The sequence below is a fragment of the Scleropages formosus genome, chromosome 11 (genome assembly GCF_900964775.1).
Source record: "Scleropages formosus chromosome 11, fSclFor1.1, whole genome shotgun sequence".
NCBI lineage: Eukaryota > Metazoa > Chordata > Actinopteri > Osteoglossiformes > Osteoglossidae > Scleropages > Scleropages formosus.
The window spans coordinates 10,234,126-10,378,304 of NC_041816.1; the positions used below are offsets into that span (position 1 = coordinate 10,234,126).

General features: G+C 39.7%; 1 protein-coding gene across 5 annotated transcripts; it reads right to left on the bottom strand.

The window, feature by feature from the left end:
* Positions 1-25,034: 25,034 nt before the first annotated feature.
* unc13c (unc-13 homolog C (C. elegans)) lies at positions 25,035-116,204 on the bottom strand. Of its 5 annotated transcripts, none has more exons than XM_018739603.2 (34): positions 115,605-116,204; positions 109,088-112,418; positions 101,103-101,125; positions 100,316-100,347; positions 97,126-97,204; positions 95,252-95,257; positions 94,548-94,619; positions 89,895-90,114; positions 88,111-88,338; positions 86,719-86,860; positions 80,981-81,150; positions 79,839-79,954; positions 79,428-79,591; positions 76,033-76,186; positions 75,820-75,888; positions 73,942-74,031; positions 71,474-71,602; positions 66,060-66,193; positions 64,688-64,773; positions 49,639-49,765; positions 47,493-47,589; positions 47,091-47,234; positions 46,078-46,155; positions 45,528-45,605; positions 45,247-45,273; positions 39,417-39,505; positions 38,979-39,122; positions 37,412-37,535; positions 36,824-36,886; positions 33,462-33,542; positions 30,858-31,005; positions 27,274-27,366; positions 25,972-26,131; positions 25,035-25,646 (listed from the first exon to the last, which is right to left on the bottom strand). In XM_018739603.2, the coding sequence occupies exons 2-34, from the start codon at positions 112,161-112,163 to the stop codon at positions 25,361-25,363; spliced, it is 6,729 nt and encodes a 2,242-aa protein (XP_018595119.2). In that variant the 5' UTR covers positions 112,164-112,418; positions 115,605-116,204; the 3' UTR covers positions 25,035-25,360. The 5 variants fall into 5 exon arrangements, with proteins under 5 accessions (XP_018595119.2, XP_018595120.2, XP_018595118.2 ...); XM_018739604.2 differs by having other exon boundaries at positions 36,824-36,883; positions 115,428-116,204; XM_018739602.2 differs by having other exon boundaries at positions 115,428-116,204.
* Positions 116,205-144,179: the final 27,975 nt, after the last annotated feature.

Sequence of the window (144,179 nt, forward strand, 5' to 3'; positions counted from 1 at the left end):
TTCGACAGGGTTCGTAAGGCAAGACAAACTTGAAGGTCAAGTACAGGCGAAGGTCTACGAGGTCCAAATGACACTATCTAGGTAAGGTGATACTTCCTGGTCGAGAAAAACAGGTGAGGGTTGGAAACCAGGAACAAGAGAACAAAAGAGGGCAAGACGAGAATGCTGAGACTGCAAAACCACAAGGGCGGGTGCAAGAATCTGCATTGTGGTGTGGACACGGAGTTCCTTATATCCCAGGAGTCATCAAGTAACCACAGGTGTTGCTGCTCCTCTTGTTCCCGGGGGCATGACAGTAACCCCCCTTATGGGTGACTCCTGCCTCCCACTGAGGCCGGGGCGGACACCCTCGGGGCTGGGGTGGTCTCTGTGAAACGACACGATCAGGTCTGTATCCAGGATGTCCCGCGCTGACACCCAGCTGTGCTCCTCTGGGCCGTACCCCTCCCAGTTGACCAAATACTGTGGCCCGCCACAATGTCTTTGGGAGTCCAGGAGTTCTCTAACCCAATACGCCGGGGCTCCATCCATCTGCACCGGCGGAGGCCGCTCTGAAGCTTGCGGGACCTGGAAGTACGACACTTTGTATGGCTTGAGAAGGGAGACATGGAAAGTTGGATGGACCTGGAGGGACTGAGGCAGACGCAAACGTTAAGTTACCGGGGTTACCTGACGGACGACCTGATATGGGCTTATGTAGTGGGGGCTGAGTTTTCAGGACGGGAGGCATACTTTCAGATTTCTGGTGGACAGCCAGACCCACTGGCCGGAACAGAAGTTGATGGGATGGCGGTAGCGGTTGGCCTGGTGTTTGTACTAGTGCGTGCTGCCGGGCCGTCACCGCTTTCCAGGTCTCCTCGCCGTTCTGGTACCAGTCGTCGACTGCCGGGATCTCAGTATGCTGTGGATGCCAGGTGAATAGGGAAGGTTGATACCCTAGAATGCACTGGAATGGCATGAGTGCAGTAGAAGAATGAGGCAGGGAGTTATGACTGTACTCTGCGCAGGGCAGATATCGGGCCCACTGATGCTGCTTCCAGCTGCAATATGACCTGAGGTACTGTCCTTGGTCTTGGTGGAGCCTCTCGACCTGCCCGTTTGCCTGCAGATGATACCGCAATGTTAGGCTTACCTCTACCCCCAGTTTTCGCCAGAAGGCCTTCCAGACCTTCGAGGTGAATTGTAGGCCTTGATTGGAGACAATGTCCTCCGGAAGGCCATAGAGAAAGAAAACATGGTGGAACAGGGCCTCTGTGGTTTCTAAAGCTGATGGTAGCTGCAGCAGGGGTATCAGACAACAGGACTTTGAGAATCACACACACACACACACATTTTCAGAACCGCTTATCCCATACGGGGTCACGGGGAACCGGAGCCTACCCAGTAACACAGGGCGTAAGGCCAGAGGGGGAGGGGACACACCCAGGACGGGACGCCAGTCCGTCACAAGGCACCCCAAGCAGGACTCGAACCCCAGACCCACCGGAGAGCAGGACTGTGGTTCAACCCACTGCACCACCGCACCCCTCACTTTGAGAATCAGTCGAGTACAATTAGAATGACGGTGTTACATTGGAATGGGGGCAGGTCCACCAAGAAGTCTATGGAAACATGTGACCAGGGCCGAGCTGGGATGGGTAAAGGCTCCAGCAGACCGGTGGGCTTCTGTGTGGGAGTCTTGGCTTGAGCACATGTCTCACAGGCCTCGATGTACTCCTGCACATCCTCCTTCATGGATGGCCACCAATAGCAGCCTTAGAGGAGGGAAAGGGTCCATCGGGTGCCCGGGTGTCCTGCCGTTGGGGAGTCACGCGCCCACTGCAGGAGGGAAGGTCGGAGTCGGACTGGTACGTACTCCTTACCTTCCGGTTGGTCTGGTGTTCCGGGATCCTCTTCTTAGGCTGCCTGGAGCTCTTGCTGGAGACACCATCGAATCGGAGCCACGATCCATTGCTCTGGCAAGATCGGGGTGGGCTCTGCTGGGTCTGGGTCCTGGCCATGTACGCTTGACAGGTGTCAGCCTTGGTGTTCTTCGATCCTGGCCGGTAGGTCATTGTGAATCTGAACCGGGTGAAGAACAAGGCCCAGCGCGCCTGCTGAGGGTTCAGGCGCCGCACTTTCTGCAGATACTTAAGGTTTCCATGGTCAGTCAGAACCAGGAATGGGTGCGCCGCACCCTCAAGCCAGTGGCACCACTGCTCTAATGCTAGCTTGATTGCCAAGAGCTCTCGGTTCCCAATGTCGTAGTTTTGCTCCGCCGGCGTCAGTTTCTTCAATAAGTACGCGCAAGGGTAGAGCTTGGGGGGTGTGCCCTGTCGTTGGGATAGGATCACCCTGAACCCAACCTCCGAGGCGTCCACCTCCACCACAAACAGTGGTGAGGGGTCAGGGTGTTGCAGCATCGGGGCTGTGGTGAATATTTCCTTCAGGGTCTGGAAGGCTTTCTGGGCCTCCATGGTCCACTCCAATTTCTTGCCCTCCCCCCTCAAGAGGGTTGTGAGTGGGGTGGCCACCGAGCTGAACCCCTTTATGAACTGCCAATAGAAATTAGCGAAACCCAGGAACCTCTGCAGGGATTTAACTGACGTGGGCCGGGGCCAGTTGACCACTGCCTGCACCTTCCTAGGGTCCATCGCCACCCCGTCCGCTTTTAGGATGAAGACAAGAAAGGAGACCTGCTTCTGGTGGAATAAACATTTCTTTGACGTACAAGTGGTTCTCCAGCAGTCGCTTCAATACCTGTCACACCAGGCAAACATGTTGCTCCATCGTGGAGGAATAAATCAGGATATCGTCCAGGTACACTAGCACTCCACGGTTCACAAGATTTCCCAATACATGGTTCGTGAAGGCCTGAAACACAGACAGTGCATTTTCCAGACTGAACTGCATGACCAAGTACTCATAATGGCCTAGGGAGGTGCTAAACGCGGTTTTCCACTCATCACCCTCCCGAATACAGATTAGATTATAAACGCTGCGCAGGTCTAGTTTGGTACACTCGGTCCCCAAGGACCTGCTCCAGTGCCACGGTGATGAGTGGCAAGGGATGGGGGTATTTAACTGTGACCGCATTTAGTCCCCGATAGCCAATACAGGGCCGTAGCCCTCTGTCCTTCTTCGCTATGAAGAAGAACCCAGCGGACATGGGAAGGTGGATGGCCGAATAATCCCAAAAGCTAAGGCCTCCTTAACATATTCTTGGAGCGCCTGTTGCTTGGGTAGGGATAGGGGATATATCCGGCCCCGTGGCGGAGACGCGCCCGACAGTAGATCTATAGCACAGTCCCAGGGCCTATTTGACAGCAGGATGGCTGCCTTGCTCTTACTGAAGACCTCTGTCAAGTCCTGATATTCACCGGGAATGACAAAAGCCTAGGGGCGTGTCCGGGCTCTCAACAGAAGTGGCTCGGCAAGGTAGGGCTAAGCAGTTGGTGGTACACTACCCTCCCCATGCTACTAATTCCCCCTTGCTCCATGAGAAAACAGGGTCATGTTTTGTCAGCCATGTGAACCCCAAAATCACTGGCGTCTTGGGTGACCTGATCAGATAAAACGAGAGGTCCTCAGTGTGGCAAGCCCTGACCTGGACCCGCAACTGCATGGTATGCTTCTCCACTGCGCCCGTGCCCAGGGCCTTGATTCAGCGGATGACCTCATATTCGCGTATTGGGATGCCATGGTGCTGGGCAAATGTTGCATCCATAAAGCAGCTAGCAACCCCTGAGTCAATGAGCGCATGGGACTGTACTCGGGAGGACCCTCAACTCGCCTCTAGTGGCACGATTAACTGTGACTCGGTGCGGAGGGCGGCACTCACCTCGGTTCCGAGTCGGGGCTCGCTGGGTGGCTTCATAGGACAGGTGGTGCGGTAATGCCCCTACCCGCCACAATAGAGGCACCGCTGGCCCCGGAGCAGCCGCTGCCGCTCCTCAGGAGAGAGGTGCCCCGTCCCAGCTGCATTGGCTCTGGAGCCTCCAAGGGCGTCACCATCTCCCAAGAGGGCAAACCTGGACAGGGCAGATGGCCCTGAGCGAGGTTGTCCACAAGGATAGCATGCTCAATGAAGTGGTCCAGGGTCCAGTCCTCCCCGCGGTACGCCAATTCGGCTTGAATTTGTGGATGCAGCCCACGACGGAAGGAGGCCAGTAGGGCCGCCTGGTTCCAGCTGCTCTTCTTGGCTAGGGTCCAGAACTTAAGGGAGTAGGAGGCCACAGTACGATTCCCCTGCTGGATCTCCATCAAGCGGTCGCTGTCGCACGCGCAGATAGTGGGTAGTCAAACACAACCTGAAATCGCTCAAGGAAGCACGCATAGGTGGTAGTTTTCCTCTTGTACTATAGCACCATTGCCCAGTCTAGCGCAGGTCTCGTCAGCAAATCATGTATGTGATTCGGCTCATATGAGATTGGTACACTTGATGCTGGCTTGCGAACACCAGCTTGCATTGCAAAATAAACCCCCGGCATTTTTTGGGCAACCCGTCATACCTCTCGGGCGTGGCCAGTCTGTTGCTGGCAGGAGCGGGGTGACTGCTGATGACGTAGTTGGTACAGTGGAAATGGACGCAGGCATACTCCTGGCAATTGGTTTTGGCGTCATGGCAGGTTTGGAGGCTGCCGGATTCTGTACCAGTTCTTGGAGCTTCTGAAGGATCTGTTGCAGGAACTGCTCGTATGCGTTCAACAGGGCTCCTTGCGCGGACACCACTTCCTGCAGATGCTCAAACTCCGCTGGGTCCATCGTAAAGGCGGATTCTTCTGTCATGACGACAGGCTGACTAGAGACAGACAGGTAAGTAGTGGACCCAAGTGTGGGTAGTTTTATTCGTTTGACAGGGATTATAAAGCAAGACAAACTCGAAGGTCAGGTATAGGCGAAGGTCTACGAGGTGTAAACGTCACTATCCAGGCAAGGCGATACTTCATGGTCGAGAAAACAGGCAAGGGATGAAATCCAAGAACAAGAGAACGCTGAGACTGCAAACCACAAGGGCGATTGCAAGAATTTGCATCGTGGTGTGGACATGGAGCTCCTTATATCCCGGGAGTCATCAATTAGCCGCAGGTGTTGCCGCTCCTCTTGTTCCTGGGGGCGTGACAAAATGTATATGTATATGTATATGTACAGTATATACACAGATAGTAATTATATGGTCCTAGTTACTGCAAAGTCAAACTTGTAAGTAGAGAAGGAATTTTAAGCAAAAACAATTGCAGTCAGCACATTTCCCTGTTCCCTTAATCTTAACACATGATTTCAGGTTTCGTTTTCCAATGAGAGTGATGGCGAGAACAGGATTATCTATGTGGACTGCCTGTAATATGTTTTTTGGCCTGTTCGCACAGTTCTGGGATTTAATACAGTTGTATAAAACCAGTTTAATTGTCTTGTTACTGTTGAGTGACCATGTCATAAAATTGCTTTCGCTTTTTTGCTTGCTGTCAAGTTTTTCCCTAGTGTGACTCTCGGCTGATGTTTCGGAAATATTGTAATTTACTCTGTTTCCTTGTATGTTAGAGGTGAAAAATCTCTGATGAGCACCACACCTATTACAAGACGGCTCCATCTCAATAAACAACATAAGGCTTGAAAGTTCTTAGTATAGTTTGTTGAATATGTGTTTCATTTCTTGTGAGCTAAGAAGCATTTAAAACTAATGAGCCATCTGAAACAGTTGGGTGGTTCTTCCTTTCCATCTGCTTGTCAGAACAAGGACTGCAAAACACAGACTGGTTTGTCCCAGCTCAGAACTGTCTCCCTTCAGCATCCTTTTAAAAAGAGTGCATTACTACACAGCAGGAAGCCAAAAAGTAACACAACCATAAAACTTTTTGTTTTTAAATGCAGCTGGACAGCCTTACAGGTTACACACTTGTGTGCTCTCCTGGCACGTTGCTGACAAGTTTCTTTCAAAGAGAAGAAGGCAGAGAACCACTAGTGGACGAAGGTTAATACCACTGGGAAATGAAACTGTTTGCCCAGAAGGAAGTTTGAATTTGACATGCGCGAGAGTGCATGTCTTCTAGGAAATCCAGAGCAAGGGCGAGTGGTCATTTCACAGTACGCTCTGGGGGGAGCCTGGGCCTCCAGGGCTTATGATAAGACATTGAATCGGTGTGTGTATGACAGGGAATGTGCTGCATGTGAAGGAAGGCTTGTCACCCTCAGCTGAGAGCTGGAGAGAAAGTTTCTCCTGTGCAACAAACACAGTGCCCTCTCTGGAATCGTGATCATCTGAGCTTTGGAGTGTAACAAGCAGTTAGCACACTTGTACATCTTGGCTTGACTGGGACTTTATATTAAGAAATCATCCGTAGACTTAATCTTTTACCAATACCAGTTCCTTATCTCTAATGATGCATGTGCCACCTGCTGATGAAGTTACTAATCATTCAATGATTTTTATTCCATATACATTGAATTAATGTATAAATATTGTACAAGCAGCAAATCAATTTGCAAGAAGTAGGAAGGAAATGTTTTTACAACCAGTAAATGCAAATAAATAATTTCCCAGGTTTCTAAATGTCTTTGCTTATACATTGCTTATACATTTCCTAAAGATTTTTCTTTAAATCTAATTAAGGTCTTCTCATAGCATTTATTCACTTTAACCACCTAAAGATGTGAAAAATCTAAATGAATTATACGTATATGGCCAAGAACTGTTTTATTTATATAACATTTTAAGTAGGATAGCTGAACATGAAAAGTTAGTTTGATTTTATTTATAACATTGATTTTAATTGTAATTTTAATGTAGTATATTTTCATTAACTGCACTAAATTAGGACAGGCAAACCAGTCTTATGTACATTTGAAATGTACTGCACAATAAAGACTTTTGTAATCGGAGTTGTAATACAGCTTTCTCCCTTTACAAGCTACTTTAACACTAGAATTAGCATTTACTAAATGCTAATTCTACTGTTATTTTCAGAACCCTCTAATTTATTCATGGGTGGTAGGTGGTGGTCGGGGGTTGGGGGATGTTATTGTTCTTAATTAGCATGTTTCTAAGTGTCCAGGATCTGCAACCATGAATTAATATCATATTTTGTGATCAATCAATAAAATCCATATCTTCTGCATTTTTAGTGGCATAATGAGATTAGCTTTTGCAGTTTACGTCATACATCTGTAAATATGTAATTGGTTTTGCATCTTCAGACACTTTCAGGTCAGGAAAACAAGAGATCCTTGGCTGACTCCTGCATAGTAGTTAAAGCTGGACTACATTTAAATTATAAAGTGGATTAGATTTACTTTCTGTGGAAGTTCTCAGAATACACTCATTTATCATGTTACGAACATTTGAGTTACGAAGATACAAACATTTCCAATTTACTTATTGTGAATTAAATTATTGTCCTCTGTTTTGACTCATTAACTCACTCACCTTCTTTAACTGATTGTCCTGATTGTCAGAGTCACAGCAGTCTGGAGTCTATCCCAGAATCACTGGGTGCTATGCAAGGAGGGGTACACCTTGGAGTGGATACCGGTCGATCACAGTCTGTCGCAGTCTGTCGCTGTCTTCACTGTTCTCTTTCATGAAATTTTGGATTGTTCTTGAAAGAAAATGACCTGTGCTTCCACTTGCCACCTTTAGTTGGCAGCAAAATTCACTCAGACAGAGTAGGAACACAGGTGCTAAAAGCTTGTGTGCAGTGCTCCTTGCTGTCTCAGCTAAATATGAGAAATTTTGCACATGTTTATGGAATAAATCTATCAACAGGACCAGTTACAGGACCTAACCAGTTAAAAAGTAGGTGGATGTATGTATTATTCAGCTTTTATTGATTGCCACATGAGAAAAGCGACTTTTGAGTTTGGAGTTGTGTTTATAAGTTGAAGGTCCAGTGTGCAAACATATTTATATGTAAATAAATAACTGCAACTTGGGAGAAGCAGGTGGAGCCATAGCCTTGCAGCCTGAAAGTCCTTGGTTAAAGTCTGCATTCCTGCTGTTACTGTAGTACCCTTGGGCATGTTACTTACTCTGAATTCATCCAGAAGGAATGAATTCCCTGCTGTCCCTGCTGTATAATTGGGTAAATCACTGTAAAATTGGTTGTATAACATTGTATGTCACCTTGGCCAACGGCATCAGTTAAATAAATTAACAAGCTTTCAGGCAAGGTTCACACCGGACCCAAGTGATCAGCAATGGTCAGTGCTGGAGAACATGTTTGGCCAGCTGTTACAGAGCAACACACTGTTGCTCCTGTTGCCCATCTTCCTGCTCTTACTCCTCATTGGGGTGCCAGCAGGTCACAGACCTCAAAGGAAGTTCAAACACACAGCGCTTTCAGGTATGGACAATGAGTCTTTAGGGACTTCAGCTGGACTGGGGCTCCCTCAATCTAGTCACCTTCTCTGTGGGTGAACTCTGGATCTTGTTTCTCCAGAGACAGATGCAGTTTTTCACCTGGTCCTCTCTGCTGACCCACAGTGATTTTTCAGCACTTTATAGCTGCATATGAACACTTGGGAAGGCTTTGCAGATGGATTGATCAATAGATAAAGCAGACAAGGAATAGACTCACATGTCTTTTGAATAACACCCTTTTCAGCTGCAGTCATGAAACATCATTACAGTACAAGGACTCAAAAATACTTCTCTTATTAAAAATTTTTGCTGAGAGTATATACTGTATGTAAACTGATTCTTCTCTTATTTGTACTACATTTATTGAAACAAACAGAAATTTGGTAGCTTTCTCCACTTTTGTTGCCTTCTATATAAATCAGTGTCTTTGTTTTCCTATAAATTGCTGTTTGGTCGTATGTTCAGTGTAAGTAAATAGTTTTAGCAGCTTTTCTTATAATACTAACAGCTGCTATATTTCATATCCCTTTTTCTTTTCTGTAGGAAGGACTGCAGTTCACGTTACAATGTGTCTATTGGGATTTGTAATGCCTTTTTATATTTTATTCCTTTATCATTTTACGTTTTCCTTTTATAACATTTCTTCCCATAACTGCTTCTCCCTAGTGCTTTCAGCTGCTGGCAATCACCGCAAGACTCCCTACTCCGTCAAGGGTAACAGTTTGTGAATTGGCTGTCTCCAAATGTTGCTCCACAGCAGGTTTGCATTAAAAAAGCTGATAAACTCATACACAGGAAAAATTCTCTTGATGTGCCATAAACCATTTTTTTTACCTCAAACAGCCATCGCATAGCACTTCTTGTAGGCACTTAGGTGGGATTAAGTTGTATTTTTTAAGTTGTATGAAAAGCCCATGACTGACACCATAATTTCACTGCACTTCCTGACAATTGCTCTGCAGAAAATGAAAGTAGAAAATAAGGCTAAATGCTGTAAGGAGCCCACAGGAAATGTTCCAGTGGTGAGAAGGCAGCAGTATTTGCTTGCTTTCACACAGATAAGAAGTACGCCATTTTATTGAGTCCCAGCCCCATTCCCTCCAGCCAAAGGCATTTTGTTATTCTGTTGCTGGCCTGCATAGTACAGCAGTGGACTACGGCATGCTTCATGGCTTTAAATGTGCAAAACTAGCTAGGGTGGGAATAATAATTCTCTTCCTAAGAGTAGACATTTAATTCTAGAACACAGCAATTTATTAGCATGCGGGGAGACATTCAGATTGCAGATGCACTGGTGTGTCATATTCATACTTACTTTATTCATCCTCAGATAGCGTGCTTGGAGCAAAAGGTGAGGCCTGGAAGTTAATGATCCAGTGTATGTGCTCTAGCTCTGTTTGCTGCCCTATGTCAATATACAAAACGTTTGGACATAACTCTCCTAGTTATGTATTACTAAGCACAGGATGTTAGGCATAGTGCACTTTGGATGGGATGTCAATCCACTGCAGGGCAATCACATGCAGCTGGCGATTCATACACATACACACACTGAATTTAGAGCCACCAATTCACTTGACAAAGCTGTCTTTGGATAGGGGGAGGAAAGTGAAGCACTTGGAAGACACCCACAAGAACACAGGGAGAATATGTAAAATTTATGTCGACCAAGCCTACTATGGAACTGTGCTACCCGTATTTCTATAAATGGGTAAATAAATTTGTAAATTAACACAATACAAAAGAAGATGTAAAGCAAGTCAGATCAGAATGGTATTGAGAGGTTTAGTAATGAGCTATCAAATATGATAAAAAGGCATGAGGAAAATGGTTTGGAAAGTGGACGATATCCCCTGTCTGTGAGGAGAGAGAACTGGTCCCACTAATGAGTGTAGAATGAGTGTGTGGTATTTAGCTTGCTTGGACTTTACCAGTTTATCTCTGCTTCTCTTTTGAATTATTGGTACAATATAATCAAGCAAAGGGTGGTGCAGAGGGTTTGGCTGGGGCCCATTGTGTGATGGGTCTGGGGTTTGAGTGCTGCTTGGGTGCCTTGCAGCGGACTGGTGTCCCATCCAGGGTGTGTCCCCTCCCCCTCCAGCCTTGCGTCCTGTGTGGCCTGGTTTGCTGTGACCCTGCTTGGGACAAGTGGTTGTAGGCATTGTGTGTGTGTGTGTGTGTGTGTGTGTGTGTATATATATATATATACACATAATTATGCAGCCTTTCTTCTGCAGGTCATTGCAGAGCTCTAAGGACTCCCAGAAAATCCAGGCAGACTATATGCAAATCATTGTTGTAAAGATTCCTCACATGTGGTGTGGAGGAATCCATAGCCTCACTAGCATTGTAATTACTCTGGAGTATCTTTATACATGGCCATCAGAGAAATAAGTGCTAAACAAACACCTGATTTATCTTGCTGCCTATCAGAGACTTCAGAAGAGTGATCTGAGCCATTTGGTATGCGCACCACGTTACTGTTTAATATTAGAGACTAAAAGGGATCTCAGAATTATGTTCAACAGTGCAGCTGTGGGAGAATAATAAAATCCATTGATACAATGTAGTAACCGCTCACTCCCTTGGTCAATTAAGCCTTCTGGTAGGGTACTGCTATATAAAGTAGTATATAGATTTTTCTGGTGTCTTGATGACTCTGCCGCTGATAGGATCTTACATCAATGCTAATTCGAAGAAACACAGTGAAAAGAAATGATGGCCAGACTGAGACTTTGTGGGCGTGTTCCCTGACTCCATTTTTAATAAGTTAGGAAAGACTGACCTTTTGTTATAAATGGTCATAGACATGAACTGCCTCATAGAGGTACAAAATAGAATCTTAAATAATATATTTAACCAGTTGATTGTCAGTAATTTAGAGCTGGTGGAGAAAAAAGAACACTGCACAAAGTTCTAGGGAATGATACGATACAGAATGACAACAGTTGTAGTTAATGATTAGGACTGGCAGCTGAGGTGAGGAAAACAAAAAACTCCCAAATGCAAAGGAGGGGAGAAAAAAAAGGACAAACACATCAGAGATCAGCTACTTAAGAATAAGATAAAAGAAATGGTATTTGAGTCTGACTTTAAAGACAATGATAGAGGAGAATGTTTCACACTATAGTAGGCAGAGCATTTTACCATTTACCAGTGCTTGATGGCCAAATGCTCTGCCACAGTCTTGTGCATCTCAGGGACTATAAACAAATCAGCGTCCTGTGAATGTAGCGACTGACTTGGCTTGTAGTTACTAAAAAGATTAATCATATAAACTAATGCCAGACCCTTGAGCACTTTATAGGTTAGGAGCAGTGTCTTGAAGTCACACCTGTATGTGCTGTGTAGCCAGTGAAGAGACTGAAGAAGTAAGCTGGAGAAATATGGCAATACAGGCAATCCCCAGGTTACGAACGTCTGACTTACATACAACCCGTAGTTATGAACTAACCCGTTACTGACTGGAAGTTAATTTTTTTGTCACCTTTCAGTAACAATCAAATAAAAACTTCATAATTAAGCCTATTATATGAAAAATTCGAGTTACATACATTGATTCGTAATAACAAATGGGTGCTACTTTGTGATGTGCATCAAAACATTATGTGTCTACAGCGGTTTGTCAGCTCGTGAGTGGGGTACATGAGCCCGAGGTAGGACAAAGACTTCCTTATTTTCCTGTTAACAGTGTCTCGTGTGTTACTGTATTTGGCTTTAATTTTTTTTTTTTGTTTTTACCCTTCTAACCATAGCACCAAAGCGTAAATGTGATGCACCCAAGAAAAGGGAAACGATCACGACTGAAACTAAAGTGGAAATAATAAAGCGAAAGGTGAAACGCCAACGAACACTGGAAAAGCAAACATTAAAGTTTCTTGAATGTTTTGCACACGAGCGCACTCTCTCTCTCTCTCTTTCTCTCTGAGAGAGCACTCATCTATAAAAAAACACTTCTCAACCTCTTCCTAGTTGCGAAATCTCACTCAAAACAATAGTCCCCTCTGCGTTCACAAACCTACCTCGCTTTGCTCTTCCAAGTCCTGTCCCTCATCATTCCCCAGTCTTGTTCCACATCTCTTTGATCACAACCGCCTGGCTTGTCGCTTGACCATGATTTTGGATCCTTGCCTCTGTTCAGTTCGCCGATTGACCGAAAATTCGCCCGTCTCCGACCACGAGAACATGTCTAGTCCTTTGATTCTGCATAAACCATCCTGCACTTGGGTCACAGTCAAAATTCTCATCCCCATTTTACAAAAAAAGAAACACTAAGGAAAAATATTGCAAGGCAATCTCCAAAATAATAATATTGCGAAAATATTGTAACGACCCGTGTTACTGCTATTTAGGTGGGAAGATGTTTTGTGTAAATAGTTGCATTGTGGGTAACTTGTAAATAGCGTGTGTAACCACTGGGGCGACTTCTGGGGGAAATGATGGCGTGGCTGTGTCTGCTTAGTACCCTTAGGCTAGGAAGGTTGGTTGAAGGTTGTTCTGAAAGAAAGGGGATCTTAGACCAAGAGCATTATTTTCCTGGTACTGGTCTTCAAGTAAATTGTTTGTTATGTATGCTGTCTCTGTGTTCTTTCCCCTATCTTAACCCATAGTGCTGCATGCTACAGTATGTTCTACAAGTAGAACATAATGTTGTTTAGAGGCCAGTTTTTGGTTGTACTGGCAGTATAACTGAACATGGAAAACAGCCATTAACATTGGAGAAAAAAATGCATATTTTTTGTGGAGTTCATATGAACTGTGGCATGCTTTGAAAGCACAATAACATGTTCATGATTGCTGTCCCTGTTGAGTTGACCTTTCAATAAAACTCATTAATACTGCATTACAGATGCATTGCATTATTCTGTGTTAACAGCAAGCCTGTAACACCACAACATTAATGACACTTTAAACTGGAAATATTTATCAGGAAAAAATCTTGGGAATCATCATTTGCTTTATTATTACATTGTAATCACATGATGTATTTACCAGTCATGCTGCATTATTAAGTTCCCTCCTGTAGTTACTGTCTGGATTCTTGCTGTTATTTCAAGTAATTTCTCAATAAAAAATATGTTTAATAAGAATAAGAAAACCCTGAATAAACAAACAGATTTTTATACGTTTAAGTAATACTTCTGATTTGTATTTCTAAGTTTTACCAATCCAAGAAGCTGCAACTGCCTTTGACCAAAGCAAAAATGGCCTTTCCAAAGGTCAGAGCAGAATTGTGTTACGTTTGTTATTAAGGCTTTTCATCAGCCCTGCAGAGATTACATGGGAAGATTAGTGCTTTAGTGGGGGTGCGGGGGTGCGGTGGCACAGCAGGTTCGGCTGGGTCCCGCTCTGCAGTGGGTCTTGGGTTTGAGTCCTGCTTTGAATGTTCTGTGACGGACTAACGTCCCGTCTGGGATGCATCCTCTCCTCCTTCAGCTTTGCACCTTGTGTTGCCAGCTTAGGCTTCAGTTTGCCCCGACCCTGCTTGGGACAAGCAGTTGCAGATCTTTTGTGTGTGATTAGTGCTTTAGTACAGTTTGGGATTACTGGGTGATACCCAAATGTGTCCAAACTTCCCAGTAACCTCCAGCCACACATGCCAGAGGGCTCTGTATTCTGCTGTGTCGCCTTTGTACTCGGTGAAATCTCCCTGACCAGTCCAAGGGACCAGATGGCAGTTTCAGTCATGGGGCTGAGAGGTCACAACATGGCTTTGTTTACCTGTTTTATGTTGGCTTGCACACGCCCCCTGGCCAAGATCACCGGACAGAGAGGAGCGAGTCACAATGGAGTGCCAGTGCACTGCCCCCTGGCTGCAATTAACAGACAGCTGGTGCTCCTTTGCTTCCACTCAACTTCTTGACATGAGAAACTTTTTTTGCCCTTTAAATTTACTTCTGCAGCTTTTTGCTCTCTGTGTGTGAGCTTTGTTACAAGAGAAAACATTAATGTAACTGTTCCTATCCTATACATTTTCACATGGTTAGGGGGTCCAATCTTCTCTTATCAGGTGTTTAGTGAAGGATTGTGATGTTCCTTTCCTGGAAGCTTAAGGTGTGAGGTACAGTACACCCTGGAGGGGATGTATGTCCATCACAGGACACTCTCACACTCAGTCACACACATACACACTTTCTGAACTGCTTGCCCCATACAGGGTCACAGCCTAACCCGGCAACTCAGGGCATAAGGCTGGAGGGGGAGGGAACACACCTAGGATGGGACGCCAGTCTGCTGCAAGGCACCCCCAGGGGGGACTTGAACCCCAGACCCACTGGAGAATAGGACCCGGTCCAACCCACTGCACCAGCACACCTCCCACACACCTACACATTAAAGGCAATTCAGAATCACCAATTCAACTGAAAAATGTCTTTGGACTGTGAGAAAAAACCCACTGGGAGAACCTGCAAACTCCATACAAACTGAGATAGATCTAAACCTGCATCTGGACCTATAACCCAGGTGCTGTGAGATACCAGTACAGCCCCCTATACCACTGTGATACCCTTGGGTTAAAAATGTTCTTCGCATAGTAAGTGTTAAGAACAGTGAGTATTGATTTTATAGCCAAATAACTGGGTCCTGAACTCCATCACAAGATATTTATAACACATACATCTGTCCTGTAATATATTTGTTATATAATACTGCATTTCTCATTTATGATGATGCCAAAAACATTCAATATTTAATAATATTTAACCTATATAGCCCCAAGAAGCTGAGAATGTATATACTTTGCAAAATAATTTAATTTTGACTAGACAACTCATTTTCAGATTTTTGTTTTTTTGCAGCTCTTCATTGTATTTAAATCGAAAATGTCAAAACAGAAGTTACATACACAATATTTACTGCCAGCTTGCCATTTTTTCATCTTTATAGTTTGTAGTACACCTGTTACTTCGTTAGTGACCGAAGCACTGTATCAGTGTACTGGAAATAGTCTACTGGTGTCTGACTAGTAGACTAACGCTCACTGAAACTCATACAGCGAGGATGTTTTGTCTTCTCTCATTGATGGGAATCCTTACCATGTTACCTTTCACTATGTTTTATTACTATACCTTATCAGAATTAAAAATGCAGAAGTGCAGAGGGTGGAGTGAGAATCTGTATTCTTTTTAACTGCTGTCAAAGAACTAGAAAAATGCTACTTGTCAGTCAAGGAAGTTTTTTAATAGGAGCTTATGCTCGCTGCTTCTTTAACAGGGTGTCACAGTGGTGCAGTAGGTAGCACTGGTGCCTTGCAGCTCCTGGGTTGTGGATTTGGATGTGGATTCGAATTTAGTTCAATCTGTGTAGTTTGCATGTTCTCCCTCTGGTTCCCTCCAGAGTCCGAAGATGTATGTTATGGGTGAATCTAAATAATTGCCTGTAGAGTGTTCGCATACAACGCTATGCAAAAGTGAAGAGTATGTGTAATGCTATTTGTCTGGGCAATAAGTGTTTATTTGCTCCTGAGAACACTATATGAGATTAGAATAATATTGTAATATTCATACAATAAAAAGTACCAAGAATTTTCTTTTCCAAAAACTTATTCATAGGTTTGGTTCCCAAAACTCTCCTCAAGGCACCACAGCCATTACATGTATTTATAAAATTTCACCACCACCGCACCTGATTGAAATTAATGAGGCAGTGATTTGTGGAATCAGGTGTGCCAGTGGTGCAATTTAACAAATAAATGGGTGTATTGGGTGGTAACTGTAAATACTGTGATGGCTCAAGGAGAAGTTTGGAAACACCTAAGCTGACACACTTATAAAAATCATAGCTTTGCGTCAAAAAGGCAATAAGGCTATAGTCAGCAAGTAATAGCACCCAAAACTAGATTTTCAAGATGTGATGTTCAAGCTGTCATAAAGGAATTTGAACAAAATGGGTAAGTTGAAGGCAGAAAATCCAGTGGAAGCTCTAAAAATTTGTAGGCATCTGGCGAACAGTATTTAAAAGGTCACTTCCTTAAGGGACAGAAGGAAATCCAGTGAAGTGCTTCCACAGCACCTAGCAGAATCATCTGGCACCAGAGTACATGCTTTGACTGTGAGAAGTCTTTGAAGAAATGGTCTTTTAGGGCATATTACAGCTAAGAAACCATTCTTGCAGAAGAGATTGCAATGTGATTCACAAAGCATGGAGAAAAAACAGCGGCAGAAAGCCTTATGTAGCGATAAGTTCAAATTTGAAATTTTTGATTTACAAAGATGCCAGTTTGTCAGAAAAGTACGTGAAAAGCACTGCGAAGCACTGTGATGGTTCTCATGGTCTGGTGTGCCTTTCAGCCAACGGTGTATGGGATTTAGTCAGAATCAAAGGAATGTGGACTGCTGAAACAACATAGATTCTAACTAATCATGTCATACCTTTGGGAAAATGACTGATTGGCAAAAACATAATTTTTCAGTGCAATAACAAACCCAAACACAGTGCAAAGATATGGAACTCTAACAGTATTGCAGTGGCCACTTCAAAGGTGAAATAGAAAACACACCCCAAGTGTAGAGAAAAGTTATGGAACACTGCAAGAAGTTTGAAACAATTTAGCACAGGACTTAAAAAAAAATTGTATAACAGTCTACCAAAGAGAATTGCTTCTGTTTTCGATTCTACTGACTTAAAAACACAAATTCATTCTTTTTATTGCATCAGTGTTTATTTATTCATATTTGTTCTAGTAGGTGTGTGTGTGTGTGTGTGTGTGTGTGTGTGTGTGTGTGTGTGTGTGGGAGAGGAAGAGAGAGAGATCACGTCCCATCTGAGTTGTACCCTACCTCACACCCTATGCTTCCAGGATAGGCTCAGGGCCCCTATGACCCTGCACTGGATAATTGATGTAAATGAAATGTTTCCTGAAGAATGTCTTTTTTTCTTGGGATGTTTAAAAAAATTCTTTGAAGATCTCTCTGGGATGAAAAAGGTGTGGGCCTTTGTCTTTATTTTCAGCAACTTATTCCGTGAAGATTATGCTCCCTTTCATACACTAGTGAAAGGTATATAGAATGTATGTAGAAACACTCCTTTGATAATATGTCATGCTCAATGACTCCTCGACATTTTCTGAGATCAGGTGCTGTTTTTGAATTCACTTCGTGGTCTCATTGGTGGAATTCAGAAGTTGTCTTCGATGTGGTTCTGTTGTGGTAATGCTTTAACTTAACAAAACCATCTGGTGAAGTCCCCTAACCTCAGACTGTGCTTGGTGGCTTTTGAACTCCAGCAAATTAATATATTCATTGTAAGTATACCATGCCTTTGCAGAAGAGGTTAACCCTAGAAAGAGAGCATTTTTCAAACAACAAATTTGCACAGTATGCAAACTTTCAAAAGCATACATTAAACTTGTTAATTTTGTAAAAGCAATAACTGTCCAACATTCACATTGTGTGCTAAAAATTTGTTCCTAGAATATTCTTGTTTTTTCAGAATACCATGCTCAGTTTTTTTAAAAATTCTGTTTTAGTTCTGAGACACCAATTCAACTTACAGTAGCTCAGTTGAAGTACTCAAAAAGTTTCTAAAAGTTATTTTGCAAAATAGGCTCTGGCAGTGTTTTTCTGTGTTTGCAGCTGAATTTCATTTGCTGTGATAAAAATATGGTCATTTATGTGGCCTTACATGACTATGAAAATTGGCCTCATCACCCCTTATTGTATTAATTTCCTTTAGTACCAGTGATCAAATTTCATCCTGTACATCCTGCATCTTTTCCAGGGACAGACACATCTTGAGCTCAATTATACACATGCAGCGACTGAAAAAAAAAGTGGGAAGGTTTGCATCTGCAGTGATTAGCATCTCCCACAAAGCCTCGATTCAGTAAGACTGACAGTAAAGCGAGTCCACACTCCTCTGTGGACAGATGGACCTGAGAGAGGATGATCAGTGTTGAGGGAGGAGGGCTGACATGGTGAAGAGAAAGGGTGACTGATCTAATGGGCACAGCCTGTTTCAGATGCTTGTGAGTGCCAATTCTGTCTCCCACAAAAATGGGGAGGATCATAAGGCCTGACACCTCTGGTGCTCTCAATTACATTTTTTTTTTTTAAAATTTCAGTTACTTGAAGGTTAAGTTTAAGATGTTTCATTTAACATACTCTATGCAGCAATATTTGGTACTTTCCCATTTATTTCTTTTGCCACTCATCTATGTAGCGTTAAATTTGTCATTACAACATGTTTTTGAGTTCTGTGTTTCTGCCTTTTTTGTATTGAAATATAAATTGACCCAGTCATGTGAATTATCTTGTTTGGAGGAACTGTATCAGGACTGGTCACTGAGTCTTGGGAGTATTCAGATATACACTAAGGGCATCTGGGCCTCATAGCAAAATATATAGGCTGACTTTTAGTCATTCTTCAGAATTAAACAATAAGACTAGATGACTACACCCTGCATAGTTAAGGATATTGATTAGGGCATTGTATGCTGGCAGGTCCCATAACACAACTGGGCCTGAGTTAATTCAACACAACTGATGTATAGGTAACATTAATAACTTGCTGGGTGTGTCCCTGTCTCATCAACAACTACTGTCATGTTAGGGCATTAAATGGGCGGGAAATGGGTATGGGTCTTGATATCAGTGTCTCCCATGATTGTTAATCATTTCCACTTGAAAGTCCATTAGTTGTCACTCATTGATTGATACCATCTTATTCTCATTTGTTACTCAAGTGTAGGATGTTCCTCCTTTGTGTAAGGAAACCCTGTATAACGCTGTATAGGGGGTACATATTCATGTATGATAATGGGATTGGAGAAACCTGAGACTGGTCTAAGGCAGAAGACGTTACCTTGTGTACTTACAATATGCTGACACTAATTTGATAAGAAAATGCTGAGCTACACTGGCGTGACAAAAATGTGCTTACAGTTCCAGGGTCTCTTTTTTTTTACTCCCTTTCCCATGATAATGAAAAGGAGCAGAAAATAAATTGGAATATACAAAACTGTTGATGTAAATAATTTCTTTGCTGTAATTGCAAATGTAAAATTTGTTTCAACAAGATACATACTAATTGCACCTTTTGTGTTGTTTCCTAAGGGGGTGCGGTGGCGCAGTGGGTTGGACCACAGTCCTGCTCTCCGGTTGGTCTGGGGTTCAAGTCCTGCTTGGGGTGCCTTGTGACAGATTGGCGTCCCATCCTGGGTGTATCCTCTAGCCCTACGCCCTGTGTTAGCAGGTGGGCTCTGGTTCCCTGCCCCCCCCGTATAGGACAAGCGGTTCTGAAAATGTATGTATGTGTGTGTGTTGCTTCCTACCCAAAGACACACCATTTTTGCTACCATATTTTGTACTGTATGAATAGGACAAGACATGCTTTGTGTAGCCCCTTGCTATTATTTCACCTAACAGGAGATCAGAATATATTACTTTATATCAGCAATATCAGAATATCAGAATATATGAAATAAAACCAATGAATTCAGCCAGAGTAGAATCGGTGCATTAATTTATTTAATCATCCCTTTGCTCAAATTAGCCTGCACCTCCATATGATAAAGATCCTTTGAACTTCATTTATTAATAATGTGAAAAGTACATATTTGGTAAGTTATGCAGGTTTATTCTTTACATCTAGTGTAATGGAGGCAAAGGCGTGTAGGTATGAGACAATGCGCTGTGCAGTGGAACACCAAAGTGTGCTGGTTACAGCTGGTAATTACTGTCTTACTGTCTGTAGATGGACCTAGTGGTACTTTTCAGTTTGAACTGTTGTTCAGAGCTGAAATCAGCAATGCTGCAGAAACATGCAAAGAAATGAACATATGTGGAGGAAACATTAACTATGAATAGTTTTATCCACAGTGAAAGAAAATTGTGCATAATGGTTCAGATGAACTGACTGCATGGAAACTTAAATCCTCTATTACAATATTAAAATATATGATAAATAAAATATTAGTTATGTTATTTAAATAATATATAAAGCTATGCTTATTATATAATATATTATAAATTCAAATTCTACATTTTTAGATGCAAAATGGTACTTGGTTAGTGCTGAAGTCTTAATACTGTTTACAGATGATCCTTTCTCCATTCATCTGGCTGCAGCTAAGGTATTCAAATGGAAAAATTCATACTCTTGTTTCTCAACAAATGGTTATTAGTGTGTCCAAAGCACTGACTGTTATAATATTGATTCTGGAAACATAAAATGCAGTGACCCAAGTTTTCACTCCCAGAGTATGGAATCAGTAACTTCTTATGCTTTCCAGCCATCTGGGCTGTGGCTTTTCCTTAACCCTCAATTAAAGCTATTAAAATAAGAAAATAAAATGGTAATAAAAAAACTGTAATTTATTGTAAAGCATAAAATTTGATGACAAACTGTAAAACAGAAGTGTTGTATTCTTTTTTTCCCAAAGATTCATTGTACATCCATCTGCTTGTAATAAACATACAAAGATGTGTTTCTCATCCTGTTATTAAGGTGTACTGTTTATATAAAAACTTTTTTAACTCTATGATATTTAACGTCTCGGTCTTCATTGACAACGATGGATGAACATCATCTTTAACATTTACGGAAAGGGGAAGACTGGAGGAATATCTCACTTTTGAGCTTTCATCATTCACCAAAATTTGTATTAAATTGTTTTTTCCATTTTAATCCAGAACCTTTTATGTACTGCAGTAACAATGCGGGGGTACCATGCTGGACTGTTTCTGCTTTACATTTCGTACATCACTGTACATTTAATCTGATAGTCAGAGTGGCTGTTTGATCATGAATTATGTATGACAGCCTGAACTTATCTTTTACTTCTATTTTCTTACATTAATGCTTTGAAGATTACTAAATGAACTTATAACCATTACATAATGTACTTCATGTTTAACTAGAGAGCATAATTGATTAGCGTATGCCTTATGGTGCGGTGTTAAATGGCCCTCCTGTGTAAAGCATCAGTTTAGTGAGAGGACACAAGCATTGTTCAATTTCAGCGGAGAGACAGATATTTTGTGCAGCTTCAGGCAGTGCTTTTATAGCAGTGGGCTGCAAACTTGGTTTCTATGGTAACTGGAATTAAATCAGGCTGCAGTTAACACATTTTGACACTCTGGGTGATAGAGGCACCCACAGTATGGTGTCAGTAATTTTTTATGCTATATCTTTGAACATTTTGACCAGGAAAACGGGCATGTTTGTTTTAATCAGTTTTGTAGATGAGACTGGTAAAACTTTGAAGTCTCATGTCAAGGATGTTTTTTGCTTGCTGATTGATCTGAAGCAGGAAATTCTTGTGCGTTTACCACAGTTTGACCTTTGCTGGTAGAGGATTTTTATTGTTTCGACAGAAGAGATTTAAATTCAAAATAAGCACCTTGAAGCCAGATGAAGCCAGTGTCCTGCCTTATGCAGTGCATGACTTCTTCTGCACAAGTCACTTGTTGTGCTGGCTCATAAGCTTCTTTCAGACATCTTGTAACTCTTTATCAGCTATAATAATGCTGAGCATTAAAGCAAAAATGTTTCAAAGTGCCAAATATTGAAAACTCAGAAGAACGCCTTACCTGTACTGTATTAATGTTTGAAATGATAAAATGCATGAATTTTGTGTTTGACTTGGCAAAATGTTCCCATGTATCTCCTCTACTCGTTTCTCTGAACTGGCTTTCTATAGCTGTCCGGATCAAATTTTAAGACCCTGGTTATGGCCTACAAGTGCATCAATAGAACTGCTCCCAGCTATTTACAAGACTTGATCAACCACTATATGCCAGCCACACCCCTTTGCTAATCTACTTCTGCCCACTTGGTGGTCCCGGCCACGAAAAGTAAAGTGTAGAGGTTCTTGGTTCTGGCTTTGTTGTGGCAGAACGACCTTCCCCTTTCACTCAGAACTGCTGAAACTCTGTCTATATTCAAGAAGGGTCTGAAAACTCACCTCTTCCAGACTCACTTCACCCATGATCTCTTAAGTTCATGTAAGGTATAAACCTTTATGCAGCTACTCCAGTAATGTAACATAAAGCATCTGCTAAATGAATAAATGTACATGTAAAATGTAAGTTCTCTTGAAAGGAAATATCATGAATGGCTTTTGTGATCTGATTTCTTTTAACGCAAATTATACTTTACTAAAAGCTCAGTAAAGAGGGGTTTTCAGTTATCACTGAATATGGTAATTATGAGAAATACCTAATTAGGTAATGTTCTAATGATAACTCATTTTATGTAGCACATTTTAAAGTGGCATTTGGGTGTAAGGCAGAGGGAGAGTACACTCTGGATGGGATGCCATCCCAGAAGAAGACAGATACATTGGTTACAAATGTAAAGAAAGTAACCATAAATATCAGAATTAAAAAAGAAATACAAAAAAACCAAAATCATTAATTATAAATAACCTCTCATCCAATGCAATGTTGTGGTGGTTCAGAACCTTTCCCAGCAAAGAAAAATCTTCAGCAGTTTGTGTGCCCATGCACATAAAACTCATTCACTCACACATAGACACGTCTTTGGACTGTGGGAAGAAAGTGGAGCATCCACAAGAACTCAAGTGAGCGTGGGGAGAACGTGCAAATTCTACACAGACTGAGCTGAATGCAAACCCACGTTTGAATCAACAGACCAAGAGCTGTGAATGTACTAACTGAACCACCGAGCTACACAAGAACAACAGAGTTTCAAAAAAAAAGCCAAAATAAAAATAGAAAATTATTGTAATATAAATTGTGAAAAGGAAAAAGGATAAAGGATGGCATGGTGGTGCAATGGATAGTGCTGCTGCCTCACAGCATCTGGGCTGTTTGAGCGTAGGTTTAAATCCAGCTCAGTCTATGTAGGGTCTAAATGTTCTCCCTCTATCAGTGTGGGTTTCCTCTCACAGGCCAAAAATGTGTTTCAGGTGAGTCAATAGCTCTACATTTCCTTTATTGTGTGAGTGATTGTGTGCCTACTTTGCGATAGGAAGATGTCCGGTCCAGGATGTACCCCTTCTGGCCTGGCACTGAGCGATTCCGGTGTGGCGCCAGGCCACAGCAACCTTTACAAGGATGTTATTTTCCCATTTAAATCAATGTTAATGAAAAGTTATTTGTAGGAGAATTCTTTTCATGAGCAGATGTTCAGGTATGATGAAGCTCACATGGCAGAAGCCTGTATACCAAACTTGGAGTGATTTAACTTGATGTAATGTGAGTTTTTATTCTAAAATTTCTCTTTATTGATAATACTATACTGATAATATATATTGATAATACTATAATAATGTTACTCATAAATGTGCTCCATTTTCAAGTAACAACACCAGTGAATACTTACCTTGGGACTGGCATGAGAACAGAACTCTTTCCTTTTCAGTGCCGTTTCTCAGCTGATCAGTGTGGGAAAACAGGCCAAGGCCTAAATACAGCAGAATGCACACCAGAAAGGCATCCTCTTTCTTAAGCAAGGCAAATAAAAAGGCTAATTGAACAATTGAATTGGGTGTCCCTGTACAGACCAATTATAGTGTTGAATTAGTGCAAGTGAATGTACTTCTCTGAGACATTTGGAAGTATTAAATCTGAAGGCTTTCTACTTCTAAGTGATCATTGGTGTAATGAGGTGGTTTGAGTTGTCTTTGTATTGATTCTGTTGGCTGGAGTCTGCTCTCCCTTGACTGGATCTTGGACATGTCTGTGGTACATTGCAGTGTCCAGTAGCTATTTGTTTGGTATTTGGACAGACCACTGACCATGTTGGCCAAGGATATTCTGCTGTTCTTGCCTTTGTGTTCTAAAAATAATGATCTTTGTAGATTTTTTATGTAGAATACAATTCTGTGATGTAAATTAGGACTTCAGGCTATGACTCTGATCAGAGGTTTCAGGTCTTTTCCTAATTATTGCCTGCTGCAAATTTTGGTACAGTGCGACATCCATATTCAATAACAGAGGTCAAATGTTGGAGAACAGGACTATGGATTTACATATTCATGATTTTCTGACATTGAACTCCTGCTCAATCAACAACAAAGTTTGAGTGGAAAATAAAGACAATGTTTCAGAATGTCTCACTAAATATATTTACATGACAAACAATTCGCCATCAGTGCAATACATAGGAATGTTGCATAATTACCAAATGTCACACAGTCTCCTGAACTCAAGCTAATAAATATACTATGTATTTAAAACATTTACATTAGAACTGGTTAGCAGCTTCACAAAAGTAAAAAAAAAACCTCAGAATCACCCCATAGACAATGAGATATGTAGTTTTCAGATTATGTAGCACATGTACATACACTTCAGTAATGGACTGAGTTTCGTACAAACATTTTATATAACTTTGGCAGTTTCTGAGGAACAAAGTTATTTTTAGATATGAAACGGCAATATCAAACTGTCAGCAATGTTATGTAAGCTTGCCTTCCAAAGCTTATGTTCACAGTGATAATTCTGAGAGGCTGAAAGCCTGTGACTGAAATCTCTGCCCTTTCTATTTAAATGGGTAGCAATGGAAGCAACCTTCATTTCTGTCAACATTTAGAAAATTACAAACACCTAATATGTTTACATAGCAGTCATTGCCATTGGAAAAAGATCATTTCAAAGTACAAAGTGTGGGAGGGGTGGGCCCACTGTGAGTTCGTAGGGGATGTGATTGATAATATGATAAACATGCACAACCAGTGTCGTGTGGAATACTGGAACAGCGCAAATGAAAAAACAATATGTAAAACATCACGCAGTCAGAATGTGAAACAGTAGGCAAAAAATCAAGCAGAAATTCAAACATACCAAATTTTTACCATTGCATTTCTTTTTTTTTTCCTGTTTGGCACTTTATCTGAACAAATTACTGTTCAAAAAGACTAAATTCAGTACAAAAAGGTATTTAACATCTTCTTAACATCTGTAGAATATATACGTTAGAGTAAGTACTGTGTATGGTAGGTAAACACTTGTACACACTGTAGCTTAAAATGAACATTCCAACAGATGTTTAACACACATGCACAAAAACAGAGAATGTGACTCTTGTCTGTGGTCAAGGTACGCCCCTCTGTTTGGTTCAGGATGTTTCTTCAACTGATCTTGTGTCAGACTTGAGACGTACAAACTCCTTGGCCACCTCATCACTGGTCCTCTGTGACAAAATTCTCATGATGGTTAGTCCAGTCTCATCCATGGAGATGCTCTTGACCAAGGGGTGCCAGCCTGAGCAGCTGCCCTTATCGGCCAGCTCCCGAAGAGGGATGACTGTCATGCCGATAACTCTGTCCTCCCTGGCAAAGCAGTAATCCTTCACAGAGATGTGCAATTCATAGGACTCTGGCTCATGTTCGTTACTCAGCACACTGCAGAATCAAGAAGCGAAGAGAAAAGACATCAGTGATGGTATGTGTGCATAGTAATGGGGGGGGTCTTAGGTGTAAGCAATATTAATACATTACAGAGGTGCTGCCAAGAAAAGTACTCACAGATATCAAATCTGCAAGAAATAACACATCAGAAGGTGGAGTGCCAAACAAAAGCACAGATCATCCTCAGATGGAAAATTCAGATCTTTTATGGTTGTGTTGCCGGAGGGTAACTTCTAATTAATACATTTAATGTGTAATACCAGTTAATAAAAATTTTGAAGTAAAAGCACAATGGTTTCAAAAAGCAAGAATGACTTACAATTGGAATGTCTCATTGTACTTTGGAGACCAGTTATTGTTCTTTGTTTTGGTACTGAACTTGCGTTTCTTGTCAGCGAGTTGCGGTCCTATGGCATTGACCTCGACAAAGGGCCGGAACATGGCATTGGTCTGCCAGCTGAGGTTATTCACTGCCACCACTGGAAGGGATATCGAAAAGAACCTTTAGTGCTGCACCCACATCAAGCAACACAGTTTTAGAAGGTGCCATGGGCTATTTAATTCACTGGGACATTCGTTGGCCTCACAGCATAAAAAACTTTAAACACAGAAACAAATCATTTAAGCAAAGAATTAAGGATGGATTTAAACAAAAATTAACGCATAGCCTCAAGGTTAAATTCCCATCTTGAGATGATCTGAACTGCAGTGGGTTTTTTGCCCTGTGGTCCAAAGAGCAGAGTAAGCCAAGTGTGAATATATTAAGCAGTGAGCTTGAGTTTGTCTGGGAACCCAGTGATGTCACTCTCCCTAGAGCTTGTTAGCAGGAAATGAAAATAGTTTTGTAGTTTTACCAAAAACACTAATTTAAAAGCCATTATTATATGACTCATTATTTTGGCTGAGTAGTTTTTTATGGATTCATGCCTTCAGAGATGCTATCTTTGCTCTGGTATGTGTTATTGTTTTAAATGTTAGATATTTGCTCTTATTCATTATACCTATAGTAATTACTATACCAAGTTTATGTAAAGCACTGAAAAGAACAGGAAGCAAAAAACATTTATACCGTAACATTTCCATGACATATTTGAATTTCTTATTCAGAAGTCTTTTATCTTCCACTTTGTTCTATGCTGAAGACATTGGAAGGGGTGCGGTGGCGCAGTGGGTTTGGCCGGGTCCTGCTCTCTGGTGGGTCTGAGGTTTGAGTCCTGCTTGGAGTGCCTTGTGATGGACTGGTGTCCCATCCTGGGTGTGTCCCCTCCCCCTCCAGCCTTACGCCTTGTGTTGCCGCGTTAGGCTCTGGTTTGCTGCGACCCTGCTTGTTTCAGACAGTGTGTATGTGTTGCTTTTAGATATCTTATGAGACACCAATAAAAATTGTTTATGTTGCACCAGTGTATTTGTAGTACCAGTGTTCTAGTAAGGTTTATGCAGTAAAATGGTTAAATTTCTATAAATGGAGTTTATTGAACATGGTAGATTCATGACATGATTTGACCTCCTGTGTTTGTTTTTGCAATTTCCTAACAAACCAGATACAAACATCAAAACCTGACCATTTTATTGTCATTCCTTGTCTCTTGAAGTCTCAGTACTTGGAATTGGAGAGTCCTACCCTTGACACTGACTTTGTGCTCCCCAGTGCCTGGATGAGAGATGAGATCCACTTGAATGGACACTTCACCCACTGATCCGTTAGACAGCAGACCTGTTTTTCCCAAAACAAAACACAGTGATCAAATAAAGCCGATGATGCACCTCTCTTCTGAACAGCAGCTGAAAAAGCAATGGTGAAACACAACTAAAATAAACACTCCAAAACACAAAAGAAAGCTGAATCAAATCAATCAAAGCAAAACAAACAGTAACAGACTGTACATGAACCTAAATATCACCTGCAATCCCATGGCTGTGTAGCTGCAAAAGGCGTTCCTTTCGTGTACTTGTTGAAAATAAAAAATACATAAACCTGTGGCCTGTGGCAAGACGTTGTACAACAAGCAATCGTTATGTTATGGCATTCAGGGCCAAGGAGAGGAATATGGAAAATCAATGCAAATGTTTCAAATAAATGCACACTTGACAGGTCAAGTGAATCTGTAATGTTTGCCTTCAGCTCACACATCTGAAAAACAATAAGACTAGAGATTACACTTGACATGGGAAGAAGAAACAATGACAAGCTGTCTGTTTCCTGTGGTAAAACTGTATGTTTATATATTTTCCAACCCATAATTGCCAGAGCAACAACTATTATTAAGAGGAGTAATGAAACAATAGAAGATTTTGATACAGTGTATGGTGTTGAATTATATCAGAAAAGAGAAAATTAACAAATCATTTTAGGGATGTAAAATAGGCTCCAACTACCAAAAGAAATTACCCAACTGGTTTGGTTGCTGCTAAAAGACAGCTAGGCAAAAAAGCAATTTTTCTCAGAGTGGAATTATTTTCATACCTATGCTTGAAGGGAATTATTATGTTGAGAATGATTAAAAAAATATTCATGGTCACGTACTAATCGAACAGATATTGAACCGATGTCCTACTATTTCACATTCTGTATGCCATTAAATAATAAAATGTGATACTGTGCAAGCCAGTCATGATTTTTATTTGTATCTGAAGGAATTATTTAAATTATATACTACTTTGCTTAATGCAAATATATATACAAGCAAACAAATAATTATAAGGAGTAGAGGAATGTTTTGCTTGAGTACTGTTTTTCCAGTTCTCACCTGGAGTTTCTGTGTTAGTCCGGAAGACTTATATGGTCAAGCCCCTTTTGGCATTATTATAAACATGTCAGTGTGAACAGTCTGTTCTACACAATGGCTAAGGCCTAGACTCATGTTGAGACTTCGCTGCAGGGTACTTCCTGACTGTGTCACTATGCACACACAGCGATAATCTGCTGCCACATGCCCCAGTCCAGTTCAGAGCCAGCTATGTTCTTGCATGTGAAAATTTTGCCTAACAAAATCTCAACAGGTTGATCCACTCATTAGTTACGCTAAAAAACACACTATATGAACATAGAGAAAAGCCCTTTGGCTGCCATCAATGTTTGGAATGTGGGAAAGGTGGCCACTGCAACTCATCACCAGCAGGTTCAGGAGTTCACATAGGGCAATTGGTTGTGAAATTACTGTCATTTATTTTCATTACTCTTTTTCACTGAAGCACCTCTTCAAAGCTAATTCAAGGCTGGTGACCATCAGTGAGGCGCAAAATTAAATCATATTCATTTGCTTTATGATCAATTAAAGGTGATATAAATCTTATATATGGAAAAAGACAGTTGAGGGGATTTGCATCCACTTCACATTCAGACTGAGCTTCTGAGCTCACATATTATGTACATGCATTAACCTGATGCAAACATGGGATGGAGTTCTACAGATTTCTACAACCTAGCTTATAACTGAGCACTGAACAAAACACTGACAATTTTTCTTTTTTATGGTCTTTGAATTCATTGGTATGGTCTGTGTTTAGTGGCAGGTACAGTACCAAAGCTGTCTTGATAAGAGATGTCATGACATACACATTACTGCCTGTGTGGCTGTATAAATGCCCAGAGGGTAAAACAAAGATGTACTTTATACATTAAAATGGATTGCTTAATGTCATTTCTAACTTTAAAAAAAAATCACATTTTCCAGCTTTTCTGATCCTGAAAACAGTATTGAATTAAGTATGATTTTCCAAATATCTTACAAAATATTAAATTTAGCAAAAGCAAATTCATAATGCACTCTGGAAAACTTTTGGGGGATCACAGGTACCATTTTGCCCCCAAAATACTAAATTAGGATGGCAGATGCCATGCAGTCAATTCTCAGGATGATAAATGAAGATATAAATGGCATCATCAGTCAAACGTCATCAGTTCTGTAACTGAACAAGATGTATTATCAAAATTCTTACTTCTGAGTGATATAAATTTTCAATAAATCAACAGCAATGTTTTGCTTCACAACAGCCATGTGTGTTTTTTGTGTGTGTTTGGACTTTTCACCAACACACAGAAGGCTGGAACACAAACAGAGCCCTGCTTCCCTCTTTCTTGGAGATGAGCAGACACCACTCCTCACTGACACCCTCCAGGATGGAGCTGTCAGGCTCCACTGCTCTCAGAGATGTGTTCTGAGCGCCAGGGTCCCGCAAGACCCCATTCCAAAACATAAATAAATGCCATCAGGAATTTTATGGTATATTTCAAAGGCAAAATGGCATGGAGGGATCTTTCAAAGGAATTTCATCATGGAAGAAAACAGGGAAAACTGAATACCTTAAATGATATCGAATAAATTTACTTATTTTAGCAGTAACAATTACAGTGCTGCCAAGACATGGTCAACAGAATAAATAATCATTTTTATGCACATACTAGACAGTCAAAAATAACTATATGTGGCTAAGCAATGCTCCTTTAAAATACATTAAAATCTCCAAAGCTTTCCCTGGTCTTAAGATGGCAGTTAAAACTCCCCATACATGAATGAAATGTATTTTATACGTTAGATGGAACAGGTATAACTACTTGACTGTACTAGGTACAAGAATATGACCCCTGTGTTCAGCAGACTGCCTGCCGGCATAGCAACTGATGATTGTGATCATGGATCAGTGGGCACATAAATGCTTACAAACTTCAGCAAGGAAAGGCTTTAAAATATCACATGCTGTAAAAGCTGGAGAAACTTTTTTTTTGGCAAATCCTCTCAATAATGCTGAACAGTATGTATTCTCAGCTACAAATAAGATCACAGTAAAACAATGTAAATTGTAAAGGTTAAAAGATACACATTATTAGACAATTCATTTTACTCATTTTAATTCATTCAATTTACTCTGTTCAGTTGGTTTTGGCGCTGTTACCAAAGTACTTTTTAATTAAATAACCTGAATCTTTACATTTCGAGAAAGTTAAAAGATCCCACAAAGACTCAAATCATTTCTTCATATGAAAAATCAAGAATGCTGATGAATCATCAAACTTTTTTTGATGAAAGGTTTCACAGCTCCACAATTAAAAATTATTTGAGAATCTCACTTCTCAAACTACAAATATGTTGGTACTTTCAAGAATCTTACTGCCTTCACCTAGTCAATATATAGAATAGAAATGAAAAAAGAACACTTTGGTTTCAATCATGCATGCAATATAACCAGCAAATTTCATCATCTCACCTTGAGATGTCTGGGTGACTATAAACTTCTTGATCAAGGCATCTGTAGATTGTGTGTAAAGGCTGAGTGCATATTTCAGTGACTTCAAATCAGGGCTTTTTTCAAGGAATGTCTTCTTCAGACCATTTCCTCCAGCATGGAAATATTGCTATGAAAGGAACATGGAAGGTGGTTTGGGGAAAGAATTACAAAGTTACACACATTGTGAGTCATGAACCTGTTTCTGAAAAAAAAACAGACATTCTGTCCTTACTGACTGAAGTAAATATACCAGGACTCCTTCAACATAATCATGCTCATAATGATAAGCTCCAATATTTCACTAACTATACCTCATGGCAAAATGGAAATAATACATCTACATAACTGCACAGCAGCACATGGTTCACCTGGACTGTGTGGGTGTATGTCTGAAGCTGGCTTACTCTGTGTGGAATTTACATTTTCTCTCCGTGTTTATGTGGCTCTCCTCTCAAAGTCCAAAGATGTATTTCAGGTTAACTGGTGAATCTAAACTGTTGTTGTGACTTTGTGCGACTTTGTGTGACTACGCTGCAATGGACTAACATCCCATCCACTGTGTACCCTCTTTAGCCTTGCACACTCTCCTTCTGGGATAGGCTTTGGACTACTGTGACCCTGACCTGGACAAGCAGTTAACAAAAGTGAGTGAGTACATAAATGCATAATTATTCTGTATAGTCTGTATAATTCTGAGGGGACAAAAAACTTATTAAAAATTTACAAAACACAATCCTATTTAATCTCAATTAAATGGGGTCAGTCCAGCAGTAACCTTTGTTAATTGCTTCTTCATTTGCATGCATCTCCTAAATTGTTCACATCTGAGACTGCTTAAGTGGATAGTGCCCCAGTAGAAATTATAGTTCACATTTTTGTATAGAAATACTCAGCACTGGACACCATGGAGCTGGAAGACTTCCAAGACTCCTGTCAGTTAAATTAAGACCTATCAGACATGAGGCTTGACAGATGCCTTACAATAAAAAGTAACTGTGAACATCTATTTCAGACAGAATTTTGAATAAGGATTTTATCAACATTCTGAATGGAGTTCAAGTGGCAAGGAACTACTAAAGATCAATCCAAAGAGGTAAATAATGGGAAAAGAAAAATTATTGAAAATTCTCACTGGTACAATTTAGATATCATTAATACGTGTAAGCGAACAAACTAGGGGTTTTACATTAATGAAAGAATTAACAAAAATAATTTTAAAGGTGACGATCAATCTTCTAATGTACGGTCTGTAGACTGCAAGGTTTGTCAATGAGGGCTGCATGCTAATGGATGACTTTGAGATCACTGGTTCTCAAACCTGGTCTTGGTAGGTCCCTGTGTACATTATATTCAGTTTTTTATTCATGCTGAGCTCTTAATTAGGCTAATTATGCTCGACAATTTCAAAGGATGAAAGTAATTTTACTGGCACACAGGGGACCATGAGAAAACTAATATTTTAGACCAATAAAAAAAGCTCCAGCTCCGGAGTTTTGCCCACCATCATCTCACTGAAAGGCATAAATTTGCTTTCTCTATGGGTTGATAATGTGGGACTTGAACAAACAAGACTGAGACAGACACCTCTGAGCTCATTCCACTGAAATAAATGGCAGCTGTCTTGAACCACTGGTCAAGGGGCAGAAATCTGATCAGAGCTAGCACCATAATGCTTCAACTTTAACTCTCTACTTGTGCTAAAAAAAAAAAAACCTAACTTTGTTAATTTTGCTCCAAAATAAAAAAGTGTTTCACTTGTACCCTTTTACTTACAAACCCATAACTTTGAAAGAACGAGTACAAACATCCACACGCTGTGCGCAAATTTATCTGGTGAGTAATTTTTTTTTATAACATATATAAAATATACAGTATAACCCCCAATTCATTTGATCTTACTAGCACATTGCATGAACCATAAAAGCAGTACTCCTGCTTCTGTCTGTGTATTTTACAATTAGTCTCCACAACTCCTGATGCATTCTTTCTCTTGTAAACCAATGAAGAGAATTCCCAATTTGTGGCTGATGTAACTGAGGAAGTGGTCTCCCTGGAGCAATGACAGTCAATTAAATTCTACAAAGAATGACACAATCCGATTCACATAGAATACAGCCATGCTAGCCCGTCGACTGCTTCAGCAGAGCTTTAAAACAGTGTGTATTTCCTCTCCGTTCCCTAATTACATCTTCTCTTGCCTCAGGGAACAGACACCGCATGACCACTGAGCTAAATCACCCTGAGTCTTCCTAGATGACAGGAAATTGGTCTTCTGAACAAAAAATGGGGACAGCATAATGTGCCAAACTGTTAGTGGGGTGAGAGCGCATAAAGTGAAGCCCCATCTGAAACAGGGCTAAACCGAAACTCATTCCAAATTAGACATAGGCAGTTGGCAATCAGTGGGCTGGATTAAAAAAAGAACGGAACAAGAGATTATACTGTACATCAGTGAAGCTAATGACAAGGGAAAAGAGACAGAGTATGCAAGGAAGAGCTGAGAAACCCCTCAAGCCACCCCTCGCCCAGGGAGGACTTCAGGAATGATTGCTTTGGCAATGTGAAGGAACAAAAAAGCTGTACCTTGATGGTGGGCAGCACTAAATCCATGGCTGCACACTGACGTGGGGTCAGACTCCGTGCCTCCTCCCGGATTACATGTTCCTGCGTGATGAAATAAAATAAATGCATTAAAAATCCAGTCGTTAAAAACGCTATACATAGAATACTGCTTATTTCTCTTTTCAAGTGTACCTTTTAATCACTGCAGCCAACTGCAAATAAATAATAAATTTATTTATACAGTATGTATATATTTTAATGGCCTCAGGCATGGTCAGAAAGTGGGCATAACCCATGGGAGAATGAGTTAAACCACTGACAGTCAGCACCTATAGGACCAGCTCCTGAACTGCAGCAAAAGCAGATATGTCTTTACAAACACCATTGCTTTATGTTCTATCAGCATAAAAAGCTCATATTTTTTCTGTAATATCACATACGGTAAAAAGGTTTTCACTGAGGCAGGTAATGGTGTGTGAGAGTTAACTGTTATGGAATGTCCAAAGCCTCCTGTGTGGTTTTTCAGTATTACCATTTTAATGCTTGCATTTAAATGCCACTCATCCTGTGCTCTCCTGTGTATGTCACAACCTTTGGACATGGACACCATTCACTAAGCACATCCCGCTGAAATTTGTGATCCCATGTGAGTAAGTTGTCGCTGTTGCAATAGCCTGAAGCTGACATTACACATAACATCATGCTGAGGAATAACCTGCTGAAGTGTGATGGTGTCCAAGCAAGTTGTCTCTATCACCTAGGAACATCACAGATCGTGTCCTGCATCTTTCACTCGCTATAGCTCTATTTTTAATCATTGGGTTGTGACTGGGTATACATGTTTCAGGAAAAGCAGAAAAACAACCCTTGCTTGAGGAAGTCCTCGAAGGAAAATTACGTTTTTAGTTAGCTTTTGTTTGTACGGCTTCTGAAGTTTTGATGACGTGGGGTTAGGAATCATTTGTTACGTTAAAGTGAAATTCAGAGTGAAGTCCCCACAGCTCTAGGCGTGTGTGTGTGTGTGTGTGTGTGTGTGTGTGTGTGTGTGTGTGTGTGTGTGTGTGTGTGTGTGTGTGTGTGTGTGTGTGAAGAGGAGGGTGAGAGAGACTTGTTTACTACAGAAGCTGCTTATTGATTTCTCCCCATTTTAGGTCACATTTTAAAGATCGGTTTTTATGTAGCAGTTTTAATGCTTTGTCAAACTACATTTATTAGCCGTCAGCTCCAGCTCACTGTGTGTCCACACAGCTAAAATCAGCGCAGGCCAGCTTCCAATTTCTCTGCACTGAAGTCATTCCCAAACCACTGGGCTCCGTAACAAGTTCTAACGGTACCACTTCTGAGCAAGATTACCATGGATAACCAGTTGAAAAAGTTAAGCTGTTTTGCTCAGGAAATAATAGGAGAAAATCTTTACATTACTTCTTATATGCCCTGGCTTTAATGTGCTTAAAGTACAGTTAAATTATAAATGCAATAATAGGACAATGGGTATGGCTCCACAGAAAAGACACAAAAGATACAAAAAGTTGTCAGAGCTAAAATTTGTACAGCACAGCCATCCAATAAATATTTGATGACTGTAATGTCAGTGAGGGGAACTTAATCCACAGAATTATTGCAGCTCAGCGCAGGCAGTGAAACAGACTGGTCAGTGGAAAGGGTGAAAGTATATCAGCATAGAAATGATCAATTATCACATGCATTAAGTGGCAGTGAGAGGCACGTTCCCACAAAGGTAATAAACACTGACTGGCATAAAACTTGAAGGAGTACAAAGTGCTCAGGCCCATCACACAAGCGCTCATAAAGTACATCACTCGGAGGAGGGTAGCGGGGCATCCTGCAATTTACTACGCAGCACCGATCTCTAACACTACAGCAACAGAGCAGAGGGAGACACTAAATAACTTCACAACAAACACTGAATTATGGGAGCATCACAGGCAACAGCCCGGAGTCCTCATTTCGGAGACACTTGGGGAATTGAATATGTGGTGAAATTTCATTTTTAGGGATATAAGATTCTAAATTTCAGGTTTTAAACCCTGCTGCTATTGATTAAGGTAATTCTGATTTACATCAATAATACAATTCCCACTTTTTCCCCTTTGAGATGAAAAAAATGAAGCTGAAGTGAAAATTTCTTAATTCAATGTGGTTGGCAGGCTTAGCCATACCACCCTCTCTGCCCCACAGCCGGAAATGGCAGTAAACAAGCAGTAGGTGTGGTCGGTTGGACAAAAATCAAGAGATTCTATGAAAGCCAGAGAATGGAGTAAGAGGGGAAGGGAATTGTTTGTATGGATTCCTTGTTCATAGAGACAATTTTAGAGAAATTTCACAGTGTCTTGCCTTGGTAGTGTTGAGACTGGACTTTGAGCGTTGTATGTTAAGAAACAAAGTCCTAATTTATTTAGTTTGATGTTGCTTTATTTTTCTTGTTCTATTAATTATTGGTAGTTTTCTAGCTGAAGAGCCATTTTAGCTCATTATTAATTTTTCTAAGAGTCATGTTTGCTTTGAATTTCTATTATGGGAAAGAGAAATAAGAAATGAAAGCCAACCATCCACTGCTGTTCCCCTCCTGGTCACTACCTGACCCTGTCATACAACTGTGTACCATTATTTCTAAAGTATTATATTGTTTTTCTGTAAGATAGAAGTGCTTCATTTTGGACCCACAATGTAAAATCACAATAGTCTTATTTTTCCTTTCACAATGGCATTTCTCTTCAACTTTATGTGACTCTTCAGGTACTTCTACTAGAGTGCCATGGTATAAATTAACAGGGTTTAAAATTAACCAATCGATCAGCTGAAAAAGCCACAAGATGTAATGTTCTTTTTTTTCTCTATTTAAAATGATTTGTGCATGGAGTTGGGATGAGGGTCTGCTGCCATATTAGTGCATTAACGCACAATATTAATTTACAGAGACACTGCATTGTATTGTTACTTGCTGTCTTTAAGATTTTTAAAATATCCTTGCCTGCTGTGCACTGTGAACATAGTACAGCATCTAAGCATATGGTAAAAGTCATTTTGACCAGTCATCTGTAAATTGTAATACTGTAATCTGAATAAAGCACTTTCTTTATCTCTTCACAACCCAGCAGGGATTTTACTGCAATCAGGTCCTACTAAAGTGAATTAGTAGGACATGCTGAGGTCATTCTTTAACACTAACTTTGCAAAGCAGTGTTAGATAATTGAATGTAACATCTTCACTGGTGGTGCAGTGTTACAGATGGAAGTGTTGCTCACCCACTCACTGAAGAATAAACATGCAGTGTTTTGCAGGACTGTGGGGAAGTAGGAGTGCTGTCTGCTGGGTGGAGGAGTAATTAGACACCACAAATTTAGCCATGGTTGAGCTGTACCTTTAGTTTGGATAGCTGTCCCAAGTCCTTTGCTGCACTGAAGATCATCTGAGCTCCTTGCTGCTAAAATGATATTTATGTATTATTAAAAAAGCATTTTATTGGTAATTACACTCTAGTAAAAAGTAAATTTCTTACATTTATTCATTTCTCAGCATCACAATGTAACAAAAAACATATTGACAACACTTCTTCAATGAATAGAAAAAAAACAAGAATGAACCATCATCATGTTTAATGTGCATGAGAAAACATGGATAGTGGGATGTATTTGTGGGACTGATCCTCTGTTTAAGAGGATGAAAAATCTGTGAAAGCTGGTATGTAAATCCAAATGCAGCAATCAGCCAAAGAAATCTGCCTGGTACAAACTGGTGTTCTGGATAATATCAGTAGAAAAGTTTGCCTGCAGTAGTCATGGAGTTTTATGTGAAGTTTGACACATGTTATTGTGGAGCTTCACTTTTTATAAATAAATAAATAATAAATAAATGGTCTTTGTATTAAATTAATGGCCCATGTTCCATACATTGGAAAGCATTCTTTGGCCTTAAACAGAGAATAAGGAATTTATCAACTGAGACTTACACTCTGGTCAGACAGAGGAGGTAAAACTATCTGCCTTTCAATTGTGTTCAGGACGATTTTCCACAGTTCCTTCAGTACTCTCTTCAAAACTGTTTTCTCACAGATCTTGGCAAACAAAATTAGGCTGTAAAAAGACAGAAGATTAAATTTACCACAGCAAGTAAATAAGTAAGTAAGTAAATAAGAAAATAAAGTATCCTACTAAACTAAATAGTACAGTATCAACTTGGGAAGTGTAAAATTACCCTGCCGAACATGTCCACCTTTTCCAAACAGTCATTCTGCATCATACACACACACACGCACATTGTCTGAGCCGCTTGTCCCATACAGGGTCGCAGGGAGCCGGAGCCTAACCCGGCAACACAGGGCATAAGGCTGGAGGGGGAGGGGACACACCCAGGACGGGACGCCAGTCCGTCGCAAGGTACCCCAAGCAGGACTCAAACCCCGGACCCATCGGGGAGCAGGACCTGGTCCAACCCGCTGCGCCACTGCGCCCCCCCCTTGCTGCATCATATATAAGTTTGAAATAAAAACTAATATATGGATTCCATAGAGCTGCAGCTTTACTTTTTAATCTTTCTGAAATATAAAAATCCAAGCTTAGGAGGTAGGGCAAAAAAAAACTTTCTGCAAAGGATTTAGCATTTGCATATGATTAAGAGGATTCTCCTTAATACCCTATTACCCTGAATGTTGCCAAGATGAGTGTTTGTGAAACTGTATTATATAGGAGATAGAAAAACAAAAGTTTACCTGTTTTTTTTGTTATTTATAAGTGATACAATGATCATAACATCATAAATACAAGTGTGTTAAAATCCCACCTCTGCACTAGATTATATGGATTCATAAATGCTCTCAGTTATAAAATCAAGTTTAAATTCCACCAGATTTTTCTTTACATTTTTTCTAAGTCATTGCTTTTCAAACCTGGTCCAGGAGGACCTCTGTGTACACTTGTTTATTTCCTACTGCACTTTTAAATAATTAACTTTTTTGAACTCTTGACTGAATACATTGCGTGAGTCAAATAAATCAAAACCATTAGCTGAGAACCATAATTTTTAAATTCTGTTAAAACAGTTTTGTGTTGAGGAAAACCTGTAATGGCAAGAATATCAACATGAATTATTCAGCAGTCGTCTCAAATTAAACAGTTATTACAATGATTACATACTTAATTGTCCTAAGCTTTTTAAAAATTGATTAAGTAAGGGACTGATTAATCCAAATGAGAATACTTATTTATTCATATTTTTTCAGGAGTATTCAAGTAAGTGAAACATTTTATTGATTGCATCACAGAACAATTTAGACCGACACTAATTTGGTTTCCTGTGTCTGAAAATGTTCTATAGTAAAGTTTTTGATTCAGTGATTTCAGTTATGCATTTTCTTCAATCATCAACTAAATCATGGCATTTCAGAAATCAGCAGAAACAGTGACATAAACAGAGTTCTGCTAATCATTCTTTTATGTCTTCGTGGATGCATCTCACTGCACCCCAATAAACAACAGAAAGAATTAACTGACAGGACAGGGCACATGTGGAGACCTTACTTCTTATCTAGAAGTTCCATAAGTGGCCGCAGCACAATCTCTGCATCCATGGCAGCATTGCTCTTCTTGGCTGCGCCATTCCCCTTCATCTGAACCAACTCTTGGTTCATCTGTTTCACACAGTCCTCAATGACAGGCTTGAAGCTGGAGGAGGATTCATGGAGAAGGATATATTTTTGATAAATGTTGCTTCATCCAAGGCACTAAATGTGACACATGAAGAAACAGATTTCAAGGTAATGTCTACTATACAATAACAGAAATAGTAGCTTACCTGCTGGTAGAAATACTTGATATTGTCTAGTGTGATTTATAGTCTTTTCACAAAGTGTATTTACTACTGTGTGAGATGTATTTGTATTTCACCTCATCTTTGGCACATATATGGAGACTTCATTGATGAGATCAACCCTTTGTTTTTATGCAGGCTTCACTTACCTTGAGCCAAGAACACCACTCAGCTCATCCAAGACTGTATTCAACTTATTCTGAAGCTCCTTCAAGAGGTCGCTGGCCTCTGCATCAAGCTGTAAAAGGAAGCACTACGTCAAACACAGACACAAAGGGAAACTGCTGACAGGGTAACTAGTGCCTGGTTTAGCACGACTTCTGAAAGGCAGCACAAATACATTTTGACCATTACCTGAATGCTAGCTATACTGACTCAAAATGTGACCTGAACACAATACCAGTAGCCCAGAATGTCAGTATAAAGGTACTGTTCCATATGGCTGAAGAAGTTATGTATTCAAATCATGTTTGACTTTGCTGAAAAGGTCTGGTATGTACAAAGAAATGATGATTTGTGCATTCATAGCTCAAACTGGATTATGCAAAAGATAATGTGTTCAGCAGTGATTAGCATTAGTGAATCCTTTCGAGTCAGGGTCAGAAAATGACTCAAATAAGCAGTGAACAAACATCCTGGATGCAAGACCAACATGTTAAGATCAATAAAACTTTGGTTCCTCTTTGATGTGAATTTATGACTTTATTTTATAGAGTATTGGCTCAGATTCTGTATTACTATTCAAATAGTCCAATGCAAACAAGTTCATCCATAGAGCTATGGGTGCCACAGTATGCATACACTCTCCAGTGCTTCAGTTAAAATCTGCAGTGCTACTGTTGTTGCGAGAAGCACTTCAGGGTGGATGCACTTTGGCAGGCATGCATAATAATTCATCTTAGGCACAGCAAGGTTAAATAAATGTGAAATGATCAATGGAGAGGCTTCAGTCTCACAGGACGCAGCTCTCTGTGGTTAGTACAACCCTACATTGTGGTCCTACACATTTCCTTCTTTTCAGGATCCTGGATATGGGTATTAAAAGATAAATTTTTTACTTATTTTTTTTTTACAGGGATGTGGCCTGATGGGTTTCCTACCTTTAAACTAATGGAAAAATTACACATATAACCCAGGTGGTACCTCTGGAATAATTATGAAATAAACTGGAATGAAACCTAAGTCTATAATATGATAAATTAGATTATATTTGAGCCTTTGGGAGCAGTAATGTGAAGATATTGAAAACCTAGTAGTGAATTCACTCTTCTGAAGAACACAGGATTAAAAAAACTCTTGTGCTTCTACAAAATGTGCATAGCATTTTAAGAAACCACTACATCATTATTTGTTTTCTTTCACAGCCAAGAATTCTAAATTCATGATGGAAGAAAACAGTTAAGTCAAAGGGCACAATTAAATATAATTTATACTGATGACACACTTTTTAAGCAAAGTTATCTCGTTATCCCTTTATATAAAGGTTGTTTCCACCACACAAACACTTTTTAAAGGAAGCAGCATCAAGTCAGAGATGTTGTAGAGATATGCATGTGTGGATTTCAATTAATTAAATTTCCTGCTTGGTAAAAGGCCAGCTCATTTACAGAATAATGACAATACCAATTACTCGACTAAATGAATTTCACAGCCTGATCCAAAGAGGCAAGAGAACATTTTCCGCCATTACTCTGTATCTACTGCATACACACTTTCTACAGCACTTACAGTAAATGTTTATTACTTCAGTGGTGTTTACCTAGAAAAGAATGCACTTATTTAATTTTGTCTACTCTTTTCTCCTGGAAAACCTTGATCTTCTCTCCTTGACTACTCTCGCCAGGTGTACCTCAAGAATCTGTGCTGGGATCCCTTATATTCTTCCTATCACCTTCCTAAATGTATTATCTTACATTTGCTTCCTGAGTTTACTCTATCACAGATTACCACCTTTATGCAGGTGACACTGAAATCTGTATCTCATTTCCCACTTTTCAACATTGAAACAGGTCTCAAACAGAACTCTTGTATAATGTTATTCCACCCTCTCTTCCTCAATGTCTGGCCATCACTTGTAAAGTGAATGTAAATGTAATATAAATGTTACCCTACGCTCCCGAACCCAGTTCTTCATCTCCCTGCTCCCGACCATTCGCCTTGTCTCTCGACTTTGTCTTTGGATCTTCATTCTTACCTGGATCGCCTGACCATTTGCCTGCCCCTGACCACGAATACCAGCCTAACCCTTCGGGTTCCAATAAACAATCCTGCACTTGGGTCCAGCCTCCTTGGTGTTCTCTGTTTGGTCTGACAGATGCCTGACTCAGTGAACTATAACCATAATATTACTTTACTGGACTAGATCTGTACCTTAGTTTCTGCCTAACTTGATCTCTTAAATACTGCCCAGGCCTTTGTTCCATCCTGCCTGGATTATTACAATTTCTTCTTATATCTAGGTTATGCCTCTCCAACTCAAAACACTACTTTTCTCCAAGTTCAAAATGCTACTTTTCACCTAGTGTACAGCATTCCTCACTACACACACCTCTATTTTGTCCCAGTCTCTTCTCTGGCACTCCAGTAAGGACCCTGATTGTAACCTACATGTTCCTACATAGCTTTACCCCTCACAGTCGTCAGTCTTTCATTTCTTCCAACTGGCCTCAACGTAACCTCTGCTCTGACTACCTGTCTTTTCTCTGTATCTCCTCTCACCAAGCACACATCAAAGAATTGTTCATTGTCTTTTCCTGCTCCAAAGCTGTGGAAGGAGCTTCCACTCAATAACAGGTGTGCTACCAGTCTTCTGATTTTCCACAAATTCCAATTGCTGTATTCAAAATGTCTAAACATCGCTGCCATTCTCATGATCCTTCATAGAGTATTACAACTACGTTTTTAACCCTTGCTTGTTTATAAATGTTTGCCTATGTAAGATTTGCCCTTTGTTAATAACGCAATTAAACATTTATAAGGCGCTTCTAAACTGTGCCAACATGAAAAGGCACTGAATGGGACACAGCCCATCTTGTATCAGTAAACCTGGCGATCTCAGCTGCTCCAAAACCAACAGCTTTCGCTGCAACTGGAGCCAGGTATGAAAGCCATGGAACTTTAATCAAACCAATCAGTTGTGTGTCATTAAGTTATTGGCATAGTACATAGTGAGCACATTCCAGCATGGATCACTGTGGCAATTTTCAATGTCGAGCACAGCGGACTGTCACAGAATGGTGATAAAGTCTGACCCTCACGTGGATGGATGTTCAGCATGTCACATTTACTTCCAGGTGGTTGGACTCTAACCTACGGAGAGACAGGCTCCAGAAAACCAATGTCATAACTGTGATAAGAACAGGGACATTTTAAAACCTGCTCTCTGTGCCAAGAACACCATCACTGTCAACGCTCTGCTGCCGCCATGGACAATATTCTTTCACGGTACTTGATGCAAATGAAAAACATATTATTTCGAAAACAAATTACATCATGGTTAAAATTTTACCCATTTTTACAGCTGGATATTCTACTTAAGAAATTCAGAAAGACTTTTCTCAGGACTAAAACAGCAAGGTCCATTGTAGTACTTAAACTGGCAGCTTTTAGGTAAGAAGTCCGCATCCACAATGATACTGTCTGCCTCCATCTAGAGCAACACTATTATCAGGCCTCAATTTGAAAGGCTTGGCAAGTAAAGCTGGATTTAAGCTCCAATCACTCAATAAGATTTTGAATAATATATTTTTCCCCATCTGGATTCAATGAATTCCTTTTCAAACACAAAGTCTTATCAAGCAATGAATGTGACCATACCAGTCGGGGATTCTGAAGGGTCTATGATGTACAATAAAAATGAAAAATGATGGCAATAGCTGAAGCCTGTTGGTAATTGTCTATTATCAGATACACTTGCTAGATAATTATTTTAAAAAATAATGAAATAAAATGATCACTGATTTCATTAAGATGTTTTGATGCCTGAAGCTTGTGAATTAACAGACAAGTCAATGCTTTACATGCGCATGTTTTAGTAATTAGCAACAAGGACTACTTTTTTATTAGTCAAAATTCAGGGCAAATGAGAGATAGACACATTAAATTGACAGAATAGAGGAGGTGGTATAATCTATAATATATCTTCTGATTTTAACCTCTGATAAGGATGCACAGCATTTTTTGCTGAATGTCGTTTGCAGTGTTACTTGTCAGGCTTGCAGTGGTCCAAAGCTTATTCTGGAATCACTGGGCACTAGACTAGGAGGGGTACACCCTGGATGGGATGCCAGGCCATTGCAGGGTAGCTACCAATGCACAAATGCACGCGCGCATGCATGTACGCACACACTCTGTGCAAATACTGTCGCCAATTTACCTGATAAGGATATCTTTGGATGAGGAAAACATGCAAACTTTACACAGACTATGCTTGAAAAGCCCAGTTCCAGCCCATCTTAGCATACAGTATCTTTGAGGTAATATCAAAGTCACTACAGAAAAACAAAAATCTCCAGACAATTAAACCCATAACTGCTATTTACAAAACAAACAGCAAGCAGTAAACAGTCTGTATATGTTTTCAAAAGGCTGAAAGGATACCACAGTCCAGCAAAGGACATTTAGTTAAATGCCTATGTAACTAGACGGGGGTGCGTTGGTGCAGTGGGTTGGACCACAGTCCTGCTGTCCGGTGGGTCTGGGGTTTGAGTCCCGCTTGGGGTACCTTGCGACGGACTGGTGTCCCGTCCTGGGTGTGTCCCCTCCCCCTCCGGCCTTATGCCCTGTGTTGCCGGGTAGGCTCCGGTTCCCCGCAACCCCGTATGGGACAAGCGGTTCTGAAAGTGTGTGCATGTGCCTATGTAACTATAGAAACCAAGCTTAAATTCTTAACCCCCAACATCATTTATCACAGTACTGTTTCCAGACTTTACACATAATGGCAAACACAGAAATAATAAAGAGGAATCTCATGAGTTAACATCCACTGGTGATCTTGCTGGTGTTTTACGAACCCTGAGATGATATTCAGTTACAGTAGGTTTAAGCCTGTACTGCTCTATACAAACAGCCACAAATCACTGTAGACCCCACAGAACATCATGTGATCTACTACTCTACCACAAAAACCCTCCAGAGATCTTCAAGACATATACCGCTTGACAAAACTCCCATTTATTCAAACCAATTTTAAACATATTTAGCAGTACAGAAAATGACATCTTTTTAAGAAGCTAGAAATGCAGAGCCAATGAAATTTGCCATTTGATTTCTGCACGTTTGAGGCATAGCGTACTCCTGGGAAATCTCGGACAATAGCTTCCTGCTGACAGCCTCCTCTCACTGGTAATAGGAAACTTTGTTCATCAGTGTTTGACACATCTTGCGCATTTAGAGCTAGCATTCATAGAAAAGTCTACCTTACAAATGATGTAATGTGTATTTTTTGCTCAGAAAATTGTGATGTGCCCACAAAAATTCTTTAACTAGAGGATATATTCATGTGGAATGTTAAGGCATACAGAAATGCAATGTTGCTAAGTGCATCTAAATGGTAAGATGGCCACTCATACCCAGGAGACCAATTAAGACACTTTTGAAATTTCATTTCAGAGATTTACAAGTTTTTCATTGTGAGAGCACAGCTGAGACCAGCCAAACACATCACCAAGTTCTTATACTGCTTTGGTATCTACATTTGGGGCTTACAGATGAAGAGATGATCAATACCAGAACAATTCAGGTGCACAGCAGATCCTAGGTTGGAAAATCAACAAAGTAAAAGCCAACCAACCCCATATTACACCTGTGGTGTAGCAATGAATGCCCTTTAATAGAAGCCCTGAACAGAATTCTTTTCAGGATCAACACTGAACCGTAGCAAATGCTCCAGCAGCGGTGAGGGTGCAAGGGACAAGGAAGACGTGCAGCAACAGACATTCGTTTGGATGCCAGAGAGATTAAAGGGGCCTAAGAACAGACCTTACAAGAAGACACCGACCCTTCCTCCTGGAGCAGGGAGGAAGGAGAAATAAACAGAAACAATGCATACTGTAATGCATAATGACAAAGGAGATCCACATGCACACGCTCAAACACACCATGAGCACACACAAAGGTGCTCACAGCTGAAAATCAGCTGAAATATACCACAAATGTTGGTAGCACACACTATCAGCATGTTTATGCTAAACTGCACATTACATAAATTCAGGAATAACTCATGTTAAAACAGCAGTGGATTGAGACAGGGTGATACAGACCTGTTTTCCTCCCATGGACTGAAACATCTTCTCCAGCTGGACACGGAGTTGTTGAATGTTGTTGAGGAGGATGCATGGCTGAATGACAGGGTAAGCAGATTTAGTCATTTAAGACATTGGAAGACAATGGCAATTAATCCATATATCTTAGCAAAAGACATTTTTAATGGTTTACTGCTATTTTATTTTACAACAGACACAGTATGAAAATTGCAGCAGCACATGGAAAGATTACAGGTTTTTTTAAATAAAAAAAAGTTTTATAAACCTTTTGAAATTGCACAATGGCTGTGAAAGGAATGGGCAGATGTAATGTATTAGATAACACAATTAATAAAGGGAATATCTGTATATCACTGAACTATCCAAAACAGGTGGATATGCTGAAATTCAATACTGTTCTTCATTAATTTGCCTTGGACAGACTCTATCATTACAGCTCTGTAAGAACCAGCTCCTACTAAGTTGCAGAGAGACACCCCGGGAGGTAAGGCATCAGCTTTTCGATTCCTGAAAATTCCCACTGCATGCAGAAATTCTTTCACCATACCACTTTATCCTTGTCCAAATATGAACTGAAGTCCTTTGATATGATTGCAGCATACTGTAGCAGAACTTTATTGATGGTCTGTGAGGAGAAAAAAGATCATAAAGATACTTTCGGATTGCCAAATGACAAGTTGAATGATGCATTACATTTAATTATAAGTGAAATCACAACAATAAAAACAATAATTCAAGTTAAGAGTGTATGACGAACACATGAAACACTATTTATTCATAAATTATTCAATGGAAAAGATCAGAAAAATTTCCCCACAGATAAAAGATTCAGAGCCACTGATCTAAACAGTGTGTATTTATCATGATTGCAATCATGCATCATGCTTTTCTGGCAAACATGTAAGTAAACTGAATATTAAAAGATGTTACTGCTGATGTTGACTGAAATCAACTGAAAGGTCTTTGAACCCTATGGCTCTTTACTGAGACAACCAAAGCCGAGGGTCATTGAAGCAGTCATAGCACTAGGTTTTTGCCCAGCATCATCTTGAAGATGATCTCAGGGTGACACAGTGTGGTTTAACTGTTACACACTAACATCGCTTGTATGACTAGTCTGTGTGACTCAGTGTGTGGTGCATGCAGGTTTTTTGCCTTTTTATCTTGAACTAATCAGAGGGATATTTCAAAGGCAGGTTACACTGAACCTAGAAAAATTTGGAGCAGTAGGTAAGTGTTGTCAAGCTGCAATGTTTTACTTTGATATGTAATGCATTAAAAAATCAAACTTTCCTACTACTGCCATGTTAGGATGCAACCCAGGCAATAGACTGGAGTGACAAATTTCTTCCTGCACAGGCTATAAATAACTTATCAATATCAAAACTGTCTGTGCAACCTTTCTGACTTCATTATGAAATGTCATGAGAAGCACTCCTTTAGAAGACCTTGCCACTTAATGTCTACCTTCTCAGGTCCTCTCCCTGTCAGAGAGCAGGTCTCATGTTGAGGGGTCACTGGTTCTGTGGACATGGTGTGCCCTGAATGTAGGGTTCTCACCTTGGCGAAGCGGCACATGAAGTGGGCCAGTGCCTGTGGATTAGGGCATTCCAATTTCTTGATAATCTCGAAGCTCTGGTTGAGCTGCGCAAAGACATCCACCACGGAGCAGGAGAACAGAGCATGTTCAGAGGTCTGTTGGAACTAGGAGGGCATAAAGAACAGTTTGTAAAGACCTGTCATGTCAAAAATATTCCTTTTCAATTCTAAACAGAAAGTTTGTTTTTTATTCTGACACAGTGTGAATTCATTCAATGTGTTACTGTTACCACAACAAAAAAATCCAGTCCAAGATAAAACACAATAAACAGTGCTGTTATGTAAGAAAGACTTGGATGGTAAAAATTTGAAAAAAAAGGTAATTAAAAAACATGAAATCACTGAAAGCCATTCGGTACTTACACCATCCTTCTTGTCCCTTTCCAGTGCTCCATGTAGAAACTCCATGGAAACATCTTCATTTTCATCTAACCACTGAATGACAAAGGGCTCGAACCATCTGCGGGGGTGCAAATAATTCCATACATATCAAAGAAAATGTTGTTTGTAAACAGACACTTCAGGTATGGCTACGCCATGTACACACAGGATATTCCAAAATTTAACTTTTTCAACATACGTAAAACAGATGAATTGCAGGATTAGCATGGGCAAGGTCAGTACATCAGCTATTGTATCACACAGATCAGAGTGTTTAGAGTGGAAGGAGATCCTCTTTTATGTGTTGTTTTACATGACAGGCTAATGAGGCAAATGCCAGAAAAAAGTCATTACATGGACTGGGACACCTTTTCACCTTTTCACCAGGTGGTGATTTTGTTAACTCCTGGAGGGAGCACTGAAAAATGTACTGCACATGAAAAATTCAGAACCAGTGGAACACTTTAGTTCATTCCAGCAGTATGGACTGCTCTTAAATTTATGCAGAAAAATGCTGTTAGAGTCACTGTAATAATGAGAATAAAGTCTGAAAATACACAGTATATTACTTAAGAAGGAAGTAGAAAGAAATAATTCACTGCTTGAAACGACACAACTTTAAACCTCTGAATATTACAACAAAATTATACAACTAAAAATTAAGAAACAACAACAATAAATTTTTCTTGTAATATTCACTGCAATGTCTAAGCTATAGCATTAATATCCCACAAATTTAGAAAGCTAATTTAACCATATATTTGTTAATTGTTTTTAGCTGTAGTAGTTATTGCAGTTTAACAAATTAGCTCTGCTGCATGTAAAGCACTTGTACTGCCAGTCTGCAACATGTTATAACAAACATGTTCTGAATATAATATATTAACAATCCTATGATAGAGTTACAATGTCTAATTGACATAAAGGCATTAATCTGAATGAGCGCAGAAAGAATAATGATAGGGAAAGTAAAACAACATGGGGTGGAATAAAAGGCGTTGCCCACAGAGCAAGGTGTGCTTCAGAGAGACAGGAGGGGGAGCACTGCAATAAAATGAGACTAAGGAAAGACAGAATCAGTCAACACGAGGAGCAGCAGGGAGAAAAATGGAAGCAGTAAAGACTGGAGGAAGCAGATAGATCTGACATCTGGCAGCTTTTACTAAATATGTTTTCTAATACTACTACGTCACTCCACATAATAGTATCTGTCAAAAAAATAAATAGATAAATAAATAAAAAGAATGAGAAGACATTAAAAACTGAGCAGTGAAGAGACTCAGCAGCATCGGGGTACGAGGAAATGCATGAGCATAAAGAGGCCCTGGCATGAGTTTGCCGTATACCATGGTTTGGCTGCGGGGAAATCAATCCAGGTCAAGGTGTTATATGATTAGTAGTGCAGATGCTGATCTTGGCTACCATCCCAACCCTCCCCCAGTCTGTAATTCAGCCTAATGGATTGGATGCTATTCTGCTCGCTACAGGGCACAAGGACAGGGCAATTTGCTCCTTTGCACCCGTTACTATACAAGACTTGTAATACAAGTGGGGATGACCCTTCCAGCACACTATGAAATGTCTGAGTCAAGCATCAGACAGAAAAAGAAATGTTCATTAGTACAGTACCTGTGGAATGTTTAATTTCACTCCATGTATATTTTTTCTTTTAGCAGACCGAAAGCAATGTGCAATGGTTCCTGAGTAGTACAGTCTGTGTAATCTTTCTCCCATCTGTACAAGAGAGCAGTATAACACACTCATTCCCTCACATATACACACACTAAGGGCAGTTTAGATTCAGCAGTCCACCAGAATCATCTTTGCACCTGGGGAAGAAACTGGAACATTTAGGTGAAATACTTGTGAACAAGAGGAGAACATTCAGATTGCAAACTATTGATGGACTGAATGGGAATGGAATCTATACCCAATCGTACAGCTCTGATGCTGTGAGGTACCCATGCTACAACACTGTACCACGGTGCCATCACTCAAAACAGAAAATGGATGATGGGCATTTGAAGTTAATGACACTTTTTTTTGCTTTCACTTCCAAAAGAGAATTGTGTTATTTAAAAGAATCAGGTGCAGAGGTCACATCAGTGCAGCTGATATGTATACGTACAGAGAGTACTCTGGCGCGGTGTCCTTGAAGGGAGGAAGATCTCGGACATACTCATTATAAAACCATTTCACTTTGAAGTGCAGGTTCATATATTCCGTGCTCTTGCAAAGACGATGCTTCTCATGTTCTGTGAACAGAGAAAACAATATAGAAAGCAGAAAAAAATTATGCATGTACTGTATAGCCAGTACCAGAGTAACATGTGTATTATATTATACACACTTACACACAATTATAAAATATATACCTTAACTGACAATGAAGAGTTCACACAAGTACTTTTGCTCAGAAGGATAATCGTGGAACAATTTCTATGTTATTTAAGAACTTAACCGAAAGGAGAAAGAGGTCACAGACATCCTTGAATTTCAGGTCCTGGAATCCTGAGATGTTTCACAGAGCAACAGCTAAGATGTATTTAGTAAAACAGTGGCTTGACGTTGCCGGAATGAGGTGCCAAATGGAATGTGACTGGATACATAATGAAAGTCAGAATGGATGAAGGATGTTCTGTGGCTCCAGCAGGAGGGTGCACACCAGCGGGGAGGAAAGATGCGTGCTGACAGGACTACTGGAAGGCAAGCAGACTGCTCCATCTTCAATGCATAGCCATTAAACACAAATAGACCCCGAACGCTGCAAAACAGCCGCAAAGCTAGAGCCAGGTCAACACGGAAAGGCTGGAAGCTGCTGTTTGTGTGAGCAGAAAGAAAATTTAAGAAAATGCTAACTGTTCATCTGTTTTCAGTATAATATCTTTGCATGTATAATATCTCTCTCAATGAGCAGCATCTCACATCCTCGCAGTGAGGGCTCTGTGAAACTCAGGAACTCCTTGGGTGTGGATGTCTGTATTTGCACTGAGGATTCCCCTTCTGTGCACTGCTGGTGAGACACTCAAAAGAGCAGGGTTATTGCTACAGACTTAATCTGAAAGAATTTGGTTTACTATAAATTCATTTAGCTTATGCTTGCCTCCAAAGCAACTTACGATGTGAAATTTACTATATGCTAAGCTACTTAAAATGATTAACCCATTTTCAGGTCATTTTTACCTGAGAAATTCAAAATAAATACCATGTCCAGGAAAGAGGTGATTCAAACCCAGGTCCTTTAGATTGCAGTGTGACAGCTTTAACCTCTATGCCACCTGCTAACCTATTCATATTGTAATTGGCAGTGTGCTCCTTGCACACCTGAACTGCAGCACCATGCATTTGCACTGCAATATTACTGTGGAATACAGAGTTATTTCTAGAGCATTTTAATTCCAACACTTTCTTTCGCTATCTTATACCACTGTTTGTGAAGTCTGGATTCACAGACATAGAATAATAGTGAATTCTTATCTGCTGTGTTTGTTACGCCCCCACTTGTGCTGCTGGCCTCTTCTGTAATTGAAAACAACATTTATCTTGAACAAATACAAGAAACTTTTTAGAGAACATTTTCTCGTACTGACATAAGAAAAACCATTAATGACATTAACCTGAAAGGCAAATGATTAGGCACTTCACTTGCAAGGGTCAGAACGCACATGTCTGCAACCCATCATGTACCACTTATCTCCACCAAAATAAGAGTAAATGACACAAAACAGGCAAAACCGTGGCTATTTTCTGACAGTGACTGAACCATTCTATCTACACAAACCATCTCAAAAAACTTTTTTAACAAATATATTTTGAGGCAGGGTGTATTGATATAACCACTGAGGCCTGAGGTGTTCTGTGTTCAGACAACCCATAAACACTTGCTTCGTGATTCTAATCAATTCAACACTAAAAGTTTTCCGTATTTAACTCAACAGCCCAACTGGCAAAGATGAACAAGTACTGCTTAGAGGTTTCTAAGGTTTCTTACCTTTCAGTTATTCATATGTTTACAAAGGATAAACATATCAGCTTATTTTATACAGAAAACAAGCCCCCTTGGTCCACTGTCTTGTGGTCATATTTTCTGTTTTGCCTCCATGTGTGTTGAGCATAGAAGTTTTGTCTCCAGTCAACACTCCCCAGCATTGTTGTGTTATATCCACTTTTAGGCTGACCTCAACTATTTGAAAACTCAGGTGGAAGAAAGAGATGACGTGTGGTGGTCCTGGTTTAAGAACAGGCAAGATGGCACAGCAAGGGTATCGTAATCTGGGCACCAAACTGTAACCACGCTCCAACTGGCAGGCCAAGTCAATATGGGAACTAAAACTCCAAATCAACCCAGAGAGGGCAGCAGGACTTCTGAGTGCCATTCTTTTTTAAAGCATTCTTTGACTGCTCATCTCACGATATTAGAGGCCCTTTTAGCTTGGTGAAGCAACAAACACTGCCTATGAAATGTGAAACAGGAAGCTCCCCTATGGAAAGATGGTAGTGGTGGTGGAGGAGAACTCTGGGTCAGGGATGCCCTGTGGTCCAGAGGGGTTTCCACTGCAATCTTTGAGCACCTCTGGTCATATGCCTTTCAGCTTAGAGGCAGATGCTGGGAGGGGAATTCAGACAGAACAGCCAGGGACAATATGAGAGGACAAGTTCTTCTCCCCAGCAGGGCTTCTCATGACTGCGATGCTCTCCTCGCTGTACACAACAAATGACCTGAAGCATCCCTGGGGGAAGGGTTAGTGTACGGACACAGTGTTTAAGTGCGATGCTCCTGTGTGACAGCAAATCTCTCCCAGCGTGGGATGAAGCAAGTGGTTCCATGGGAGGCCACGGCGAACTGCCAGGAAGATTCTGCCAAATGACTCCTAATCCTACAAGACACAGCATCACACCACAGAGAGAACCCAGTGAACCAGAGCCAGCTATGCACCCAGAAAATATGGGCCATGAATATTTATATTTGAATTTCAAACTCTGTAATACTTCACAAATCCTGTCCTTCACACATCCGATAAATGCAAGGTTAAAATGATACTTAAACCACAGTGGTGACTTCCTTTAAGATATCCATACACTAAGTTGATACTAGTAATTCTGATTTTGGACAGCTGTGGCATTTTAAAAGTGTGAGTTTGTAAATTTAAGCAAAAAAGCTGAAATAGATACTAGGTTTATTTTTTAATATTGAATGAAAAACCCAAGAAGCTGAACTCAAATGTATTTTTATACTGACCTTACAAAAATATGAACAAATCTTAAACTGAAGTATGCAGACTAGTACAACTTTTGTTGTCTGTCTGCTGAACTGTATTGATGAAGTCTCATAAAATTCAGAGTACTGAGATTTTAGAGGTTGAAAATTATTGCAATGCTCCTTTGTGAAATATAAACAGCCGAGTGAAGAATTGCTTTTTATAATAAAGTACTGCAGTCCTGAAGAGACGAATGTAACGGCTCATTCCATTAGGGACTACCGTACTAATTGTGGGTTCAGTACAAACAGTTGTACTGAGAATGGCAAACAGCTTTCTGAGTTCCATGGAACTGATTTAATTATACATTTACTGTAATGAAAAGATCCAGAACAGAACAAGCTAGCAGAATCACAAGATACAGCACCATTTCACAGAAGAGAACAATTAAAAAAGGGAATTGATGGCTTGTTAAAGAAATCTGGGTGACAGGCTTATGGTTTTTTCAAAAGGACCCTTTCCTGCAGGAAATAATCAGTGAAATGATAATCACCGCTCCCAGTGTTTGATGGAGCCTGTCTGTGCCAGTTAAGATATGCAAGGGGAAATGCAGCTCGGATATATGGTTTCAACTTGGGACAGTTTGTGACTAAAAAAACCTCTCCCTTCTACAGTTCCAGAGTGCAAGCACATGGGATTTCTGCAAAACTTCCATAGCCTTCACTTATGCAAAGGTATTAAAAAAACAAAAAATTATTTGTATTAAGCCACGCAATACGTTTTCACTGACTCCAAGATGCTCTTTCCTTATGAGATTTTGTGCATACGGAAGCTATTCTGAGTTCCAAACCTTAAAATAGATGTTAAAATAATTCAGATGTAATTCTGCAAGGTCTGGCAGTCAAGCAAGATACAGACAAGTAGGTTGATCAGAAAGGAAGAAAGAAAAACCCACACACAAATCACATCCAAATATATCAAAAGGTATTTCTCTTTGGCTGAGACACTGTGCTCTGAATACAGCTCTGGAAGTCTTAGCTTTAAGAAATTTACATTCAAATACAGACTAAATATGAAGTCTTCAACATATTCCGAATAAATCTATTGAGATACCTGTATTAATGTATGCTCTGTGCAGTTTCATTTTAAAACCTCAGGCTTACAATGTAGAAACCACATTGAAAAAAATTAGTGCTGTGAATCTGAATTTAAGATTGTAAAAGTATCTTCACTGTACTGTGTATCCATACATACATAATGACACATGGACCCCTCAGAATGAGTGCATATTTCAGAGAATTTAATCTGCATTTTTAATCATAGCAGCTACCGGCTGCACCACCCTGCCACCTCACAGTTCCTGGGCTTTTTGGGTATAGGTTTGAATCCAGCTCAGGCTGTGTGGAATTTGCCTGCTCTCCTTGGGTTTACTGGGTTGCTTTCCACATTCCAAAGACACACAATTCAGACGTGCTTGACACTATGGATGTTCCTCTACTTACAATGGTTCGACTTACGATTTTTGAAGTTACGATGGTACAATAGCACTTCTATACTTCGAATTTTGAATTTCGATCTGTTCCCACGCTTACGATACTCTCTCCCAGTGCTGGGCGATGGCAGTGAGCCGCAGCATCCATTCAACTATGCTTGCAGTCTCTGTAGCAATCACACAAACGAGTGTAAACAACTGCAAGTGTAAACAACCAATACTGCGTTGAAAGTATTTTTTATTTTGTGTTTTCGCATGCCATCATGTCTACTAAACACCCATGTGTATCCATCCATCCATCCATCTTCCTCTGCTTTTATCCGGGGCCGGGTCGCGGGGGCAGCAGTCCGAGCAGAGTCCTCCAGACTTCCCTCTCCCCGCACACCTCCTCCAGTTCCTCTGGGGAAACCCCAAGGCATTCCCAGGCCAGCCGGGAGACATAGTCTCTCCAACGTGTCCTGGGACTGCCCCGAGGCCTCCTCCCAGTGGGACAAGCCCGGAACACCTCCCCAGGGAGGCGTCCAGGAGGCATCCGGAACAGATGCCCGAGCCACCTCAACTGGCTCCTCTCGATGCGGAGGAGCAGCGGCTCTACTCCGAGCTCCTCCCGGGTGACTGAGCTCCTCACCCTATCCCTAAGGGTGCGCCCAGCCACTCTGCGGAGGAAACTCATTTCTGCCGCTTGTGTCCGCGATCTCATTCTTTCGGTCATGATCCAGAGTTCATGACCATAGGTGAGGGTAGGAACGTAGATCGACCGGTAAATTGAGAGCTTCGCCTTACGACTCAGCTCCCTCTTCACCACAACAGACCGGTACAATGACCGCATTACTGCGGACGCCGCATCGATCCGTCTGTCAACCTGCCGCTCCATTTTTCCCTCACTCGTGAACAAGACTCCGAGATACTTAAACTCCTCCACTTGAGGGAGCAACTCCCCCCTAACCCGGAGGGGGCAATCCACCTTTTTCCGACTGAGAACCATGGCCTCGGATTTGGAGGTGCTGATTCTCATCCCCGCCGCTTCGCACTCGGCTGCAAACCTCCCCAGTGCACGCTGCAAGTCTTGACTTGATGAAGCCAACAGGACCACATCGTCCGCAAAAAGCAGAGACGAGATCTCGCGGCCACCAAAACAGACACCCTCCGTTCCCTGGCTGCGTCTAGAAATTCTGTCCATGAAGATAATGAACAGAATCGGTGACAAAGGGCAGCCCTGGAGGAGTCCAACATGCACCGGGAACAGGTCTGACTTACTGCCGCCAATGCGAACCAAGCTCCTGCTCCGGTCATACAGGGAACGAACAGCCCGTAGCAGCGAGCCCCGAACTCCATAATCCCAAAGTACCCCCCATAGGATGCCACGAGGGACACGGTCGAATGCCTTCTCCAGGTCCACAAAACACGTATGGACTGGTTGGGCAAACTCCCACGAACCCTCCAGCACCTTAGTGAGGGTATAGAGCTGGTCCAGTGTTCCACGGCCAGGGCGAAAACCGCATTGCTCCTCCTGGATCTGAGGTCCGACTATCGGTCGGATTCTCCTTTCCAGTACCCTGGCATAGACTTTCCCAGGGAGGCTAAGGAGTGTGATCCCCCTGTAGTTGGAACACAATTTCCGGTCCCCCTTCTTAAAAAGAGAGACCACCACCCCGGTCTGCCAGTCCAGAGGCACCGTTCCTGAACTCCACGAGATGCTGCAGAGGCGTGTCAGCCAAGACAGCCCCACAACATCCAGAGACTTGAGAAACTCGGGGCGGATCTCATCCACCCCCGGAGCCTTGCCACCGAGGAGTTTTTTGACTACCTCAGCAACTTCAGCCAGGGTAATGGACGAGTCCCCCTCCAAGTCCCCAGCCTCAGCTTCCTCTACGGAAGGCGTGTCGGAGGGATTGAGGAGATCCTCAAAGTACTCCTTCCACTGCCCGAGGACATCCTCAGCTGAGGTCAGCAGCGCACCACTTCCACTGTAAACAGTGTTTGTGGAACACCGCTTCCCCCCCTCTGAGTCGCCGGACGGTTTGCCAGAATCTCTTTGAGGCCGACCGAAAGTCTTCCTCCATGGCCTCACCGAACTCCTCCCAAGCCCGAGTTTTTGCCGCGGCGACTGCCAGAGCCGCGCTCCGTTTGGCCCGTCGGTACCCGTCAGCTGCTTCAGGAGTCCCATGAGCCAGCCAGGCCCGATAGAACTCCTTCTTCAGCTTGACGGCATCCCTTACTTCCGGTGTCCACCACCGTGTTCGGGGATTGCCGCCGCGACAGGCACCGGAGACCTTATGGCCGCAGCTCTGAACCGCCGCCCCGACAATGGAGGTGCGGAACATAGTCCATTCAGACTCTATGTCCCCCACCTCCCTCAGGACCTGGTTGAAGCTCTGTCGGAGGTGGGAGTTGAAGACCTCTCTGACAGGGGCCTCCACCAAACGTTCCCAACAGACCCTCACTATGCGTTTGGGCCTGCCAGGTCTGTCCAGCTTTTTCCCCCGCCATCGAATCCAACTCACCACCAGGTGGTGATCAGTTGACAGCTCAGCCCCTCTCTTCACCAAGTGTCCAAGACATATGGCCGAAGGTCAGAAGAAACGACTACAAAGTCGATCATCGACCTCCGACCTAGGGTGTCCTGGTGCCAAGTGCACTGATGGACACCCTTATGCATGAACATGGTGTTCGTTATGGATAAACCGCGACTAGCACAGAAATCCAATAACAACTCACTGCTCAGGTTCAGATCAGGGAGGCCGTTCCTCCTAATCACGCCCCTCCAGGTATCACTGTCGCTGCCCACGTGGGCGTTAAAGTCCCCCAATAGAACGACAGAGTCCCCAGTGGGAGCGCTTTCCAGCACGCCCTCCAGGGACTCCAAGAAGGCCGGGTACTCTACACTGCCACTAGGCGCATAAGCACAAATGACAGTGAGAGACCGTTCCCTGACCCGAAGGCGCAAGGAGATGACCCTCTCATTCACCGGGGTAGACTCCAACACATGGCGGCTAAACTGGGGGGCTATTAATAAGCCCACACCCGCCCGCCGCCTCTCACCTTGGGCAACGCCAGAATAGTAGAGAGTCCACCCTTGGTCGAGAAGAGTGGTTCCAGAACCCAAGCTGTGAGTGGAAGTGAGCCCGACTATATCTAGACGGTATCTCTCAACTTCCCGCACCAGCTCAGGCTCCTTCCCCGCCAGTGAGGTGACATTCCAAGTCCCAAAAACCAGAGTTGGCGCCCGAGGTTTGGGTCGGCCGGGCACTCGGCCCCGACCACCGCCCAAATCACAATGCACCGGTCCCTTACGGTCTCTCCGGCAGGTGGTTAGCCCACCGAAGAGCGGCTCCACGTCATCGCTTTGGAGCTGAGCCCGGCCAGGCCCCGTAGGCATAGACCTGGCCACCAGACGCTCGTATGCGAGCCCCCTCCCCAGGCCTGGCTCCAGGGTGGGGCCCCGGTGACCCCATACCAGGCGGGGTAAACGAAAGCCTTGATTTTTTCTTCATAAGGTGTTTTTGAACCGCGCTTTGTCTCGTCTGTCATCCAGGACCTGTTTGCCATGGGAGACCCTACCAGGGGCATAAAGCCCCAGACAACATAGCTCCTGGACTCATTCAGGCACTCAACCCCTCCACCACGGTAAGGTGGCGGTTCACGGCGGTTCACCATGTGTGTCTCCTGCTTAAATTTGCCCAGCTGTAGCCTATGAAAAGTGTTCTGAGTACGTTTAAGGTAGGCTATGATGTTCGGCTAGTGCAGTACTGTATTCTTTGTCGACTTACGATTTTTCCACTTACAATAGGTTTATCGTAACGTAATCCCATCGTTAGTCAAGGAGCGTCTGTAAATCGTCTGTAGTGCTTGTCTTGAAATGGACCCATGAAACAGGGACATCTTTTAAAAGCTATTTATGTTGCAGTCATACTTTTACCAGGGTAAATTTCCTTCTTTGCACTGCGAGATCTCAAATTATGTGTGTAAAGGAAGCATGAGTGATATCATTTCATGAAAAATAAATCTTTTCCCTATGAATGCCAACAAAGAAGTCCAGGATCTCAGATGAATCCTTCATTGAAAGCTGTCAATCTGGAAGTATCTACAAGATTTCAGACAACAGCTCTATTAGCACCAACTTGCAACAGGCACTATTTTGAGAGAATAGTTGGTCTTATTGCTTTGGACCTGCCCGAAATTCCCTATAGCACAAGGCCCGCTCCAACAAGACAACTGCTTCCTACAGTAGACCGAGATTGTATTCTATGGGAAAAATTCCAGGTGGTAAGGTTAGAGGAGAGAACTATTCAAGCGGAAGGAGGCCTTTGAGTTTTTAAGGATGTGCCATAGAAAATCTGGATTTAAGAGGAAATCTGTGGAATAATTCTTAAGATTTGATTTTACAAATACCTTTGTCCAAAAAGTTCACATAATAATAATCACAATTATAATTATTTTCATGTAATCAGGATAGTTTACAGAATGTCATCACCTGTTTGCAGTTTTGAACATTACACAATTATTGAGGTGCTACATTTTCTAAACCACTTCACAAATACATTTTCAGGGGTACAGCAGCAGGTGACCCCAGGAAGTTCAACCTTTGACTTGTATGTCACAAATCCAATTACGTTACCATACACTAATTTCTGAATCAGGTAAAGCACAATAAAAAAGAAATAGTATACAAATACATAGCAACAAATGGTTAATCCAGCTGTTGTGATTGACAGTCTGTTATACATGAACTAAAATATCAGTTGACCATGAAGGGGCAACTAAGCTGATCATTAGAACAAATTATCTATAAAGAATTTTAAATGAATTAAGCTTTGTTAATTGAAAGCATATTTATCTGTGGATAATAGGTACACAAAACTAAGGGAGCATATGTTCCATAAGGATCACTGTCTGCAATTTCCTGAACCATAATGGGATTTAGAACACAAATTTCATAAAGCAGGTTTCTCATGAAAGTGGGTGTAATGGCTGTCATAAACAGTTTTCTGTTGAAAGGACTCACACCCACATGCTGTAAACTGCAATTTAGGTTTTGAGTATCAGCATCAGGAGACTAAGGTGTAGGGAGCGAGCACACAGACGGTTTGTAGCTTTGTGTCACAGCTTTGGGAAGGTTAAAAAGGCTCTGCTGAGGCAGAGGAGGGATGTACTGTGCAGGAAGAACCAATTTTATATTCTGTCCATTCTTATTCCGCTGGCATGAGCTCAAAGTGACAACATTACTCTGTGGTCATGCTTATAAGCTGATTGAATTAAAGTGCCTTTTTATAAAATTTCCCCACTAATTCAAATGGGTCTTAAGTGTGATGCTGGACATCATCATAGCTGCCTCTGCAGGTGCTGTAAAATAAGATGTCATATTCATAAGAAGACCTTTACTGTTTAGACCTTTAAACTCATATTTTCAATATTACACTTACTAGACTTTTTGTGGAAAAGCAAGGAGTTTTAAGCTGTTGAAAATAAAAATCACATTTTAATCTTCCTTTGCCATTACTAATGTCTTTTTGACATTTGTGACAATTTTTTTTTTTTAAAAGTTGGATTATTATAATGTTGCCTGAGCTCATCCTTCACTGAATATACTCAGGACTGATTTGGGCAGGAAAACGGAAAAATGAAATGCATAATAAAAAGAGAGAAAGATATGAATGGAAAATTGGGGAAAAAATCTAAAAGAAAAATAAATCTTCCTTTCCCCACTGAATCTATAAACAGATGTAGTGGACAGATCATGTGAGAATGCAGGCCGGAGGAACACTTGGTGTATCTCCTAACGGCAAGGCTGCAGTGCATCTGCAGAACACAACAGAAGAAGACAAAGGAAAAACAGAATACGTTTGTGATATGCAAGGGATCCTTTAGGCATATACTTGTGTTGAGTTGCACAGTATAGAAAAGCCAGGTACTGTGAGGTTAAAACTGACTAGGGTTACCTTGGCTGTCCACCATTACATTATGTGGCTGCTTTGGCATGGTTTTAGTTGCTCTACTATTCCAACCTGAGCACAGCCCTCTGGCACAGTACCACACAGTTCACCATGCAAAAACAAGACTGAGCCACACAACAGCCTGATGTGATAGGCCAAATGTTGAAGGATCGGGAATGTCTAAACTGGGGAAATATTTTAACATTGGGACCTGGAAATGACTAAACTGGATTGAAGGTTTCTTGCAATAAGCATTTGACTTCTTTTACATACCCTAAAAACTCAGTCACATTGAAAAGTTAAGCTAAATTTAGCTCTATTTTTGTTTTTAGTAAGCTGAGAGAGACTGCAGTAATACAGGTACAGATAATATGTGTTGTCATCTCCTGGTTTTCAGAGAAACTTCATTTCAGAATGCAAGACACCAGTAAACTAGCAGCAGCAATCGTTCGGCCTTGATCCAGATATAACTTATCAAGTAACCAGGTATTTTATGGCAGAAATCTGGAAAAAGATGAAATCTAAGCACTTATTAAAGAAGTACAATCCTTTTTTTCCCTCAGGGATCTTATCTGATGATTACGAGATAAAAGATCCAATGTGAATTTCAGCAGCTGCATTAATGCTTTAAATCTAACAATCCATCAGATGTTATTCTTCCATTGTTTCATATTTATCATCCCATGCAAAAGTACTTCAGCATGAACAAAGACCAGATATAAAAAAAAGAGTAAAAGAAAATAAACAAAACAAAGTTAGAAGAATATAAATTTGCCTACTGCAAAACCAGCTCAATGATTTTACTGATATTGTAATTAGCATAAAATGAGTGAAAAAAAAAATCCTGTTTAGGCATGTGGAACAGTGAGTATTCATTTCATGAAAACGAGTATATTTACTTCTAGAAACCATAACAAATGCAATTTTTCAGTTAGAGCAATCAAAAAAGTCAGCCTCATACTGTTCTCCACACGTCATTTAAATGTTCACTTGTATGGTTACTGGGACAAATGCACAATTAGAGCAATATAAATGAAGCACAAAGTCCCTTTAATAAAGTAATGAAGTTATAATAATACACATGCAAAAATGTAAATGCTTCTTTAAATGCACAAACCATTTGTTGATGATACTCACATGTTTGTTTAAACAACAACATATATATGATATATTGAAAAAGGTAAAATACTGCAAACCACTACTGTAACTTGAAAAACACAATTCAGAAAGGAGATGATAAATGATTGAAGCAAATAAATTTGATCAGTATGATAAGATTTTTCATGGTATTACCTAATGGAGAAATATCCATCTTTTATCTTACATGGTTGGTGAAAGCCTGAATAAACAAAATTGTTGGTAACATGTTACAGTTCTTTGTAACAGTATCCCCAACGATGCAGTGTGTTCATACCGTCCTACTGGGGTTTTTAAAAACATAATTGCTTTCAAAAATCATTTGGAAAATTGAAATCAGTACTGTAGGAATTACACACACACATTTTCTGAACCATTTGTCCCATACGGGGTCGCGGGGAACCGGAGCCTCCCGGCAACTCAGGGTGTAGGGCCGGAGGGGGAGGGGACACACCCAGGATGGGACGCCAGTCCACCGCAAGGGACCCCAAGCGGGACTCGAACCCCAGACCCACCAGAGAGGAGGACCTGGTCCAACCCACTGCGCCACCACACCCCCCTCACTATGAGAATTAAATAGTAAATATATTTTCTCATATTTTCCTCGTCATATTTAAACCAAAACAAGCACACCAGAGCATACTCAAGGTATGTTTTATCAGCTTATTTTCTGGGTGTCCTGCAACACATCTTGCCATCTTTCCTAGCTTTGTGATTTTGCCCCAAAGCTTAAAGGCCAAGAGTTATCTCTGTGGAGATACTTTACACCTCATGGATCTCAGCACCTCCTAATCTCACTGTCACACATAACAGAACTGCTCTTCTCATCACACACGTTAGAAAGGCAAACCATAGTCAATTCCAGGCATTCTATTCTCACATAAAACAAGCTAACTGCAGTCTAAAATCAGACATACTGTACAAGTAGTGCACAAAACATCTTTTAAAATACACTACTAATTATTTTCATTAGATTCATATCCAAGAAAAAAAATTACAACACGATGCCATCCAAAAGTAAAAAGTTGCAGCCTTTGCGAGTAAAAATAATCATTCTTACCAGCAATACCAGACTGCATTGTACTTAATAGATTCCTTGGAGGCAAGTAGGCCTGTTTTGTACAACAGCAAAGGAGAGGAATCTACAGTGGTCGCGTTACAGCTGAAGTACATTACAGTGCAGGACATGGTGTTACATAACCTCAGTGGTCTAAGAAAGCGTGGTGAATCTCAGTAGTCACTCTGAAGTCAGTCTTTTATACATGTGTGCCTCCCTTTGCCGTTAATGACGAGCCATGTCATTATTCAGCACAGAAGACGAAATGGTAGGGAGGGCAGAAAGGGCTCCTGAGAGCCTGACTGAGGTGGAAACAGAAAGCTATGAAGACTATGAACGACACTCACCACCGTTCGCATCTCTTATGGGGCCCAAATGAAGATGAAGTGCATGGGTCCTGGGTGGCATTTCTGTCAGATGAACTTTCGAAGAAACAGCAGGTAATTTATTACCAGCGCAGTGAATGGGAGGGAATCAGCTGTCTTAATTAGCCTGGCTGAGCAAACCGGCAATGCATCCTATCCATTCCCTTAAAAATGACACAATATTATTTCTGCATGAGCCAGCAACAACATTCAATGTTCTTTTTTCAGGAAACAGTCTACTCTGAAAGTGGGAAGTAAGTAACAGGAACAAATTACAATGACAGGTAATAACATCTGGCCACAGATTGGATGTCATACCAGTGATATACCTTTTTTTGCATTCCAACATATCGAATCAATGAAAACTTAGCTAAATACATATTAGACCGCTTTGAGGTAAGCATTACTATGCTTTCAAATGAGGACTATGGCCATTGTTATAGAATTTTCCATTTACTGTTCTACACCAAGAACAGACCCCAAACACGCCATGAACTTCTACACAAACATCAATCGATGGGATAGAGCCCTTCCAGCTCAATGCATCAATAAATAAAAAAGAAGCTCTTGGGATTTTTGCCTTCTGTTTTGTGGTACTTTCACCTGAAACTCCTGAGATTATGATAAGAACTAGAACAAACTGTTAGTCTGAACACTCCACCATTTTGCTTTTTGTCCAGCATAGTGGAATAGGCCTGAAAAAAGTCAACGGAGCCAAGAACAATATCGGTTGAAACATTAACTCGTAACTGAGACTTAGCTATGATTGAGTTTGCGATACTAATTAAGTGCAAAGCTACATTAGAGTTAGACTTAGTAATGCAGGAAATTTCTGTTGAAGACTGAGCTATTAATCTTTGCAGTACTTTTAATGACAAAATACAGGGCCTTCATGTTTTTTTCAATGTCTAAACTGTCAAAGGTGAAACAACAATGTGAAATACAAGTCATCCTTCCTCATACCCAATAGGTTTTGTGCATAACTTGTTCTTACACAGTTTAATGTAACATTCACATGCCACACAGGGAGTATTTTTAATTCTCACAAACAGACAAGCACAAACTATAACATAAAAATACATGAGAATGTTCTCTTTACACAACACAAGCACAAAAACCAAGCTTCCATAACAGCCCTGTGGCAGTTTCTGTACTTTGATCCAAATAAACATTTCGTACATGTAAGAAAATGTAAGAAAATACAAAGATGGCTGCTATTTAATGAACTTGCAATTCTGAAACGCACTTTACTGATAGACATTCAAATATTTTTTCTAATTTTTCAAAGATGCTGTGCTGACAATGCACAGCTTCTTTCAATGATTCCTTTTTGTTTTATAGTCCCACATCAATGTGGTTTGTGTGTCTCAACGAAAAATATAATAATCTTTTAAACCTATAATTCAGTTTCGTATTTCATGACAGACTTAAAAAATCTCAGGTAAATAAGTATACCATGTCTGGGAACATAATGCTGTAATAGTTTTCTTTATCATTTAATCCAATAGAAACCTCTAATGTAATTTCAGTCCAAAGATTCAGAAGTCCAGGCTAAACTGAATTAGCAGAGGTAATAAGGACTTTCTGATTCCTCTAGAACCTGTTTTTCCATCATTTCTCCTTATCACAAGAACTCTATGAGTCCTTGACTGCTGGAGGAAGCAGAGGAGCAATGAGATGAATGTTCTACTGGAGAAAGCAGGGAAGCAATGGCAAAGGAAAAGCCTATTTCCAACTCTTTGCTTCCATAATTCAATACAATATTCTCTTGTAGAATTTAAGTTCCCCTGTAAAAGGACCCACTAGATAATGCCAAAAGGATAAAACAATTCCTTTTCAAATGGTTCCATTTTGTTATGTCGACAGTCAAGGTATAGGGTGCTGCTATATTTGTACCTGGATACAAGGGAATTCATATACAGAAATGGAGAAACAAACACAGTGTGCTTCATGGACACCTCTGGTACTGTGCTTTTCTTTCAGGCTCTGACTGACCTTCCATTGCATATTTCATATCTGTGGCGAAGAGGTTCCATGTAATCTCTGCACTGATCTTGCCCATATTCAGCTCTTGTGGGAACCTAGAGCAAAATTATATGTGATCAGATAGAGACAGCAATGCATGTACATTTAAATGCAATAAATGCACAAAACATTTAGTACAAATATTTGTTCAGACAATCAGTTTTATGTAAATAGGAAAGTTAGAAAATATATTTTGTAAGGACAGTAAAAGATGCATAATTGTACTTGTATGTATTTGCGTTCTGTGAAACACATAGAACCAGTGCATAATCATTAGGACATTCAAAACATTATGCTAAGCCATAAACACATCCTATCTCTGTGATAATGTTATTTTCCCTTTAAATATTTGAGCTCCAGCAACCACTTTAAGGCTTACTATTGTGTTTCTATGGCAACATGTTTGTACAGCAATCTATTGAAATGATTATTAACATCTTCTCCTTGATCTTCACCAGAGGCATTCTCTGAACCAATTCCTGGAACCTTTTTGGCCTCATAATTTGCACCAGGTATACAGTATATTTTACAAAAAACATGCTATATAAAAGCAAAGGTGAAAGGGCTTACAAATGTATGCAAATGTGTTGTGCAAATGTTTTCTGTTTCATACGATTTATTTTCTCTCAAGGACATTGATCTTTTGCAATGCTCCAATCCTTTCTCCTCCTAAGGACATTATCGATAGTTTGGCTGCTGTGGTTCTCTCTCATTAACAGTGGCTCCCAGGGCTGCCAGGTGCTCTGGGAATGCTGGTGCGAATGTCTCTTCGGGATTTAAAGCCCCTGGAGACAAAGGACTTCACCTTGACTGAGTAATACATTATACTGCAAAGAATAGGTAGTAATATAAGTATTAATAGAAGATGGCCTGACTACCTGGAACCCAGTTTTTAACAAAATGTTTATTAAGCATGTAGCTAAGGCTCACGGATCAGTAACATCTATGGCTAAGAGATGATGTCTCCTTTGCATCCTCCTAATGTCATTTATATAGGATATTATATGTACTGCAGGGAAAAAAGTTATGACAACAGTGCTTGAGTGGTATTATTAATGTAAACCCATTGTTCATTTCAATTCTAATAGGGACTGTTTCTCTCCTGCCAGTGTTCATATTCTTCCTGTAACATCAGAGCACACTGTCCTAAGGCAGCTCAATTTCAGCACCCAGTGCACTCTCATAGAAACACACTCACACCTAAATAATTCACATGTAACACTTGTACTAAACCCTCCCCTTTTTCTGTCTTAATAACACTGCTGTAAGTCTCTGAGCTCCTGGAAGGAGGGAGCTCCTGCAAGGAAGAAATGGCATCCATTTTCATAACTGCTGAACTTACTGATTGATCACAGGAGTATAAGCGGTCCTGTCTTCATCGATCACAGACACCATCAGTGTGATCAGATTGGGCCAGAAGTCCAGATTCTTGATGGAAGGGCCCTGCTCCTCACGTGGGATGTCCTGCTTCTTGGACTAGAGATGGAGAGAAATGCGAGAAGGAGTTTGGACAATAGACATTAAAAATGATTTGCGTGATTCGTTGTGTGAGTGTCTGAGAATTCTGTAGTAGAAATTAATAATTCATTACATTAAGAGGGTGTGAAGTAGAATTTTAAAAAAATGCAAGCAGGCATGTGTTCAGCATTTAATTTATGGAATAGCATGACGTCTTCATGAGAAAAACAGGCTTGCCAGCTTCTCCAGAAAAGAGAACAGACTAACACTACCGCTGTCATGAGAGATGCAACCAAAATAGCACGAAAACTCTACAATAAATAATGGGACACATTGTCTGAATTTCTAAATATGATGGACCCATTGTATGATAATAATTGTATGAAAATAGAGTTGAAATCTTGAAAAATTTGAAAACTTTTCACTTGCAGTTAATGAAAGCATTGACATAACTGATGTGGTGTAGCTGGGAGTTTTTATTCTTGGTATTGATAAAGATACACTCATAACTATAAAGATATGGCTGATAAAGATAAACCTGCTGCAAGGATTATTTCTGTGTCTGAAACAACTTACATTTTCAAACAGCTGTGTTTTGCTATGAATATGAATTAGTCAAAATAATGTTGCAGTTGTGGTTCTTTCATAAGACATTAGTTCAGCTATGTTTCTACAGTTTAATGCTATTTTCTCTCTTTGTTGTAAAATTTGCATAGTTGTTCTCACACACACACACACACACACACACACACACACACACACACACACATTTTCGGAACCGCTTGTCCCATACGGGGTTGCGGGGAACCGGAGCCTACCCGGCAACACAGGGCGTAAGGCCAGAGGGGGAGGGGACACACCCAGGACGGGACGCCAGTCCGCCGCAAGGCACCCCAAGCGGGACTCGAACCCCAGACCTACTGGAGAGCAGGACCCGGTCCAACCCACTGCCCCACCGCGCCCCCGCATAGTTGCTCACTGTATGTTTATTTGTACAAATGTTTCAAATATTGAATTTGATGATATCAAGAAGGGGGTGCGGTGGCGCAGTGGCGCAGTGGGTTGGACCGGGTCCTGCTCTCCAGTAGGTCTGGGGTTCGAGTCCCGCTTGGGGTGTCTTGCGACGGACTGGCGTCCCGTCCTGGGTGTGTCCCCTCCCCCTCCGGCCTTACGCCCTGTGTTGCTGGGTAGGCTCCGGTTCCCCGCGACCTCGTATGGGACAAGCGGTTCTGAAAATGTGTGTGTGTGTGATATCAAGAATGTAACGTGCACCTGGAGCTTGTAGTGTGAAAAACTCCCCCATATTAACTAGTATGTTTTTTCTTATGGAGTTAACCTTAATAGGTTAATAGCTTACAATGGCTGGCAACAGTGCTTTCCCACTCTGCTAGTCATCACCGTTACGCAGACGTGATGTGCAAAAGCGGTGCACAACAGACACCATGAATCCTATTTTGGCTGTTGTATGAAATAAATTTTACACCGCTGGCTTAGTGTCATCATGCTGCAGTAAAGCCTCCTCAACATTTGCACATTGTCTTTATTTTTTCTGAGCACCAGGTCCACTGATTTACACAGACCATTGACCCTGGAAAAAGTCAAGGGCTCAGTCACTCAAAACCGCCACACAAACTGCCTTCCAGGTATTTTAAATTTCCAATACAAAAGTTCTTGTACACTTAAGTGTAGCTCTTTATGGTCTCATACTTTACATATTAAATTTCAATAGATATTAGTGCTATTTTCTTATAAACAGATGCCAGGAACAATGCTGTTCTTCAAGACACCCTTAGACACAAGTACACAAAACTGAATACATTAAAATACAACAGCAGAAAAAAAGACCCAGGGAAGGACCACAGAATAAGCACAATCTGGCAGTGGGGCTTTAAACATAGCTGACAACTTCTGTCTTGACAGAAAACTCTTTGCTAAAAGACACTGGCTTCATTATCAATGTCTTCTATTTAAGCACAGCTAAAGCCATCAGAAATTCTTTAGCCAGGAACAATGGCCATCAATATCCCCGTTGTATCCACTTGTCTACATGGATAAGGAGAAGGAAATTTCAAATGCAACACAGACTGGTAATGACAGTGATATCATCACAAAAAAATGCAGCAATTTTCATACGAGGCTTTCATGTGCCTGTACTGCAGAAAGGGCTGCTGTAGAGGTCTGCCTAATTAGGAGTATAAATAATGAAACAAATGTTACCGTGGGAGGTGGCATAACTGTGCAAAACATTCAGTTTTTCTGAAGGTTTAACAGTTTATAATACCATTTAGAAGAAAGGTGCGGCACTCTGTATGTGTATGGCTTTCTACTTAGTGCCATGTCTAGATGCATAATGAAAAACAAATCTAAGAAAAAAGGATAATTATATAAGTTACTCTCAATTCTGTTCACGGTATGAAAAGCAAAATTCCCCAGCCATTTTTTAGGTGCATTGTTCAAGTAGTGTGTCTCACAAAATTTAAAGGTTCTTTTTATGACAAATCAACTCCCCAAATCTGGGCTAGAAGGAACTTCAGTGGGCAACAGCTCACCTTGTGGCAAACAAACATCTGTTGTGAGACATAAATTTTGCTAATTCCACATGATATACCAGTAATAACAGGTCTCTATTAACCAGAATTATTATTTTATAAATCGTTTTTACTGCAATATGAGACATATATGGTTACAGCTGTGGGAAACTTCTAGAAAGCCTGTATTTCTTCATCAAGTAATTGTTCTGCAGAGCATACTCCACATACTGTATAAAGATAAGCATCCAGCAGTATCCAATACATTATGAAGACAATGTTATGACCAAAGAGTTTCGTGTTTGCCTTTGTTTTTGTGTGACATTCTCACACCCTGAGAACCTGATGGCTTTATTTATATGATCAAGAAAATCAACATATCTCCAGGTAAGGAGGACTTGAATGATTCACAAATGGAAGTAATACAATCTGTTTTGTTACCCTCTGGCAAAACAAGAAACCTGTGTGATGTAGCCACGTGGGTTAATCCAGTGGCGCTAAATCAGTGCAGTGTTCCAGTGAAAGCAAGAGAAATTTCCCAGGTCAGTGCTGCATTGTGTTCACAGCAAAGGCACCCAGAGGAACAAGAGCTGGCCAATTCTTTTACATTTTCTGCTTTATACACTTCCTCTTGCAGCACAAAAGGCTTGGGCTGTGCACAGGAGCTGTTTATTCTCCTTTCTCAGAGAACCCCTGGTGCCAGTCAGGGGGTTTGAACAGCAAACGATTCACATTCTTAGTACTACTGTATTCAAATGAATGATCAATACACGAGTGATGTGAATATAAAAACTGTTTACCTTGTATCTGTGGTCTGTTAATGTAGAAATAAAGTATTCAGTTTATTCCCCAGAATGGAATTTTATGCATCTGTAGGTCTCGTTTTTGTCATTCATTCATGTACACTAAAAACATAAAAACTTAAATGGTGGAAATTTTAATAACTTCAAAAAAAAAAATCTGTACAGTGTACAGTGTAAGTGAAACCAATTTCCAAATCCATTGGAAATGAGTGTATTTTATGATTTTATTCAACTGTTGATTGACTAGAATGGTATTTCTAAATTGCACTGAGCATTTACAGTATTGTACATTTACTTAAAACCCTGTTTAAACAAATAAAACTAAGTGTAAACCATCACTGAGGTCATGAATATACAGTATATCTCATTTCTGTCACAGTACATAGTAGTCATAAAAAAAGAAACCCACAATTGTTTGCTTTGAATGTTCTAGCTAATCTACAAACTATCTGGCTCTTAAGGAGCCAACGTAAAAGTACTTGAATGTAAATTATTGTCCCAAGTGCTTTAGAGAGGTTTAAATGACATGCAGTATGCAAGGAAAGACTCAATCTGTTCAGCAGAAGGATCAATTCACCTGAAGGACAAACCAATGCTGTGCATCGTGACAGGAAACTCAAGATGGTACAAGATGCAGCTACAGTATATTCTAGAAGATAGTAAACGTACATGTAGACAAAATTTTCACCTAATGAACTACTTTTTTTGACTAATAAATTCTTTTCATTAGGTATGCACTGTATCATACACCACTATTACATGTTTAAACAACTGAGAAAGAATGGAGTTCTTTTTTCCCATTATAAATGAAATGAAACTATTTTTTCATGTCTTTAACCAATAACTTGTTAAATATACATATAAAGTTTTATCTGTCTTTTTTATAACATCCTCTCCTAGAAAGGGTTAGTTGTGAGATCAGACAGTAATTTCCCTTTCTCATACTTTTATCATACACCAAAAAAATGAGAGAACAAACACTCTAAAAATACTGTGAACTCAGTAAACACACATTCTCTAATTGAAATGTGAATATGTTTCAAAAACTGTTAGTACAAAATGTGAAACAGATTAATTACCTACACTTATAAACATTCAGAGCCGTCTGCTTTTAAATATATCCATGAAGAAAGATATGAGGTAGCATTTAATGGTGACGGATTATTTCCTACACAAAATAAGCCAAGGATTAATGTTGCAGAAAAGAACATCATGTCCAAGGTTAGGCAAAATGGTGCCCTAAGAAAGTTTTAATTGAAGGAAAATGTGTGAACAAGTGTATTTATGCTGTCTTTTGCTGTTTTTGGTAATGTTTTTTAAGATGGTCTCCATGCAAATCCTTTAGAAACAATGCATTATTATGAGCATCTACTTATTGCTCACATACAAATGATGCATTGAATATGAAGCTATAATGGATTCCTTAAGAAGGACTTTCATAGAGCACGACTTATTTATGGCTGTTGACAACTATTTGTGACTGTTTTCATGGTCTTACCTGCAATGTTGAATTAATTTTTAGATAAATTCTGACTCAATCGGACTTTACCTTTCAGGCTTCCAATAATTTGTGTAATTAATCTTTACTGATGCAACAGTTACTGTGGATTTCATTTGAAAAGCAGTCTTTTCACAGACAACACTCAAATGACCCTTTAACCAAGAATTGGTAACATTATGCAACATTTACTAAGTAAATAAGCAAAAATATGAAGCTGAAGGGATTTTTAAGTACATATTAGTAAGTACAGTAGAAGTATAAGACAACTCTAATCTCTAGGATAGAGTCAACCATTGTTTTTTGCTACATTCATAGCATGGAACTGAACATTGTTTCAACCCTAATGATACAGAAGGCAAAGTAATGGCTTTGAGGTCCAGCAAAACTGTTTGAATTTCTTGTTAGAAAAATCCCCTGCTCAAGGAATTTCCTGGTTCTCAGCATCTAAATGTTTTTGCAGCCTTACCTGGTCAAGGAGCTGGTTGTACAGGTCATAACAGTTGTCGAATATGTACTTGTAGGTAGAGTCCAGGCACGCTCGCACACAGTCCTTCACAACCATGCTGGCCCTGGGGGGGCTCTGCAGTTCCTGTACCTGGAACCACATTGAAAAGCAACGACAAAATCAGAAGAGTATTTAGTCCAGCAGGAAACATAATGGCTAAGCATATGGACATGGACATTTTATGTGCAGGTGGGTAGGGTAAAACTTCATTCACTGATACTGCTGTAGTTTCCTTGAGCAAGGCACTTGCACTGATACAGTGAAACACCAGGCAGTATAAATGGACTAAGCAACAAACTAGTAACAATAATGGTTAATGACAAGAACATGTAGCCAGAAGATTGACAATATGTGTCCCAAGAAGACTTTGCTGTAGTAGGTGCATGACTTGAACCAGTGAAATTAAAAACTCAGAAAACATAAACTAGCTCCTTTTGTTACAAATTCGTGAACATACAAAGCTGTTCTAATTTATTTATTGTAATAGCACATTTCTTGCAGTTTTCTTAAAAGTAAGATTTCTTGTTTTTTGTACACCCGTTTGTCAGTGGGTAGAAAAACACAGCCAAACAGATCAGCACTTCGGGGCCAACTTGATTCAACACGTTTTCACAGTGTTTACAGTTCATGTCTGGTTTTCCTGAATGTCATTGAGCAATAACAAGATAGTAGGGGTTGCATGTGTTTTTGGGTTGAACAGTCTACTAGTTTACAATGTGCATTGAATAGTCATTTACAAAGGGAAGTTATTTTTATTTTCCCTCAGTTTAAATTAAATTTAATTTCAGTGTAATGCAAACTTAATAAAAACGTAAAAAAATATTTTCATTGTAGCTATATGTAAAATCTTTAGAGAATCTAACAAATAAACCAAAGAGCATCTCTATTATTACAGCTTTATTGATACTGAAGGTAAAATAGAAAGCTGAATGAATGACGAAGGTTGTACATGCGTATGTTATGAATTTGTCTGTGGCTTGATGAATTAAAGTGAGTGTGAATAGGAGATCAAGAAAGATATGTATTTTTAATTTTCAATTATGTTAAATTTGTTTTAATTTTAATGCAGTTAAACACACACACACACACACACACACACACACGCACACACACACACGCACACACACACATGCACACACACATATGCGCACACACATGGACACACGCACACACACAGAGGAATTTTTCTGAAACCTGGACCACCACTACCATGCACAGAACAAGCAGTTTCTGAGAACTTATGGATGGATGAAAGTGTTACAGATAATTTGTTATTTACAAAATCTTATTCTGAGGTTTTTAAATAATCTTACCTGAATAAAAGGAGTGGTGTCTGTATTATGTAGCTTTAACTGATTGCAATATAATAGTAAAAGTGAGTTTGTATTTATAAATTAACTGCGTTATGAACAGCCTTTCAGTTCCAGTTGTGTCTGTAAGTATAAGAGCCAGTGTACAGGAAATATAATTTACTCTTTCAATAAGTTTTGGCTAAGTAAAAAAAAGACCAAAAAATAGTCCAGCCAGGGGGAGGACTGGACAGTTGGGTCAGTGAGTTCTTGAAGAAGGGCACAACACTAGAACCAGAGAATGGTGTCCTCCCCAGCATCCAGCAATCCAATTACACTCAAGATATAAAGACTGCAGGAAATAAACATATTGCATAACACCATATATGTATAATATTAATTGCCACATTTGCCACAGTTCTACATTTTACACTACTCTTTTAACCCCTTCTTAAATATATTGAAAAAATAAGTAAATAGCAGTTTTGAGAAAAACTATTTGTATTTTGGCAACAGCAGATACTGATGAAATTTTATATGCCAGTATGAATTGGAATTAAAAGCCTTAGCTGCAAATGAGAATAACTAAACTCAAGAACAGATGTTAAAGCATGATGAAGAAGAACTAAAACATTTTATTTAATATAGACAGTAAATGTTTGTTTGGATTGCAAGATAAGAAATCCTACCAGATAAAATGCATTTCTTAACCACAACCAATACAAAACACAAGGGTGTAACCCTGTTTTAAAGAAGCTGGCATAAAAAGATGTTTAAATATCAAATAAATAATTACAAGGATATAAAACATTTTAGTGACCTTATGTTTATTCCAAATTTCATTCTAATTAATGTTATAATTCTTCTTTAGCCATCAGTACTATAGCAATGCAGAAATTGGCCAATAAAGTCCAGGGAAGAGAAAGGTAACTACAATATAACACTTCAAACTCTGGCATGGATATATGTGAAGATTTACTACCAAGTTCAATAGGCAACAGAAAGCAACTAACCTTAATCCAAGGTTAAAAAATGGATAATATACCAAATTGAAAGCTTCAACAATCATAACGGCAGCAATTAAAGTAAATGTGTACACACCATCCTTGGGACTGTGAGAGGCGATGAAAGTCGTCCTACCTTCATCCTGAAGAAGGTGATGCTTGTTAGTAGGTCTACAGTGGACTTGAGGTCCTGCAGCCTCTCTGGATTGCTGGCAGGAAAATTGTCCTGGTAACGAGAATGAGGCAGTGAGGCCAGCGCTACCATTTTCACATCATCTTCCTTTGGTTTGTACCACAGTCATGATTGTTTGTAGCTATTATACTGATCGGTACATACTGTACCCGTCAGCAGCAATTTCACAAGTTACAAGCTACAAAGATAGACTTCATTACATCATGACAAAACAATAATTTACAGTTCACTCACCTGAAAGATAACAGTTCAAAAACAACATTAAGTTTTGGACCTTTGATGGTATTTTGCTATATGGTAGAGACAAACTAGAGACAAACAACTATTAAGTAATAAATAAAGTAAGTATAATATTCTTTCAGGAATATATCAGGACGCTGTGTAACACTGACTAGTATATTCCATATGCATAACATATACAGATTTACATTTACAATAAATCATTAGCATGATGAATCATGAAAAAAATATCAATCTGAGAGCAATCTACTCAACTGATCATATTATTTGTACCCCTTATAAATGAAAAACTCTTCAAAATCAATGATGTAAATAAATGAAGTTTGACACCGTTTTGCCATGATCACATTTTCTTGTGCTGTACTGTATTCTGAAATGGGAATCAGTTTTGAGGCAAGCAATTTATATAAAGGAAAAGAAAGTCTCAGTTTCATTTAAAAAATGCTCAAAAATGACCCATAACCCCAGAGCAAATTTCCCTTTCTGCTACACTGTGAATGAATTAAAAAGAGCCTGAGGCTTTTTGGGATGAATTCTCTGTGAAAGAGTTGAGGTGATTTCAGCTGGTTATTTTTTTATTTTTTTTTTAGGGCTCAGTGTAGCAAGGAAAACCTATAGAGGCTTTAATTTCTGCTTGCATGATTACAAACACCCTGCCTTGGGATACAACAAATGCAACAAGATTTCCTTATGGTGAGGTAAAGGCTGCTTGTACCTTTTATGGAAAACTCATCTGGAAGAAAAGCAAATAAAATTTTGATCCAGGATTTGATTTAGGGAAAAAATTCCATGCAGTTGTACAGTACAGTCAGCCTCTGCTGATCTGATTGTATTACTGTCCAAACACATTATCTGTGTTTAAAGAAAAGGTATCACGCATCACAACTGCTATGTGCCAAGTGTGGCTTGAGTAGACATGAGAGAACTACAGCAATCTCAAAGCCCTATGACCAGTTGTAGTCAGCAAATGAAATTACAAGTGTTTGTATCAAACTACAGTACTGCATGCAATCATCAAAAAAATTGAGAACTGTTTTTCTCTTATACACTTTCATGACAACAAGAAAGGGTTAAATTATTAATTCTAAACCCATACTCTAAAAAAGGTATGCTCTTTTCCCCTGCTTTTAGTTTTTTATTTATTAGGGATGAATGCTGTAAATGACTAATGGGATTAAAATTTATAAAGCTGCAAAGCCATTTTCCAAGTACATTGGTGGATGTGACAAATTACAGCCAGAAGTGAACACATTGTACGTTATTTTACATTAGCTTGTTTTAAAAAAAATATAGCACAAATGGTGCATTGGGCAGGGGGGCACGGTGGCGCAGTGGGTTGGACTGGGTCCTCCTCTCCAGTGGGTCTGGGGTTCGAGTCCCACTTGCGGTGCCTTGCGACAGACTGGTGTCCTGTCCTGGGTGGGTCCCCTCCAGTGGGTCCCCTCCAGCCTCATGCCCTGAGTTGCCGGGTTAGGTTCCGGTTCCCCACGACCCCGTATTGGACAAGCAGTTCAGAAAGTGTGTGTGTGTGTGTGTGTGTGTGTGTGTGTGTGTAGTGCATTGAGTTTATCACATACATACCCGATACTTAGACAAATCAATCCTCAGCGAATTGTGCAACTGATCTAAGAGCTTCACAAATTTTTCCCTCTGTAGGGAAAAAAGAAAAACAAATCCATATCACATTAGCAAGTTTAGAAATAAAATCTATGCAGCAGGATAACAACACTGGAAAATAAAAACAAAAATGATCAATATCACCACAAAGACTGTTGAACTGTAAGAGAGACTCACTCCAAAGTTGGATGCAGCAAAACGGTCTGAAGCAGAGATGTTGGTGGTGGCAGTGGTGGTGTGGGCGAAGTAGGCATTGATGTTGGCCAGCAGGTTGCTCATTACAGCAGGCACACCTGGGCACATGTACTTGGATGACAGACAGGAAAAATGGCTGAAAGAGAAAAGAAACCAAACACATTTCAAAACATCAAAAAAAAAAAAAATAACAGAAATAATGTTGGTCAGATGACTGGCACCCTTCAGAGCCAGGACAGCCAGGATAAGATGTGACATGGAGACAACAGGATCATGAAAATGTCCCGCATAATTACTTTAGACAGTCATATCAAAACTGCAGCAGTCGGATGACTGGGAGGACCATGGACTATGAATGACTTTCTTCCTGGACTCCTCAAATCACCCATGAGGGTTGCTGCATTCTTGTCCTGAAGGGCACCTCCCAGCAGTGAACAAATGTTGCATGATGTCAGGAAGATAAGTAGTCAGGATGACACATTTCCCTGCATTAATTCTGCCTTCTGATGGATCGAGTGTCCCCTGGAAGATGATTCCCATACCATCAGAATCCTGCAGAACTTGCAGAATCAAGTGAAAAGGGGATGCTGAACTCCTTATGCTGCCATCACACATACAAAGATTTACTCGAAACCACTATAGTGAGCTGATTTGTCACTTATACAGCTTAACAAAATTCAGCAGCCAGTTCTCCTTGCACCATTCATCGCATGGACCATTTTCAGGAACTGTGTGAATATTAGCACTAGGTTTCTGGAAGGTGCTCTGTGTAACTGGAACATGCTCTTCCATTCACTTGCTGTTCAGTAACACTATCGTATTGTATAAAAGAATTTTTCAAGGTGGCATTACACTTCCACAAACTTCACAGAAAATGCAACCTGTTCAGAGTCACTGAGGTCTTCAGGTACAGCTGTGCTGATTCATGTTATGGAGGCTATAACGTGCTTATATATGCAGAACAAGCAGACAACAGGGAGTTTTTCTGCAGGTTTCATAGCTAAAATGCAGTACAGTATTTGTGGCATCTCTACACACATTGTACATTAGTGGTTTCCTACTGTCCTTGTCTATTTGGAAACCAGTTTTAAACATATAACATTAATTTTAATTGACAGTGCAGCAATGGCCCTTTTGTAATTTATAACTAAGCATTAAACGTAGTATACTGTACAAGTATGACAGGTCCTTTACCATTAGCTAGGTCTCATTTAGAAGCACAACAGAAGCTATAACTGTATACAGTGAGGAAAGTATCTGTATCTGACCACACAGAAAGCCTCTGTAGTAAGCACTGATCAGGGAGGGTTTTGTGAAAATCAGGCTGAAAAGATACATGCAACACCTTCTGGCTCAAGCTGAAATGTGGCACACACAGTCCTATTGCACACCCCCCTCCAGGCAGTGTAGACATCAGTGTTGGTGTGTGTCTGTATGCATGCTTTTGTGTGTCAGAGAACATGTGACTCTGTGGGTATTTGTGTATGTTTGTGAATGTGTCTCTTTGTATACGATCACGTTTTCATCTTCCTCAGATCCGACATTCACAGTGGTGGTTTTTCATGGTGAATCTCCTCTATCCTTTTGATGTTTATGAAGTATCCAGAGACAGTAAAAGATTTATAATTATGATCTGATGCACATCTAATTTACTCCCTAATTGTTCTACAATTACCAGATTCCCTGGTGTATGGGAATGACCAAGATTTGTAAATAAGTAATACTGCCTCTATAGCTAGACTGAAGAGAATAATCTAAAAGAATGTTTTTTGCTGGTTTTGTTATACTGAGTGAGGTCTGATTGAACTTATATATTTCCTGGTGTTTCAAGTATAAATAAGTCAATAATTAAAAGAGCTGTTTAAAAACTGCAGCTCTGAGGTATAGAGACAGAGAGACACTGTATTGTTCAAGACTTGTTCAACCACCGCTTTACAAGTTTAATGCTACAGCTCAAGCAGTAATGTTGGGCATCTTCTGAAGCAGGGGTAATTAATAGGGACATAAAACAGAAACAATAACAGTACAGAGGGTAAGTAAAATTTCAGTGATACAAGATGTGGTGAGAGTGATTTCTACAGATTGCCCAGTTCCAAGGCAAGCACACCGTTGCACAATGGAGCTTACGTTTTAAGTGTTTAATCAATGCCAAGGATCCACTTCTAAAGAGGACTTTAAGGAATAATTGCATAAAGCATAACCAATGGTCACTCAGCTGTCAATGCTCATTGACAATCCTGTAAGATTTTGTCTGCATAGTTTTAGATCTATTTAACAGAATTGTCTGCTGGTACACAACCTGAAAAATTTGGACAAAATACATGTACAAAGTTTAATAAAACATTGTTCAAATAACGCTATACAATGTATCGTACTTTTTACTTGGTACCAAACTGAATTACCCAATGTGTTCTCTACAGATGAATGCAAATCAGTTTACATGACATAAATGTTACACATTTTCATCAGGTTAAGTCCTTCTTTGTAACAGTGGTTTTACATTTTTTCTAGAAGTGTCAGTATACATTTAGAAAATAAGACAAAGAAGTGTGCTTTCTGTTGTTCCTGTCTGAGGAACAATATTTTGAGTATTTCAAGAGATATGTCTACTTATAATTAAATATATATGCTAATGAATAATGGGATATTAAAAATGAAAATTCTAATTTACAGTTACTGAAACTTCTATTTATATCAAAGGATTTTCTTTCCCTTCCTTGCTAATTTCTGCCAAACACATGTTCTTAAAATAGCTCATGCCAAAGGCGCATTACAGAGTCATTATCTCACACTTTGCCAGAAAACCCTGACCATTAAAAGCACAACCCCTTTTTTGTCACATACTGTGGGAAAGACAAAACATACTGCAATTATTACTTTCACATATTTTAAATTTCAGGACAGAACCTCACAGAATATGCTACAGTAAACTTTCACTTCAGCAAAAATGAATCAATCTTTAACACTAAATATGTTCATAAAAATATACCATAAGTAGTTGGGTTACCTTGGATAAAGCCATCACCGAAATTCTAGACCATCCGTATAAGTCAATTTGGAAAAAAGCATGTTCTAAATGAATAAATGTAAATGTAAATGTTTTGTGCTTTCATTTTGATCAGTAGTGTTTGTTGAATGTGACAAACACACTGAGTCAAGTAAGGCATGTTGAGCTGTGTCTATCTGTATTAACAACATAACTTTCATAGTTCAGTATTTATCAGACTGTTGATAAACTATGATTATTCCAAGATACCACCAAGGCAGAGTAGCCTACTGTCATAGAATATTGTAACTGTATTACACTAGTTTAAGTGGTTGATTGAAAATAACAGCTGAAGGAAGAAATAACTGGTGTAATGGTAACGTTTACTCACGTCATTGCCTGGTATATTGATTCCACCCCGTAGCGCATGGCAAACTCATCAACAATTTCTTGAGAAACATCATCGAAGTAGACCTTCCAGGCATCGTCACCTTTAATCTTAGGAATCTTCACTACCCCATTATTTTTCACCTCTGTCAAGTGGTGGAACAGGTTCTACAAAGGATGAAAAGAATTAAATGTGAATTACAAAAAAAGAGAGGCTGTGGGATCCTTAAAATTTGTGCCCATTGAAACATTACGAGACCTTATTAAAATGTACTTTTTTTGACCTTTTCAGTAGGAAACCAGAAACCATTAATAAAAATCCCCATTTGCTCACCTGCTTGGATTATCCTCTTATTTCATATAAAATACTACATATGGGTGAGTACTGATGGTGCGATGGGGAGACAACAGGTACCTCATGCAGACATGTGTACTGGCTGTGGGGTGGAGCCACCTTCTCCTCTCCTTTCATCTCCACGCTGATCTTTAGCCTGATGGCACCAGACACAGCAGATTTATCTGTCCTTTTCTCTGAGGAGCAGCAAAATACAGGTCCATCGGAATTCTTTCTTTTGTTAGCACGATTCCAGCCCTGTAATTTGTAACACCCAGCTTCTGGTTGTCACTAGCATTGAGGAAGACTAGTACCTCCTGCTCTTCCACCACAATGTCAAGGAAATAAAGGTCACTGTGAAAGTCTGTGTGGCTGTTTCATGATATATTGTTTATGTGACAATGTTTGGCATCTGGAGTAGAAATGCACTTTCATAAGAAAGTTGCCTGCAACTGCCTGGAGAGGCTCAGTAATCAGTGGCTGTAACAGAATAAAGCAAAGCACACTATTAAAAGAAACGGTGTTGAAATTCTCACACTAGTAGCAGCAAAAGTGCAATAAGACCTTGAAAAAACAGGTACCAGTAAATACCATTTAAAAGTGTTTACAATGTTTTCTGAAGACTATGGGCTAATTTCTATTTTAATAATGCATATTTTTCATTATTGCAAGCTTCATTACCAAACACCATGTGCTTCCAAACACAATTTGCAAATGAGCTCCCACTTATTTTCAGAGTTTTATATACAGATTATGTTTTCTGCAAATGATTTAATTCATTTTAATTGCTGCTGCTTACAATCATGGTAACACAGAGGCATAAATAAAGATTTTCACCATTAACTCCAAACATATAACAGCAAAAGATTAGTTGATCAATATATTACAAAATAAAGTGTAATAATAAATAAGTGCAAAATCTGTATTAATTTGGCAGAAAAACAGGTTTTTGAAAGAAGCAATAAGTGAAATTAGGAGTGAAATCATTGTCCTACTTAACTCAAAGTAGTAACTTGGAAAATCCCATGATAGTTTGAACGTCAACACCCATTTCTGTTCTGTAAGCCTCTGTGCCCCCATGCAAACACTCCCCTACATCTCCAAGACATTAGTGGAGGAACTTTTGTTCTACAATGATCATTGCTCTGACAAGCTCATTACTTTTAAAGGGCCATGCCCAGTTAGTCTGAGCTTGTATTAAGCTGTAAGAGACCAGCTCGTACCCAGGTTGTACCACACGTCCATCTCGCCGCTCAGTGTCCTCACTTCTATGATGGTCTGGCCGAGGAAGTCGTCTGACTCTTTTTTGAAGTGTTGCTTCACACGTGACTTTATGTCATCATCCTCGTCCCACACCCTCACTTTTATCCTGTCTGTGGCATTGTGGCATTCACTGTCATGGAAATAACATTGGATGAGATCTGGTTCACCAGTAGCAAGTTTGAAATCTTCATTTCTTATGCAAACTAAGCAGGACTTTGCACCATGATCATAAGACAAAAGCAAAATTATTAGAGAAACAAGAACAGAAGAGTTTGATACCATAACTGCAATTTGAATACAGTACCGTTTGTTGAAAAGTACAAATTCCAACATAATTCAAGAATGCTTCACAATAAATATATACTGCATGCACTATAACTTCCCATTTTCAACTAAACTATGAAACAAAAAGCCAATGCCGAAACACAAAATTGAATTTTACTGACAGAAAAAGAACAGGCAATGGAAAAACATTTTGTTGAAAATACTAAGCCACCAAAAAAATATAAGCTACTGCAAGGAATATATCTGGTTTATCCAAGCAAAAACCTTCAGGAACAGCCTTGATTTAATGAAGAAGAGAATGAGAACCCCTCTTTGGCTTCACTGGAGCAGGGTATCTTACAAATGTAATATTGGTTCCAATACAATCTGCTGTATTTGTCTTTATTGCTGTCATAGCCTTACCCACTGCACTGCACACTGTGGACTTCTCAGGTAGTGAAAAAGCTCCAAAGAACTTAATTGTAGAACAGTGAGGGGGCTGCCGGATACAATTCTCACAACTGAAAGCGGGCAAGTGACGTCCAGTGGTCCCATGCTTGACTTCCAAGGCGCTCACTAATGGTGATTGCAGAAGCAAAGCAAAGTCCCCCATCTGTTTAATCTGCCAGCATGTATGATTATATGCCATTCCTCTAGTGCACAAGCTGTGAAGTCAAGGATTAGAATTTCAAAGAATCCAGAGGCAACAAACTGACCAAAAGTTTTTATTTCTTGTGTACAGCAGATTTATGATAAAATGAAGCTAGTAAAATTCAACTTCCAAGTAAAATCAAAACTTTTGTGACTCTAGAATTTCCTGAAGGATACTGAGAACAAAGAAATACTTTGGCAAGGCAGTAAACTGCAGTATAATGGCAGCCATCTGCAATCTCATGATTCAGCAAGATTAACAAAGGCAGCCATACCTTCTGGAGTGCAGTGACTGTCTTACTGTTATAGAATGAGGTGAGTAGCGGGGAAGGTAGCAGAGGCTGGAATGTAATACAGGGGTGGATACTTCAAAGGGCCACCCGCAACTGCTGACTCCTTGTCAATCTTTGTAGATGTAACTGGAGGACATAGGGGTCTGTCATCTGAGCTAAAAAATATGTCCCTGCTTTGAGGGTGACAGTGCCATCCACACGCAGGGGGCATTTTCAAGAACTGAATCACTATCACAGCTGACTTGTTAATGATTAGTGCCTGTCAGAACATACATGTACCTATTGTATGTATCCTGCCTATTCTTAACATAAGTCTTCTTATTGGCTATAGCAGTCAGCCTACACTTGAGAGAAGCCTTTTCATTGGCTCCAGCACTCAGCGGCCACTTCATAGAAGTCTTTCATTGGCTCCAGCACTCAGCCAGCACTGAGTTAACTTAGCCACTAATTGCAAAGAAGCCATTAACTGAGTCACTCAGGAACCCAAAGCCACACTGCATTTAAGGCCTGATGTGTCTTTCTGACACCCTGATAACTGCCAAAATGTGCATGCCCTGTGATCAAGGAGGTTACTACAATACTAAAGTATACCACTTTAGCACTGTGTTGTTAAAATACCATTACTAGCAGACTCCTTGTGATTTACAGTTTACACCAAGCTGAAAAGCATGAATCAAGCCATCAGGTTGTTGGCTGGCCTTGAGAGAACCAAAATCATTCTTCACCCACAAAAGGGCAAAATTGCCCACATTCATCCAGCAGGAACATTGCTTTATCAAAGGCAAACTAAATCCAAATTTAAAGGGCTTTCTGGGTGAAATTTACTGGATGTCATGTACAGAATGGGCTTCGCTATTGCTACCTGCACAGGAACTCGTAAGAGATCATATCATTTAACCTCAGATTCACGTTTATACAGTCCAGATTTTGCACATGGCACAGCTGTTCAGAGCAATATACTAATGAGAGTTTGAACTGAGCTTGAAACTTTTTCAGGATGTGCACAGCATTTTATGAGTACATGAGAATACTGGTGCAAACCAAGTTATTGTTGAAGAAGCCATACACTCTTAAACTTATTCTTTTACCTTTTATTCTGCATGCTTATTCCTGAATGCTGTAGTTATTGCAGATGGAGATTTGAAATGCATTATGTAATAATTATCAGAACTACCAGTAATATCAGAGCCCCCAGTATTTGAAATGACAACAAGGTTATGGCGCTACACTGAAAGCACAGAAAGCACCTACCTTTCAACTTGCCCTGTGGGCCAGTTCATTCTCAAAGTGAGAATACAATTTGACAGGCACATGTTTGATGAAACAGCACTCCCCAACTGCAGTTTAACTGGCTCTGAGGTTTGGCTGGGTCCATGTACTCTAAATGCTGTTGATAGGATGCACCTAAATACTGACTGATGGCCTGGGACAGAGTGTGTGAACAGCAGTCTGTAAACCCACCCTCACTTTCATCACTGCCAGTGTCCAGTCTCTATTTTTGCACTGCATAACTGTCACTCACACGTGGCCCAAATGTCCCATGGTTGCATTTACAACCATAACAACATGCACAGGGCTGAAAGCTGTTGTACACTGCAAAGAAACATGTCTTTTTCTGTTGAGAAATAAGCTGTGGAGTGCTAAAATAATTGTTGGCATTCTGCCAGTGAGCAGTGGCTGTGTTGTCAATCTGATGAACAACACAATTATTTCAATGTGATCATTGCATTTTCATGCCAAGCACTAATGATACAGCTTAATTCTCATATAATTATTAAGATTAAACCACACATTATAGTGTACTGCATTTATGTTGTTTTTGACTGGTTCATTCATGACAAAGTATAAGTGCTAGTCCTCACACTAGTGCTTCCACTTATATCGGTAATTAATTCAGGTTAATTGTTAACAGCATAACATTGCATATCTGTGTGTGTAAGGAAATAGAAGCAGAAAAGTTGGTGCTTAATTTATACAGAGGGATGTTGTATTTCATAAAGCCAAGCAGTCTGGGCCAGATAAATCTTTCTATGAAGGTCATATGCAAGAGAACTGGACAGAAATGCTTTTCACATTTGTGAGAAAGAGAGAACTTAGCTAGAACTTAATGTTTCCCTTAGCATTTCATGCATCACCTTTCACAGTTAAAAGTTCCCCTTTTTATACTGCATGAAATATTTACATGATCACATTTAGTGGTGGAGCAAGGACGGCTAGCTCACACACAACCAAGAAAGGATACAAATCGTGAATGCTGTATGCCACTCTACTGACCGTGCAAAAATAAACAGAACCGATCCAGGGGAACAAGCATGGGGTCATGTCTGGTGTATCTCCAGTCTACAGTGACAAATATACAGGAATACTGTGTTTTAGATAAGGTTTACATCTGCTGTATTGTGAAGAAAACCCCTCTCCCCATCAATAATTCAAAGCTCTCCTTGGAATCCAAATGAGTTGTGGAAATAAAAGTGATGATGTTGCCAAGCTGGATAAGAGGCTAGAGAGGTCTAGAAGGGAGGACTCATTGGTTTGTATGTAAGTTCAAACAAGGCACACGTGATACTTTGGCAGCTTTGCTTGTTTCACTAAAATCGAAAATGTAAATCAGCACAGGACCAGCATACAGCAGGGTGAATCTACATGATGAAGATATCAGTCAAAGATGGCTGAAAACTGTTTTTTTGATACTATGAGAGATATAGAAACTGGCAACGATCAGTTGCTTTGAAGTAAGGCTTCCGATAAACAACAAAAGGATGTTTTGCACTGTAATCCAGGTTGTCTAACATCTCATGTTAGAAACATAACTCTGAATAAACTACCAGAAGCATATCTGTAAATTGCTGTCAATGGCAAAAAGACTAGAGGAAACACAGACTGGCCTGTGATCCCTTAGGTGAACATTTCTCTCCCTCAGTTCTCACAGGACCTGCAATTAGATGGGTGTCTACAGGGCTGTAGTTGGAACCAGGTGAAAAGCACTTTCATCTGAACAGGACAGTGGCCAATGGCTCCTTCTGCCCATGGAATGAAAGTTAAACAGGAGTTCGCACATGGGTGGTGTTTGTCTGCACCCTCTCAGGGGAAACTGGCAGCGTAGTAGTTAAAGTTGCTGCCTTTAGACCTAAAGAATGCAGGTTCTAATCCTCTCCCCACCTGTCATACCCTTGAGCATAATGCTTACCCTGAAATTGTCCCAGTAAAGCAACCCAGCTGTATAGATGGGTGAACAATTCTAAGCTGCTTTGGAGAAATGTGTCAGCTAAATGAATAAATGCAAATGGCTATGATCACCCTTCCCAGACTGGCTAGGGTTTGTGCCTTGAGGGGCAGACCTTCTTAGAGTAACAAGGGTAAAGTGAGCATAAAACTATTAAATGTATTACACCATATGTGAGCTGATGTATTTATGACCAAAGGCTAACAAGATTGTCTTCAGGCTCCTTGTTGAAGCATGGGACAGTACAAAGAAAATAACTGTCATCACCTCAACTACTTATTCCTTAAATTACACTGACGGGCTTTTTAATTGCTGAACAAAAATTAAAACTGCCTGCTCATGCATATAAGCACGTTATAATAACAAATTAAATTATGAGTCAACAGATTTAAATACTTGTTAGTACAAATACTAAAATTGTCATTTCAACACTAAAAAAATCTTCATTATGAAAATATTCTGTATTCTTAACGTTCAGATTTGAGAGTAGCTAATTAACACTGTGATTGCTTTCTCTTACGTGATCATTTAGACTAGCTTCTTGTGACGATAAAAAGGTGATCAAAGGGCAAATAAGACCAATGCAAGCTCTTGCATTCAGGCTTTAAAACAGCGTGTGGGTAATTCTTCCTTCTGTTGTTACCTTTATTATGTGTATATCAGCATTCCATAGAGAAAACAGAAGTATTTTTCATCACTCCATACTGCTATGTGAAATTTACATGCAAATAACTAAAGCAGACATATTCAAAATTTAAAGCAGTTTATACAATGGATATAAACTAAAACTTTTTTCTATGGGGGAAAGCCAAACAGCACAAAAATTAATTCTCTATTTGCCAAAATTTGGAGATAAACCATAGTGCAGGAAAGTTATGTAACAGAACAGAAGTGAAAATAAATGCCTGTTAAATCATAATACAGAAATTGCAAGGATTTGACGAGGGTATTTAGTCCAATTATAGTTTCCTGAAACCTTTCGTTCCACAGACATTTCTTATAATTAATTTCAGAAAGGATGTGAGGAAGCAGTAGGAAATTACAATCCAGGGATTCAAGCACAATGAATGCTCAAACTGTTAAATCACTGTGAAACTTTACATTTTGCTATATTCTTATAACACCAGATGCTGTACACATTTGCCAGAAAGTTTGTTAGGAATGCATTCGTTTCATTAAGTGCTCAGATGTTTTAGGTGATAATCTCAGTTGTTCAATGTCCTAGTTTTTCTATTACGTTTCACCGAACAATCAAAGCTGTACTCACAAGAAGAACTTCTCGTCCCAGACTGGGTTGAGATTTCCGAAGATGGTCCTCGTTCTTCTCTTTGTCTTGCCCACTTGCACCGTGACATATGGATCGCTAGAACCAGTCTTGTCCTTAGCTTGAAGACCCTGGGCACATAGCACTAAATTGCAAGAGAAAAACCATAAGTCCTGGGACACCTACAAATACTCTAAATGAGACTATATAAGACCTCACTAAAGTTCATCAAAAAGCTTAAATTTTTATTTTTTAAGTCATATAATTTGATCCTTACGTACTCTCAGTAAAAGTACCTTAATATGCAATGATACAGTATAGTAATAATATGGTGATGGAACTGCACTGTAAAATTGAAAATGAGCATGAAAAATACATGACTGACATTTTGAATTATTCAATGAACATATATTCTTCTGTTACTGGTTACAAGAGACCAGCAAAGACTAATTCATTGGTTGTTTGAACCAGAATTCAACAGATGAATATGACAGAACTACCACAGAAAAAACTTTTCTGGTACAACAAAGGTAGAATGACTAGATACTGCTATAAATACAGTTTATATATATAACATATTATTTAAACATGTGTAATCTCAGTTTATGTAGGGATTGTTCTGTTGACGTAGTGTGTAAAGAATCACATGAACTCAGTTTCTCAAATAAATCTTTCAGGATATGCTACGATAACATAAAATTTACATAGAACAGTACTTTTTTAATTTAAATATTTATACATTACTACTAATAAAATAAATAAAGAGTAAACCATGTGAAGAAAATCACAAATATACACAGTAGCCTTTTATAGTAAAATGTACCCAGTAATATAAATGGACAAATAATTGTAATAACTTGGTACAGAAACCTCACACTGTAATTTGCTGTGGAGAAAAACATCAACTAATGAATAAATAATAATTAAAAAAATAGCTTTAGGAAGAGGTCATGATATTCTATTAAAACTATTTTTTGGCTATTATTACACTGCTGCAAAATATGTACAGCTCTAGACATCTTAATCTACATATAGCACTGTTGAGGAATTAGAAAATGAAGAAACTGAACCAAAAAATGCAATCCAGTACCTTGTAAAAAATTTGTTTTTTTCAGTTGACAACTAACATGCCAGAAGAAGTGTACACTTGACAATATATCACAAACACAGAGACCTGGAAAGTCAGGACAGGTGTTCAGTAAATGGAATCGTGATTCAGTTTCTGCATGACTAGGGTTGATTTCCTTGGTGATCGTAGAGAGTAGCACATGGCAGAATCAATGACTGAAATGTTACTTTGCCTTTGACTTGGCCTCACACACTTTGAGAAGAGAGATGAAATAGTGATGTAGGGAACTAGTATCAAGTAACATTATTTTGCAAACATAAACCTACCTGTGATAGTAATTTTGGCAGACCACTTTGATGTACCCTCCAGCACTGCTTGTTTGGCAGTTTTCAAGTGGTTGGCAAACTCCTCCTTGGAAATCTGGAACATCTCCTGGATGAGCTCAAACACCTCAGGTCGGTTCTTTTCCCTGATCTTCATCCTCTCCTTCATTGCCATGATGATATTCTGGGTTTTGTCCTCAGCCCCGTGCTTGGAACTCTTCTCCACAGCACCTGCAGCGGGAAGGGGCTTCATGTTATCTTTGGAAAGTTCTTGTGGATTAGTGACTATAATGCAGATGTTCAGAGTACAAAAGGCCTTTTTGTTGGTATATGAAACACTGTAGCTGGGCAACCTGCAAATAAAATTTTTAATTATTTTTCATTTTTCTTAGTTTCTTGAGCAGTTTATGAGTATGGTCAATGGCTTGAAATAAAAAAGAATATAAATTAATCATTGACTTTTTAGAACCAATCTCAGTGTGGCAATTCAATTATATAGAAATTAATTACTATATCAAAAAGCTCAAAAAAAATTTAAGGGACAAATCCTTAAAAATTACCTTATGTATACACCCATTAAAATTTTTAACAATAGGACATATTTGGTCTACACATCCAACAGAAAGCATAAGTGAAGATATAGAGTTATTTGTTGGGTACCTCATCAGTGTGAGATAGAAACTGCTATGTGCAGATCATAGATACTAAATGTTTTATACATAACTGCAGTACAAGTCCTGTGAGCTGAACAACATGGTTTTAATTCTGATACACTCCGAATGCCTTCATACTAAAGTACTTGCCTTTTCTATGAAGTACTATAAGGAGAGCACTTGAATTAAACTTCTGCTCTTCATCATATTTTTATTGTTTATATGAATAGAGGCACATTTTTCCAGCAAATGAAAAACTTCACAAATTGGCATATTTAATGGGAAAACAAAAAATAAAAGCACAATAAAGAACATATAGGCAGGGCAAAAAAAACATCAGCTGGAAGTATGATGACAGCTGTTCACTGTGCCAAAATACATTAAAAAATAAATACATTGAAAATACGGTTTCCTTATTTTCCTTATTAAAAGATAAAAAAAATGTAAGAAACAAATCAAAATAAAAAGTATTCCCCTTTTGCTAAAGTACCATTTCAATGTCAAATCAGAGGATACTTAAACTGGGAATGCCAGTATGCCCCTACTATTGACAGTCACCATGTCCTCGTGACTAAAAGATACTAGACTTTCAAGTTTGTGACCTTCTATGCAAAAGCCAATGGTTTAGAAAGAACACACACACACACACACACATCTTCAGAACCGCTTGTCCCATACAGGGTCACGGGGGACCGGAGCCTAACCCGGTAACACAGGGCGTAAGGCCGGAGGGGGAGGGGACACACCCAGGACGGGACGCCAGTCCGCCACAAGGCACCCCAAGCGGGACTCGAACCCCAGACCCACCGGAGAGCAGGACTGTGGTCCAACCCACTGCGCCACCGCGCCCCCTTTAGAAAGAACAACTTCGTTATTTTCATTAAGCCTATGGGTTTCTAAGTCTGTATGTGTGTGTATATCACTGGGCATCCTCTGTGACCATATCTTCACGCCCTTCTTACTCCACACCCTCCTGTTTTAGACAGAAAGATTCAATGTTGCATGTCGTTCCCATGAACAGCAGATGGCCATCAGCTACAGGAAGCTTCCTGAGCTGGTAACAGACCCGCTGGCAGACACACAGTACAATGATGGACACAAGAGTGTCTGGGCGGGTGGGTGGATGAGACTCACGCTGTAGACAGTCTGCATTGAGCAGGTCCTGGCACTTCTCATGACACTTGACGCCGCACTCAGTGCAGCGCATGCCCTGCCGCGCGATGCCCCACAGCAGCCCCTCACACTCGTAGCAGTATGTGGGAGCTGTCGCCGTCCACACTTCAAAGTTGTGTGGTGTTGTGGAGGAGATGGGGTAGATTAAGGCCTGCAGAGTTTTCCTGAGCACGTGAAGTTTCTGGAATGAGAGTGAGAGAATAAGTGGGTAAAATAATTCATGGAGAAGTAATGATCTTATGGTGCAATGATATTTATATCACGGATTCAATAAAATACCAAAAAAGTATGATCTTGCCTTCTTAATAATTATGTTAACAAACAAAACCAAAAAGATTATTAAAACTAAGACAAAAGATTATTACATATAGTTCTTGATTTCTTGCAGGAATTTCTTTCAGAACCTATTTTCAATTTCTTCTGTCACTTTACAGCTTTGTTGGAAACTAGGGAGTTCAGAGCCATGTTTCATTTGAAAAACTACTGTGACAAATATCATTTATCTGTTTAATGTGAATGGTTTACTGTCAAAGTCATTCAATTTGTCTGACTTAGTCATGTGATAATAAGGAAGGATCCCAAGTTATACCTGACATAGACAAGGCCATTGATTTCTATTTAATAAATTTACCTTTGACAAGTATTTGTTCAATACTGCATTTCCTGATCCTGCTTTCTTGGAAGTGGGTTTTATATGTATTCACAGAACATTCTTTCTTGCAGCTTAATGTACCTAGACTGCTTCTTAAAAATTGGTAGATAACTCTAAAATTAAACTCTGAAATTACTGTAAGTGAAGTATCTGCCAGAGAAGCTACAACAGATGTCTGGAATATCTGCGAAAATGAGAGTAAATCATAATGTAACTAAAGACAAAATTGTAATGGTGATTATATTTTAGTACTTACTGTAACAATTTGTTCCCAGTATCACTATATTGCACTCTACTGTAACCATACTTATGGAAGAAAACTTACAACTGCATCCTGGCTGAACCAGCCACAGTTTTGTAAACATTTTTCTTTCTGTTCAAAAAAGCCATGCAAATTCATGTGTTTGGAGGAGGATTATGCTGATGAATAAACAACAGAAGACGTGCAAACACCCACTCAGTAAACAGTCAAGCTACATCACAGTCAAAACTGCCACTCTGCAACGAGTCTATTTACTTTCATATAGCAGATGCTTTCCTCCAAAGAGGCAAATAATTAACTATTATATAGCTGAAGCCTTTTTGTCTAATTCAACTTACAGGGCTAGATAAACTATTCTAAACTCTCCAAAATCCCTTGAATTTGAAAGACCACTTGACCTCAGTAGAGTCATGGTGATCTGGAGCCTGTCCCAGAAGCATTGGGTGCAAGGCTGGGGAGGTACACCCTGGACGGAACGGTAATCCATCTCAGGGTTGCCACACATACATACACTCAAAATTCACACAGTACAGGTATTGCATGACCCATCCACCTGAGCTGCATCTCTTTGGATTGTGGGAGGAAACCAGAGCACCCAGAGGAAAATCATGTGAACAACAGAGAGAACAAGGGCACTCCACACAGTCTGAGCTGAATTCAGGCCCACAGTCAAACCTATAGCCTGGGGCTATCCACTGTGCCTCCTTATATTGAACCCAGAAGAGTTTTGACAAAACAGTCACTTTATTTTCTACACAACGCATAGCATAGTGCATGAGGTTTGAGGGACCTGAGCTATTTCATATAAGCACAGATGGAAACAAGAAAGCCACAGTAACAAGAATACACATTTACTCTGCCTAAAGACCACTGTTCCCCTGGGTAACCTTAACTCACACCAAGATGAATAAAATTAGAGTTTTTTTAGTATCTCTGACACAACATGTATATATTACACACATACACACACTTTCTGAACCGCTTGTCCCATACAGGGTCGCGGGGAACCAGAGCCTACCCGACAACACAGGGCGTAACGCCGGAGACACACCCAGGACAGGACGCCCGTCCGTCACAAGGTACCCCACGTGGGACTCGAACCCCAGACCCACTAGAGAGCAGGACCTGGTCCAACCCACCGCACCACCACGTCCCCTGCCAGACACACACACATTGAGTGAAACTGCTTGTCCCAGGCAGGGTCGCGGTGAGCCAAAGCCTAACCCGGCAACACGGCGCAAGGCTGGAGGGGGAGGGGACACAGCCAGGATGGGACGCCAGGCCGTCACAAGGCACCCCAAGCAGGACTTCAACCCCAGACCCACCAGAGAGCAGGCACAGGCCAAACCCGCTGCACTACCGCACCCCCGCATATGGGTACATTACATTTTAGTGTTTCTAAGCTCCCATTAACTGATGAGAGTCCACCAGCCATAGTAAGAAAGAGAATCTTCCTACAAGTCTAACTCAGACTGGCACCTTTGACACAGATGCATGCCAGACTGTCTTTTAAAGCTGCCTTTTAATCAACAGTGATGATAACCAGTGCAGTGCTGGGCATCAGCACCAAAAGCCCAGAAGTGCACTGGAGATTTGACCGCATCAGTCTTATTTATTTATTTATTTTACACTTTGAAGTAATTGTGGCTGACACAGTGTGGATGGAGTTATATCCCTGACACTTATATTATTGATCCAGGTCTGCAGCCAAGATCGACTGGGTTTCCTGTGATGGAAAACAATATCAGTACTGGTGCCATCTGCATGTTATCAGTGCAACCAGGATGCCTTACTGTAACAGACAGCAAAAGGCATGCAGACCTAAATAAAATGCATTCTGTACACAATAGGAGCCAGGAGGTATTGCCAAAGAGTGAAGAAAAAACACCCAATTTAAGGCCATTTAATTGTCAGCCACAAAATTAATTAGGGATACAACTGGATTCATTTACCAAAATATTTAGTATTCCTTAAGTATTTCAGTAGATGCTTTATGATCTCTGAATATAGAATAGACTGAATACATTTAGTGCAGAGCTGCACAGCCTTCATTGTTATGCTATAGACAAAATTTGCAATATTAACCTCTACAAACTCCCAAATTCACAAATGGAACATAAATATGCAACAGAAACATGTCAAACAATATATGACCGATAACAGCAACCTTTCTCTTTTTGTCAACCTGTACATGTACATTCATGCGTTTGAAAGACCCTTTCCCCAAAGCAACATACAATTAAAAGTAAACAAATGTGCATTTCACAATAAATAGGTTTAGATGCAGACATATGACTGTCAAAGCTTAGTAAGTTTATCCAACACCACTCTTTAATGTTCTGCAGATCTTTAAAGTGTCTCACAGGCCATAACTTTTAATTTCAGGGGAGAGTGTATTGCAACATGCTTGGCCCAAAGTAGTACAGACTGGACCATCACCTTTTCACAGCATGAAAACTGTCTGTTATGCACTCATGCAGGGTTCAAGGAGTGACCAGGGTGACCAGAGTCTTTGAGTCTGGGTGACCAGACTCAAATAATTACATTAAAACAAAACCTCTAGCCATCAACTCCAAGCATTCCTCAAACAAATATTCTAAAGGTCCCACTAACGCCTGTTTTTTCACAGTTTGTGCTTTTTTTGTCTAGGACAACCTTTTACAGAGTGTTTCATTATCTGATTGGCTGCACCTGGTGCTCATTGTCCCTTTAGTGGCTTCCCCGAACGTAGTTGGCCAAGTTGGAGTCTATTACAGAGTTTTTATTTAACACTGGAACCCTGAAGCATGACAAAGTTAGAGTCTATAAAGTGTTCAGTAGGGTTCATAGTCTCAATATTTCAATGAGAAAATGCATATCCTGAGGTTATTCATTAACAAACATGACAGCCTGTCCTTCTTTAGGGACCAAATAGATTTGCTGCCTAAATCAAATGATTCTGATGCAATCTTTGCTGCAAAACTCCATTACAGCATTATGCGCTTTAAACTGAAAACTGTTTTATTTATTAAGAAAGTAAGTGATGTTTCAAATCACTTCCAATCAATTAATGCAAGTACTGCTGGAGGTCAGCGAAATGGAAGACAAACTCTCCTTTTCATTGATTGAGGCTTCCAGGACCCTGTGCTGCTCTGGCTGCTCTTCAACCCAGAGGAGTTTACATAATTAAACGAGGAAGGCTGTCAGCAAAGAATGCCGCTGTTCCCATCTTGGGTTACACTTTACACAAAGGGTGCTGACCACACTACTTCTTAAAAATGCCCGTTCAAAAGTCCACTGAGCTTTAACTACGTGTAGGTATTTATAAAATAATTTAGAAAATCTATACAGAAGCATCATTAGTGTATGCTGTAGTGACATAGTTAACTGAAAAGGTACTGAAAAGAATTTTACATTCAATAACATTTTCTGCAAGTTTGTCAAATTGCTGATCTTTGCAAGAAATGTAATTTGGCCAGCAATCTACAAAGTATTTATAGCACTCCTTGCCTTAATAATTTTATAGGAAAAAAGTCACTACAAACTGACCCTGAAGCCTTTAGCTGCCTTGACTATTTGCCTGGATCAGCCCATGGCCTATGATGTGTGTGTGTATATAAATATAAAATATGGCTCATGTTATATTTTTCATATTCTCTACCCTCTGTAGCCAAGACACTCGGTTACTGGAAAATGAGCAACATTAATATTGTATACGTACCAGGTCTTCATTATTTAGGGTGGATCTGGTGACAAGAGCAAATGAAATGCCTGCCTTTCGAGCAGCCAATGTCTACAAAAAATGACAAAGGTGTAACCAAATGAATGCAGTTTAACCTGAAAGATCTGGACAAAAAGAAAAGATCCTAAAACTGTTTAATTGATTGTGTCTGTAATTGACAAGACAGTTGGCAAATTTTTAATTTCTTAACTGCTACTGCTGCTTCACATACAATGCCATAAAAAAACCTTGCTAAAATTTAGAACATTAAACTCATAATACTGGGATTTCATCTTGTGCTCTGATTGAATTTATGATATTCTCTGTCATCAGCCACAAAAATACTTCAATGGAAGACAAAACCCATTAGGGCTACATTAAGATATTAAAATGTATCTTAATTATTTCTTCAGCTGTTTTAATATGTCTTTTATGTTTTCCACACATGGAATAGAAACTGGATTCAGTGAGGCAGCAAGGGTATTGGGTTATTTCAGAGCTACTGCACTTCCAAGTTTATTTGTTCATATTTTCTGCCTTTTCAGAGTTTGTACACTCATTATAATCACTTTGGATATGTGTGTGTTTTATTAGATTAAAAAAAATGGCTAAACAGATTTTGTGAACTTACAGAAAACCAATAATTTATACATGAAGAAAAGGATGGATATAAGGTCTTTTGTAAATTATATAACAATACTTACCAATGCCTAAGAAATCCAGAGTCAGAATTAAATGGGGAGAAAAAAGATAGAGATTAAATCCAGTAGGGAATGATTACAAATCAGCAGTTCAGCACAGCAAGGATGTGTTGGTGCAGAGTGCATAGATGTCTTTGTAGCCATGCACAAAATATTTACACGGGAGCACATAAAGTCCCCTTTTACATATAATCATAAAGCAGTTGTCCATGCACATCTTAAAATACAAACTTCAACACATGCTTTGCAATACTTTAGAATTAAAATGAGAATCTGAAATATTTCTGCTGTCTAATCTGCACGTCTGAGGGACACAAACAGACAGTGGAAAGTCAAATACTGATCTGTTGCACTGGTAGCAGTAAAATACTGACCCAGTCATACTGAGACTTCAGTTTCGGTCTCAAAGGTATAAAGCAGTAGTGTTACATTCTTTAGACCAAGGGTAAGTAAAGAGGAATGCAGGCATTGACAGCTGACAATATTATATGTCTTTACCATCTGCCCTGTATCTACAGCCAAATTATGGTAAAGAACTGTGAGAGAAGCCAAAAGCTTCCGAAGCCAGTGTATACAAGTGAGGATAACAACAACTCCCACATGAACATGTGTGTTGATGTTTTTCAGACATGCACTTCAATTGCTGAGGTTTCTGCAGGCATTAAAATAACCTGTGTGTGTTCATTTCTTCTGAGAACTTATTGGAAACGTAGTACAGATTTTACATCTCATCATCCGCCTATCCCAAACTCTTTCGCTACTGCTGCATTTGAACAATTTTATAGCCCATTGTGGACACTGAGGAACAGAAATGAGGAAATAAGCCCAAATTCAACCCTTTATTTTAATTACATGTATTAATGTAGCTGATGTTTTTCTCCAAAGCGACTTACAATGTTAGGCTACTTACAATTATTTACCCATTTATTCAGCTGGGTGATTTTTTACCTGGAGCAATTTAGGTTAAGTACCTTGCTCAAGGGTACTACAGTTTCAGGTGTGATTTCAACCTGCGATCTTTGAGTCCAATGGCAGCAGCTTTAACCAGTACACTACCAGCTGTCCCCATTCAGGGGAACAAAGGGCTCCCTCAGTTTTTACACTTTGATTTCAATGTCTTTCCACAGTTGAATTTAAAATCCTCAGTTACAGTATATTTTTGGGTAGAGTTGTCAGCATTTCAAATTTAATATTGATATTGAAGTTTCACAAAGCATTGGAAGTTAACCAAACATTAGCTGATTTGAAATCTGACAACTCACTGAAAAAATATCTCCCATAGTCATTATGGGTCAACATATGCATGGTATAGCTTGATAGCTGTACATGTGCACTCCAAAATCAGAAGACAACCAATACTTACCAAATTGTTGTAATTTTTTATTCATGGGAGATGTGACAAACACAGTGTGAACTCAAGTCCTTAAATGTTTAACATCATACCTATAAATATTAAACTGCAAAGTAATAATTATGGTCCTGCTTTATTCTGTTTGCATCATAGACAATTGAGTAAGTACATGCTACAAGTAATGAAAAATTTGCTAATAAACTGGTAATTATACAAAAGGATGCAAAAATTACTGTTGTTTTTCACTGAAGCATATTTAATGTAAGAAGTTTTACTTTTGACATTTTTTTGCTGAACTAGATACATATACTGCAACAGTTTAAAATAATAAGAACTGTATAGAACAGTACAAAAGGACTTTGTAATATTCTAAAATAATGCACTATTACAAAAATTTTATTTAAAATGATAATGAAGAAATCTGTAGCAGGCAAACAGGAAGTCACTGTTGTTATATATAACGTAGCACAAAGAGAAATAAATGACACATAAATCAAAAATAACCTTGTTTAGGTGGATAACTCACCAGGTCTCGGACAATAGGCACGGTCCTCTTGCGCCGTAAATCTGGCATGCTGTCGATACCATAAAGTATGCTGCCGGGCCTGGTGAGGAAGACAGATTTAGACAGATTTAGTGTGTATTAATATCATAATAATGCTGTGCAGTGGAAGACAGAGCAGGACTAAAAAGGATCGTTTAATTTACTGCACTGGCAAACAGCATTAGGCCATATGTCATTTTCTTTTTCTCACTTGACTTTTCCCCGAAACACCAATCTGGCAGCACATGCCACCTGCATGAGGTTGACAAGCTTGTACAGGACAAAGGGACATGAAGACTGGCTTCTTCTCAATGACACTTAACACTTTAAATAGAACTCCTCGGATACTAAGAGTATGCCTGAACAATGCATAGCTAGCTGCAGGGATGCTTCTCCAGAGATGCACATGTGTCTGAGACAGTAAACCCAGCATTAGGGTTAGGAAGGTTAACTGTAGAGATGTTCACTGGGTGTCTTGAGATGAATGTTTGATTTTTGAAGATCCAATTTTTTTTTTCTGTTCATTTTTAATTGTATTACCTTCACTTGTCTATTTTCAAAAATTTCTTTTATTGAGTGAAAGCCACCTACATTTCCATGTCCAGAAATTAGATGGTCCTAAAACATGCCAAAACGTAGTAATATTTTGTGGAGACAGTGTATTTTTACCCGTCCTGGGTGTGTCCCCTCCCCCTCTGGCCTTACGCCCTGTGTTACCGGGTAGGCTCCGGTTCCCCGTGACCCTGTATGGGACAAGCGGTTCTGAAAATGTGTGTGTGTGTGTGTGTGTGTATTTTTACTTTGAGTGTTTTGTTTATTATAGCTATACATAGACTTTTACAGAACCTACTTGGGGGGGTACATTCATATTATTTTGGATTTACTATGAACATACTATATGGATTTACTATATAGATTGACTTTTTGACTATATAGATAATAAGGCAAACTAGCCAGATGCAGATGAATTTTGAACATGTTGTTGTAAGTTAATGAAGGAACTTTTGTGTAAAACACCGCATCCTCGATGTTTCTTTCCTCATGCCCCATGCTTCCTATGTGCGGTTGATGAAAATGGAATAAATACAGCCCTTTAATTACTTCTTAGGGGGTGCGGTGGCGCAGTGGGTTGGACCACGGTCCTGCTCCCCAGTAGGTCTGGGGTTCGAGTCCCGCTTAGGGTGCCTTGTGATGGACTGGTGTCCTGTCCTGGGTGTGTTCCCTCCCCCTCTGGCCTTACGCCCTGTGTTCCCGGGTAGGCTCTGGTTCCCCGTGACCCCGTATGGGACAAGCGGTTCCGAAAGTGTGTGTAATTACTTCTTAATTCATCAGAAATGTATCTGAGAATTTTACAGAAGTTGGCATGTGGAAAACATCAATGAATGTCTGTATTATTAAGCTTTTAATGACTAACATAGTGGCTGGATTTATAAACAAATGATTTTAAAAACAGACTTTCAGTCCCAGGTGTGTTCATAAGTTGAGAACACAGCCTATACAGGTATCTATACACAAGTAATACCAGTCAAAAGTTTGAATACTCTTGCTGGAAACTAGCTTTTTATTTTTTTGTTTTTTACAAGACTTCTGGTTTCAGGTGGAAATCAGCTGTCATTTCTGCTGTGACAATTTCCAGAGATTATCATTGTCCATTTCCTCATTATCTCTCTCTCCACCGCTGTAGGAGTCTTTGCTCTGCCAAGGCTTTTATTGCCCAGTGAGAAGCCCAAGGCTGTACTAGTACCCTGTGGTATCGCTGTCGCTCACAATGTGCAGGTTTTCAGACAGCTCATCTGTGTCCCACTGCGATGTTGATGGGTGCTGTTCCCATGACGTACCCTGCAGGGTTCCTGTTTGTCACTAATAGTCTCACTAACTAGTGCTACACACTTCTCCAGTTTACTCTCATACTGTATGTAAAAGTCAAATTTTGAACAATCTCAAAAGACTTACACAATCCAGACATGTCTTGTAGGCAAAAAGGAAAACTTATACATCACTCATGTTAACTGACTTGAATCAGATGTTCATGAAAGAGTGACTTCAACATCCCCAAACCAAGAGATGTTTGCCAGTATATTATCAACATGGTTAAATTCCTTGTTATCAGCGTACGACTGCCAGATCATTTCACCTTGCTATTGCTTTGTGGATAACATGATATATAAACACATCACTGCAGCATCATGAAGGCTGATGGTCGGGTATGGAAGCTGGGTGTTCAGTACACCCTCTCCATCAAAGCAATGTTCAGTGTCACAGACATATCGTTTCTTAACCAAAGCAACTGTCTTGACTGTGTCAAACTGAGCTCCAAAGCTACTATACAACAGCATGTGTGTTGTTAATTTTGAAATAAAATTACCTTTGACTTAATCCTTTTAAGCAATAGTGTTAGACTACGGCCTATTCAGAACCCAGCTCAAATGAACCCTCAAGGCTGACCACCACTTTAGGTTCAGTTTTTTTTGTTCCTACCTGAGAAACTTTTGCTGTCCTCCTACGTTGGTGTTTATTAACATAATGCTATGGCTGCACTCTATATTTCAGATCCTATGCCTCCTTTCTCCAGTACTGTTGCTGCATTAGAAAACTCCACAAACTTTAAAATTGATTGTTGCTTTAGAGTCCTTTCAAATGCCACTGAAACTATATATATATATATATATAGTAAATTCTTAAAGATTCACAAATTCTTCAGTTATATTCCTAATTAAAGTGTCTCTTTATTACATTATGTCTGTTGACACCAAATGTCAGAGTCACAATGTCACAAAAAACCTCCTCTTTTTTATCATTACAAAAAAGCTTTTAAGGTATATGAAGAATTTATCCTCATTTTCTCAGTCATTCATGCTCATGAATGTGCCTACTTTTAAAACCAAACACCAAACAAAATGTAAAAAAGAGCCCAGTAATTTAATTTAAACAACAACCTGCAGGGTCGGTGACACAAGTTTTACAGGAAATGAGGAGAATTATGGTATACTAATGAATGTCTTTTTTTGATGTTCTGATAAAGGCTGTAATATTCTTGAGTCTGCTTAAGGTGAATATATAATTACTTTGCCAATAATATGTCTCTTGTATGCTTTTTTAATATTTAATATTACAAATCCATATGTTCCCAAAGGAGAGAAAAAAAGAGCTAAACAAAATCAGTATCACTCACCCTCCAGTGCCTTGAAGTTTTGATGGATCCGCCTGGAAGAAGCAACAGAAAATATGATTCAGAGGGCTCTTTGTGGAATTTTAGGTGATTTTACAATCATATACCTTGAGTTATAATATTTCAAAACAGATATATATTCAATGCTTCTCGTACAAGTTGAATATGATAAAGAATATCAGGAAGTCAGTTCAAATCTTATGAGAAAAAGGAAATCATATGATGTACAAATGCAGGGTGTGCTGTGCAAAAAGTCCAGGTAATTGTTTCTCTAGAGAGGAGCCTCCTTTTTCATTATTCATTCTAAAGATACATTGCAATTAGAGTTTTTCGAGTTATGTAGCCATTTAACCACATATTTTTCAGTGAAGCATAAACATATTATTGTTTAACTGCAGAATGTCTGTAAATTTCATGTGAGATTCACTGAAATTATATTAATATTACTTTGGAAACTTTGTTAGCTGCTACACCCTGATAATGTTTCAGTAACTTTATTTCCTACAGTGCAGGCCCACTTTCATCAAAATGTTGTGTAACACTGTGAAATGTTTGTGCTAACTGAATAAACACTCTCATATCACTCTGCTGAAAATTTTTCTGACACATCCAGTACATGACCACTCATAAAATATATCTGAGCACATCTAGGTTGAAAACCAAAAACAACAATGAAAAATTAGACTTAATGAAAACAATCACATGACAGAACATGCTGCACTATGATAGCCACATACTCAAATAGAGACAAGAGAGAAAATGGAAACATGAATAACAGCAATTAAAAAACCTGGGTGTCCAAAGCAGCGCTATCTGAAAGAGAATCATGGAGAAAGGAGTGAAAATATTAGAAAGGAAAATTATTTCATATAGCAAATAAATATTTATTTATATATAAAGCTAAATCCTGGTGAATTTTTTGTTCAAGAAAGGCATGTGCAATTGAAGATAAAGATTGATTGATGATGAAATAACTCCAAGAGAAATAACTTTATATAAAAAGTGAATGAAATAAATTCATAGTAGACCAATGCTACTTTTCCTTCACAAGAAGACAATAATACTGTACATAGTTAAGCATGTACATTAAAATTACCATTGAAATGTCAACATTTTGACAAAACATCAGTTATTAGCCTACTGAATGCACATTTTAGCTACCTCTACAAATTACATATGATTCACTTAACACACAAAGAACCCTCCACTGACCATTAGAATATTGGAACAATATTGAAATATTGGTCATTTAAAGTCCTATTGATACCAGTTCTCAAGACACACTGCATTATGTAGAAACCCCAGAATCTGTTTTCACACAATGTAATCCTTAAATAATGCCTATGAAATACTGCAAAGTGTTGCGGTACATGAACCAGTGTTCGATAAAGTCAGTGACATTGAAGCCAGAAAAACAAATGCTATGTATACCCAAAAAGTAAATGAATTCAAGAAAACATAATGATTCTTAAAACAAAAGGTCAAAAGTATTGCCAGTAGCGATATTACAAACTAACAAAGAATTGTTATGGTCAAGACATAACAGGCAAGGATTGTCACGAAACTTATATATCATGGTTTCCTAGAGGACCTCTATCTGTAACCTCTTTGTGTTTGAAAACCTTAGGGTCATATCAGTGACAAAGTGCATTCATAATTTTATCTTGATTAATGCATTTATTTAAACCAAACTTCTGCATTTATCATTTTTGAACTGATATAATATATTAACTGGAACATGTGAGTCACATTCACAACTAGACTTTCACTAGTTATTCATTTCTGATGTCTTCATGGACAGTATCTAGTGCAGGGGAAACCTATCTGAGAAGGAAACAAAAATTTGTAGTCAGACAAACAAAAAATTCAAAAAACTATTTGCCCATACTGAACAGAAGGTTCAAGTGGATGAAAACAGCTGTTAGGTTCTGGGAAGAGAGAATTTACTTGTGAATTAGACAATTAAGTTATCCTGGAATGAGCTTCAGGTTTTTGTATGCAGTGTATTTTTGTAAACCAAGTTCCATATTATGACTCTGTATCAGCTGCAAAACAGCACAAATAGTGTATCACAAAACAAGTCTGATTTTTGCAAATTACTTTGGTGCTATGGGGTTCATTCAAGTATGTACTGTGACAAAATTTTCCATTATCAAAGACATTATCATTATTCCTCAAATGGCAAATATTTGATGGTTTACAATTACACTAAACAAATTTACACTAAACAGACTGTTAACTTGAGGGGATATAAAAATATTCATTATGAGCTAAATTGCTGTTACTACCAATCGAATTTGGTAGGGAATATTTCCTGGCTAAAGGTAAAGGAGCACACAAGCATAATGACACTCACATGTTTCTTTTACAGCAGCACATTTATTTTGCAGACCATTTTAGGTGCTTTATACCTAAAATTGGTATCTTTATTTCTTTCTTCTACACAAAACCCGTTTCCGTGATGGAAGTCAGGAAAAACCTGGAGCAGGATCAGTAATTTCTAATAAAAAGTAAATCTTCTGCCTTGAACTGTTTTATTAGTAAACCTCTTTAAACAAATAGAGTTGTGATTTAAAGAAACAAGTCTCCTGTCCTTTTTATCACTTCAAAATATATGTAACTAATATATGTTGTATACTTCCTTGCCATCTCAAGACAGCACAAAAAAGTTCCTGTCTTTCTGTCATGATTTCTTGATAAAGTTGGAAAACTCACTCATTTTGACAACCTCCTCAGCTAAGAGTCTGGGAGTGATGACTGACTCAAGTCTGTCTTTCTCTCAGCACATCGAAGCCACAACCTGGACCTGCAGATACAGCCTGCATAATATCTGCAGGATCCATCCTTACCTCACAATGACTCTGCGCAACTACTAGTCTAGGCCATAGTAAAATCCCGTCTGGACTATTGCAGCTCTCTCTTGTGTGGCCTTCCTGCTACTGCCATCAAACCTCTACAGCAGATACAGAACGCTGCTGTAGGAGTTGTGTTAGACTTGCTGAAGCGTTCCCATGTATCTCCCCTACTCGTTTCTTTGCATTGGCTTCCTATAGCTGCCCGGATAAAATTTAAGACCCTGGTCATGGCCTACAAATGCATAAATAGAGCTGCTCCCAGATACCTACAAGACTTGATCAACTGCTACACCCTAACCAGACTGCTATGCTCTTTCAAATCTACCCATTTGGTGGTCCCAGGCACAAAAGGTGAAACACGGAGGTTCTCGGTTCAGGCTCCGTTGTGGTAGAACGACCTGAATCTTTGTCCACATTTAAAACACGTCTTAAAATTGACCTCTTCCAGACTCACTTTGCCCATGATCCCTTAAGCTCATCTAAGGTGTAAATGTTTGTGCACCATAACCTGAAGATCATACCTGGATAGACCTTTACACAGCCGCTATCCTGTAACGTATGTAAATATTTGTGTATCTCAAAAAAAAAAAAAAAAAAAAAATAGTAGGAAGGTGATCAGGAATCATTGATATTCTGAGTTTTATGCAGCTAGTCATGTAATGAACATTGGTGCATTTGGTGGAATACACTTACTGCACTTAAGAATCACACGTCTGCAGCTATGTCTTTTTCTCCTAAGGTAATGCACAAATTGTATTTTCTATGAAATGTACGTCACTTTGGAGAACAGCGTCTGCTAAATGAATAAATGTAAATGTAATGTAAGTTGAGTAAGGTATACAGTACAATGTAACAGTGTTTTGGACACACTTGAATGCATTTAAGTTCATCTGGTTTCTACGTTAAATAAGTAGCATACTCACAAAATGATTAAAGTTGCTTTCATTGTTGAAAGGAGAAAGACTTGTTATAGAAGACATGTCTGTAAAAACTGCCCCTCTCCTGCCAGACTACTGGAAACACTCAACTGATTGATATACCAGTGACTCATTATCCATCATTCATTTCAGCTAAACTGAACTCATTAGCACTTAGGCTTTTAAGGGCTGTCCACTTCCGAAATTTACCCTTAATTTCCAATAATTGTTATAGGATAAGAATGGACTGACACAGCTATCCAACCAAAATACTACAATTTTAACACATTGTTGAAAAAAATATGGTAAATTTGTCCCAACCCTATTACCGTGCCAAGAATTGGCGAATATGGTTACAATCTAAGAATGCTGCAGTTAAATGAAATTTCAGATTAGCAAAACATCTAACTGGCTTGTGATAAAAATCCAGTCATTCAAAGAAAAGGTTGAAGAGTAACAATGATGCTGCGATTTGTAACACTGAACTGTAAAGTCCAGCTGCAAAGCATGCTGGGATAACAGTCACCACCTTGGTTGTAAAAACTTACAAAACTCAGACAACTTGCACTGCACCATGATGAAGTAAATGTTTTTGCTGAACAAGCATCAGTAACAACACACACACACACACACACACACACACACACACACACACACACACACACACACACACACATCGTCTGAAACCGCTTGTCCCAAATGGGGTCGCAGCGAGCCAGAGCCTAACCCGGCAACATAGGGCGCAAGGCTACGAGGGGGACACACCCAGGACGAGATGCCAGTCCGTCGCAAGGCACCGCAAGTGGGACTCAAACCCCAGATCCACTGGAGAGCAGGACCCGGTGCGCCGCCACACCCCCCTCAGTAACAACAGACCAAGTGAAAATGTATTCAATGATTTAACAGGTAATGGAAAAAATATTCTAAGCCCTAAGCCCGAGATATGTCTAACATTCAAAACTTAGCCCAGCAAAGCAACCAAGTGGAAGAAGCTTGACATTTTTATTCACAATAGGAAGATAGCAACACATTATATTGAATATGATGCAAAAAATGTAACTAGTTATTTCAGTAACATTATTAATTTGCTTTGCAGTAACTGTGGTTTAGAAAGTTGTTGAAACAGGAGCCAGAGCTAAATAATGGAACAATTCTTACCATTGTATCAGCAAAAAAGCACATTCGGAGCACAAGTCAATTCATGATTTTAGGGAATAAAGCAGTGATTTTGTATGAAAGGGATTGTTAACAGCTGATCACACCAATGTGAAAGAAAAATCAATAAGATTTACCACATGTGAATGTGGGAGAAGAGAGAGAGAAAAAACAACAGTTTTCAGCTCGGAAAGGTCCTGTAGAGTTTACTGTAGAGGTTGTTTTGAGTGGCGATAAATTGATCACAGAGGGATTATGGAAACGAGCAGAGTAGGAAAGGACTAAAGTCGCCACAGGAACTGTACCTTCCTCACTGACATGAAATAGAGTCTCTAGTGCACATTGCTTCCTCTCCACTATAGTCTATTTCAAGTTATTCACACAATGCTCATCTCCTGTGTAGTTAAACCATTGTTTAAGTCAGTTGGAACATAATTTCTGCCATTTACTGAAGAAAATAAATATGTTTGGTAATACTTTGTAAAATAAACAAAAACATTATTCGAGTTGAAAATAAAGAAATGGTGTCAAGAACTTCTTTTCACAACTGGTAACTGTATTTCTCATATCTCAGTGATTACAATCAACTGATGGAAAGTACCAATGTGAACTTTTTGTTGATAAATTATATTTATATGACATTAAAAACATATGGCTGAGCACCATTCAGGGTAATTACAGGAATTAAATCATACACTGAATCTAGAGTGCACATGTTTCATTCCATCTGCACACCTCCTGTAGCAGAGCAAGGAGTCTTCCTGCTCACTCCTTCAGAATGTACAGCAGCCTTCCACGAGACTGAAATAAATATTCTAAACAACGCTGACCTGGTTAGAAAATGCCCTTGGGAGCAGGAATTAGCATCTCAATACAGCGGCAGTTCTGAACACTGGGCTGGCAGGAAGTGCAAATGCACAGTCTATACTGAACAGCTACTAACACCACCAGCTCTTGGAACAAGTCTTTGGTGACAAGTTGATGGCAAGTTTTTATGCTTGATTCTCTCGAACATGACCAAATCTGAAAATTTAAATCCACAAAATAACAGATTGGTCTCTTCTCTTCCAAAATACTGAGTCTGCATATATGAATACACACTTGCACATACATACACACCCACATGTATACCAGCAAAACAGTGAAACACAGGCATATCAATAGCAAATTATACATCAACTATAAAGAAAAATGGTTACATTTTCAATTAACTCCCAATGAAATGATAGTCTTCTGGATGAAGCTAAAGTAAAATCAGAGAAAGACAGGTGTCGCTGCTTTCAACATAGCCACCAGTCTATTTTATTCTATGTGAAGGATGTAGAGATTACACTAAAATGCAAATGACCAATAACACATACAAAACAATTTAAGCAACTGCCATTTATATTCACAAAATCAGAGCTGTGAACTTTAATTATAAGTATCACAACAGATAATGGATATGGATAACGTAAATAAAGTTCAGGAAATCGTTATATTGGTACTTCACATCACACTATACTGCTTAAGATAGAATGGTAAACTCAGCTAAAAAAATCGACCTAAATAATGTATGATGTGCAATATTAAAAATGCAAGGTTCATGATCTAGTATCAACCCTGACTGCAAAGTGCAAAGACAGTGAAAAGGCTTTTTGAAGCACTGTGGATGTTAGTACAGTGTATGTTGTGCTAGCAGTTGTCATATCTAGGTCAGGAGCTTGATCATGTTGAATATAGCTGAATGAAACTCCTATCTCCCTGCACTGTGATCACAGCAATAGGAAACCACTGCTGAATTTGTTCTCTTTTAACAGCCATTTATGTTTATGCACAATATGTTTGTTTCCTTTCAAAGCTAATGCCTCCTACCTCAACAATATCTAAAATATTAATAACATAAAGCATTTGTTTTTTCAAAACTGAACAAAATATTTAATGCAAAAGACAGTATCTGAGCACAAATGTTATTTTTTTCATCTATTACCTCAAGAATTTTTATTATTGTTCATTTTATATTTTTTTCCTTTAATGCAGGATATAATGTGTAATGTAATCAGTCATATATACTACTAAAATACTTTCCTTTGCATCCTTCTATCCTGCATGAAGCATTTCTGCATTACATAAAAAACAATTACATAAACTCAGTATTTGAGAATATACATTTTTTTAGATTAACTTCAATAGAAAATCAAGGTTATTTCATTGTTTCCTTTCATGCGGTTTGATTTTTCAAGTATATAGTCACACCCATTTGATACCCATTCCAGTTATGAGAATTCAGCTTTGCCAAGAGTTTAATTTAATAATTCTTTTTTGGTTTATGAAGCAATTCTCCACATTTCACAAGTCTGAAATTTAGATTTTGCATGCATCCTGACAGCTGAGTTGTGGGAAACATCTACATGTATTCATTTAACAGATGTTTTTCTGCAATGTAACTTGCAATGGCTATTATGGAATACTTAGCTGTCACCAGTAACTACTGAAGTAATTGTGTATAAATCCATGTTAAAATGTCACCATGGATTTGGTGACATTTTAAGATAATTGTTAGTCAATTATGAAGCTCAGAAAGGCAATTTTTACCACAGAAAATTTAAATTGAAACTAGTAGTAACTACATTTTTGAATTATGAAAATTCACTATATGAAGAGTTTTTCAGGAATGCATAACCTGTGTAATGCGGACTAAGACTGCTATAACATATGTGATTTGGATAAACCAGTGGACCAGTGCATGCTGGCCGATATTGAGAAGAGTTTTACTAAGAATTCAGGCATATGGATCTAATAGTTATAACTCTCAGTGTATAGTATATCATTAACAGGCAATTAATGCACAGGAGGAACAGCAGAGGTAAATCAAAACTGTTAAACCCAATTTGGACACAGCATCTTCTAAACACACCAGGAGAGTACTCATTTAATATTGGAAAAACATATAGTCACCAAAAAGCAGCACTACTTGGTGTAGGCAGGGACTGAACTTTATAACCAACCAGAGGGTATAACTGCCAAACTGTCAATCTGGACAAACCGGTGCAGTGCAAAGCTGGCAAATGTTCAGGACATATATTTTATGCTCAACTAAGTCTACCACTTGTTGGATGATACTTTACTGATTAAATAATTTTTTCCCCTATTTCCACCCTTGGCAGAGCTCCTAAATGGTTCAGTGTTATGGAATGGTGGCCTTTTCACTTTAAGAGGACTAATGAAAGGCATGGTTGATTGAGAGTGGCTAAAACAAACAATCCATTTGAGAACTTGTAAAAGTAAAGACTGTTCAGCAAAATAATACTAACTTTTTAATTTCCCAACGAAGCATATGCAGTTGGGGAAAAATAAAGAACAATGTATACTTCAATCCTAATGGAAAAGAATCCTGTCTTCATACATTGAACAGGAAAAGCACTTCCTACTGATCACTACCAACACATCTATTATCTACTTAAATAAGAATTTAAGATAAATTGACTTTTATTCCCTTTTTCCTTGGCTGACAGCCCACTTGAGCAAAACTGTGCCATATCACTGGAACAGAATCTGGGGTTTCAGTTGGAGCTACTGGAATCTGAGCTTGCAAACACAAACAGCTTCTTCCTACCCTAAAGACTTCACACTGTCTTTGAAAAGTAAACTTGACTATTACCATCAACTGCAAAATCAACTGCTTGATAAACACTTAATTTTCCTCCATTTCTTTTGAGTATTACACAATATGTACAACTGTAATTGTTACAAAGCATTTTCATAGAGCTATATCTTAATCCTAGTTAACACATTTCAATGAGTCATCTTGATAGTATGAGTCCAAAGATATATCTAAAAAATGAAAACATTTAGAAAGGTATGTGTACCTCCAGCAAGAATCTGCTCCTCCAGTTCAGCCATTTGCTTCCTATAAGCCCTCAATGCAGCCTCTTTAAAAGTTGGTCTTATCCTTTTCTTGGGAGGAGTTGTCACAGGTTGTTCTTCTGGTAAGTTTTGATTTTCATCCTCCTTCACAACAGTTTCCTCAGGCTTCTTACTTTCCCCTGTTTCCCCAGATTCTACAGCCTCTAGGGGCTCCTCGGTCTCCTCTTGACCCTCTGTGTATACCATTGCATCAAACTCTGCTGTTTCTTCTGTTACCTGGTCATCATCGTATTCCTCACTGTATTCTGCATCGTATTGCTCATCATAGCTGCAGTCATATTCCAATACGTAGGTTCCCTCCTGAGGAAGTTCATAGTCCTGGTACTGCTCCTCAGGTTCGTTTGCATTTGTCCTATTCTCCAGGTTAGCAAGAACTTGCTCCATGACCTCAACATAGTGCGTTTCATTGTCCACTGTTTGTTCACTACACTCGTCTTCCTCAGCCTTGTAGTAAAAGGGCTCAGTATAGACATCTGAGTCAATGGTTGTGCTGGAGTCATTGGCAGTGGATTGGGACAAAGTCCTGAACCTGCCCATGAATGTGGAATTTGTATGTTCCTCTGTGGTGCCAGAAGCAGCAGCACTGTTGCTCTGGGAACTTTTGTTCCAGACAACCTCCAGTGCTGATTTAGCTCGCTGCAGAGTAGATCCGAACATTGGAAAGCTAAACGTCTTGTCAGTGAGATCTATACTGAGCCGACTGTGCCATGATTTTGGCACTTCCTCAGATTTTTCACTTCTGATCTCACTTTGACTACGATACATCGTGGAGGACTTGTTCTGATTTTGATAAAAATTACTTGTGTTGACCTCCGGATCACTCTGAACATCAGGTTGACTCGTTGATTCACTCTCTAAACCAGGGCAAGTGGAAGGGGTGCTATCAAGGGTCAAGTAGTTCTCACCCTCAAATTGCAAATCCACCTCTTGGCATTTTATTATGTTTTCAGGAAAACCGGGATTAGCTGAAGGATCAAATGGGCTACTGACCTCTGATACAAGATTCTGCTCTGTTGAGGCATCGAGACCCGAGTCTGCACCTTGCTCTAAGTGGTGCCAGTCTTTCCATGGTGACAGGTCACCTTGCAGAGATAGCTGAGAACCACTGTAGTGGCTCCTGTCACCTGATACACCCACAAGCCCATTGCTCACACCACTGTCAACAGTCTCTGTGGTCTCTGCCTCATTCTGTTCTACAAATGGTGGGTTTTCCTGACTCAGAGTTTGACTTGGCGGGGTGGCATACCATGATGAAGCCATATCCTCTTGCTTCCTTTGCCACAACTCCTGATCTGAAGATGACAGAAGGGAGCAGCCGTTGATCCGGCTGAAGTACTGGTTTTCTGAGAAATCCTCAGAGTATGACTGACATAGTTTTGAACAGTCTGACTCAGAGCGGCTGAGTTTAGGCGTTGAGTAGTCACTTTGTGAAAGCCACATAGGAGTTAAATCAGTGTAAAAATTCTTTGTTTGCTTGTCTTGGTCTTCAAACTCCACTGACTGGTAGGTGTCGTCTGCATAATGCACTGACCCTGAATATGGGATGCCATCTGTTGGCCTGTCGTGACTCCCAAGAGATTTTTTGTCAGACTTACTTTTGTGCGCCATCTTTGGCAAGGTTGCATATGTATTCCTGTTTAAGTCCGCTTCTAACTCTTTATCGCTATCCATGGAGTCCCAGTCATCAAGATCACTCTTCTCTTTAGTAGAAACTTTAATATCCATACTTTCATAAGTTTGGGATGATGTCATCCCTTTATCTCTCTTCTCTTTTTTCTCATGTTCCAGGCTATCTGTAGATACAGATATACCTGTGCCCTTAAGTTTATAACATTTTTTTAAAACTAAATCTCTGTCTTGGGGGCTTGAAAAGATAACAATAATGGGACGGGGCTTGGCACTGGAACATTCTCTTTGTTGCCCTAAACGATGGGCAAATTCAATTTTAGGAGTCTTATGTGCTTCAGTAAAACCCATTTTATCCTTCAAAATTTGGTAAATGAGATTCTCAGTATTTTCGACCTTGTCTTCAGGCACATTTAGGAACCTCAGTGTTGCTTTGTTATCTTGATTGCTAATCTGTTTGATGTAATCGTGAATATCACGAGTCTCACGCCTGGATTGCACAAAGCCTGAACGCAACTGCTCTATCTCACTCTGTACTACTTCTACACTGCTGGAAATCTCGTCAATGGAGTTCTTGAGAGCGTTGACATGCCCTCGGAGCTCGGAGAGTTCTGATTCAATCTGACTGATCCCCTGCAGCTCTTTGAAGATCATCTCCATAACATCCTGGGTCTGACTTATGCAGCCTGTGGAGCTCGAGCCAGGTTCTAGTGAAGTGACTTTTTGTTGTCGTCCAGCTCTGTCGAGAGACTTACTCCGGATACCCAGAGTCTTCCTCCAATTGCTCACCTCTGAATCTGAAGAGACATACTCTTGACTCTTCTTCCACTTCCTCAGCTTCCGCAAAGCTCCTAGTCGCAGAGTGTGCAGACTACTGCGTTCCACCCTCTCTCCCTCTGAACTTCCATCAGAAGGTGCCAAACTTGTCAGGCTCTTCCTGTTCCTTCTTACCGGCATGGTCAGAGCTCTCTGTTCATTTAATCTATGGTTAAATTTGAAGTCGCTCAGAGACTCAGAATAACTGCTTTCGATAGATAAGACCTCCTGAAGGATACTCTCATTGTTAATAAAAAGAGGACTTTTCTGTAGTCCATTAGCTATTGCTACACGGTAACTGAATGTTGGTGAAAGTGATGAACAGTCGTTTCTCCCGTCGTCTTCTTCAAGGGATATATTGCGAACTGATGAGCATTTAGAAATTTTTTTGACGGTAGTCTTTAGTGCTGTGGAAAGGTTTGGATTCCGCGTTTGTGGCTCAAGAGTATATTTTTGCTCCTTTTTATTGTCACTGCTCTCTCTCTTCTTTGTGGAATTTGCCAGTTTCTTTGTAAACATTCCTTTGCAAATATTTACAATGTAAGATGGCAGGCTTTTGAGGAGGGCAGAAACCATGGAGAGTTGTCTTTTACCAATGCTTTCTAAATGTAAAGCTGAGGAGGTGTGGAGTTCTATAGTGACTGGCTGTGCACAGAAATTAATATGCAGAAAAAACTGTTAAAAGTCAGCCCTGAGCGACAGGATGAAGGTGCCTTGCATATACTTCTGTTTGAATGTGATCAAGGCAGCCTGCAAAGTCTATACATCCAAATCGGATGCTCAGAAACGTTATAAAATCCAGCTCCTTTCTTCATGGATAAATCCATTGCTCTGAAAGGGAAATGATTACATATAAATTAAAAAAGTATATGCTGGCATACAACATATCTTGCAAAACACATTAATAGTGACATCAGATGGAACACAGTTTTTACCTCATATGTAATGCTGTGGTTTTACACAGGTCAAACAGCATATTTAATATTAAAAGGAAACTACACTTGAAGGATAGGGTAAATATCACAATTTACTTTAATACACAGCTAGAAATCATTGTCTTTTTTCATTGTCAGTTATGATGTTGTACTTAAAATCACTACAGTTAGTGCCACCACTGCAATGTGACCCAGGACTTTTCAGAATGCAGCTCAGGTACAGATTTGTCATTTTAATGAATGCAGGACACTCACCAAAATGAAGACCACTTTAAAGCACAGGACACACCTATTACCTTAATTGCTCCCAGACTTGGTGATGCATAACTGTTAAACCCTTATTTTATAGAGTGCAACTGGGGCAGTACTTATCAGCACACAAATAAAAAGGAACATGTGAAGTTTTGTCCAGCTATGTTATGGTATTGAAAAGGAAATGACAGGTAAAATATTTAATGTTTCAATAAACCAAATGCTTCTTTCGGTATAAATAAAAGCCAATTGTGAAAAGCAACTTTGAATTCCATGTGTCTCACCGAAATCATTTTGCTTAATGTCTGTTAATTTTCATACTGAAATGATACTAGCTAAATTGTGACTGCACAGTGAAATGGTATTTCTAAAGGATTGTAAAACACAAAAAAAATATAAAATAGAATATACAGTTTCTACAAAAAATATGTGTTTTGTATAAAGCAGTGCAGGCTTTATGAAAATATTGATTGTCCACTTCAATTTGACATTGATTATATCAAATATACTTCTCTCTAGTGTTCATTGTTCAAATTCACAGTTGCAAATGTTGTACATTACAAAGAAATGTAACAACAAAATTAAATGCACATTATTGGTATTTGTATTGTATCAGAGCTTTTCACAAATCTGTGAAATTATAAATTATTGTACAACAATGTTAATTTCCAGTAAAACCAGTGTCACGGGGACATGTTGCTTTAGGGTAATTATTAAATGTTAGCAGGTGATTATGCAGTAATTGCAAAAATTGCTTTATCTATTGATGTGTCTGATCCAGTACTATGTGGCAATGATGCTGTCATTGTCAGTTTCTAATTACCCTTTTTTGATGATGCAAGATGAAACTAAATAATGACTGTTCTATATTCATACAGTAACCAAATTTGCACTAACGACCTAAATAAAGATGTTGGTTTGACATCTGTGTTAACCTGTGTCTCTACTGAAGTGTACTAAAAGTATCGCGACTCAAAACTTGGTGTTGAAACATTGCCGTAGGATACTGTTTAACATACGGCAGTGTTCATTGTCACGTGCCATCATCGGCAGACATATAAAAAGACAAGAATTAAGTACCAATTTGTAACAAACCAATATAACTCTTTCCAAGTAACTGCCAAAAGCCCAGGCATTTTGTGAAAAATTGACTTCTGGACATTCCTTTTAAGGATATCTCCTTTCCCTTTAATACCTCCTCTGTGACATTTCATTTTAAAGAAATTGTCACTAAATACAATTTTTTGAAAGCAGCACAAATGGCTGAAGTAAAGGCTGCCAACCCTGATGGCCAAGTGGAGAGGCCTTCAAGAGAACAGGCAGACTCTAGCTGTCAGCTGCCATCAATCAGTCACCAGGTACTTGTCAACCCTGTCTACCATATCGATAACATCCACTTACAATAAGACTGCAAAAAACTTTGGGAGATCTACTGAATTTGTTAAAGACAAGCAGTAATCTTAAGTATTAAGCAAACAGAAGTATTAATCAACTGAGGGCAAACATTCCAAATGGTAGCAGTGACACTCATTTCCAAAGAACATCTACAATACTTCCTTTATAGATACAACATGCATTTGAGAAATAAAGAAAGCCTTTTGACCATTTTAAGGAACATTGCAAGATTTCTGCTGTGACTCTGTTGGTAAAGAACATTCCTGATTCCAGATATAGTAAAACGTTTGCCCAGTATGAACAGCTCCTAATGTATACAAGACACTTGTAGTCCACAGAGTGACCATATGAAATAGATTAGATTAAACATTTTAAAAAATATTTACAGCTGTCATGAGTGAGGAAAATGGTTTGTGAAAAGCCTTTTCAAATCAAAAGGCATCCTTATGGCTAAAAACCATTCATTGGAAGTTTGAGTGAAGAATCAATGACTTGTGATTGGAGTTCCGGAGATCGGACTTTATCTACTACAGAGGTGGTGGGTTGCAGTGCCCCGCCCAGCTGGTACCATAATCATTGTACAAGGCTGTACAGCTGGAAGAGAGCCCTCAGTGACACTGGAGGGGATTTATTGTATGTCTGTTGGTTATTTTCAAAAGAATTTGCTTTGTGGAGAAAAGATCTATTGGAATTGTTTATCACTTTCAGAATTCTAAATTATAAAAATTTGTGTCATGGCACATCAAAGCAGCTGGAAGGCTGTTTGAATATGCATGCATTAAGTGGATGCTAATTCGTTGGCGTTCTGCATCACTAAGCTGTGCATGGTCTACTGCTCAGGCTCACTGAGACTGAGCAGAGAACAGCGACGGATTAGAGAGACCTGGAATAGCCTGGAATCAGGTGGCTTTTTCTCTTCACTGTACATTTCACTAGGAGAAGATCTAGCATATGCTCCAGGCATCCTGTTCCATCACTGTCAAGTCTTCTGAAATGTTATTTAAAGCAAACAGTACCACTGCATTTGCCCTGTGTTAAACAGAGGAGCTTTGCTAACTGAAAACATCTGTATGAATAGTGGCAAATATACACATAAAGTTAGTACTCCAAAAGGAAACAGTTAAGTAACTTAAGGGAGAATTACAACAAGCATTTTTATAACGGATGAAAAATGCATTTCTGGCAGAAAGTGTCAAAGACAATACATCAATAAAGGATGTACGCTGTACATAAACATCATAATCACTGAAGTACATACCTGCTTTGAAGAATCTTGCCAAAATCAAAGTAAAATGTACCCACCAGTAAGAGCTACATCAGTGCTGTAGCTGTAGCACATAAAGAAAGGAGTACAGTCGAGACATTCTCCGTGGAGCCAGGAGAGGAAGTGCGGGTGCTGCCTACTGACTGAACTCCAGTACAATTGTGCACTTACTCAGTCTGCCATGGCTCGTGCATTTTCTTTCACATTCCATAGCTTTCCTTGGGCTGCACACTGTAGACTTGAGAAACCATTTAAAAAAGACTCTCAGCCACAGTTCGTAGCTCCCCTCTGAGTTGCAGCAAAAAGCCTCAGCTTCTCTTATCCCAGCTGGTTTATCTGAAGCCTCTGCGACACAATTGCTGTTCCTGGACCTTCCCCTCGTCCCTCAAACCAGTGCCATGTGAACACAGCCAGTGTCTGGGACAAGGAAAGCTCCCCACCACTAACGCCACCACCACCTTGGTTTCCAAGCCGTGCTGGTGCTCAGCAGACGGAGTGGCCCAGCACCTACGCTGGTGTCTCCCCACCGCGCATCAGTGGAAAGCAGCTCCTGTGCTTTCCCCCGGCGGCGTGAGATGCACTTAGTGGGAGCCTCGGCGTGCGTGCACACAGATGTGTGCGCAGACACACAGGAGCGTGCTCAAGCACACACACACACACAGAGCGCGTGCAGTGCTGCTATGGGCTGGGGGAGGCGCGTTGCCACAGCCATGTCTCACTTTGCATTGAATGCCTGGGCTGAACGTGACCCACACTGACAGCTGAATCCCATTTCCGCTGGAGCCCTTGTGGGATCTCCCGCCCCCTCTCTACTGCCCCTTCTATTGCACCACATCACCCAATTACGCATCTCCCTGGAAATCTGATTACATAAATGTGTGTTCACTTGAAAATTTGCCTTTTGTGTAACAGATCCGTTAAAAAATAGGGTGTGAATATACCAAGCAATGCATCCTGAATTGCTCAAAGAAAAAAAAAAAAAAAAAAAAAAAAAAAATTGAAAGAAAACTAAAACTGCAGTATTTGAAAGAGCCAATTTTTGAGCTGTATCGCAGTTTGCGGACATATATAGTAAAACGAGCGTCAGTAGAAACACAAGAATGATGTAATTTACATTAAATGTAACCATCATTTGCATTAACTGGACATTTACAAGTGCAACTAATAGGTGAGCTCTCTGTTTTAAGGAAAGCAGTAGTGTAGCTGAGTTCATTAAACTAATGGCTAGAAGTCACAATATGGATATGGCTCCTTTAAGATCCTAAAGAAGCAGTGATACAAACAAAGGTGAAAACGAATATCAAAATGGCCAAATAATCAAAGTTCATCGGTATGGCCAACCTCAGGGAGTCTGCATTCTCTCACTCAGATAGTGGGGGAGCTTCAGTCAGATATTTTCCAAGTGTCGTCCCCCTCTCCTCTCCCATCTCCAATCATCTGCCCTCACATAACAGTCCAGCTAGAGGTAGTTGGTCCTAGGGAGCTGTTCAGCAAGTTCAGGCATGCGCTTGCCATGGATCTACATCGCAGCAGTTTATAGAAGTTGTGTGGTGGAAGTCCCCCAATGCCTTGTCTTCGTGGAATTGAATTTCCGCATATTATAGGCATGTAGCTAAAAAACATAAAGGTAACAAAGAAAAGATTAATGCATGTATTCAGGCAAGCAGCGGTTGTAGATATTTTTCATCATTGTATTGTTTTAGGTAATCAGTTGGGTTTTCCTCATGTCCTCTGGGAAATAGGGGTCAAGAATACATGAATTTCTTTCAAACAAATTTCACAGTAATGCCACACATACTAAAGGTGACAACACAAACACTGCATCACAGAACATTTGTGATGTTATTTACATGAAGCGCATCAAACATGTTTAAAGAAAAGGCATCTTCCCATTATTTCACCAAACATAACAATGGATCTTCAAACAGCTGTTTTTAAAATAAATAAATGTGCAAAATGTACAACACCAAGGATGGGCTATAGACGAGCCCTGAGATGTGTAATTTCTGTGTTTGTGTCCTTCTAGAATCCACTCCCCATCGCCCAGTTTCCAAGTATCCTGAAGATGCAAAAAATGTGCCATGCAACACGACAAAAAGTCACTAATTGTCTGGCCTGCAGGCACAACAGCATTTTCTATTACAAGGAAAAGCTCTCTCTCTTTTGCTCTCATTTTCTCTCTCTGTCTCTCTGCGCCCCCTGTGTCCCCCCCCCCCACCCTCGTCTCACACATATACGCTGAGACAGATGCACACACATGCATGCACACACACAGTTGCATAGATAAAGCATCTGCACACCCCCTGCTGGGCAGCAGAGGAGGTATCTATCTAGGAAACATCATGTCCGGCATCTGGGCGGAAACAATGCCAGCCTCTTACGATTCAGAAGGCGTACAGGTGCAGGAACAGATAACAGCTCGTGTCTCTGCACAGATGCAGGGGGGCCGTGCTGACCTCAGATCCCCTGTCCAGTGCCTTTGTCACTGTACAACACATCTTCTCATACCAACACAACGAGAACAAGGAACTCCCTGTTACTAGAATTCATTTAAAGAAGTCACTAGCTTGCGTCACCCAGTACAAAACAGTGAAATTCGCCAAATATTAGATGAAGTGTAAAAATATTAATGACTAATAAGGATTAGATGTACAATCAGATCAAATAAATTTTAGAAAAAAAGTTTTTTTTTTTTGAAAAAACAATTCTAATGTCATTTCAGTTGATTTTAACAAAGTGAGACTAAATAGAGTTTAAAAACTATACTGCCAAATCCAATTTTTGTTAAAGTCGAAGACTGGGCCACATATTGCTCTGATTTCTCTATTGCAGCAAAGCTGATAAATGGAAGATTCTTCAGCTGAAAGGATTGCCACCGTGGCCCTGGTATTCCCAATTCCCAACTATCCCTTTCGAACACAAGCAGTCACATAACATCTCCATGACCTACATAATGCAGGGCCAGAGTCAAGTGTCTGATGACCAAAGGCATTAGTGTGCGCAGAAGGAACTAAACTGCAGTGGAAATGTTGCCCATTTGTGTCCATAACTACCCATCACAACACAATAAGTATTACATTACAGGGCTGCCATTTGCCTCTGAAGTTTCTACCAGCACATACAGTATGTACCTGACAGGATGACAAGATGACCGGTAATAAGGCATTCACAGTAGAATTACACACAGAATAATTTTCTGCCCTCATCTTATCAACATGCCAAACACACAGATCAGACTCTGTAATAAACATTTCAAAGACAATTCTGTTGTAACAGGACAAATATGAACCATTTAAAAGAAACTCTTATGACTTTTATTTATACCGGCAAGAATGTTTTGTTTTGCCAGCTATTACTGTCGGTATTCATAAACCAAAATGGTGTTATAAAAAATACATAATTTCATCAGTATGATAAAAAGAATACTTTCACTAAACAAAGGAAAAAGTATGTGCTGCCTAACATAGCAGCAGATCAACTATTTTGACATTCGTAAATAACTGCAGACATATATTGTAAAGGTCACATATAGGCACAAATAAACCAGTGATTCCAATTCCAAAGTTTATTATAAGGAAAGTGGGACGGTGGGGAGATAAGAGCTGTTATTCTCCCTTTGCATTTTTAATTTTCCTTCAAACAAAAAGGCATTGCTAAACAGTAGGTAAAGGTGAATTGTATCTTTTGACAGCATAACATGAACTAAACCATCTGGAAATAATCAAGTATAAATGAACTGTACTCACTTGAATGTACAGTACAGTACTGGCCTGTTGCCAAATCACTCCTGCTGTTAAAAGGATAAATTATTGTATTGGTTTAATGAAAAGGATATTGTAGCTAAAGTCAGACTGCTGAGTTGGTAATTGCTTTTCCAGGATGTTCTGTATCAATCTCTGAAGTCTCTTAACACTGCCAGAACCTGGGTTGGCTGCTGCATTGCAGATAAAATACTCCTCCTTAAAAATCCTAAAACAATGTCTAGTCATTCACCCTGAAGCTGCAAAGCTTCTATAACCACGAATTGGGCTGATAAACATCCACTCACTCAACCTCGACCTGTCAGAGCTTTACAGCCAGCCAGTTATTTACCCCAAATAACACAGTCATTTATGTACAACCATGTATGCGTTACTGACAAGCAGTCCAGAATTTATGCTACAGTTGCTGTAAATTCTTTATGCTCATGTCCATACATATCTCCCTATTATCTACTTATCTATCTGATGACTTTGTCCAAGGTGGCTTAAATGTTTCTGTTATAGGGCTTATCACTCCGCAATACAGTATATGGAATACAGAAAATTGTTCCACTAATATCAGATATCAGCTGGAGTTAGGGCAATACGGTTGGTCCCCGATATACCAACTTTTTGCTGATAAAAACTTTTAGAGAAGTATTTAGGCTGGCTTACCAATTCAAAACGTGTTATATGCTGACAGATGGCAAATGTGAAAATTAAGAGCTACCTTAAGTTTTTCAAAAAAGAGGAGAAGGTGGAAAAAGCTGTAAGCAGAAGGCGAACAAGCTATAGATGATCCTGTTAGCACACCAAAACCAGGACTGACACACTAGGCTGTAAAAGCAAGTTGGACACAGGTATCTGGAGCACAAAGTGCTGGGAAAGCATGTAGAGAATTATGCAATTTGTTGACATGTTGAAGAGGAGATGACCACAACAAAATTTCATGTTAGTTCTGTATAACTAAGTAACTAACTAACTAACTAACACACACACACACACACACACACACACACACACACACACACTGTCTCAAGCCACTTGTCCCAGCTGGAGTCGCTGCAAGCCGGAGCCTTATCTGGCAACACAGGGTGCAAGGCTGGAGGGGACACACCCAGGACGGGAAGCCAGTCTATCACAGGGCACCCTAAGCAGGATTTGAACCCCAGACCCAGCAGAGAGCAGGACCCAGCCAAGCCCACTGCACCACGGCACCCCCTGTATAACAATAAATAAAAAATGAACTTCATAAATTTATGAATTTTTCACTTAGCTGACACCTTTGCCCAAAGCAACTTAAAATGTTAGGTTTGTAACGAGAACATCTTCCTTTAAATTCACCCATTTGTACAGGAGGTATCCTTATTGTCAAGGCAGGGTAAGTACCTTGCTCAAGAGTAAAAGAAAAGGAGTGGGATTTGACTCTGGAAACTTGCATGGTCGTGTCCTAAACCACTGTGCTGCTTAGTGACAGTGAAGTTGCTTGGTTATCTTCCAAACTGTTTCCAGATTGTCATGCATGTAGCCCCAAATGCCTGGAAAGCAGGATCTACTTCGTTCCCTGTCAAACCAGTTATTTTTATTACACACTAGAAAAACTGTAACTCAGTGTCAAAATACCTGGTAGTGAAAACAGGGCAAGAGTTACACTTGTGTTTCTGGGTGTGGGATGCTGACAGCCTGTGGTCCAGGCACATAGGAAGGACTGCCCTGCTGACCAGTCAAACCCCTTCCCCTTGACAGATCTCTCGTGGGATGGTATTAGTTGCGTTCCACTGCTGCAGACTGCCCAGGCTCAGTTGGATGACATGCCAAAACACAGCTTTGAATTGCGATGCACAGAGCTTGACTTCCAGAGACACTTGGTAGTCCTGAAACATAAAATCCTTCAAGGCCCCCTGCTAATATGTGTCTGCTGAAGAGGGATGCTTACTGCACTCCACTTCTGAGGTATACTCACCTACATGTTCTACTTGCTGTATGACTTAAAAGTCACACTCTAATAAAATAAGGAGTAAGATACTATGTGTTCCAAAAGACTTACTTCTTGTATATACAGTACAATAGTAACTGGGAGAGGATTACTTACCTTCTAATCTCTACACTGAGACCAGACATGTAATAATTAAAAAATGCCTAAATGCTGACATCATAACTGACTTTCACTTCTCTTACATCAGTTTAATCTGTGCAATGACCCAACAAGTTTAATTATTTAAAACAGTATGTTTATCAAGTGTATTTGCTGAAGAGGGTTAACATAGCTGCACTAAAGTAGTTCAGGTTCTTTTTCTTACATTTTTTCATCTAGCTGATGCTTTGTTCCAACACAACTTACAATGTTAATCTATTTACAATTATTTGCCCATTTAGGTAATTCCATTAGAGCAGTTTTTGGGTAAGTACCTTGCTCAATGGTACTACAGCCAGAGATGAGATTTAAACATACAACCTTTGGGTCCAAAGGCAGCAGCCGTAGACTTATGCTACCAGCTGCCCCTATAACTATGCTCCCCATTTTTGCGAATTTGATAATACAACATTTTCTAATAAATAATATGTTCTTTGGAATGGTAAAGGAACCACTATTACTTTTAATTCTACATTTCAATGTACTGTTTCTCAGTCAGGGGGGAGTCCTGCTTGGGATGTCTTGTGATGGACTGGCATCCTGTCCTGGGTGTGTCCCCTCCCCATCCAGCCTTGTGCCCTGTGTTGTCGGGTTAGGCTCCGGTTCACAGCGACCCCACTTGGGACAAGCAGTTTCAGACAGTGTGTTTCTCAGTCTTTTTCTTTATTTATTGATAAAAATTTACATTCAAAGGGAACAGTAGTTTTGAAATCTTGCAAAAAAGTGTTTAATTTCATGCTTAGCTTTTTTTGTAAAGTCAAAACCTTTCAAAGAACTCGTTTTAGCAGTTCATTTAATGAACGCATTCAGAATTTTGTTTGTATTTTGACCATGGATTAAAACATTGTGAGCTCATTGCACCATGCACTTTAGGTCATACAAATCTTATGAGGAGGCAACAAAGGGCTAAGACTCTAAATGTATGAAATGCAGCAGCTTCCACGTATATGTACAAATTCAACGTAACACTGTAATCTAACTCACTCAGTAACGGATTATGAAGAAAGAAGCATCCTGAGCAGAGAGCAAACATGAAATCAACACCAAAATCCAATGGAAATGTGTGTTTAAACAGATGGACCATAGTCTGGAGAGTGCCATTCCTATTATCAATCTTCCTGCCTCCACTGAGGAGGAGCCAACATCGGCAAAGCTCCCCCACACTGTTCCTGGAGCCGCTAGACTCAGAAAACGGACAAAACCTGCTGAGATGATCCTTTCCACACACTCTTGCAGGAGTGAGTGCACACAGACATGCACAGATACACACACCAACAGCTCCTTTTGTTTGGCATGCTCTTCTAGCACATTGTTTATGAACTGGAAGTGAACTCCACTACTGAACAAGCTTCTGTGATTCTTATGCTGCTTTTATTTTAGTTTACTATCATCTGTCATATGTAACACTGTACACTAGAGATCCACGTAAGGGTTCAGTCGTCTCTGATTACAGTTCAAGATTAGACAGAGAGGCATGCAAGCCCTGTAACCCTCACAGAGACAGCGATATGCTGCCGTAGTACCTTTGGCATGAAAACCATGTGCTGTTTCAAAGTTTGCATTTTAATTTGATACTCCACTCTGCAGAGGTTGCTTTGCTCCTGAACGTATACACAACAAAAACCACAGTCACTGCCAGTGTCCAAATGTTGCACATGCAAGATGATGATGCCAACTGGCTCCTTCTAATCTCTGACCTGCGACCCAGCTGTACCAGGCTCTGGTGGTTGTGCACACACGGAAGCTTAGTGTTTCTAATCTTATCCACTAAACTGGACAAAACTGTAGGCGTACACAACGCTACACAGACCGGAGATTAGAGCTGAGCTTTGAATGACTGATCTGCAAATAGGAATGGTCCTGCCTAAGCTCTTAGTCGTCGTACTTTCACAACCATTGACTTTGTATTATGACAATCACGATGACACATGGGGAAGAGAGGAAATTAAATGTCTGCAAAAGTTTAATTGCTTTACTTTTAATCTGTAAGCATTCGTTTGTTGGGGTACCCCAGGGGATATTGTGTATTTTTCAGTGGCAACACCACACTCACAGAGCACTGGTTTGATGGTATTGTTGAGATCATTGGTGGAAACCACAGGGATTCCATGCAGCCGCAATCCATGCAAACATCTAAGTCCAGAATGTTCCTGGGTGTCAGTACGTGAAGTGACCTAGCTTATCTGTCCTTTGGGGAAGAAAGTCATGTCCTAAGTTGACTGCTAAAAGCAACCAGTTTTCTCCACAGAGCACATGCCTAAGGCTGGATGGAAATATTCTGACCAAAAAAAGCCAAATAAATATCATGACAGTGACAGCTACAATACTGAAGCAGTCGAGTAGTAACTTTGACAGAAAGCACACTCAACATTTAAAGATAATCCGTGGAGGGTGCTGAGCATTCAGTGAGTTGATGATGTAGTTCTGATGTGACTAGTTGATCATGACGATGCTGAAGATGATCTGTTACATACCTAAGTTTAATCAACCGATTAAAAAAGACATGACATACAACTGCAAAGATATATTAGTACAACATCAAGTAGCTGCAGAGCACAAGCATTTCCCTTTCTGTATGAAGTGATAAATTTTGCCTTCAGCACAAGCATAGAAAATTTAAACATAACTATGAGAAAATTGTGACTCCACATGCATATTACCCAAGAGTCCTGTTAAAGTAGAGATAGGCGCTATCCATTTTCCTCTCAGACACTTGAAATGACAATAAAAGTTCTCTTTATTAAAAGATATGATTTACAATATGCATGTTGTGTTACAGATCAACACTTAATTAAAATCTGCATAATACAGACTGTCACAGCAATGGCAGTTTATACAGCGAAGCCAAGAACTCAGAAATGTTTGTGTGCATGTGCATTCTGTGTTCACGGGCGTTTGTGTGCATCCCCAGTCGATGACGGACCAACACAGAGCTATTCCATATTGCATTTACTTCATTTATCAGGCGCTTTTTCTCCAACGCAACTTCCAACGAACACTATGTAGTGTTATCAGCCCACACCTTCTTCACTCAAGGTGACTTACACTGCTACATACACTACTTACAATGAGTTACTCATCCAAATACCAGTGAAACACTCTCTGTCACTCACATGCGCTATGGGTGAGTCAGCTAAGAGTCACCAATGCACCTAAACAGCAAGTCTTTGGACTGTGGGAGGAAACCGGACCACCCGGAGGAAACCTAGAAAGATACAAGAACATACAAACTCCACACAGACTGAATGTGGATCAAACCCAGATCCTCTCGCACCTCCCAGGTGCTGTGAGACAGCAGCACTACTCACTGTGCCACCATGCCATTAACAGAAAACAAGAACCAACAAAAAGCAAGGGTCTTTGCAGTACCCAAGTTAAGCTGCTTCCTTCTTGTAATAAATAAGTAAACACATAAAAAGGGAGAAACTTGTTCTGAATCAAGTTAAGATGATAAAATGGTAGTATCTGAAATGCACAGCATTTAATTTTGATACTGCTCTGCTGGATTTAATTTTTTTTCTGCTTCCCATTACTTTTTCATATCCCACATTGATAAAACCTTGATCATATACCTGGCTTGAAAAAAGAACCACTGCCAGAGAGAGAGATCAAAAATTATTCCAAATGACTTTACGACTGGCATATGACATTGAGATTCGGTTACAAAATGAATACCTTTCGTGCCATCATGAATTTTATTTGAGAATGAATGAAAATGTGAAGGATCAATAACTAAAAATTTCATGCTTGGCCTTTACACTAACCTTTTTTCCAGTATATGTTGTAACTGCTAAATTGTCACTTTTTTTAAACAGAGTCTGCAGTAATAGTATATAGTATATTTCACTGCATCAGAAGTTTGATCACAGCACCAACTGTACTTTTACTACAGAAACTTCAGGTCCTTGGAAAATCTTCATAGGCCTTTATCTTCAAAAATTTCTTCAGAGTGTCCCAGAACTTTGAAGTGTGAATAGGGCTAATTCCACACACTGCTATGAGTGTGAGGGGCTTGCTATGAGGCATCATGAGGTATACACAACACTGACTGCGGGGTCAAGTGTCTCAAGAAGTGCCAGGATTTGCTCAGTACAGACTGTCTGCAGTGTGAGTCCACCCCACCTTGCCACACATCCCCGTATTCTTGTGTTCCACACACCCCTGTGGCTGTCACTGTACTGTGTGTCTGCCAATGGGTCTGTTACCAGCTCAGGAAGCTTCCTGTAGCTGATGGCCATCTGCTGTTCACGTGAATGACATGCAACATTGAATCCTTATTCGGTAAAACTAAGAGGAGACCAAAGAGGTGTATACAGACATGCAGCATTACACTCAGACACAAACACTCAAGAAGGTAAATGGGGAAAGTGGGTAAGGGATGCTACTCACATGCATAAAACCATAAAGGGTCAGTATATTATCTGACACAAAGACGAATTTATGTTTGTGAACTCAAATATTGACAGTCAACGATCTGTGTGGCTTGCCTTGTCAGCAATGTGTTACCGACTTTTTGTGCGTGTGGCAGCAGGGTTTAATCACATGAAACCAGACCTGAAAGGTGACATTAAAGGTTTACGAACATATGCAAACTATATTAAACTTTTATTTAAAAAGCATATTCAGGAAGTGTGCCAATATGCCAAATTTTAGGACAGCAATATTTCAGTATGTCAGTACAATATGTCAGCTACATCAAAAGACTGAACCAAAAAATAGACAAATAAAATATATGAATCATAAAGCAGGGGGGCGCGGTGGCGCAGTAGGTTGGACCAGGTCCTCTTGTCTGGGGTTCGAGTCCCGCTGGGGGTGCCTTGCGGCAGACTGGCGTCCCGTCCTGGGTGTGTCCCCTCCCCCTCCGGCCTTATGCCCTGAGCTGCCGGGTAGGCTCCGGTTCCCCGTGACCCCATGTGGGACAAGCGGTTCAGAAAATGTGTGTGTGTATGTGTGTGTGTGTGAATTCTAAAGTGATTACTCATATTACCATGAACCAGAGAAACATTGTATTTTTACTGTTACAGGAATATTTACTGTCTGTTTATCGACTGATATGATAAAGTGAAGTGTTGCAGTAAAATAAAAAAATAAAAAATATAGTTTTAAAGTAATAAAACAAATAATTCCTGAAGTTTTGCATGATTTCCTCAAATAAGGGGGAGAAAAAGAATTCAGAGACAAACCATTATAATACTGTCAGTTAGGAGAACACAAAGTTTAAGAGAAACTCATTATTTAAACATCATCTAAGGAACAAGTAATTACTCATGTAAACACTAGAATAATGTATTTCACTTGGGACTGTGATGTCTGTCAAATCAGCTATTAAGAAGATGAAATACAGTTACCTGCATATTATAAAATCCACAGTCAACTTTGAAGCTAAAGGATAGCAGATGGTGTCCTTGCTGACTACTGCTACCCCTTTTCCCAAATAGTGAGCTCTGATGATGTTATCCAAATGCCAATCTCCCCTTGAGGGAAAAACTTCCACTTTTGGTGATATTTATAGCACTGTTTTACCACAGTGTACCATATAAGGGAGATTCTTACTGACAAATCAATTTGGCAAGTGTGGTCAAAAGATATTTTTCATAAACTGTGTGTTTTGAGAGCCACACTTTAGGACTGGCAGGAATGAGACCACCTACTTGCGGACGGGGGCGGCGACCCCAGTGTTGCCAGGGGCGAGCCTAGACCTGGTCACTGGTCAACACTGTGACATGTGTTCTCTCACACTAGGTCTGAGCACACGGAGACCCATCCTGTGCCCAGCCTTTTCCCACCAGCCTACTTCCCCTGGCAGCCATTCCTGAGGGCAGAGCATTCTGTTCCATTTTTATTCATATGAAATGCATTTCTTCAAGAGCTGATTCCTCTGCGTAGTATATCACACTGTTGAACATGATTTTTAAAGAAAATAAATAAACTAATGGAGAAAAAACATATCAAAATCCAGCCTTTGAAAAAGCAGTGAGGAAACTACTATGATGGGAAGGTTTATGTGAGAGTGTCCCGTTTTGAAATTGCACTTTTTATTATATGAAGAAAAGCAGGTGTAATACAACCAGTTCAACAGCTTTCTTTGACGCATCTATCAATATTGTCCCATTTTGCTAGAAACCATCAGAGGCTACATAGTATATAGACTCTTACAAAGTCAAGATGGAATCTACTTTAAAAATGCTACATAAATATAGTAATCACATTGTTAAAACCTCTGTGCAGACCAGTAAAATTGTGTGTTATGTTAACATTGGGTTGTTTCCCCATGAAACTGTGGTAATAATGTGAAAAATATTTTACTATATGATTGCCAGTAGATCTCTTTGTAATTAAACGTCATGCCACAAACAAATCTGATTAATGTAACCGACAGACAATTCCTACACAAAAGTTGTCCTAATTTTGTTATTGTTAAAAAAACTCAAATCTGCTTGGAATTTTGTTCAGCTTAATTTATCTTTCAGAACTGTCTGAGCTATAAAGTCAGCTATAAAGAAAAGCTGTTGTTATATGGTGTGTATTTACGCCTGCAATCCGAGATTCAAGTGAAGTGCCAAAACAATGACGTTCACTCCTGGCTGAAGATACTGCAGTTTAACTTCTTCTGCCAGTTTTGAGTCTTGATTTCATTATTGTTATTTTTTGTTTAACCCATGCTTTTATTCAATGCAACTTTACAGATAATTTACAGAAAATTTTAAGATAGGTGCATTGATTGGGGTACTTCATCAGGATATTTTTTTGGGAAACAAATGAGCAAGTCTTATATTACGGTGAGTATCCTTAGTCACAAAATAATGTGAGCTTTCTTTAGTCATTATAATCTGGCCAATTGCTCAGATTTCCAACTCCACCCATCCAGAGACACACACACACTGGCTGAAGCCGCTTGTCCCATGCAAGGTTGCGGCGAACCAGAGCCTAACCACCAATTAAACAGTTGTAATACCACACACATTTTTATTCCATTTCAGTCAGAGTTCCATGAGTAAAATGACTGGTGAAACATTGTGAGAGTCTTTGCATTAAAGATGGTCACCTAAACACTTGTTCAGCATTTGCTTTTCATGCGGCAAGCTTAGCTCTGTAGCAGGCATTCAGTCTTAAAACAATCTACACATGCAAAAAGGTTTTATGGACTCTGAATTATTCAGAAGGTGTTTACAGCAATTTTTTTCAGCCCAGTACAGATGACTACATTAAACAAGGTTACAAATGGTTCCAACGATCAGTGTTTTTCATTGATTGCTATGCACTGCTTTTGTGACAAGATCTTATGTCAAACTCAGACTTAGGACCAGCACATTTTGGAACTGATGACTTCACAAATCTCACCAAATTACCCAGTCATGAATTAGTGGTCAATTGCTAAAACATTTGATTATAATTTTATTATATAAAATTATCTGGGCTTCGGGGGGCGCAGTGACGCAGTGGGTTGAACCGGGTCCTGCTCTCTGGTGGGTCTGGGGTTCGAGTCCCGCTTGGGGTGCCTTGCGATGGACTGGCATCCCGTCCTGGGTGTGTCCCCTCCCCCTCCAGCCTTATGCCCTGAGTTGCCGGGTTAGGCTCCGGTTCCCCGCAACCCTGTATGGGACAAGTGGTTCAGAAAATGTGTGTGTGTGTGTATCTGGGCTTCTAAATTAGGATTGCTGCAACAAGGAATTATAACTGAATTCTCAAAGCTGTATGTGCTTAACTTTGGTTACATCCTTATCCTCCAGCTTTTGACAGAAGTAAGGTGTAACAGGGCTAAATCCAGTGATGTCTATTTGTGTATTTGGGGTGCAGTCCGCTGACACAGATGCTTGCTCTTGACTCAGGGGAGGAATTTCACATTGTTCATGGTATTTCACAATGTTCACGGGATAACAGGCTTCCCAGTTTACTTTAGACCAAGTTCTTAAATTTTTATACACCGTGACTCCATATCATAAGACTGGGAGGGAAACTGCAATCCCACTGTGCCTTCTTGCAACCTCCAAATTGGTTGCAAGTTCTCGTTCTAGTGAAAGCTTTACACTCTCAATTTATCCTCCACAGCACATAAATCAAGACACTGAAGTATAACATCAGAATAGGCTCAGCCTAGCTTTGACCACTCTATACTATTACAGTTCCAGCCTTTTCAACATCAGTTGTACCACTGAGAGTAACTTGAGATCAAATCATACTTATTTTGGATGACAGTGTATCATTAGCTAAATCAGATGCCTTCCACGCAGAACCTTGAAACACATTTTTTCTGATACCCTTCTAGACACATGTATTGTTTCCTGTGCATTTCACCCAGGCATATAAAATGCATAGTAAACAGTGATGGCTTTTGTATTTTTTTTAATTGGTGGTAAAGGATGTCATTGGAGATGACACACTGGCACTGTGTCCAGACTACTGGGCTTGGTGTAACCATGAAAGGATCAGTAAGATGAATCAGTGTTCTTGGCTGTAGAAGCCACAGTAGGGTGAGGAAAACTGGGTCAATAGTGATTTCCTGGCCCACCTTCTCCAGGACAATGAGTGATGGCTTTATTCAGGGGCTTAGCTGGCGGACTATGCCAAAAACATACTTTTTTTGCATAATATAGATGTTAAATATATCTTTAGGCTGAGAAAAGGACAATAAACTATCAGTGGAAAAGAGCTACAGCACTACAAACAGAATTAAAAAGTAAACTGCATATACATAGACGTAGGAATAACAGTCTCTTTACATTCCTCTGTCTGCAACATACTGCTGTACAGTGTCTATATCTTATCTTGAAACACATGCAGGCTGGATATAATGTCGGTTCTATGTAACAAAGAATGCTTTAATCTACTCAGAAAAGATTCTCACACAAGTTTAACGAATTCTGATGTTTTGGACCAAGGCATCTCTGTGAGAATTTATCATAATGATGTTGAGTCATAGTGATTATCCGTATAGATAATGCCAAATTACAGTTTTCCTGAAAAAAATAATGGAAGCATAATTAATAAAACAAGCTACAGGCGGTCCTCGAGTTATGAACGTCTGACTTACATACAACGCATAGTTAGGAACCACCCCCTTACTGACTGGAAGTTAATTTTTTTGTCACCCTTAAGTAACAATCAAATGAAAATTTCATAATTAAGCCTATTTTATTAAGAATTCAAGTTACTTACAATGATTCATAATAACAATGTGTGCTACTTTACTACATGCATCAAAGCATTGCTCTTCCACAGCGGTTTGTCGACTACCTTCTTTTCAGTCGGACCACTTTGCTGTTAACAGTGTCCCGTGTGTTACTGTGTTTGGCTTAAATTTTTTTTGTTTTTACCCTCCTAAGGCACAAAAGCGTAAATGTGATAAAAATATTTTAAATTATGTATAATAATATTTTATTATACTTCTTATATAATTATTTATATTATTTCAACAACATTATTGCTAATGTAACCTGATAATAATGTTTCCTGTGATACTGCTTTGTTTAAAATGGAATATTCTGCATGATTTTTTTTTTTTTTTTCTGAGTGTTACAAACACTTTTCAGCTGTATGCGTCTGCAATTTATTTTTGGTCTTTGTAAGCCATTTAAGACTAAACAAACTTGTGTTAAGTCAATTTTTTACATTTTATTTTTTTTAATTATAGTTTGAGAGTACCTTTTATAAAGTTGATCATAACTTACCAGGTCATTCATCAGTTCAGCTGCTTATTTTATTGAAGTTATTTCATCATTTTAAGTACATTCCTTTTGCATAAGACCTCTGGGGCCAGTTCACAAATCCAATTCCTTTCCTCTAGGGTACCTGCTGCCATGTTTATAGTATCTCTTGTTGTTAAAAAGTAAGCCTTGAAAATCAAATTACATAACAAAACAGTGGAATGTGACATAATGATTCTTATTATATAATCCTTCCTTCTACGCCACTATACTCACACAAGAAAGTACAATTTCTGTAGGAACATAACTTATAAATAGGTCCACTGCATTACACGTAATGCAATAAGTCAAGTAGAAATCAGTTAAATGTGGCTATCACTTGCCTGTAGCATGTTTTACATTTGCAATGTTGAGGGTTTAACCCACAGAACTATGTATCCTCATTTCTCATTTCTCAGTTATACAGTCTACTTTATGACATCTATGACAGATAATTATACAACTAGCTGTCACTGCAATAAGGTGTGAAACTAATCATTAGTGACAAATGGCCCTTCACTGTTTTTATATAATTTGACAAGGGAATTCCTTCCCTCCGCTGCCTGCAGCAAATCTGACTGTGCACTCGCAAGAATATCCCAGGACTCATGCCTGATTTCATCTCCTTAGAAAAAAGAACATAAAAATTGTTAATACTTCTACAACAAGGAGCTAAAGATGTTTACTATACACACACATGCAAACACACACATTCATTTTCACAATCTTCACATCATTTATTCCATGGAAAGCCAAAGCAAGAAAGGTAGAAGGCAGATTCTGAAGCTGACGTAAGCAATTTGGACTGACTTATCCTCTGCAGAGATCACTGTGTTGCCTGTACAGTAGATGCTCCTCCACATAAGCACATACAGAATTTGCTTATTTTTATTAAAAAAAAATAAAATGCAACCAATTATGTGGTAAAAGCAGAATGTGCTATAAAACTTTGACTCACTGCTAATTGTGTAAAACTTAGATAAGCTACTAAATGGCAACCATATTGGATTTAGGTAGATCTGCAATGACTGTAATTATTTACACATTTTCATTCCCACAACTGATAATGACAATTTTAATAGAGTTTAATTTATAGTAGCATAATTTCAAGTATCTTTGATGTTTTATGTCATGTTACTTTATTTACGGGGCGTGGTGGTGCAGTGGGTTTGGCTGGGTCCCACTCTCTGGCGAGTCTGGGGTTTGAGTCCTGCTTGGGGTGCCATGTGAGGGACTGGTGTTCCGCCCAGGGTGTGCCCCCACGCCACTGGGCCAGGCCCCAGTTTGCTGCGACCTCACTCGGGACAAGTGACCTCAGACTGTTTGTGTGTGTGTGTGCATGTGTGTGTACTTTGTTTATATACTGCATACATAACTTTTCATATTGGTGTATATCAGACTTCACTTTAATTACATGACTATCTTTGCTTGCACATATTAATCCCTCAAAGTGAAATTCTTCATTGCTGGCAAGCTGAATAACTCATGTTACATTGTTCCAGGGCCCACAGAATAGGGGAATACAGTACATCTGAAAAAGCAGAGAGCAAACCCACACTAACTAGCAAACAGAGTGCAATAAGTTAATCACAGACAGGAAATTTATATTAACCAAATGACTTAGATTGCCTTTATTCATTGCGGTTTCTCTGGTCAGTGTGGGAAGCCTTGGTGGTACTGAGGACTGAGTCATAAATTTAATAATCAGTATGCTTATTTGTGGTAATGCATTTCTCTCTCTTTTCACCATGAATATTAGCAATGCTAGAAATAGTAACCACATTATCTAGGCAACAAAACAATAACCTGAATGCAGGCCAGGTGAGTGATGCAAGTCAAGTGGGGATTTGCAGCCATATCAAAGGAACTCCAAACCAAACAAAACATAAGACTACAATGAGAACCAGTTCTCAGCTGTAATTGACATTAAATAAGCCTGTACCATTTCAGCATGATGAGTGCTTTAAAGGGAACTGCGGTCAAGCAGCAGTGAATCAGTAAGCCACACTGTTATAAATATGTCTTGGACAATACTCTACTAATTACATTTGGATTTGGCTACCAATGTGCTGATGCCACAAAAAAAGGCCTATATTAAAATCAAGTGAGGTTAGCTTAAAAATAAGGAGTGAAAGTGAAAAACTATACCATGGAGACGAGTTACAGTTTTAAAATAGCCTTAAGTGGTATTTGCACATGGTGGATTATAGTGCAAGAGGCCATTATAATGCAAGCTGTTCCCCTACACTAGCAACTTTGTGTGGTGTGGAGACACTGAACTTGGGCTCTGCTGATGCAGAACTAAAGGTTTTTAAACCCACCAAAGGAATGCAAAGTAAGGGCACAGAAATATTATGATTAATTAAAGTTGTTTCAACTGAGAGTAGAAACAATCTACAGTTCTGCAGTTCTCCATAATTTACAGATTTGGCCACTTTCCACTTAGCAGCTAAATTTTTGTCTGCAAAAGTTACATTTTGTTGCTATAGCCTCTGGTCTAGGGCATTATATTCTTACCAGCTGCAGTACTTGCTGCAGCCTGCTTCCTAGCTCTGTTTATTAGACTTTATTTAAATTGGTTCCATAAATCTGAAACACTGAATGCATCCCATATCTTGATATAAAGAACCAAACGAAAACAAAGTTAATGTTTATAAGATTTAATTATCTTGCTTAAAGATTTATAAAAAAATAATTAAGGCTTGATGAAGAAGAAGTGAACTAGTAATAAGCAACATTAAAAGAAATGACATAATTCAGAACCACAAAAAACTTTTCAGTGACTAGAAATGCTACGCACCATTTATTCTGCATTAAGGTGTATTTTCTCAGCTGCAAGGCTATGGGCAACTATTCAAAATTCAACGCAGCGCTACACATGAACTTGTCCCAAAGGCACCCACCAAAGCCAAAAAAACCCAATGGAAGATTAGTTTGATTTTGCCGATTGCGCAGCATGCTGGGATGTTAATGCTTCTTTTAGCAGGAATAAACCAGTTCAATACTCATGACACATTGTCAGTGTGTGTGTGTGTGTGTGTGTGTGTGTGTGAGTGCGGGTTATTCACGTCACGAAGATCATATTAGAAAAGCCCAAATGGACAGGATGATATTTGTACAGCATGGCTGACCTACTCCAGTTTTTGAATTTTAATAGAATGTAGCAAGCTGTGAAAGGGTGAATAAAAATACTGCTTAAAGAGCAGCTTTTTTTCCTCAAATAATACAAGAGTAACATTTCTAAAATCCATTGTCCAATGTACTAAAGCCTAAGGTTTTTGCAGTGAATCAGAGGTTAACTTTTAAGTATATACCTTCAGTTTTTTCAATGTATTTTTGACATTTCATTTCATCTGTATTTCATCTACTTGTTAATGTCATAATTTTTAATTGGCATTAAAACAGTTGCAAGGTAAACAAATGCTTATTGTACTTTTAAGAAATATGGGAAAAAGGTTTTAAAACCAAATTCCACCCCATCAGTATTACACAACCACTTATACAATTGGACTCAGGGAGAAGTGTAGCCCATTCAGAGGAGCACTGTGTAAGGCACAGTACCGCCCACATGGGTAGGTGGGATGCTAGTCCATTTCAAAGAACTTGTATTAGTAGTTACAGACCAAGGGCAATATAAAAGCAAACAATTAATCTGAAAGGCATGTACCTGAAAACAAACAAAAAGACCACATGTCAGGCTGATTGAAGACAACCTGGTGATGGTCAGGGTACAACCAATTTTACAGGCTGTCCTGTGATCCTGTAAGAGGAAATGGAGCCATGCAGGGCTAATAGAAAGCAGATGGTACCTTTGTGAGCTTCGGAAAATCACTAAGGAGAAATAATCGCAACGCACCTGAACCCACAGGCACTGGGCCCAGCTTCACACGGCAGCATCGATTCAAAGGTTCATGCAGTTAAGGAGGAATATAAATGAATGTAATAATGAATGGGGAATGAATGTAAGGTGTCCACTCAACCACAATGGAGAATGACTCAATTTATGATGCTTTAAAATAAATTTGGAAACAGGGCATTTGGTGTTTGCTTACCCACTTCCGAGATTCAGAATCTTGAAAATTTTAATACACTAAACATGGTCATATATGAAACAAAGCCGAGTTAGGACACACGATGTTGGACCCACTTGTGGGATTGTTTATTGCAATATTGAAGGGGGGAAGCAGGTCTTGTGGTTGGAGGCAGGTGGTTCCAAACTGGACTCCACTAGTTTGGATGTTCGGCTAACGTCGTGGCAAGGAAGATCCGGAGACATGGTCAGAAGGACAAAGCAATAGGTCATAGGCCTGGGAGACGAACAGTCAGGAAGGAGAGCGAGGGGGAGAGACGCAAGGAACAGGACAAATAAGTTCGAGAGAAAGGTTTGAGATCGTGGGGGACAGTTGTCTCTACAAGATTCCGCAACCTGGGAGTGGTGGCGTGACAACATATTCAAACGTAAAATAATATGAGAAAAATAATAACAAATTGTGTGTTTCAAGTTTTGGAAAACATAATCTGAAAATAAGGAGAATTTTGACATCAGATGTTTGAAACTGCCATGTTCTCGTCCGGAAGTAGAAGGCGGACTCAATTGCGGAGCACACAGGAGTTTTGAGGGACAGGACAGGAACCGTGGTCGGGGACAGGCGTGAGTCTTCGTACTGCAAACGTCGTTTATTGGGAAATCCAGAATCGTTGTCGGTGAATACAGGCGATAGGTCAAACATGAAAACACGGATCAAAACACAGGAAGGTAGGGGTCACGGGAGAAGGAGTCGGGCGGGTGGACTGGGAACAAGGATGAAAGCGAGGAGCAGGCTGACTCAAGCAAGTGCGCTGGCTGGGTCGGCGAACAAGGTTCCGCGTCCTTCTCTGTTTGTTTTTGCCTTATATCTTGCCAGGTCCAGGTGTATCTGATTATGGTGATGGCATGGGTGTGGCAGAAACGCACCAACTCCATCAAGAATTAAATAAATTCTTTTACTTTCTGAAGAACATTGGTCCACACTGTTACTGATGCTGCATACCCTGAAATTGATAAAGATGCTAATGTCTGCTTCATTCACCAGACAAAAACACTGGGCAAAATTATAAGGCTCCAGCAGCATTTTTTTGTAATTCATTAGCATTTCAGAAAATGTATATTCTGATAAGTCTGTAATTAACAATTATGGTGACATAAAAATTACATAAACTATGAAGTTACCCCTAAAAGTGACACTTGTGTTGCATGGAAAAGATGTTCACAAATATAATCTGAATGCTTCTCATGTTGCTGTTCATATAAATCACCAGACAGATGACCCCACTGGCAGGAGACAGATGGATGAATACTGCTTAGCTGCAACAACATGCTAAAACATGCCATCAGCTGTCTTACATTTTTAAAAAAAAGAAAATGTTTCTGACATAGTTCTCTATGACTGGGAGGGCAAGAGCAGAATCCAAAGTTCTGTTATGAGTGGCAACTTTGGGGTAACTAGTACTGTGGTGAGAGAGCTATTTCAGTGGCACTGGGGACAAAGATGTACAGAGAGAGCTTCCTTTTTCTGACAACTTTTAACGCCACAAATAGTGTTTCCTGACTGTTTATGTGTCAGTCTGAAGGGAGTGTGGGACAACCATAAAAGACACCCTTGGTCAATAAACCCTGCAGCCTGTGGAACCCTTCAAACACCCACATCTCGACAGAAACACCCGGCATCTTGCGATTACGCAAGAGGCCAGTGAAAGCATCCTAGTTTGTGACCAGACTTAGTTTTGTCCTCAACTCTTTCCTCAACAGTTTCTTTGCTCCTTTTTTCAACAGAAACAGTGTGCTGTCAGAGCTGGGGTGCCGTGCTGCTGCATTGTGCCTGGAGGCCGCAGTGCCACATTAGTATTCTGCACAGCGCGTGGGCAAGCTCCCCAGAGCTGCAGACACCTGGTCACGCCTCGGAGCACAGGTGGGCTTCCAAGATGGGATTGATACGGGCTTACCCAGGGGGCCGAGCGCAGTGACAGCACAGCCAGCGCCTAACATCCTTTCGCCACCTTTCCTGTCGTCTCTTTATCATCATTTCTTGTAACACAGAGGAAAAATGCAGCTCTGTGTGTCCAAAACCACAAGTTCATGGTTAATAGGAAAAAACATGTCATTCTCAACCAAATCTGCACAAGACCTTTCTTAGACTAGCTCTCTTTGTGAAAACCTATTCTCTGAATCCACACATTTTATTTCTTACTGCCCCTAACATCTCTACTAATTGTAGCAAAGAATAAATGAAGAAACTGTAAATGCACTTTTCAGTTGCTAGCAGCAATGTCCTTCTCACAGCTGGAGTCTTCCCACAACCGTCTTCTGGGAACTACTGTGATCTATCAAGAGTAATTTCAGACCTCAGATTTGTCTGTTTGTCCTTGAAGAAAGTGTAGGACTATATTTTGTCACCTGTGGGTGAACATGGACTTAACAAGACCAGACCAAAAAGCAGGCTGCCGCAATACATTATCCTTGTAGGCATTTGGGAAAAAAATGTAGATGACCATTCTATAGCTTGACTTTAGATTTGAGTCTTGTATCTTGAGAGCAGCAGAGCAGTAAACAAATTGTCTGCTGCTTTATTTACTGTTCATGTAGTCTAGCTGTTAGCACATATAATCAATTCTATTTGCCTGAGAAGGAAACAACATACTGCACACTGGCCACCTTTTCAATATTCGGCCATTTCGGAGAGAGTGGCCTAAGATTATAGTGCTTAGGAAGGCCACAATTTTTTTATTAACTCAAACTATTTATTTCTTCTGAAGGAGGTGTGACAACGAGCCACACAAATTCTGCTCCTTAGTAGTATAACATTAATACGTGACCCGCTCTTTCATCCAAATAATGTTCCATATGAAACTTGCTGAGCCTAAACCTCTGTTTCTGCAAATGACTCGGCATAAACCTGAAGATTTTGAAAGGTCAGTCACACACTCCCTGTCAATGACAATATGGCACTTAAGGATGGTCCTAAAGGACAATGTCGGTTACTGCTTAGTCATCATTCAGGTGGAAATCTTGCTCCTCTGATCACAATTATGGGCTACTAAAAAGAATCCATCCCGCTTTTTGGAAACTGGACATTTGTTCCTAGTGAGGGGCATGAAGTTGCACAGAGAGGAAGCATGGAGCAGATGGCTTTGTAAATGCCCAGTGTCAGCATGTACATTTGGAGGGAGTGGTTTGAGATCCCTGCCTCCTGTGGGACTTCCTAATGCATTTATAAAGCAAATTATCCCACAAAACTCAGAGAGAGAACAATGCAAAAAGTTACAGTGAGGGAGTCTGGGACCTCCAAAGATATTTCACTTATACTCTTTAATAAGAATCTGCACAGATTTCTGATGGATGAAAGGAGCTGAATGAACACAAATGGGAGGTCCCTCAGGAAAAGGTGGATTGCCAGTGCAATGTTTGCCACCGTGCACATTATCATTTCATCTCAAAAGCTGCTTCACTACAACTTATGCTGTATGAGCATTCCTGTGTCTCCCTATTGCTAAGTGTTTTAAATTGCTGTTTTTCTAAATGGTTTCTAAGATCATAGGGTCGTAATAATTAAATTTTACCCGAGCGTTGGCAGAACTACTTTAATTATAGCTCTTCCAATGAATAAATATTATGAATAAATATTATTGTACTTAAATAATTTAAATTAATGTGAAGAAATGCAAGTCTTTGGTTCTGTGCATGTCTAAAAACTATTGCCTTTTAAATCATCTGACGTGACTTAAAAAGCAATGTAGTTACTCAGAAAAATGTGTGCAGTTTAACCCATAACATCTTAAGAAATTTGTATGCTGTGATGACCTGCATTACTGGGGAGTGTAATCTTTGAGTGGGAAAATTGGTTTATTGTAAATAGTTGAGAATTGTGGATAAAATGTGAAATGGTTGTTCAACCACTCTGGGGAATCACAGGGAATACAAGGGGGTAAGTGTCTGTTGGCTATGTAAGAAAGGAAAGCTTGAGAAGGGCTACCTAGGCTGGGAAGGCTGCCTTCAGGTGCAGGTCCTTGAGGAAAAGGGGTCCTTGGACCAAGAGGATCATTTCCTTGTGCTCACATTTATACCTCTCCCTGTGCGCTGGTGTTCCAATAAATGATCATAATGAATGGTGTCGTGCGTTCTCCTTTGCCCCATCCGAACCCAGAGGGCTACAATATGTAATGCATCAAATAGATTAAATATCTGCTTGAGTGTAAAATGGTGCAAGTCATATGCACAACCAAGATTTAATTTAGTTTCAGCCACAAATCGTCTTTGTTCTAAAACCCCCATAATGAGATGTTTCTTGCCGCAATGCTGTACATACCAATAAAAATTTACCATACCTTTCATGCTGTTCTCAAATTTGCCCTTTACAATACTTAGATGTGTGACTATGTTTCGAACATACAGCAGGGAAAGAAAGACAGAGCATGTTTAAATTCAAGCTTGGAGAAGAAGCCTAGACATCCTCTACTCTAAAGTTTCTGCATTATTTAGTACTGGATGGCGCAGATGTACCCAGAAAAAGGACTGGAGGAGGAAAGGACTAAGATTACATATGGCTATCCTGTTTTGTATTAAAAAGTAATGCTGCCCCAAGAAAGAAACTACTAACTTCCAGATACTTTGTCCAGTTCTGTCCATTCTCTGGGGTTGTTTATGCTGATGAGATGGTCGGCATAGCCTCACCAAGCTGGAGATTATACGTCACATGTCAGCCAGAGGCCACAGTTAACAAAAGAGCTAAAATAACAAGAGTACACATACAGCCGATTAATTACATGAAGATTGTGCAGAAGTCCTTCAGCATTATTCCAGCCACGTCCGTAAAGGCTTTTGGCTAAACCTCCGACAACCTCTTACAAGCAACGTTTCCCGTTCTAGCTCCATAGGGACCACGGTGTGTAACGATTTTGTTTTCTAGTAACAAACTAAAAATTAATCAAAATGTTTCACGTGGTTTTGTGCAAAAATGCCCAAAGATTACATCCTTCAGTTGATTTAGTTCCTCTGTGTCCCTCAACAGTAAACAATACAAATTAGACATTAATTACACGGAAACAAAATCCATTACTGAGATTCCCATTTTTCCCTGTTTAGGAACTGTAACACAGTTATTAATTACTTGACGGTAACGAATTTTAACATAGTCCTTAATTTGAAACAAAATAAACCTGCAAAAAAGGAACATATTTATTTTCACCTCAATGTTTCACAAAGAAACAAGATACCGCAATTTACACTTGGAACTGAAGCCTTATCAAGTTTTACTAGAACAAAAGCCAAACAAACAGGGTAATAGTGAATAGTGTAGGACAGGGAAACATTGTTCATCAGTGCAGCAGTAAGGAGTGTCTGAATGACACAGAGCAATGTATCTCTGAGAGAGCCATGTTTAATACTAGCCAAGTGGGGACTGACTGATATCTGTTCCCCCCCCCGGGATTGGCGGTAAAGCAATCGGGGCTGGTTTCAGGCCTTGTGGATCAATACTTATTCTCAAGTGAGATCAATCAAGCAGCTTTCAGTGTTCAGTAATCTGAATCAGCCATCTGCACTTGAGTCAAAAACACAAGAGCTTCACTAAAATGGTACAGTGCAGAACCCGAGCATCTCAAAGCACCTGCAACCGATGGAGCCGTGAGTGAAACCTTGTGTAGGACTGGAGACAGTGATGCTTTTACATTATGTTTTCTTTGGATGATTACACTATAACAACTAAAATGTGCCCATGGACATCCACCTGGCAAACAGGAACATTAAAAGTTAAGTAGGTATGAAAACTGGAGACCAGCACATAGTCAAAAATCATCAGTCAACAAGGGCTGATCAATCTGTAGACACCCAAGGAGCTGGCGAGGCGATTTACAATGATGAGCCTGACTAAACAGCAATAAAAAGTCTGACGTACATCCAGAGCATCTTAACACTGATTGATGCACCATCTGTTCTTCCTGAGAACAAGCATGTAGGAAAGCAAGCCTCCAAAGTATTGAATTAAAATGAAAGACTAATGAGTCCACAGCAGTTCTAAGTTCATCTGCAAAAGCAGTGCTGGCTGGGGACGACTGCCAGAGACTTCACTACGGCACCCTTAAGGTCATGCAGTGAAATTCCTACATGGTCACAATCCCCTCTAAAAGGCAGCTTAAAAGATCATGAAAAGGGATGTGCAGATTGAATCCTGCCTTTGCAAGTTTCCTGCAGCTCTTCATGAAACAGTGCTTGAAATATCCTAGGATAACGCTAGTTGAGTTTATTTTGTTGTGTCAAGCTTAAGAATGAAATAAAAAGAGAAAGTTCTATTGGGTAGTGGTGCAAATATACCGGAAGTTATTTCATTTGCATAGGCAAACACAATTCACTTAAACACGTGATATAATAAATAGTTTATTACTTTTCATTTGAATAGAAAAGCAACATAGAAATAAATATTCTCTCTAAACAACATTAAATCTCTACCGAGTTCCATTGCAGATTTCCATAATTTCCAGCAGTGGTTTCTATGGTAATCTGACAATAAGCAGGCCAGAAATAATGAACTGCTGGGTAACTCTTAAGCGCTGTTTGTCCATAAACCACACACTAGTTATGCATTTGTGTTTTCTTCTTTGACTACACCCAAATTACATATGCAGACATCTGGAAAGGTCAGCTATAGTTGACAATGTTGTCTGTTCATTGCTCACTTGGATTTAAGCTTCAAACACTCCATGTTTCTTCTAAAAAAGTTACTTAAAATATTAATTATTTCACATCTTTGGTGACCTACAGGTGGAGGGTAATGGGAGTGAACACAGCAGAGAGCATATATCAACTATGAACAATGAGAAGAGGGCAGGTAATGAAAAGTAGTTGCCCTATTTTACGTCCAGGCCAGCAGCAGTTAGCTCCAAAGGCAGTTATCATGTCTGTAATGTGTCTTACAATTTACTGCACATACTCCGCCAGGACAAGATGATATGATATACACTACATTGCTGGGAAGCCTTCTTTGTGTTCACTTCCTAGCGAATGGTTATGACCGAAGGTTAATAAAATTAGTTATATAACTAAATGAAGAAATCAACTGAAAACTGGAAATATAATGTATTTCTGGGATCAAAGCTTTAACTAAATCTAGCTTTTTACTCTCTTATGCCTCCAGCAATGAGTAATACATACATTTACATTTATTAATTTATCTATATATTTTATCCTTAGTAAGAGGGTTTGTATACTACGCTATTTACAATTATTTACCCATTTATACAGCTGCATACTTTTCACTGTATCAGTCCAGGGTTAAGAACTGCTGAGGGAGATGGATCAAAGGAACAGGGATTCAAATCCCTTTTGAACAAATACTACAGTGGATAAAGGATTGGTTTCATCACTTTAGGTGTCAAAAGACATTCTGTTTTTCTTTGGGTTATTTCCGCAACAGGATATAGTCCCCCTTCCTAGGGCCTCTTTAAAGTGTCAATCTCTTAAAGGTGAATCCCTTAAAATCAATTATCGGAGCTGGTCCTAAAAAGGTGTTCTTTTACCTCCTTACCCAACAACCTCAATTACATACAAGTTTAAACATGCCACTTTGCATTAACTCTGTGTTACTGGCAGCTTGTTACCTTCTGCATGCCCCATTTGAGGACACCTCACCTGTCAGCCTAACTGTTTTCCTGCCATATGAACAGCAGGCCTCCGTCAGCATTCTCAATGGACATTTATGCAAACAATACACTGACCTCTTTAGTCACGGGAGATATTCTTAAATCAGGGCTCAAGCTTCATGATGGACCCTGAGAGCTTTGCAGGAACTAATCTGGTTGACGTGCTGAAACCACTGTTCATCAACCTGTCCATCAACTACTTTCACGCCTAGTCTTTTAGCATTTTTCAGCTTTTTTCCTTCTATGTGTTTTAATTGCCTAACTTCAATTCCAATTAAATGTCGTTCTTCTTAATGAATTAATATTAAATTGACTAATCTGTCACATCATTTGACATTTTGTTCATATTAGCATTTTTCTTGGCACTGTAAGCCTATTGTATCTCACACCTTTATCAGTGTTACAGAAAAAAATCTTAAATAATGAGTTGCGTTCTATGACTGATCTTGGCAATATCACTAAAATTGTTGTAAAAAATGTTTGTTTTATACTGGTAACAAAAATCAGTAACAAATGTACAAGGTGAGATAATTATTAAAATAATTTAATCTGGTGCATTTATGAAAAAGAACACAGCTCTGTTTTTCCAAGTTCTTTTTTTATGCAAAACCAGTGATAACCTGGGCCGAGTACTCACACTTTAAGCAGCACCTTGGTCACTGTCTCTCGGCCAATGCCACGTGTGACTCCACAGCTGCCATAGACCCAGGGCTCGCAACAACAGGTGCGTGGGTTGCTGCCCCTCTCTCGCTGAGGTTCTACACAACTGAGGAGCTGTGAGTGGAACCAAGAAAAAGCCTAGCTCACCCAGGCCTCTGAGAAACTGGCCTGTGGAGGTCGTCTGACTAAAGGGGCACAGGAACAGGGTCAATTCCACACTGAGTAGTTGAGCAACCTGAAGGAGGAAGAGCAACAGGGGAGAAAAAGCAAAGTCAATGGACCTACTCCCCAGTAACACATTAAGCGTAGAGACAAATGGTGCACTTATATGTGCTGATTACTTAACCAATAGGTCTATCCTCTGTTACAATGGTCTGTAGTGGACATTAGCAGAAGGAAAGTGACGACTGGTTCAATAACACTTTCCCCTTGCCAAGAGGGGCCTTCCCTACGGAAAGCCTGCTCCGCAAACACTGCCGCTCTGATTCATGGATCCTATAACTGGCAAGGAAAGATGCCACTTCCCATCAGAGCAGTGTACTTCAGCAGCAGAGAAAAACCAGTTGCACATACTGCATGAAAGCAAGGTACACTAAATGTGCCGAGCAGCTATTTTAAGACTGTCGGAAAGGTTTCCTTTTACACTTTGTCAACGAACCAAAAAAAAAAAAAATAAATGCTACTACAGATCACATCTTTGTAGCCAGTGTGTGTTTAACCATAAAGCTGAAGAGAAACAAAATCAAATCCTGTACTGTACCAGATACCAGTGTTTCTATTAGCACACATAGGTCGCTTGGTCTTTCTGACATAATAATTTCATACTAACTTACCAATCAGCACTTCACATTTATTCTTG

What these genes read in the sequence shown, in the direction of transcription:
- unc13c (XM_018739603.2), bottom strand. Translation starts at nt 112,163, where the DNA reads ATGGTTTCTGCCCTCCTCAAAAGCCTGCCATCTTACATTGTAAATATT. An exon ending in CAATGCAGACTGTCTACAGC is followed by an intron (nt 88,339 to 89,894) that starts GTGAGTCTCATC and finishes TTCCCGCTGCAG; the next exon opens with GTGCTGTGGAGAAGAGTTCC. An exon ending in TCACCTTCTTCAGGATGAAG is followed by an intron (nt 71,603 to 73,941) that starts GTAGGACGACTT and finishes ATGTGGTTCCAG; the next exon opens with GTACAGGAACTGCAGAGCCC.